General features: G+C 45.3%; 5 protein-coding genes and 1 long non-coding RNA gene across 9 annotated transcripts in view; 3 read left to right on the top strand and 3 right to left on the bottom strand.

Annotated features, from left to right (window-relative positions):
* The first annotated feature begins 5843 nt into the window (after positions 1-5843).
* On the top strand, positions 5844-8589 carry LOC119215807 (serine/threonine-protein kinase pim-1-like). The gene is made up of 10 exons (XM_037468247.2): positions 5844-5940; positions 6582-6710; positions 6797-6907; positions 7028-7156; positions 7288-7382; positions 7462-7509; positions 7600-7809; positions 7905-8085; positions 8197-8364; positions 8460-8589. The coding sequence occupies exons 1-10, from the start codon at positions 5844-5846 to the stop codon at positions 8555-8557; spliced, it is 1266 nt and encodes a 421-aa protein (XP_037324144.2). The 3' UTR covers positions 8558-8589.
* Positions 8590-11820: 3231 nt separating this feature from the next.
* On the top strand, positions 11821-13664 carry LOC119195159 (uncharacterized). The gene is made up of 6 exons (XR_009942545.1): positions 11821-11961; positions 12044-12177; positions 12273-12409; positions 12503-12596; positions 12708-13320; positions 13566-13664. It is a non-coding gene; the product is annotated as an uncharacterized LOC119195159 (long non-coding RNA).
* Positions 13665-20495: 6831 nt separating this feature from the next.
* Positions 20496-32074, top strand: LOC119215970 (uncharacterized). The gene is made up of 3 exons (XM_037468557.2): positions 20496-20645; positions 24894-26497; positions 30214-32074. Exons 2-3 carry the CDS (start codon positions 26137-26139, stop codon positions 31065-31067), a joined length of 1215 nt encoding a protein of 404 aa, XP_037324454.2. The 5' UTR covers positions 20496-20645; positions 24894-26136; the 3' UTR covers positions 31068-32074.
* Positions 32075-37280: 5206 nt separating this feature from the next.
* dbn1 (drebrin 1) lies at positions 37281-80357 on the bottom strand. 3 transcript variants are annotated; one of them, XM_037468556.2, is made up of 14 exons: positions 80167-80357; positions 49586-49641; positions 48042-48154; positions 46296-46385; positions 45107-45250; positions 44771-44848; positions 44520-44671; positions 44281-44338; positions 43945-44001; positions 43701-43815; positions 39907-40050; positions 39321-39820; positions 39125-39224; positions 37281-38945 (listed from the first exon to the last, which is right to left on the bottom strand). In XM_037468556.2, exons 1-14 carry the CDS (start codon positions 80247-80249, stop codon positions 38890-38892), a joined length of 1746 nt encoding a protein of 581 aa, XP_037324453.2. In that variant the 5' UTR covers positions 80250-80357; the 3' UTR covers positions 37281-38889. The 3 variants fall into 3 exon arrangements, with proteins under 3 accessions (XP_037324453.2, XP_037324452.2, XP_062413981.1); XM_037468555.2 differs by having other exon boundaries at positions 39907-40086; positions 80167-80356; XM_062557997.1 differs by having other exon boundaries at positions 39907-40086; positions 46311-46385; positions 80167-80356.
* A 4022-nt stretch (positions 80358-84379) lies between these two features.
* Positions 84380-106588, bottom strand: zgc:77151 (uncharacterized protein LOC337153 homolog). The gene is made up of 12 exons (XM_037467912.2): positions 106348-106588; positions 98145-98297; positions 97084-97191; positions 93993-94146; positions 93534-93761; positions 93307-93410; positions 93067-93214; positions 91780-91832; positions 91039-91136; positions 90716-90902; positions 89790-90023; positions 84380-89586 (listed from the first exon to the last, which is right to left on the bottom strand). The coding sequence occupies exons 1-12, from the start codon at positions 106366-106368 to the stop codon at positions 88390-88392; spliced, it is 2685 nt and encodes an 894-aa protein (XP_037323809.2). The 5' UTR covers positions 106369-106588; the 3' UTR covers positions 84380-88389.
* Positions 106589-111269: 4681 nt separating this feature from the next.
* The window catches only part of LOC119215861 (hexokinase-2-like), a 9231-nt gene continuing 8837 nt past the window's right edge, over positions 111270-111663 (bottom strand). For both annotated transcript variants that reach the window (XM_037468354.2, XM_037468355.2), the window contains exon 12: positions 111270-111663. This exon is cut by the window's right edge and continues 61 nt beyond it. In XM_037468354.2, coding sequence (XP_037324251.2) covers positions 111517-111663 — 147 coding nt within the window. In that variant the 3' untranslated portion in view covers positions 111270-111516.

Genomic DNA, 111663 nt, shown 5'->3' with positions numbered 1-111663 from the left:
GTTGACGGACGGACGAATGCCTGCTGATTTTCAGACTGTGGGACACCGTTTCGTGTGCAGGAGAAAAAGAAAAAAAAGGTCCCCGGTTTCGGCCGTTAACGTGATGAAGGTCACGCTGAAGCGACGGCTTCACGGAGTAACTGAACAAAGTGGCCTCTGATTTGAAGCCATTAAAAGCTGTCGCCTGGTTCCTTGTGGTCGATTGATGCAACGACAACGGAGTCCTACACACATGTCGACGGGTCTCGACTCTAAAATGCACCAGGTGGTCCGGTTTCAGCTCCATGTAGCGGCGAGGTTTGGGTCACACGCATTCTAGAGGGTCCGGTTCAACCGCTTTCTTTCTCACGTGTGAACTCGAGGTAAACACATATCCCAGCATGCATTTTTAAACCAACCAAAAAGACCAAATGAAACCCTCAACTGTGAATGAGAAATGGAATTTGTTGTAATGGAAATTAGCTTATGCTTTAATAAAGTCTGGCTGGAACTAGTTCGTTTTTATTTTATTCTATTTTATTGTCATGTATGACAAAGAAAAAAGAAAAGGCAGGAAATGACATTTTATGGATGGAACCAGCAAGTTATTTTTGACTTTTAAAGCAAAGTGTCGCAGCTCTTTGAAACCAGAACTTTTCAGCTGGGTTTTTAAAGATAATCATTCATTCTGCAGTCAAAAGGGGTCCTTTGGTGCAGAAATGGATTCATTGTTCAAGTCTGCCAGCCAGTCAAGATTTTGCTGCCTTTTTTTCTTCTCCCACAGAACTCTGATTAGGTTCTTTTTTTTTCTTTTTTTAATCGAAGCACTTAATGAATGAAACTAAATCAGTCCTGCATAGAAGATCAAAACTCCTTTCAAACATGCTCTTGTGCATCAGCCTCCGTCCGCTTCCTGTCTCTCTGAGAGGACCAGCACGAGGGGACAGAGTCCTACTCTCTGAAATGTCCCAGAGGGCCTCCGCTGCGTCTCCGTCCTCTGTGATCAGGATCGGCCCCGAAAGGATGATCCCACTTCATCGCGACTCCCTTTTTCTCTGTGGGGTCGGCGTTGAATCCACCGAGTTCATTCTGGTCTCAAACCAGCAACCTCCGGGCCCTCAAGATCTTTCCTCTCCATCGGCTGGCAGAGTTTTTGGGTTCCTCAAAAAATACAGAGTGGGGAACTTTCCAAAGTAAAAGAAGGCCGATGAAATTATTTTGGTCCCGGTCTTAATAAAAAAGCGACTCACCTGGTGACTCACGCTGCGGTTCTTGAGCCTGCGGCGTGACGTTCCGCGCTGCTCTCAGGACGAGGCGTCGCGTGCTTTTGGGAAATAATGAGTGTGAATCATTTGAGATTTGGGACGAGGAGGCGATCAGCCGATCGGACGCAGAGGACCTGCTCTGCGAACCGGCTGGGAATAATAGAAAATGTAGAAAAAGGGGGAGCAGAGGAGTGACTTTCATTTCATCTGTGCGTTTGTGTCAGTATCCTGTTGCTCACACGACTCCTTCTTCTCGTGTTTGAATCTCTAATGATTCTTTGGCCTTTTCATTCTGAAATTAGAAATGTCTTCATTCTCTGATCCACTCATTGAACAAAGCACGTTTCTCAGAGAGCGGCTCATCCTCCCCCCCCCCCCCCCCCCCACTTTAAACTATTTATATACTATTTGTTCATCGCATTAGAAACATCGTTATTCATTTCCGTGCCAGGGCTGAAAAAGCTGTGTGAATTTAGAGGCAACATTGATAAAAGGCTTTTAACACTTCTGTAGCACATGAGTCATTTTGTGGAATGTAATTAAAAACCAAATCCATTTTTTTCATAGCACTTTTGGCTCATCGCGAAACCAAAAAGCCAAATGACCCCACTGAAACACAACCTCATTCACAATCGCAGTGTTTATTAAACGGTTGTTTTTTTTACCTCACTGGGCAGAGAAAATCAAAATTTTTATATGAAATGTCAGATTTCCTGAAACTGCAACCGTCGCTTCCAAATCTCATCGGCGAAACTAATGAAGTGTGGCCCAATATTTTCAATGGAAAGTAGCCAAAGCCTCCGCACATTCACAACGTCTCCACATTACATCATGTCACTTATATGTGCTCAATTTGAAGCACATCGGTCGTCAACGGCAACATACACGACGGCATGCTGGAAGACGTCCTCGTGCCCCCATTTCATTCTTTATGTTGATGCACATCATTCATTATTCAAACAACGCTGCTTCTCTATTGAACAATGCAATTTATTGTATTCCCATAAATCATAAACCTCGCACAATCTGATTGCGCAATCCTGCGCTGTGTCATGTCTCTGCCAGTGAGGGGAATTTTGGATGAGATGACAGTTTTGAATCTCAGCACAGAGACCGCCACTGTGTGTACAGTGTGTGTGTGTGTGTGTACAGTGTGTGTGTGTATGTGTGTGCGCGCGTGGTGCTGTGTCACTTCTGGATCGGACGTCACGCAGTCACACTTTCCCTTCTCACACCGACTCGCCCACACACGTGCACATTTGTCACCATTCTCAGTCGATGTCCCACCACGTCTCGCGCCAGAATAAAGGCCCCTTTTCACACAGACACACAACAACGTGCGGTGGACTCCGCTCACAAGAGGAAAACACGGACTCAGTCAGAGATGATGCATTTAGTGAGCGACCTCTTCTTGACATTTCCCCCGCCGAGCAGAACTCGACAAGCTGATGGCAACGGGGAAGAACTGATATGAAACAAAAAGGAGTCCGGAGTGAATCAACAGGTACAGAGCCGCTCAGACGGGATGTCACGCTGCCGGTGGAAAGGGACCAAAGTGCCAGAGCGCTGCCACTGAGGGGGGGGGGAAGCAGTTTGATCCCTGCCGTCCCCACGCGGCATGACCCCCGTGACCTCCCCCCCCCCCCCCACCCACTTGCACCCGCTCACACTCTTCCGCTCCCAAACAGGTGGAAACCACGTCAGCTGTAAGGCACTTTGAGGACTTTCCGCCGACGGCTCGGCAACGGCTCCATTTTTAGACCCTCGGTGGGTCTCAGAATAAAACTGTTACTACGTCGCCCGTCGTCTCGGTGGGAGGGGGAGCGGCTTCCCGGGGTTCGTCGGTGGGGGGGGATTGAAATAGAGGCCAAACATTTGCGTTGTTCGGATGCCAAAAGTCAGACTTTTGCATAATCCATCACGAGTGTAGTTCGGTCTGAAAGGGGATTTTACCAGATATCGCCGAGGGAACGAGGCCTTCATTTGGTTGCTTCTTGTCATAAAAGGAAACATTTAGTCTATTAATTATGATAACATGTTCCCTACAACAGGTGTTATTTGAATGTCAAATAAATCTCTTGAAAATGCTGCCAGTTGCTCAAGCCGCAGACGCTGAACATGGATTTGTGATGAGTTAAGTTTGTTTCATTAGTGTGTTTTAATACATTTCCTCCCCTGGTGACGGCACTAATGACCCATCGCCCCCGGCAACCGCAGCAAAGCCTCATGGGAAGTGAGAAAAGCCTGTTGCTCGCGATTCCCCCAGGAGGAGACGGCTGGGGGCTTTAATGTCAATAAAAAGGGATTTTACAGTAACTAAACCAGAATATTAAAAGGCCTTTCTTTTCACACTTGGAGGGGGGGGGGGATAGAAAACATGACATTTGAAATACTTGATTACTTGCATATATTACACATCAAAAGCTAATCATACCAGCGGGAATGCAGCTCTTCTTCGAATATTATACCTCTTAAGAATTCATTAACTTTTGATACGCTCACTTCTTCTTTTTCCAAAAGCCGCGACGGCGGAGAAGAATCGACCTTTTGTTTGAAAGTTGAAGGAGGAATTGAAACGCTCCTTTTACCGTCCCACACAGGGCGGCCCGGCTGTCAGGATAAAAATAAATGATAATACTTCCATAGAACTATGGAGAAACCCCTCCTGCTTCTGACTTGATTCATTGCCTTCCTGTAAACATTGTGAACGCGAGTCGTCCTTATTGGGAGTGAGACGTCTGGTCACATTACCATAAAACGCACTCACATTCACAGGGTGTCGCATGGAAACCACCGCAGTGAGTCAAAGTGTCTCATTAAGCCGTCCTCTGTGTCCTCTCTTATTCCTTTGCCGCTGTTGTCATAGCGATGCCATGGTCCCCGGCTGGTAGCCGTACTGTTTTGTTGCCGCCATGTTGAAAGGGTGGGGAGGGGGGTCAGGGGGGCAGGTGGGACCGTCTCCGTCTGCTCATCACTGCTGGAGGACGAACTTCTGTCCATCGTCTCTCCCGCTTTCGTGCTTTCACTTCCCCACTTTTCATTTTACTCGTGCTAGCTCGTGCTAGCTTGTGCTAGCATGAGTAAAGACTACTTGGCTTTAGCAGAGTGTACCATGAGATGTGAATGATGAAATGAATAAATAAACAGCACCTTATATAATAAAATTAAGACTTATCATTCATCCTAGCTCCTAAACCTTTCCATGACCTTTCCATGAAGGAATTCGTCACCTGTATCAACTTTACACTTCACTTTACATGTCTGTGGTAAATGTGGAGGTACAGCAGGTTAGCCTAGCATTAGGACTAGCATGCCATTTCTACTCTTGTTATTTTAAACAATAATTAGTAAGCTTTAGAACTGGTGATAGAAGGACGTTTATTGTTTGTTTTTTATTACCACTAAAGTATATTTATAAAATATATATTTAAATGAAATAATGAAGTGTCTGAAATTGAAAGAAAAATAAACTAAACTGTAGCTGTTGTATACAGTAATAATCTGTAACGTTTCATTTGTCTCAGAAATGAATCTTTTCTGTTTTCCCCCCCAAAACTATTAGTATTAAATATACATATGTAACACATAAACATACTTTAATAAATAGCTGCGATCACTATTGGTTCATTTTTAATGGGCAATTTGCCTCGGATTTGGACAAGTAATAAGAGTACTGTGGATATCTGCACTTTTCAAGTTATATAAAGGTATATCTGTGCAAAAATTACATATTTGGCAGAAAATTGTTTATTGGGGCTGTAATTAACCTGAATAGCACTGAATGTGCAGCCTGTGCAAAACAAAATTAGTGTGGATTTGTTTGGGCCGTCTCTCGATACTAAAAATCTCACGTTTCATCAGTACTGGTGGCTGCAAGGAGCCTGCTTTCTACGACAAACAACACGTTAACACTCTAAACAGTGATTGGCAGATTCCACAACGCATCACTGAGAGAACGTTGCACCTCGTCCCATGTTTCGTGTTCCGTGTTCCATGTTCCGTTCTTCACAGCATAAGAACACTCTGCAAACTCAACTGCACGAACACACACACGTTTTTCATTGCCAGAAGTTTGTCGAAAAGGCAACAATGACGCGTCCTCAGCCCCCAAAAAGAACTCGAGGTAAGTGAGGAATCCAGACAGAAGTCTGTGTTAACTGGTTTTGATGGTTTATTGGACTTGTCAGGTGGAGAAGGCTCTAATTTACAGTGGGTACTTTGAGATCTGAACATCTGACTCCTACTGTTGGGGACTTTTTCTTACTGTTTCTTTTGACTGTGCCGTGAAAGGATAAAATTACATTACATGTCATTCAGCTGAGGCATTTATCCAAAGCGACTTACATTGCATTTTTTAACCCAAGACCGTTTCAATCCACTCTAGTTTACCTCAAAATGAATGCTCCTTTTTAATGTTTTTTTCCTCATCTAGATGACGATACAATCTCATCAGACGAAGATTCGTCATCCGACGACAGCAGAATCCCAAGAAAGAGGGTTCGAAGCAATCAGGGCCTTGACGACAACGTCAGAGCGGCACTGCTAGCCCCGTGCAAAGGTCCCCAAAGCCCCGCGCAAAGCATCATTGTGACTCGAGCAATGGCGAAATGCAACGAGGGAGACAAAAGGAGGAAAGATCTGAGGGGGCGAGAGGCCCTCAATGACCCTCGTTCAGCGTCCAGCCCAGCAGTCACTGGTAAGCTCATTGTGTCAAACTGTACGTTACATGTCATTCAGCTGACGCTTTTCATCCAAAGCCACTTACGTTTTGCCCGGAGAGCAATTAGGGGTTGGGTGACTTGCTAAGGGACAATGAAAATAAGGAAATGATGGAGCAGCCGGGGGTTCGAACCACCGACCTTACGGTTCCCAGAACACTTTCCCCTCAGGATTTTAAATATCTGTCTCCCATATTACTTCAACGGTGGTTTTGTAATTTGTTTTACGTATACATTAAAACCTGAGACCATAATATCCGCCTTATTACAAAACGTATGCCGACATTGTAAAAAAGCTCAAATAGAAAAGAACCAACCTACAATGTTGCACGATATTGAGGAGACTCGTATGTGAAGTTAAATTGTAAACTCACGGGCACACATCAAATTTAGAACTATTATTTTGCAGAGTTATCTGGTCATTTCTCCCATTTTGAGCATATTTGGGAGGATCTGCTAAAATAATATAAAATTCCTAAAATATTCCTTTAAATAAGATTCAGCCGGGCAGAAAAGACACCGTTTTGTCTGTTGGTTTGAGGGGCTTTTTGTCCACGTTGTTGTTGTTGTGTCTGTCAACAAACTGACAATCCTCTGTGTTTTTTTTGCTCATCTGTAGGGAGCCGCAACACCTCTGTGGAGGTCGTTGACAAGAGGGGCGACAAGAGGAAGGTCGCCACTGCTGAGGCAGGACCAAGCAGAAAGAGACAAAGACTGGTCAGTGAGGACCGGGAACAAGACAAACAAGGTCAGTAGTTTGTCTTCTCTTGCACTTGGTTCCTTTAGTTCACAACAAATCAATGTTTCATTGGGGATTTTTTTTCTCATCTCTAGATGACGATACAAGCTCATTGTCCGACGAGAGCATCCCAACACTCGTCAGAATATCGTGGGCCGAAAAACGAAGCCTCACGCTCAATGTAGCGTCCATCTCAGCAGTCACCGGTAAGCTGATCGCGTGAAACTGCTCCTGGAGATGCTTCCCGTCATCAGTTCACTAAACACGGGGTTCAGACACTTCACAACAAACTGACAATCCTCTGTGTTTTTTTTGCTCATCTGTAGGGAGCTTCAACATCTCTGTGGAGGTCGTTGGCAAGAGAGGCGACAAGAGGAAGGTCGCCACTGATGAGGCAGGACCAAGCAACAAAAGACAAAGACTGAACAGCGAGGACCGGATAAAAACCAACCAAGGTCAGTAGTTTTAGGTTTTAATACAGAGTCAAATTGAAATTGGTGTTACCATCGTAGGAAGGGTAGAGTTTAGGTGACATGTAGTCGCTGTCACTCACAAATGTATTAAAACAACATGTTTGTGTCTGCAGAAGAGTTGGAGGCCAAATATGAGCAACTGGGCCTCCTCGGTGCAGGAGGATGTGGAAATGTGTACGCCGGCCTCCGCAGGGCCGACAACCTTCCCGTAAGCGCTACACACACACACACACACGTTCCCAAACGCACACACACCCTCTAACAAAAGTCTTGTTTCTGTCTCGCAGGTTGCCATCAAACACATCCTGAATGATAACGTCCACTGCACACATACGGTGAGTGAGCAACGCCTGACACTGTCAAAGTGTTCTGTTTGTGAATGTATCACAGAGGAACCTCTCTGATCCTCAACTCTCGCGTTACAGGACGACGAAGGCAACACAATTTCCATAGAGATCGCCATCATGTTGCAGCTGGCGGCCGAATCCGAGGGGGCATCGCCATACCTTACCCTGCTGGACTGGTACCAGTTGGAGGGGAAGCTGGTGATGGTGATCGAGAGGCCCATCCCCGCTATGGATTTATTTGACCATATCATGGCCAAAGGAGGCTCCGTGAAGGAAAAAGAAGCCAAGGTGAGCCGCTGTGATCAGCTCAGAGTCACAGCGATGAAAGCGCGTCGACGGCGTCCTCTTCTGATCCCTCGCTTCTCTCTTTTTGTTTCCGTCAGATCATACTGAGGCAGCTGGTCGATGCGGCGCTCGATCTGGAGAACAAGAACATTTTCCACCGGGACATAAAGGTGGAGAACATCCTGATCGAGACAAGTTCGAATGTCCCACGAGTTCGCGTCATCGACTTTGGTCTGAGCTGTTACGACGATAAGAAAGAGACCTATCATGAGTTCTTCGGTAAGGTGTCCGGCTCTTGCTCCTGTTCTTCACCAACCCATCTGTGACTTTTGCACTGAAACAAAGCTTCTCAGCCCCACTGACTTTTTTCATTATGTGTGTGTGTTCTAGGAACTCTGTTCACCCCAGAGGTTCACTTTAACGCTGGGTACAGAGCAGGATCCACCACAGTGTTTCAGATTGGAGCCGTGCTGTACAACACCCTCCACAAATTCGAAATATTCAACACGTTGAAGTTCTTTTCAAAGTGTCAGGGTCTCCCCAAAAGAATCTCCAAGAGTAAGTACACTATACACAAACATGTCGAGAGACACAACTCTTTATATTTCAAATTCTGATGATGATCTTCAACTTTCTTCTCTTTCACGCTTCAGACTGCAAAGACTTCCTCCAGATGTGCCTGAGAATCGACCCCAACGAACGTCCCACCCTGGAGCAGCTAAAGAATCACCCGTGGCTCAAAATCTGCTAAGTCCTCAGCACACACACACAAATAGACAAAATGACATAGGGAAAAAGACACAACAACAACACATATATATATAAAACAAATTATATATATAAAAATATATATAAATATATATATTTTAGGGGGTATATATATATATATAAAGACAAACTAAAACACATATAAAAAGATAAATAAATATATATATATATAATATATATATATACAAATACACTTATACCAACTAAAATATATCTAAATATACATCTATATAATAATATTTATAATAAATATTATTAAAAGTAATCTATACATATATAAATATACATATCAAATATAATGTATATATTATATCTATCTACATAGATATAATACATATATATATATATATTAGATATATCTAAATATACATCTATATAATATATATAATAAATATAATAATATATATATATATACATATACATACACATATAAATCTATATACATGTAGAATATATATTTAGAATATAATATATATATATATTATATTTATCTACATATATATAATATATATTAGATAGATATATTATTTATATCTATATTCATATATTTATTACATATATATATATATTTATATATTTTTTACATATTTATATATATACATTTGAATTATATTTATATATACTTTATAGATTTACATGCAGATCAATCTAATATTTTATATATTAATTATACATATATAATATATATATATATAAATACACTTATAATCACTAAAATATAGATATACACAAATACACACTAATACACCCATAAAAATAAAAATATATATATAAATACACTTATACCAAAATACATATAAAAATAAAAATATATATCTATATATATAAATACACTTATACCCACTAAAATATAGATATACACAAATACACACTAATACACCCATAAAAATAAAAATATATATATAAATACACTTATACCAAAATACATATAAAAATAAAAATATATATCTATATATATAAATACACTTATACCCACTAAAATATAGATATACACAAAGACACACTAATACACCCATAAAAATAAAAATATATCTATATAAATACACTTATACCAACTAAAATATAAATATACACAAAGACACACTAATACACCCATAAAAATAAAAATATATATATAAATACTTATGCCAAAATACATATAAAAATAAATATATATATATATATATATAAATACACTTATACCCACTAAAATATAGATATACACAAAGACACACTAATACACCCATAAAAATAAAAATATATATATAAATACTTATGCCAAAATACATATAAAAATAAATATATATATATATATAAATACACTTATACCCACTAAAATATAGATATACACAAAGACACACTAATACACCCATAAAAATAAAAATATATATATAAATACACTTATACCAAAATACATATAAAAATAAAAATATATATCTATATATATAAATACACTTATACCCACTAAAATATAGATATACACAAATACACACTAATACACCCATAAAATTAAAAATATATATATATACACTTTTACCAACTAAAATATTAATTTACACAAAGACACACTAATACACCCATAAAAATAAATATATATATAAATACACTTATACCAAAATACATATACAAATAAAAATATATATCTATATATATAAATACACTTATACCCACTAAAATATAGATATACACAAAGACACACTAATACACCCATAAAAATAAAAATATATCTATATAAATACACTTATACCAACTAAAATATAAATATACACAAAGACACACTAATACACATATTAAAAGATAAATATATATATATATAAATACACTGGTACCCCCTAAAATAGATATATACACAGCAAAAGTGTTGAAATCTCAGGGTTAAAAATTTCCGAGTTGATTTTCACTCCCAGAGTGTAATTTTAACACATTCTGATTTAAATGATGTTCAGTGTTTATTTGGCAGAGTTGATCATGTCAGTGTTAATGTAATTAAGCTCCGCCCATGCCTTTCACTTCTTTAGGTTAGAGACAGAGAAGACAAGTCTGCGCCGTTTTCTACCTCCCATGCACTACTACACGGTAAGTTCAATTAAGTTAAACTTACTGAAACAATTAAAAATTGATGCTGAGAATTTCAGTATGAACAATTAAATATCTACAGAGAATATATGCCTTACACAGCTGTGTTTGTTGCCAGGACTGAACAGTAAATTTGTCCTCGTGGTTAGCTAGCTAGTTAGCAGTGGATGGTAAGCTAGCTAACAGTTTGTTACTAAAACTATCTCCAACTTTATCAATAATGATTTAACAATTCACAGGCATGCTCAAAGCTAGGAAATACAAAGCATTATTATATAACTATATACTATATACTGTATATACTTTATATTAACTATATAAAATCTTGTTTGAGGCTGGAGCTAATGTTTTTTTTCACTTTGAAGATCAAAGGGGCCGCAAAAAACGTGTCCCAACGGGTGTTTCACGTGTCTAGTTCACGTGTCTAGATATCCGTCAGATTCTATGACCTGCAGTGTTGGAAAAAGTACTCATTTACTTAAGTAAAAGTATGTATTACCATTACTATAATTACCAAGTTAAAGCTAAAGTACAAAATTAGCAGAAAATCGGGGTGTGACTGATATATACAGTATATGACATACATTTAAGTGCATCATTGAATACTTATGAGTCTGTGCATAAGCAGACGATTTTCTGGAAAGTAATACTTTTGGGTCACCAAAAATGGTGTAACACTGTCGTCTTTTTACCGTTCTTGCTTAAATGTTTATTTACTTTGTTAAACTTCATTGCATGTCTCAGTCAAAATGCTGGTCCAGGTGAAGTACAGCCAACAGCAGAAGAATGTAAATGAGGATGAGGATGAAGGACTGTTTGACTTTCTGCAATTCCATTAAAAAGGTTAGCATGGCTTACAAAAAGGTTTTAAACCACATCCATGTTCTTTTTAAAGCTCTTTACATGTCTTTATCAGACTCTGTAAATGGGTGTACATTGCTAAACATTTTCAGTTCTGCAATGTGTGCTTCATAAAGTGTAAAGTATAATATACACCAAAACAGTCAATAAAAAACCCCACAATCATCAATTTTTAAATTTGAACTTGGAATGGGTTTTGTGAGGGACAAATACTCTATGTCTATTTAATGATTATACAGTGTTGGAAGTATGTATTTAACATGAACAGTTATTGGCTGTGAGGCAAGAAACGGTGCGGACTTCAAAAGCACATTCAGTTTGACCTTATCTATTCTAGTCATGGAGAGATTGGCCTGCCACCTGATGCAAATGTTATATACAAGGATGCAACAGGGACAGAAGTTGATGGAGAAATATTCAGCGAACTCGTTGGACAAGGCAATGTGGTCCTGACAGTTTTCTCGGATCAGGGTGAGATATCAAGGCAGGTGTTATAAAGCACTTTACACATTAGTATATAATTTAATAATTTAAATGTTCTCTATTGCTTTAGAATTCTCTGATCTCTCCTTGTCTTCTGAGACGTCTGACTCAAGCTTCAGCTCAAGTGCATCAACTATAATCCTAGATGTTCCTAACAAGAGACAAAGAATTGAGGATACACGTGACGCTGTGTCTGCTAAACAGGTTGGTTAATGCTTTCACATTTTTTCATTCTGAGTCACTAGAAAAGCTGTTTATCACCATGTTTTGTATTCTCATGTTTTTGTTTTTTTTATTAGTTGATAGAGGCTGTGCTAAGAGGCAAGTCCGGAGGTGAAGAAGTACTACAGGAGTACCAAACAACAGAAACCCTAACAGATGCTGCAAGAAGACAAATGGTTAATATCCTGGTGGCTCACATGATTGACAATCATGGGTATGTTTGTTTCACATTGTTTTTATTTGTGCCAAATAAATGCATGACCATTGCATAAATGTACTAATTTACTAATTTAATATCTCCTCTCAGGCACTGCCCCACTAAAACAATCAGAGAAGATTATGCATGTGGGATAGTGATGCTGTTCCCTTCCCTCAAGGATCCATACTCCAAGAAGGGCTATGTAATAGGCATTATTATTGTTTAAACTTCAATGTCATGTTGTGACCCAAAACTGTGAGATTTCTTATGAGTTGTCTTATGGTTTAACAACACATTTCTTTTTTCTTTTCAGGAACACTTCTATGATGCTGCAAGCAGCACAGGATACATTTCTTGGCGTCTGAAAACATTCCAGAGGAAGATTCGTCAAGGATCTGCACAGCCACCAAATAGCCAAATTGACTTTTCTCCAGGAGGCCCAAATTGCCAAAGGACTGTTAATGTTGAAGGGCAGCTTGATGGTGATGCTTGCCAAGAGGCCATGTCTTTGCTTAACCATGCAGCTGACAATTCCCTGATTTTCCAGAAGATGAGAGACACCTTTCAGCATCGTCAGAAGCTTGTTAATGACCCAGGCAGAAGTGTTGATATACTCTCCAGCTTCCCAAGATTCCTGGATGCAAAAGGGTTGGTAAGTTTGGGATGAGATGTTTGGAGTGGCTTGATATTTGAAAGTATTTCCAGTAGTAGTAGAAGTTGTTTAATATCTTCTTTCCTAAAGGTGGACCAAGACTTCACTCTCCTATTTGACGAAGACACATCCTCCAGGCTTCTTCAGAAATGGGATTTGGTCTTCAAGACAAATGTCATTAAAGAGGCTAAGCGACTCACCTCAACACCAGAGTTGAGTCGCTTGGTGCAGTCAGCAGAAAGTCCCCCAGGAAGTGATCTTGATGAGGCAACAAGTGAGTGTTTTGTTTATTTGAATACATTTGCCATCATTCCAGTTAAACTATAACTGCAATAATATTTATTTTTTTCATTCTGTGTCTCTGAACGTTGATCTGATTTTTAGGATAAGTGTGGTAATAGTGATAATAGATGGATGACTGTTTAAAACTTTGTCATAATGCCTCCCTGTTCTCATTCAAACTTAAAAGTATTACGTTTGAAGCGTTTTTAGTTAATTCTTGTGACTGTTTGTCCTCAGCCTACGACCAAGAAATGGCCTCCCTGTTGTTGCTGTTACATCTCCTTCCACCACCTTCAGGGGGACTGAAGTCTCCAAAAATTAGTGCATGTGATGAAGTTGAAAGACTTGTTGTCTTTCACAAGGTAATTATATTATTAAGGGGATTATAATAATTTGTCATGTCAACTTCTTAGCCACATATGTAAATGAGGGTTGTGGATTGTAATTATGTCTTCATTCCCATCTTGCACTAGCCAATAAGATGTTAAAACAATCACTTCTATAATGTGTTTTTTTCCTTTGGCTGCACATTATTCTTGTGTCTAATGTTCAGTTTTCTGATCTCAACCATAGTCATGCTGCAGTTTGGAGGAGCATCTCCGCAACCAGCAGGGTCGGCAGCCTTGCAATCTTGCTCTTCTGACTCCCAACAGAGAGGAGGTACTCTGTACTCCTCTCTTTTGGGCGTCAGAGGAGCTAGATTGACAGCTTCTACATCACCATGGAAAAATGTCTCATCCCATGCAAGGCAAACCGCTCCCTCGGGGCATGTAATGAACTTTTCAAAGCACATTTTGTGTTTAAGTAAAGCTTAAGCGATAGTTCTGGAAGGAAGACTCCCCCTTTCACGGTGGGTCAATAGATGTGGCTGGCGTCTTAGCTGTTTGCAAACAGCGAAGGGGGCGGGGGAGGGTGGTTTCCACCAGTAACAAACAACCAACCAGAAGTGGCTATGGGTCGGGTGACCAATCATAGCATTGCTGTCAAACTATTTAAGGAGTGATCTTGTCCTGTCAGCTGTCATTTCAGGTCGGACCAGACGCAACCCTCCTCCACCCCAGGCACCTCCGGTCTAACAACAGGCAGCATCGGCCACTACAACTTCCTGGTGTCAACACCACCACCCGTGTCTGGACTCTAGGGGGAGAATTCTGGAGGAGCCGTACTGTATCGCCTCCCCCGATTATCCTGTTCGAGGATAGCGTCCAAATCGCTAAAGACTATAATTCTGTTTCATACGTAATAAAGGGGTCTATTTGCAGAACGAGTCTCTCCTGATTGAATTTGTCTTACGATGTGGCACTTGTGAATTTTTATACATTCCTGAAGACAACAGTGTATAACATTGATGTGGGGAAAAAGAAGAAGACATGCCAGTCTTTTTTCAAATAAGTGATGTACTTTTGGTTGAAGATTACTTTTTTTTTTTGACAAACAAGCTATTTACAGAGAATTTTGATGAACATCATCATGCATTCAGAGTATTACGAAGTGCGGAAAGATGTTTACTAAAAATGTCTGAGCTTAAATTTCGTAAACCGTTTCATATTCAAAGCTCATACAATGTTTCGGATGAAAGTTTGTACATTATACCCTTCATTCACAATGTTTTAATTCAACTGACTGCAAGGGAGAAAAGGAATAAATGTTTTAGAAAATGTTTTTGATTATTGTGATTAATTCTTATTAATATAAGTATATATTTAATACATTTAAAATGAATTTTAACATTTTTTCAGTGTAGACAATTGACACATTAGGGAGAGTAATTAACACTACCAAAATAGTTAAAAAAATTAACTAAGCAGTGTTAGTTGTCTAATCCCTCAGGGTTACTTTAACACTGTTTTGTAAGTTAATAAAGGAACTCTGGTAGAGTGTTAAATGTTTAACTATTTTGAAAGTGTCAATTTAACTCTGGAGAGTGTGGAGCTATATAAACTCTCAAAAAGTGTTGAAATCAACTGTGTGGGAGTTAATTCAACACTGGACTTTTTGCAGTGTATAAATATATATATATATAATACAAATACATGTAATATATAAATCCATTTAATATTACATGTATATAATATATATATGTCCATATAAATATATACATACATTTATATGTATGTATATAAATACTCTGATACCCATTGGTCTCTTACTTTGACAGAAATGTACATCGGAGGCAGTCCCTTGATGAGCTACAGGACCCCAATTCTCCAAAATATGATTACTGAATAAATACATTTGTATATGATATAAACCAAATGAATTCTTCTTTTCTCTTCTTTTTGATGTTATGCTACAGTGTTCTTGAGTTAATGAGTTTGAATATGGATGTTCCATCCCACAATAAAAGCCTCTCAAAATACCATACATGCAACAACTTCTTTCGAAATCTTTTAAAAGGTTTTTTTTTTTAATTGCGCCCTACGCACATGGTTTAATATTTCTTCCGGCAAAATGCAATTTTTAGAAGCCAAGGTCTCAAGAGCACACTGCGTGGATTGATCAGGTTTAATCCCTGAGAAGAGTTCAGTCTTTTACAACTGTAAGAAATTATGAAAATGTGCCAAAAAGGCACATCTTTAAAAAATTAAATGCAGCGCCCCCTAATCTTCAAAAATTATGAAAAGATTAGGGTAAATTCAGGGTTTCAATGTTTACACATCCGGCAACTTAGGTGAGGGCAGGCCAAGCCAGAGATGCTCACGAGTCCCAAAGCTCGAGTCCGAGTCGAGTCTGAAGTCTTTCGAGGACGAGTCTGAAGTCGAGTCTGAAGTCACCGTGTGTTCGACTCGAGTCGCACTCGAGTCCGAGTCTCCAACTCGAGTCCCCATCTCTTATCAACGTCCCTTTTACCGTAAAAAAAACATACCAACAACTTTTTACTCCTCCTTTACTCTTTACTTAATGTTTTTTTTTGTGGTTTTTCCCATAAAATGAAAATACGAAGCGTAGCCGCTAAACCGGAAGTACGTAGATTTTAACAGTAAGAATCGACGCAACCGTCTGTAATGACAGCGGTTACCAGGGTAACGAGGAGAAAAGTTCATGAACGGATATAAATAAGTAATCCTGGTCTGACGGGATGTGTTAGCAGCAGTAGGTGACTACACACGCTGCTCTTGGCTCTGATATTTTTTGTCAACGTATTGTTTTGCTTCAGTGAGCAGAACAGAGACAGTTAAAGGAGATCGCAGAGTAAACGGTCCGCCGCTGGAACGCATACGTCCCGACGTCAGCGAACCGTCGGTCGGACCGCCAGCAGCACCAGCGGCACCACCGCCTTCCCGTCAGCGCCACCCAGCAGCGGCATTCGACATCTTTCTCGTGTGTGGCCGCGCGTGCGCAGCCAGCAATATATGTCAATGTACGTGTTACGTAGGCAGGTAACGGAGGGAGCGATATAGCGAGCTCATCAGATTTTTCCTAAAATTAAACATTGTTCACGAGTCCCAAAGCTCGAGTCCGAGTCGAGTCTGAAGTCTTTCGAGGACGAGTCTGAAGTCGAGTCGGAAGTCACCGTGTGTGCGACTCGAGTCGCACTCGAGTCCGAGTCTCCAACTCGAGTCCCCATCTCTGGGCCAAGCCATTTGGAAGTTATACATCTTGCCAGATTAAGCCACACCCCTTGCAAAGTTCATCTTCTTAAAACCATAAAACAGGTTATAAATGATCATACGGATGTTTATATATGTTATGGGTGAGAAGTTCATGCTATATGAGAAATATGGAGCACATTAGATAAAGTATGGTCGAATTAAAACAACTTCAACATTCGTTGCGAATGGTGGTTTTTTTGAAAATGCTCCCTACACACATAGTCTTCCGGCAAAATGCCATTTTTAGAGCCAAAGGTCTCAGGATCACACTGCGCGACTTTGAGAAGAATCGGGTTTAATCCCTGGGAGGTCATGTCAGGCTGCGCTGATCAGCTAATATGGATCAGCTGTGAGCCACAGGCAGAGCCTGCGAGTAACCGTGACAACGAGGCATCTGCCGTCACTAACGAGCTCACAGGGGCAGAGACAGACAGTGAATCCACACCTCAAACAAATGTCCCCTGGAGCAAAACTAGCCGGGTGATCTAAAAAAAAAAAAAAACGTGAGACACAAGACTCTACCGAACGCATGAGTCTGTGTGTTTTAAAACTGCTCAACTAGCAGTTTACAAAACATGTACCTTCCGGGGTTTTTTGGGAAATATGTCGGCAGATTTGTATTGGAGCCAACGGGACTTGGGACAGACTTTGTCTCACTCTCGGGCCTCCTCACGCAAAAAGTAAATAACTGGGATTCCATACTCACATGAGTCCGACCAGCACAAGCACGGCATCGTTTTAATCCAGAAATGACGCCAATCTGCTGCAACTTGGTGGAGCCAATCCAGAAGTTGAGATTTTCTTCCTACAGGAAAATGGCCAGTGATCAGTCAGCTGTGTGACACCATGGGACAAAAGGCTAAGACCTTTAGCGTGTGTGTGTGTGTGTGTGTGTGTGTGTGTGTGTGTGTGTGTGTGTGTGTGTGTGTGTGTGAACGAACAGATGGATCTTTATGACAGAGGAACCGATGAAGACAACAGACTGAGTGTTCATCTCAACCACATCTGGATAGAATCCGATCAAACGCTGTGTGAAGTGACAGCAGTATGTATCATCATCATCGTCATCATCATCAGTGGCTTATCGCAACTCTGATTGGCCGATTTCAGAAGCATACAATAGCTGTGCAGGAGCTTGTTTTAGATGTCAGTGACTTCTCTATTACAGGAAGTGGAAACTTTTGGCTTTGATTTGGCTTCCTTCCCTTCAGTCCAGCATCACATTAACATTAACATGCCTACTGCAACACGCCTACTCCAAAATAGAAGGGGCATCCTTGCAGAAAAATAAATTAGTCTGGTTCAGTCAGCAAACCAAACTCCTTGACCAACTTAACTACACACACTTGGTGAGAACAACCCGTGCAAGTAAATTACTGCGAAAGAGTGAAAAAGAGTTTTCGTGCCATTTAAGAAAAAGGAAAAAGAAACACCTTCAGTTGCCAAGAACATTTCCACCCGTCCGTCTGGGAGAAAGTTGAATCCAAATCACGCCGCCAAACGGTTTGACATTTGACGACACATTTTTCTCTGCGGAATCTCACAGAAATGGAACATCACACCGGTGTCTGGTTCAGGCCGGCGTCTCCCCCCCCCCGTGATTTGAATTCCACCTCGGGGAGGAAGCGACGCGGTTTGGCAGTCAAATCGGCCTCAGGTCTGTGAGCTCAGACCAATCTTTTCCGGCGGGCGCCTCTCAAAATGTCGCCTTCCGTAAGCCACATTTACCGTGACGCAGCTTTTTTCTTTTACGGATCATCATCATCATCAGGGGTCTTTTCCCTCAACTTGATTCCTCCTCCAGAGCAGCACAATGTTTCAAAATCCATTACACTGTCAAGAATAAACTTCAAATCTTTTGAACCAACACCCCCCTGCTCAGGTTCATCAATTCGAGAGCTTCCTCCACCAAAGTGACTTCCTCTCTATTTGTAGATCAGAAGTGATTTTGACGCACACGACGTCTCATCCTCTAATCCCCACCTCTACTCGGGCTAAAGGTGCATTCTAATAACCGTGATTGTAGCCGGGAGAGACACAGACACGAGAATTTATCCCCCCCCCCCCCCCGGTCCTCCAGAGTGCTCCTTTGATCTTTGATCATCAATTCGCTCTCCTGAAGTGCTCCTGATGCTTTTAATCTCTTTATACCAACAAAAAAACCACACTCGGTCCCCGGTCACCAAACGGCCGGTCGTGAAAAAAGAACCGTCTACGTGTGGGGGTCAGATGAAAGGTCACAGTGTCACTCCAATCAATTTAATCTCTGCACGGACGGTCTTTTCAGGACACCTCAGCTCCGTGACTCCTCATTCGTGTGAGGTCTAAGAGACGGTTCTTTTTTACAGGTGGCCTGAGTGTCAGAGTTAGAGGTGTCTCGTTCAAGGAGGGAACGCGTTTTGGGATGTCGCCGACCACATGAAACACAGAAATGTTTTTTTTTTTAGTAGGAAACAACTTGAATGAATCCATTCCGCGGGGGAAGAGACGGAGGAGAAGAGCTCTTTTGAGCGTTGCATAGTCTTTTAAGGGAAAAGGAGAACAGAATAGGAAATAGAGGCTTGCTTTACCTTTCCGGTGCATGGCCACTCGGACGCGGGAACTGGCCCTGAATTGCGGTTTTGGGTAAAAAGAAAAGTTCTAACAGCAGGTGCTTTGTACAGATATCTCAGGGGGGGGGGGGGGGGGTTGTTGAAAGGCAGACTGTTTTGTGGATGAACACTTTGCCAACTACGAACAGATGACGAGAACAGTCCTCGGACAAATAGCCAAACGGCAGCGGGGAGTCAGACAGTCAGCCCCAAATAGCAGCAGATACGCTCCATGCACTGGGGGGGGGGCACGTGCATCCTGTTTTCCCTCGGAGCGGCCTCTCAAGCACACGCCGTGCAATGATGACACGTGACACCAGCAAATCATAGTCATTTCTAAATGACTTACGGTGCCACCACAGCCACACTTCATGGCAGCTTTGCGCCCACTTGCCCCGAATGAGCCGCCCCCCCCTCTGATTAATTAGGAACGACCCCTCCCAGCGGCCTAGTGGTAGAGACTCTTTAATAAACATCTGTGTGTAAAGTTGCACCACACAGGCAGGCATGGAGCAGCCATAGCAGCAGAGTAGTCAGCATAGTTTGCATACACATGCAAAAATCATCCCTCATATTTATCACCTTCAGCTTTCCATCTTTAGACCCTGTACCCCCCCCCCCCCCCCCTTCCTGTCCCCCTGCTCTTGCCCCTGCCAAGTCGTGCGTCCTTGGAAACCCCCTGCCGGCACTTTGATTGGTTCTCCCATCATCCAGACAGGCAGACAGGCTGAGTGTCACCCAACACAGGGAGAGAGGGAGAGGGGGAGAGAGGGAGGAGCCTTTGCTGTCAAGGTGAACGGATGAAGCTCTCTTTCTCTCTCTCTCTCTCTCTCTCTCTCTTTATTACGCTAGACATCCCGAACACGACGCGCTTCTACCGGCAGGGAGGGAGGGAGAGAGGGAGGGAGCGACCATCTGACCGGAGCCGGCGGAAGGGCATTCACACACCGGCAGGGAACGGATGAGGCAAGTCGGGGGGGGGGGGGGTTTACTTCTCTTTTTTCTTTTCTTTTTTTTTCCAACCATCGTTTCGTGTTTTGTTCCCTTTGGTACAACATTTTGCGCCCTTAAGCCAAGTGGCACGGAGCGCGCTGCGCGCGTCGTCTCGTCGGAGAGTCCTGCAGAATTAAAAGGTGAGTTTATTGTTGAAGGCAAAATGTGGTTCAAACAGGGACCTGTGGTGTGTGTGTGTGTGTGTGTGTGTGTGTGTGTGTGTGTGTGTGTGTGTACGCGCGCGCGTGTGCGTTGTTGTTGTTTCAGGTATTTTATTACCTGCGCTGTCACTTTATCGCACGGTATCCATTTGGAGAGGATGTTAGTCTCAGGGTGACAAACGTTTCCCTCGTGGAGGAAATGAAAGAATCTACATTTAAAGCCATAAACAAAAACAACAACAACAAAAAAACACAGCAGTGCGTCTGTTGCGTAATGATGAGCAGCGTGTGTTTTGGGTGACACGGACACGACGGAGGTTCACTCAGATCTGCTGAAGAATCTCTGGTTTGTGATCAACGCACGCGGATAGAGGACATGTGTCTCTCTCTCTCTCTCTCTCCCCCCCCCACCCCCCACAGGGTCCCTAATTAAAGTCCTATGTGTAAACAACGTGCAGCTGAATTCGGCTCCAGAACAGCAGATTCGTCTCATGTTGTTTTACAGTTTATGGAGATTACATCAAAAACATAAAGCCGACACTAAATATAAGTACAATTTTCCTAAATTTGACTTGCATTTATTTTAGTTTATTAAGGACACCCAACAACATCATGGTCTTAGGCTCATTACGTCATTCATTCTTTTCATTTTCTTGGTCTCTCTGTGATATTTTGTGTGAGGAGGCCAGTGGACACGACGCAGGTGTCCATCAAGGACATCGCAAAACACCCTTCATTCAGGACCGGCACATGGATTTGTGCAGACATTCATGGTCCCCGCAGGATGAATCTCACTCATTTGGTGGTTCCCCCCACTCTTCATCAAGTCTGAACGGTAATTTGATATTTTGCAGATCTAATCGCAGATTAGAAGAAGGTAAAACATGACAAACAACAAAAAAAAGCTTACACGAGACCAGCAGGGGAACCAGAAGAAGCTTGTTGGTGTCACATTGTTGTCAGTCAGGGGCTGAAGTCACTGAATCTGATTAAAAGCCAATGCACAGGCAGGAGAACTTCTCACTGGTGAAAGTAGTTGTTGTCGCCCCCCTTCCTCCCCGCCCCCCCACTCCCTCCCCATCCCGCTGTGAGTGGAATGTGACGACGGACGTTCTGAACCTGCAGAGGACACCAGAGGGCACGGAGGTCCCGCTGAGGCCCGCAGAGTGACCTTGGAGGCAAAAAAGCTGCACCCTGGCGGGTCGGAGGGCCTTAAAACTGGAGCCTCGGGTCCATTTCTAACCAGAAGACCAGACGATTCCTGCTTTTCAGGTCCATGGTTTTGAATAATAATCTCGAAAAAACCCGCGCAGCACAAAATGTACCGGATCCAACGACTGTGCCAGGATGAAATTGTCTGTTGCTGGATGATTTTTTAGAGGGGAGCAAACCATTAGGTCGTCTATCGGGTGTAGACTTATTTTCTTTTTTTTAAACGTGGCCCTAAATGGTTCATGATGAAACCTCCTCCACTGTTATCGCCTTTTAGTATTTTGCCTATTCACATTTTAATCTGACTCATCCAGTCCTTTAAATCACAGTTGGAAGCACTTTTATTTCCGAACCGCACTCCAAATGAAGAGAGAGAGACCAAAGAGGCATATAAATATAGTGCGAGTGTGTGTACTGTACACGAGTGGGCCGCAGTACGTGGGGGGGGAAACAAACAAAAGCTCTGTTCCGCGTCAGCGCTCGCAGATCGAAATATCAGCGGCTGCGCGACCCCGTGGGGGGGGGTTGGGGTTGGGGTTGGCGGGGGGGGGGGGTACGTCCAGGTGGAAGACGCAGGAAAAAGAGCTTGTGAAAGGCTTTCTGCACTCGTGTGGCACTCTGCTCATTTTAGATGTGTCAAGCCCACCCAGACTGGTTGATTAGGTCCACGGGAAGAAAAAGAGTCATTGGGAATCAACAGTTTGAGGATTGAGATGCAACCGGTGCACCTCTCCAGAGGACGAACCCAATGTGAAATGTTTCAACGTTTACAAGAGGTGAGTGTAGAGAGTCGAGAGTTGTCGTTTTATTCTTATGTCTTTTGTATTAAGACCATTTCCAATTCATCCGAGGGGTCTGGAGGGTCGTATGAATAAGCACCAATTCATAACCATCGACAGGATGGCCCCGCGATGCATGGAGCGTTGCGTAACATGACAAAAACATAAGAGTTTGAGCCCGCTCACCCTCACCCCCCACCCACCCAACACCCCCGGCCCCCAGCCGAAGCACAAGGAAACAAAGACATGAAGAGGACAGTGCTGCAGTCGGCCTTTGAAAGAACGCCCCCCCCCCCCCCCCCCCCACACCCCAACGAGAAGCTCTCTAGAAGAGCTCTCCAGGAAGAGGACGTGTGACGTGATCTCAACATCTACATCGTCTGCTGAACAATCCGAATCTCAATGTTCTTTTAGTTTGGGTTTTCCTTCTCATTAGCGTTTAGCTTGTGTGTCACATGCTGCTGCAGTGGTGCTTTAGGGAAATTACAAAAGTAGACACGACTTCCTCACCTGCACAAACACGCTGTTATGCTCGCTTGGGTTCCTTTTTTTGTGCCTTTCTCTTTTATGCTTCTACAGCCTGAAATGTGACTGTAGCGGACTCCAAAGAACAAGTCCGTGCCACGTGCCAAAAGTAATTCCTCAAGAGACCGCTCCGTTTTTTTTGTTATTTGACGCCAATTTCCAACAAAACTGTGCGATGGCCCAGTTTATTCGCTCCAAAAACGCACCTAATTAGTATTTGGTTTTAATTACATTTATGAATGTTGCTTAAACTTCACTTGTCAATCAAACACTTGCATTTAACACTCAGTTTAAGCAAAAGGAAGTCTTGCAAGCTGAGACGAATTAGCCAATCACAAATTAGCATTTAGCTCAAAGAACCAGGAGACTGACTTAACGCGAGGTCTGCTGAAGTTCTGTTGGATGTAAACGTTCTCGGTAAAGTTTGGGCTCAAAACTATCCGTGCCGCTGGCAGGAATGATTCCGGGTGTCAGATCTCAGCAGGCGGAGGTCTGTTTTTTTCGGGGGTCGCTGAGATCTCTGGAGGAGCACGACACCTCCGTGTCCAGAGGACTGTCTGTACCCTCATTTGTGACAACGACGTGTGATTTCAGAAAGGGTTCAGTTTTGTTCCAGCTAAAATTTTTAGCAGACATCAGCTGCTTCTTCTCGAGCTTTAACACAAAATGATTTTCTAGTTTAAAAAAAAAAGAAAAGAAATATAAGCGTTAAAAACGAATTAATTTCAATGAAGTTAAAGTGGCGTTTTTGTTGCTTTTCTTTTCTCTCCTTCTACTGTTTTCGCGTTGTTTCTTTGGCTGAATCTAATATTTAATGTTCTCCCTGTACAATTGGGCTGAACATTGGATGTTATATTAAAATCTAGCCTTCCACTGTGGGTAGTTGTCCCATTTGTTATCATGAATTGTGGATTTGGACAACCCCAAATCCACAGCAGACTGTCCTCCACGGAAAAAATAAAATTTTACATGTTTCAGATGTTCATTGCTGGATCTGTGTTATATTCTGACACAACTCCTCATATTTAAATGAATTGACAGTCTGTGTGTCTTTGGTAGGGAGACGGCTGACGGTGGTCTTGTGTCCTCCCTCGTGTGTCTTTTGTCCTCCTCGTGTCTCTTTGGTAGGAAGACGGCTGACGGTGGTCTTGTGTCCTCTCTCGTGTCTCTTTGGTAGGAAGACGGCTGACGGTGGTCTCGTGTCCTCCCCGTGTGTCTTTGGTAGGGAGACGGCTGACGGTGGTCTCGTGTCCTCTCTCGTGTCTCTTTGGTAGGAAGACGGCTGACGGTGGTCTCGTGTCCTCTCTCGTGTCTCTTTGGTAGGAAGACGGCTGACGGTGGTCTCGTGTCCTCCCCGTGTGTCATTGGTAGGGAGACGGCTGACGGTGGTCTCATGTCCTCTCTCGTGTCTCTTTGGTAGGAAGACGGCTGACGGTGGTCTCGTGTCCTCCCCGTGTGTCTTTGGTAGGGAGACGGCTGACGGTGGTCTCGTGTCCTCTCTCGTGTCTCTTTGGTAGGAAGACGGCTGACGGTGGTCTCGTGTCCTCTCTCGTGTCTCTTTGGTAGGAAGACGGCTGACGGTGGTCTCGTGTCCTCCCCGTGTGTCTTTGGTAGGGAGACGGCTGACGGTGGTCTCATGTCCTCTCTCGTGTCTCTTTGGTAGGAAGACGGCTGACGGTGGTCTCGTGTCCTCCCTGTGTGTCTTTTGCAGGGCGGCGTGAGGCCGAGGAGGCCCGATGGGACCTGAGACGCCCGTGGACGGACGCGGACGCCCCGAAGGGACCAGATCCCTGACTGAACGCGGGAGACGGGGACCCACGCGTCTCCACCGGGGGCTTCGGCTCTTCTGATTGGACGTCGGCTTTTGCTTTCTTCCAGATTCAACCCCTGCTGGTTGTGTGTTTTTTTTTTCTTCTCCCGTGGATCTTGGACTCGAAGTTCTGCTGCAAAAAATGAGGCCATGATGCTTTATTGATGAACTTTTACTTTTCATCAGAAAAGATGCCGAGTGGGCGGATTGTTAACGCAGCCTGCTGAAGCTTCTTGGATGATTACATTTTGCTGCGGTTGAAACACGTGTGGAGCTGCATCTGTAATCTCGAGGAGTAACAAGATAAAGATTATCTCCTCAGACACATTTCCATGTAAATGAGAGCCGCAGCAGCAAACATCTGGAAGGAATGCGGAAGATTGGAATTGTTTACTTGAGTTAAAATGGATGGAACTATAATATTTAGATCAAAAACAACATTTGAGTCTTTTTATTCAGTGGTGTTTGCGGGAAGTTTGTCCTAAAATGGATTAATCTGTACGAAAAAATAAAACAAGCCACCATCAACATTTTAAAGGCAAATAACCTCATCATCACCTGGTGGCGTTCAGGTCCCTCTTCTCTGAAAACATTTTGATGACATTTTATTGGACAAAAACGCAAATTCTTTTTGAGGGCTCTGCTTTTTTCTACCGGAGCCCATCGTGAACTCAACCACGTCTCATTGACGGAATGTTTCGGATCTTGAACTGTTCTTAAATCCCTTTTATTACCCTGGTTAACTTCGTTTTTTTTAGCAAATTCTAAGGATCTTCGGAAAATTACTTTCTCGATCGTTTCAACAGGAAAGAAGAAGCCATTTTGTGGAGTCGATGCGGCGGCCATCTTGGAAAAAAGTCGTCGTTCAGCACCGTTTATGTGATGGTTTTTGAAGGATGTTGCTACTTTTAACTCACTTCAATGCATCAGCTTTCAAGGGACGCTGCTGAACTGTCGTTGCCAGTGAAGCGAGGGGTTTTCAACCCTTGGATTACATTTTAAACTGCAATATCTCTTTTTAATTTTTTTTTTTTAAACACAGAATGTGACAAAAGTGCCAGTGAACTGTCTTTTTTTGGCGCCCGTCCCACCGCGCCGAAGTCGCCTCGCCCGGGAGCTCTCGTCACCGCCCCCCTTCGTCGCCATGGTGATGTCGCAGGGCACCTACACCTTCCTGGCCTGCTTCGCCGGCTTCTGGCTGGTGTGGGCGCTGGTCGTCATGCTGTGCTGCTTCTGCAGCTTCCTGCAGCGCCGGCTGAAGCGGGGCCACGACGGGCGGCCGAGGGAGCAGTGCCTGCGCACCGTGGAGATGGAGCCGCTCGGGGGGCACCCGCCTGCTCCCCCACCTCCTCTTCCTCCTCCTCCTCCTGCTCCCGCTGCCCCACCGCCGCCTTTACAGCTGCCCCGCGAGCCGCCGCAGTTCATCCCGCCTCGAAGCCTGTCGCCGCCGCTGCCTCTGCAGGTCCCCCATCCGATGCCACAGGCGAACTGGGTCAGCATGCCAGGTAAGGCTGGAGGTCCTTTAAGCACCTTTGAACTATATTATAACAACATAGAGTGGAGGATGTGAATATTGTTCAAGATATTTAAGCCTCAGTGTTTACTTTTAACACTGGCAGTTTAAATATTAACTACTTCTTCCATTAATCTCAACACTCAAACCTCCCCCCCCTTATTTACGGAACAAACGCATGCTTGAACGCAACGCAAAAAACAAAAAGAAACACTGAGTGAATCCGCAGGATCCGAGGATTGATTCTTTTTTAGACACTTTGCTTCTCAGCTCGCGCCTCCCCGCCTGTCCCGGGCAGCGCTCCCCCCGCAGGGCGCCATGGTGACAGCTGCCCGCCGACGGCGTGGGCGCGGCTTGCGGAGGCCCAGCGGTGACGGAGGGAGCGGCGACCCGCGACCGGGCTCAAGCGCGGGCCGGAGAAATTAAAACGACGGGAAAAAAAAGACCAAAAGAGAGAGAGAGAGAGAGAGAGGACCCCGAATGTCGACTCTCTGTCAAACTGCCCCACGCTTCAAACGGTCACACTCCAGGCTTTTCAAAATAAACCTCCGTGGGTCACCTTCAATTTCCAGTTTTTCCTTAAACAAGAATCTGGAGAGTAGAGAGTAAAGATCGGAGGAAGAGAGGAAGGAAAGCAGAGTGGAAGAACCTCGGGCCGCCGTCAAAGATGTTTAATGAGCGGAGACAGACAGCAGGGAGTCAAACAAAAGGCGCGTTGGAGCCGCGGTCACAGAGCAGACTGATGGAGAGGTTCAGTATCCAGGCAGCGGGCCGAGCCAAGCGAGAAGCAGGTGCCGCCCAGCTGAGCGGAACGGAGACGAGGAGAATCCCCACCAGCTCCGGATCATTCCACGTCCGCCACGTCTACGAGTCTCCAGATAGCTGCACACGATCAGAGAGACGGGTGTGAGGGGCACTAGGGGGAAGGAAACGTGATCGGGGGCCAAAGCTTGCAAATAAACATGCATCTTGTTTGTTTAAACGGTCAGCGGCCAGTTTATCTGCAGCAATTTTTATATTTAGCCGCAAAAACTCAGTTTAAAACTCATCCGGGCTGCAGAAGGCAATCTTAGTCTGACATTGCTCGCCAGAGAGAGGGCTGAGAGGCTCACAGCAAAGACAACACTGCTTTGTAGCGTCCAATCGGCTGCAGGGAGACGGTGAAAAACACACTTCATGTATCACTCACTGACCCCCCCCCCCCCCCCCCCGACAGGATGTTCACACTGCGAGAGGCTCTCATTAGACGCTTCGTTCTGACCAGCAGCAGGTTGCGAGGGGGAGGGGGGGGGGGGGGCGTTTGTGTTAATAATATGCAAGAAGCACTACGTGGCCCTGATTGATTGAACGAAATTTACCACAAAAACTGTCAATAGACGTGTGTCAATATCTCTATCAAAATGGACGCCTTTTATTCGGCCGTTGTGTCAGGTGTGGTTTTTTGCTGAAGCCGCTATCTGAATACTTGAATGAAAGGAGGTCGAGCGGATCCAGCGGCACGGGCCCGTGAGTCATATTCCGTCGGCCTGGTTCACGCTGTCACATGGGGGGGGGGGGGGGGCAGCTACTTCATCCCCACGCACGCCGATACGAGCGAAAGCCTCTGATCCTCAGGGCACCGGCGGTTATTTAGAGCCGCTGTGGCAGCTGGGATTTTAACAGCAGGGAGAGATGGACGGGGGGAGGGAGGTTGGGGGGGGGGGGGGGGAGTTAACCCGCCGAGGTCTGATCCCGCGGGAGTGACCGTCAGGTACAATCACACACGAGAACACACGCCATTTGCATCTATAAATACGTCCGGCGCCATGGCAACAGTACTATACAAAGACGATGGACAAAGGTTCACGCTATGGATCGGTTGTGATCATTGGGGATCATTTGCATCGGTTTGACAGAAAATGTTAAGCTACAACAGGTTGTTGTACTTCTTAAGCTGACCAAGTCCTGAATTTACCTCCTGAATGAGGTTTATCTTTCATTAAACCCTTATTTACACACAACGGTGCTTCCGGGTCCTTCTGAAATAAACCAACCAAACAAAGACAAATCACATGATTTGGTCAGACACCAGCATACAAAACATCAATGAATATGTTTTTAGTCAATAAAGTTTAGGAGATATTTTCTCCCATTTCCCTCAACAGTAAGAAAAAGAACATCTCCAAACACACTTTCCTCATTTCACACATTCTCACAGCATCAGGAAACAGATTCAGACGTTAATCTAAAAAAAAAAACTTACGTATTGTCGCCGCGTTAATGCCTGCAAATCTTTTCTCTCTGTCCATACGAAGCTTCTGCAAGGAACTTATAAGGCGGGTTTTTTGCAGAAGCACAGAGCCGGTGCAACTTTTTCACAAATATTGATCTGGGATCTGGGCAGATTCCCTCGGCCTGGACACCGAAACTGCACCGTTGTGCCAAAAAAGGAAAGCTGTGAGACTGTGATACCCAGAGCCCAAAATATTTCCCTTTGTACTGAGGATATGTTAGAACATAGAGTCTCATTGTACAGTATGCCCACAGGCTCTCGGAAAGGTCAGAGGGATTTTTAGAAATGCTGCAGGTGTGAACTTTTGTTTCACCGCATAGACGCCATTTCCTCAAAAGATCTTGTTTCTTTTATTCATGCTTGTACATCTCTACAGTAAATCTAAAATGCCATAAGAACATCATTTGTTTCAGATGACGGACGATAAGAAGCACGGTAGCGCCTTGTTTTTCTGTCGTTTCAACCCGGCGATGGAGAATAACATCTGATACAGTAGAATATGGAGAAGAAAAAAAAAGCTTTGCTCCATTACGTACGGCAGCTGTGTCCACTTAAATGCCGCGACGATAATTCATGTCTCAAATGCACCGAGACCACTTTAAAACCTCTTTCTGCCGAACGAACCGGATGCGTATTTTTCCGTCCATTTCAGGTGTGAATGGTCTATCAGTGGAGAACAAGGGAGGAATCTGTAGCTTCTGACTGCAAATGACTGCAGTAAATATCCCCTTCTATCATTTGGCTGTGCAGTGCTGTGAAAACATTGTTCCTGATAATGTCAAACAACAACAAACACCTGCCTCTCTACTCTGCCATTCATCCACTGCTCCAGGAGGAGATTCAGAGCGATCGTCCTTATTTTGCATGACGAAAACCGCTGCTCACGGCGAAAGGTGAACGCGAACTGTCCTGTTTGTTGGTTGGATCTGAACAAAAAGCCCAAAAGAGAGTCTGCAGACGCACGTCAAGCTGCATTGAGCTTCTGATCGACCACAACATCCCACGCACCGTAAAGAATAAAATCCCATCATCCCACTGAACAGACTAAACAAGCTCTTGTGCCATTAACACACCCCTCTGTTGACGACCCAACAAATGTACGGGAACTATGCAAGCAGGAGAACGGCGACCTGTTCCCGATGCGAGTGTGTGTGTGTCGCGTTGCGCAACTTGCTGCATCGCCGTTTCTCTCCCGTCGGGAACGATGCGAAACAAGCGCGCCTTAAACGGGGAGGAAAATCCGAAGAGAGAGAGAGAGAGAGGAGAAGAGAAGGGTTTCTATCCCCACAGCTAAACACACATCGTCTATTGCAATGTTTAACCGTGTTTGCAGTTTGACACGTCTTGTCCTGTTATGATGGCGGTCTGCGTTAAGTTGCCGCACTGCACCCTGGGACGATGTTTTTCGTGGTTAACCCCCAGTCTTTGTCTTCCAGACACAGACCTCTTTGGGAAGCCACCCTGCTACGAGGAGGCCGTCCTGATGGAGGACCCTCCTCCGCCCTACAGCGAGGTCCTGGCCGACCCCCGGGGGGGCACCTACCTGAAGCCGGCCCCGCTGCGACCCGCGGGCCCCCTGCCTCCGCCCCCGAGGGAGCGCCCGGGTCCTGCTCCGGTGTTCACGTCGGACACCAGCAAGCCCCCCGTGGCGGCGGCGTTCCCCGAGCGAGGTTACTCCTCCCTGATCCGCCTGCCTTCGTCCCAGCGCTGGGACTCCCTGGGACACCTCCTGTCCAACATGGACCTGAACCACAACAACCTTACCCCGCCGGGGGCGGCCCGCTCCGTCCAGACCGCCACCGCCGCCGCCGCCGTGGCTACAATGCCCCGCCGAGAGCCCAGGACTCACCACAACGGGCATGGGCCGAGGGGTGGCATGCAGGGACTCCAGGGAGGCGTACAAGGACTCCAGGGAGGCGTACAAGGACTCCAGGGAGGCGTACAAGGACTCCAAGGAGGCGTACAGGGACTCCATGGAGGCGTACAAGGACTCCATGGAGGCATACAGGGACTCCAGGGAGGCGTACAAGGACTCCAGGGAGGCATACAAGGACTCCAGGGAGGCATACAGGGACTCCAGGGAGGCGTACAAGGACTCCAGGGAGGCATACAAGGACTCCAGGGAGGCATTCACGGATTTCGAGGAGGGACGCAAGGGCTTCAAGGGGGGATCCAGGGGTTCCAGGCAGGGTTCCAGGGGCTTCAGGGGGTGCACGGCCTAAGGGGACTGGAGCCAAGCTGCGGCCTGCCCACAGCCTTCCCCCTGCTGGGCCGCAGCACCGCTGTCTAGACCTGCGGGTGGGTCCACCTCGGAGGTGGAGGAGATCTACGAAGGCCGACTTCCTTCCCGTGTTCGCAGGTCTAACACGGCTAGCAGTAGAGATCCAATTCCCCCGAAACGAGCTCAGAGGAGGTTTAGAGAGACGTCGACGTGCGGGTGCTTAGGGGCGGCGCTTGCCCCCGCTGGGGTCTCTGCTTTCAACTACGGCGTGCGGTCGGAGGCGAGGAAACAAGGCGCCGCTGTTGTCGGGGTTGCAGTGGCATCCCCCGTGGCTTCTAGTCGCGGTTTCACCGGGGGGGGAGAGGAGAAAGGTACCAGGAAAGTGGTGAAAAGGGACACATCTGTTTCTCCACCTTCCATCCCAGACCCTTCATTTTCATCTCCACCCCCCCCCCCCCTCCCAAAACACATAATGTCACCCTCCCATTTGGTCCGTCCCTCTCGTCTATCGGTGCCTGAGCAACCTATTGTGCCAGCCTGCTGTTGCCATGGCTCCCGGGAACTGTCTGTTGCCCACGGCGACCTCTCCTCTTTTCGTGTGCTCCGATGCTTCGGAGGCTCTGCTCACAGCTCGTCCGCCAGGAGCGTTGATGGAGGAAGAGGAAGAGGAAGCAACGAGGAAAGGTAGAGTAGAAGAGGCTCCTTCGGAGAACCAGGTGGACTTGGAATGCTTTTTGTAACATGCTGCGTTGTGGTTTTTGCGATTTCTTTACAAACAAAAGAGTTGCCGTTTGTCTGCATTCGGGAAGCTGTTTGTTTTTTGGCGTTCGCAGGATGGAATAAGCTCGGCCATTTGGGCATTACACTTTTTTTTTTTTTTAAATGTACAAATTTACCATTGTTCTTTTCAGCTTTGTGACAAATGCCTTTTCTGTTGTGAAACAAAAACATCTTCAACAGCTCTAGACGTCTTCATTCAAGGAACAAAGAACAGACAACAATGTCCAAAATACCATTAAATAATGGATTCTTCTGTATGGAGCATTTTTTATTTGAAATTAAAGCCATTAACAACACTAGATGTCTCCTGGATTCATTTGCTTGAACATCTCCTTTATATTCTAGTATATAGTGTTTAGTTGGTTTTTAACCATTATTCATACTTACACAACAAACAGAACTCTCACCATTTAAAATCCAGCCACGTCGCAACGAGACGTCACATTCAATAAAAAAGACATATTTCGCGTTTATGTATGAGTATCATGAAGTCTGTGTGATTCCACCTACACCTACCAGATTTTTTTTTTTGTCTAAAATGAAAGTAATAGTATATGTATGTATAAATGTCGACATATCAGTGGATATGTGAGGAACTGAGATGCGACATCCTGTTTTGCAGAAACGTAGGCCAACATTTTGTTCTGGTTCACTGGCTGCAAAAAAACCCGCCGCCTCTTCATCTGAAGCCTTCCTCTTCATATTGTAATTTGCTCTATTTATAATCAGAGAGGACAGAATGAGATGTTCTGCAGCCTTCTGCAGACCTCGCAAGTTCACACATACGGTATTCAGATCAGATTTGACCCTTTGTTGCGTCTGTGCTTCTCTTAGCTGTAGGTTCTGAATGTCTCTGAAGCTGTGAATTGTCCTCGTGCGTTACTCCCACCCTCCTCCTCCTCCTCCTCCTCCTCCTCCTCACTTTCCCCTCTGACTGCAGTCACCTGGACGCCTGCTTCACGTCGTCAATCGTCAGGACGGAGGCGAATCGCCACCGTCGCGTGTCGAGATCCAGAGAGTTTGTTCGAATGTCAACATCCTCTCAGCCGCCACAACACAACGTCAACGGCGGTTTTCAATGATCCGAATCATCATCTCCATCTCAGGCTTCTATAGCTCTGTGGAAAGAAGGTGCTCTTCTGCAGCATTTGTGGGTCTTTTTAGCATTTTAAGTTTACCTTTTGTCTATTTTGTGTTTGTGTGCTTAACCATATATTAAAATAGAAATTATTTGTTTAGTTTTCTGAAAGGTTTGAGAAAAGTAGCCTGGTCTTATGAAAATGGCATCGCCACATTACAAAACTGAGCATTGTATTATGTATAAGAATATCGTTCTTTAAACGGCAACCAGGAGAACCAGAGCAAGGCAACCAGCGTGAGGGTTTACGCATAATACAACGATCAAAGTTGCCTCTTTGTGAAGGATACAGACTCCCATCTCATTTTAAAGACAAAAGAGCCTGATGAGGATGATGATGATGATGATGATGGTTATATAAAGAGGGAAGGAGTGAGGGGGGGGGGGGCATCCAGTGCTGGTGCCACATTAACACATATGCTCCCCAGTGATAAACGACACACAGAGGCCTTCGTTGGTTCCGTCTCTGAGTGCAGTTTGAGATGTTTTTTGACTTCCCCGGATCTGGAAATCATGACTTGGGCTCGTTTTCTAACACGACCCCATTTGTAATGATGTCAAAAGTCTGTGTTTGATGGCCGTGAATTCTTTCAAAAATCGTAACGATATAAAATGATCAGATTAATATCAAGAGCAGCCGTTCCGTCATTAATAGCATTACGGTTAATAACGTGGTGATCAACACACGGTGCATACAGTACATAGGCTGTTCGTTATGTAAAGCACTGCAGCAACGTACCGCTGCTTCTACGTCTCCTGAAAATGGGACGAAGGGTTCAGTGTTCCATTCAACGTGTCTCCTCGTGCCCGTGGGAGGGAGAGATCGCCGCGTGCGAGGTGTGAAGTCTTGTCCACGTGGCTGACAGAGGGACGTGCATTTATTCATGAAGGTCACGACATTGATGACAAAAAGACTGGTGAAGTCTCCGCGGCAACTAATCCGGGAGTTGGAAGGAAAAAATAAAAGACCCCACATCCGAGATTTACTCCCAACGCAACCGCCAAACGCCGAGCCCCGGGACGGGGTATTTGAGAGGACGTGTTGCCTGGCAACCGGCTCAGCCAGGTTTACAGGTAGTAAAGCGAGAACATCAGCCCCCCACCCCCTCACCTCCCCACACACACTTTCTCTCTGCTGTCCTCTGATTCCTGAGTGTCTCTCTGACACGGTTACTTCACAGCTTCAGGGAGTGAGCTGAAGTGTGTGTGTGTGTGTGTGTATGTGTGTGTGTGAGGGAGGGGGGGCTTTTCTCATTCCAGCTCCATCACACGTCTAACAGCCTCGACTGATGCAAGCCTGCAGGGGAACGTACTTCGTCGTCTGCTGGATTCAAATCTGGTGTATTTTATAATTGGTCCTGACTACGTTCATTAACATATAAAAAAACCCCTAATATTTCTTCCTCTAACCAGGTAATTTCCTCCTGTTGTTGAATTAACATCCTTTGCTTAATTGGTTGAATGTCATTTGGCAGCAAAGTGCAGGAGGCTGCTTCTCTCCATTAAGAAGCTCTAAATAAACACAAAAAAAAGAAACTTCAGGGTCCCCAATTTCAGACGAAGAGACAGAGAAGAGAACACAAAGACGGGGCTTTTTTGAAGCAGAGACGTATAGTACGTCCTGGAGCACGTCGACAGAGACCCCGTCCCTGTTTAAGAAGAGAGCGTGTAAGTAAAAGAAAGGGAAAAAGGGGAACAAGTTGTCCATCGTTTGATGGGAGATGTAGTTCTTGTGTAAGTGGGCGATTGGGGAGAAGTAGTTCTTATTTCAAAAGGAGCAAAGAGAGGAGTTTTTCCTGTAGCGTTGCTCCTGAGAAGCACACTATTAGAACGAAGGTTAAGAACGTTTTTAAGTCACCGTGAAAAGACGCCGCCTTCTCTCCGTTCGCTGGATCTTTCCTCCGGTCCAACGTTTTGTCTCCGTGGAGGTCCTGCATCTCGGAGGCATCGAGTGTAATCACAGCTCCTTCCCACTGATTAGTGAGCCATCGAGGCTGCACCGCTCTGATTGGACGCCCCCCTCCCCGCCCCCCGTGTTCCCTCTAGACCGCCACACCACAGGTAAACATCCCCCCCCCCCCCCCTTTTCCGTGGCACACGTCTGTTCAAATGTCTGATTTAAATGCACAAAAAGGGGAAAAAAAGGCTGAAAAAGGCTGAAATGGATTTAGCGCGTTGAATTGAAAAAAGGCAAAGTAGTTTGGCGTGGAGATGCTAAACTGATTGTTACCCTCATTGCTTCTGTCTTTGTCCAAAAAGCAGAGACGCGAGGAGAAATATTGAAATCAATCAGCAGCTGAGAAGCACAGGTGTGAATGATCACATGAGGCCTGAAGGCTGAAAGTGAGACTGCGTTGAAGGCCTCCTGGTTCCTCCAGTCGGACCAGTTCAGGGCTGGAAACAAACGCCAGTCGGCCGGTTCCACAGGGTCCACCGGGATGATTTGAATTTCCTATATTTTGATCAAAGTCTTTTCAGGACTTCGAGAGCACTGCAAACGTATGTATTTTTTGTTTGTCAACACAACGCCACAAACGAGACAACAGGGTAATTTGGCGTGCAAAAAACACGGAAAATACGTCATATTATCAACGTCTTAGACCATGAGAAGGAGCTTCGTGAACTGGACAAACATTCACGTTGTCATGGTGATGGCCACATGTTGCTCGCCATCTGCACCTCCATCAATTTGTTACCTTTTGGACGCGGGTGGAGGACGTGAGCGGCTCGCGTGGGACCTCTGAAGGTTTGTTGAAGGGCTGCAGCCGTGAATTTGTCTGCAGAGATGGAGTGAGACGTCAGCAGAAGACAAGAGGGAACAGACGAGCATCAGCTGGTCCGGCAGTGGAAAAGAACAACAGTGCTGCCACCTAGCGGTGGATTTGTGAACTAGAGCAACAATTTAGATCATTTATCATTTTTTTAGGTTGGACTTGTACCTCTGATCCAAACTGCTTCTTCGAGACCGCAGTGAACGTGTGTGACTTCAAATGAGCTCATTCGATACCGTTTGATTCAATGTATTTCGTGTGGCCCAAAATAAAAGATTTGCCTCAGATCGCTTCACAATCTTTTTACTCTCTTTGAATGAGTACGTGTTTTGGATTTGTTCCCGACAGCGCAGACGGATTTCCTCTTGCAGTCGTGTCCTTACTCCGAATGAGACGACGAAGCGCATCATTCATGGACCGGTGTGGACGAGGTTTGGTCAGAAAACATCGAATTCAGGGAAACATTGTAGTGAGAAATATTACTACCTGATCAAACCCCTGTGTGCCAGAGGCCTCAATGTTTCAGCCATCTTTAAAAATTGACGGTTAACAGTTTGTTTACATCAAAACATTATTTATTTCCATGTAGCTATGTTACAAATAACACAAATCTACCAAAAAACATTGAAATAGTAATAAAACACAATTAGTATTGATCTATAGTCGTATAACTGAGGCGCTCCATGCTATACAGGCAGGTAATTGGATAACGCTGGGGTCCAAAGCAATATCCACAGATTTGTCTGAGCAAGCTGAATAGAATGAAATAAGGCCTGTTGGTGCGATTGCTTTAAAAAGCCCCCCCCCCCCCCCCCCACCCCCCCACCATGTGGCCACATGTGGTCGACACGACTCCTCCCAAAGCCCAGCATCGCCTACGTCGTTGCAGCAGCACGCCGTGTGACAAAAAGCTCACATACTTTGGCAAAAAAACAACAACACGTGACACATTGAGGTGAGAAAAAAGGTAACAGTTACACACCCCCCCCCCCCAAAAAAAAAAGTGTCCCAATGTCTGAGCGAGGTGATGTTTGTGTCGTATTCCTGTCAAACTCTTAGGTACGACGCACAGAAGGTGCTGCAGAGGGACTGAAAACAGCCGAACAAAGATGTCTGATCACAGACCCGTCTTCTCTAATTAGTAAACAAATGGCGGATTACAGCCCACGCTGTTTCAATGCCCCCCCCCCCCTTTTTTTTTATTCTAGCACTATTTGTCTCTCCATTATTGGACTCCATCTACAAGTCTCAGTGGAATCAGGGGGACAAAATGATTCCTTAAAAATGTGTGTTTGGATAAACAAAACTATTATATTATAGTGATAGCTGTATTTCTCAATGTGTTCTACAATGTTGTTTTTTCCTGTTCCTTTTTTACTAATTCAAATGGGTTTTTTTTTTTAAATCTGCAAACAAAATAAATTTCCATTCGCCAACACACACACACACACACACACACAAGCGCACACACACACGTGTTATTATTGCCTAGGAGTTTTTATTTTCTACAGGAATTTACAGCAAAAAAAAATTTAAACTAACAATATTGTTGCCAATATTTAAAAAGTTCCCCCCAAAAAAACAAAAAAAAGGTATTGAAATGCACGCATACCTCCTCCCGTCCCACCCATCCAACCTCTCGCTCCAGTTTCCAGGGCAACTACATATTGCATCAATAAAAATAAAAATCCATATGGTACTTAAAGGGCACAGAACAAAAGCAGCGAGCGGCAGACGTGGGTCAGAGAGGAAGAATCATCAGCTGATTTATAATCTTCAAACTTTGAAGCACAATACCAAGCCAGAGAGGTCGGCCGAGCAATTTATTATTATTATCATTTTGTTTTTTCACAGGCTTCTCTTCTGGCACTTCAGCTTCTTTTCATCTCCTTCATACATCCACCCAATAAAACGTCACAAGATGCCGAGTGTAGATGCTCTTGTGTACATGAATCTTTGTTTTTTTTTGTGTAAATCCCCTTTGGCCTAAGTTTGCATCCAGCTGTTTTCATCCCACCCTCCCTCTGTCATCCCAGTGCAACGATAAGGCCTTATTTTTTTTGAAAAATAAGGAAAATGTCGGGCTCATTAAGGTCCAAAATCGCCCACATTACGAAAGGGCCCGGTGAGAATGTCTTATTTTAAGCCTCGGAAGGAAGTTCAGAAGAATCGTACGAGATTAACGCGCTAAACGTGGCTTCATGTTTGTTATATTAAAGCCAAACTCTCCTACAAAAGTACAGGAAAATATCTACAGTTTATTCACCTTAGATTAGATGAAGAGCTTTCTTTCTTTTGCTGTGTGAATATATAAGTGGGATAAAAATGATTCTACAGAACCGGAGCGGAGGGTTTGATCGAAAAACTGCAGTCGATCCACAAGGAGGCAGAAACAGAAATATAAGTGCACTGAAAAAAGCAACCAGATTTACAAGCCATTTAATCTTGAATTCAGTCTTTAAAATCATACAAAAGGAGCGCAAAAAAAAAAAAAAAAAAAGAGAAAAAGGAGGAAGCGGAGCCACAGTTTAGCTGAATAGATTCCTTCAGGGTCCCATCAGCTGTTCACACCACAATAAATAAAATGTTTCACCCTTCTCCAATAAAGTGAGGGCTAAATACAAGATTAACTGACTTGCACGGGTGACTATTTCTGGATATTCGTGTGAGGAAGGCAGCATGGAGGAAGGAGGTGACGAACAGGTGAGAGAGGAATGAGGTGGAGATATAGGTGGCGGCTGTAATGACCCACTGCGGTGGTTTTAACCGGGTGTTATTAAAGCACTACAGAACTGGCCTTCAACGTCTCTAATATGCAGCAGTGCGCTACGTTAATGTGTAATTAATCATTTACACACAAAAAAAAACTATTACATGTGCATAGCAAAAGAAAAAAGAAATAAATAAAATAACAAATACAGGAAAAAGCCCCTAAACTGTGAACCTTCAAACCATCTTTACCGATAACTTAAACCCTTTCTTTTTTTCTCTTTTGGCTACTGTTTTGTTTTCCTCTAAAACATAAACACAGAAGTACTTTTGATGCAAGATTTGTTATTATTATTATTATTACATTTTTTTTAGGTTTTTGTGTTTTTGTTTTTTAGAAAAAAAAAAGGAAGAAAAAAAAAAAAAAATCAGTTTCTTCATGAAGCGCACTTCCTACTTCCTCCTGGTCCTGTGGCGGCGTCTGATTGGCCGGTTAGTCATCGTCGTCATCGACCACGGGGTCCGTGTCCCAGCATGTAATGTCAATCTCTGAAAACGCAAATACGTCTTTTGTTGATTTCAATCGAAATTCAGAGACATAAAGACGTGGCTACTGATGGAAAAATTACCCAGGATTCATTGGGGCAACTGATGAATACGCTCAAAATAAAAATAAAAACTGGTGTCTATTATTGCATTATTATATTTAAGCATTCAAAGTATCTCACCTGGTGGCTTGTTATAAAAGACAGGCGCAGGTTTGGCTGAGGTCTCCTCTGATTGGCCGAATTCTTCCTCCTGGGATTGGCTGAAGTAGCCCTCGCTCGCCTTTAAGACCCGTCAGGGAGGAGAAAGAAAAACCGTTAGCGGAAGGAGGAGACGGGAAGCGCCTTCCCAGATTGATGGTGGACCAACATTCCCGACCTGAGTCCCTTCTTTCAGCAGCGTCTCCCCGTTGGTCATCAGCCGCTGTCCGTCCTCCAGCTCCTTCTTGTCCCCGGATGCGTGCTGCAGTGCATGCTGGTAGCTCAGGGTCATCTGGTCGGAGTCCATCACGTCCACGAGGCTGGCGGGGTCGTCTTCGGCGGCGGCGACGGTGGCGGCGGCGGCGGAGGAGGCGGAGGCGGAGCAGAAGGTCCCGTCCACCATGTCGTCGAAGCTGAGGAGGGGCTGAGGCTTGGCGGCGGCGGGTGGAACGCCGACGTCCCCCATCAGGTCCACCAGGTCGGAGGACTGGGAGGTCTGGGAGGTCCGGCCGTGGTCGGGGGGAGGGTCGGCGCCGGTGTCCCACAGGTCCACCAGGCTGTCCTGCCCGGACTCCCACACGGAGAAGCCGGAGGAGTCGCGGGCCTGCGGCGCCACGCTCTGCACGGGCTTGGTGGGGGCCGACTCCGGCGGCTTCGGCTGTTCCTTCGGCGCCGAATCTGGTGGAGATGGTTTTCGCATTTCTGTAACTAGAACGAACACGAACACGAACGCAGCGGCGGCGGATTCAAACGTCGACTCTCACCCCACTCGTCTCTTAGGTCCTCCTCCTTCTCCTCCTTCTCCTCCTCCTGCTGCTGCTGCTCCTCCAGGCACAGGTCCTCCTTGATGGACGGGGTGACTAATTTAGGAACGGGCGACGCGGCGGCCATGATGCGCTCTGTGCTTGCTTCATCGCCGTCGTCAACGTCGTCGCCATCATCCCCTAAAAGGGACAGAATGGCACAACGTCGAAAAAGGGATCCGCCAAAAGAGCAACACAATCACACTGATGATCACCTTTTTGCGCCACTTTGTCAAAATATGAGCTTGGATTTATGAACATGGATCTGTTTTTAGTAAAGTCCACTGAAAGGCAGACTGAGCAGGATTTATTAAATGTATACAGACTCGTACAAAGTAATCGCTCAAGTGTTTGCCTTCTGACTGTAGTTTCCTTTCGTTGCTGTGCGATTATATTTTTGGCTGCAGCCTTGAGAAAAAAAAGGGTGCAAAGGGTGCCGATAAATGTGGGGGGGGGGGGGGGCGAAAACTCTACATCCCTCTCATTCTGCCTTCAGGGTGTGAGGAGGTTTATTTGTGGATTTTGTCATGAATCGGGCGAGATCAGGTCAGGTCACCTGACCTCCCCAACGACACGCACATCAAGCCACAATCACAGCAATCACTTTTTTTTTTCTTTTTCTATCACAGCACCAGCAGACGGACACTGAGCTGATGGGACTCTTTGGGGACTCCAGTCGGCGACGTCACCGAGCTTGACCCCGACCCCCCCGTTTCGGATTCTGAGCCTTTTGTCTTACAGCAGCTGTTTGGTTCTGAGATTTCACGGAGGACGCGAGCACAACGAGCCACGGACGAGAAAGAGAGAGAGAGAGAGAGAGAGAGAGAGAACGACGGTGTCACTTTGAGGTGTGTGACCCACATCCAGCTCAGCGGCTCCCCAGGTTTCCTGGTGGTTGAAGGCCTCTGAAGGCTCTGACTAATTGCTGGAAATGGTAGTTTAAAAAAAAAAAAAAAAAGCTCTTTTGTCGATGGTTGATGTTAAAAGAAGCTTTCACGGGGGGGACAGAAATGAACCGGTTTTTTGGCCACCCAAGGAGGCAAAGAACCGGGGACGGGGGGGGGGGGGGGGGGATATGGGGGGCACCCATAACCCCTGTCATTACAGCACCTAAGACATGCAATAACACACACAGCAGAAAGCAAAGCTGCATGTTTTTGCCCAGTAACTACATTTATTGCTGCAAAAGTGTTGTTTTACCTTCCAAAAAAACACATTTTCTCCAGAGAAACTTATCCTTTTTTATGTCCATGTTGGAAAATCTTGGGAATTCTAAACAGATGAAATTTGAAGTCAAAATAAAAAAATCTTAAAACTTTCACATACTTGTATGTTTTGTAAACTTAAGTCCTGGATGTCCGTGCTTTCTGAAGGCAAAGCATACGAGAAGGTTGCGCCTGGTGCGCGTAGCTAATGGGCTAAAACACGCATCACCTTTCATGTTCCTTCAACACAACGACGGCTACGTCAACTTCACGGAGGTCAAGGGGCAAAGATCCAGTCACAGGCGACTGGCGGGCGGATCGACGGCGTCGCGTTCAAAGGCAAACACTCACAGTTTGGTCGAGATCGAAAGCCGCAGGAGGAGCGTGTATTTGAGTGTGTGCGCACAGAGGGAAGGGGGGGAGGGGGAGGGGGGGGCAGATCCCAGGTCAGAAGAGGCATGAGATTGAAGATCAAAAGAGAAGGAAGGTGATAAAAAAAAAAAAAGACAAAAAAAAAACAGTGAGATTCTGTAGTTGTTTCTCTCTCCTTGTTAGAAGTAAAATGACCTTTGTGCTGATTTAGATTAAAACAATCAGAAAAAAAGTTAGAAAAAAACAAATTGAAAACAACATTAAATTAAATTCGACATCAGCAGCTGACTGGACGACATCTGAAGGATGAAGACGACACTCAACATCTATAACACAAACCGACAAACAGCTTTATGGATTCCAGCCATAAAGTTTGAGGAGGACACTTTACGATCTACTGGTACTTAGATTATTACATCTAATCAAGAGGGGCCTTGCTTTTGAACCAGGAGGTTAAAACACAGTACAGACTGTTAGCATCTATGCTAAAAAAGAAAAAGTACTTCTGATTGATTATTTTAGAAAAAGCGGAAAAGTTTAGTGGCCTTTTATGACTCTAATTTTAAAGGGAAAAGTAATTCTCTAAACCACTAGTTGTTAGCTGGTGGTTTGAACTGCATCATTTGGAGATAAAGGGAGGAACGGAGGGCCGGGTTGGGAGGGGGGAGCTGGTTTTAGGGGATCTGGCGCGCAGTTGTGGATGTGGGTGTCTGTGGGGGGGGTGGGGGGGGGGGATGTGACTACTAAGCGGAGTGGACTAGGGAGACGAGGAGCTCAAACTGAAACCTGGAAAAGTGCACGTGGAACCCCAAAAAAAACGTGAGCTGAGGAATTTATTCTCTCAAGGTTTCAGTCACGTGCACTTTTTCCAGTGTCTCTGCAGGGGATCGGTGTGTCTCGGTGAGGGGCTTCTCCATCATCATCATCCTCATCTTCTTCTTCTTCTTCTGCTGTTTATCGGTTCTGTGCTGTTACCTACCGGCGGCAGCGGCGGCGGGCTGCGTCCGTGCGTGTGGCGGGGTGCGGAGGGGCGACGGGCCCCGGGGCGGGTGGGTCGGACTGGGGCCGCTGGGACTGTGCTGCTGCTTCAAGAAGGGGCTGTCCAAGCGGCCTGGAGGTCCAGACGACACGGACGGACGCACACAACGACACACACGCACGCACGCACGCACACACACGGGGCGGAAGGTTCAGACACGGAAAACACGGGAACAGGAAGCGCCACGCGACGGGGGGGGGGGGGGGGGGACGGACGAGACGAGACAGTGGGACGGTGCACGGGGGGGCAAAAAGGCAAGGGAGGGAGGGACAGTGAAAGGAAGACAGCAGAGGTCAGAGTCAAGACACAAGAAGTTCAGCCCCCCCCCCCCAACAGAGCAAAAAATAAATGAAGCAGTCCCGTGAAAACCCATGAAGAAGAAAGAGAAAAGGAAATGAACAGTGTGGCAATAAATAAATGGAGAAGTGAGGGGGGAAAAAAAAGAAAGAGAAAAGTAGTTAGTGCGACTTTAGACAAACGTTAAGAAGAAACTAAATGCTGACGGAGCGGTTCATCCTCAGGAGTCAGACCTCCATCAGGGTTCCTTTGAATCAGCACATTTCCCTTTCAGAATAAGGAGCGAATCGAAATAACATTGTTGTTGTTGTTGTGGTAATTGAAGCCGACACAAGCAGAGTATAATTATTGCAGCGACTCCCCTCCTCTCTGAAAACAACGCCGGATGGATTTTATTTTGGAAAAAAAAAAAAAAACTGTTAAAGTAAAAGGGAGCGGATGTTTGGGGTGAAGTGGGCGGGACTCGTCCCCCCCCCCCCCACCCGCACCCCCCTCCCCGGGTGGATATCCGTTTTGAGCGCGTGGCTCGCGACAAGAACACAAAACCCCGCCGCACAAACAACACACGGCAGCGCAAATTAAAACCACAGTCATAGAAAAACCCAGACTCTGCAGCAGCAGCCCTCCATCGCAGAGATGCTTGTCTCTGTGTTGCAGCTCCAGATGTGAACTTAAAAAAAGCAATTGGAAGTTTGGGCTTAAAGAACAAAAAAAACAAAAAACAAAAAAAAAACAGGCAGCTGAGGAGATGCGGACGGTGATAAATGACGCGTTGTGGACCAGGTGCCACGATCCCTCACACAGACCGGGGGGGCTCTCTAAGGTGGGACAAAGAGTTTTACCGGTCCTGTGGACGGAGACGGGCGAGGTGTCCACGCAGATGGTCATGGCTCTCTCCTTCAGCTTGAAGAACTCTCGAGGGTTTCCGGAGCGCTGGGCGATGATGGCCTTCGCCTCCTGGAAGCGAGAATGGAGCCGCGCAGTCTCCATCAGTGACTCAATCCGGGAGGTGACACATCAAGCCCCCGGTACCTCAATCACATTTAAAATGATTCAAAACTACCAAAATAAAAGCTCGTGACTCACGTCCACTTCGGTCTCCTTCTTGTCCAGGTTCAGGTCGTCGATGCTCGCCTCGGCCGCCTGCCGGGACGAGAGGAAAGGACCGATTTTCACAATGAAATCTATTTAATTAGTTGAGGAAACCTAATTTAATGTTTTTTAAAAAAGGCCTGTGACACTTTTGGTAAAATCACACGCTCAATCACTCGCTTCCTAACACAACCTCCACTGTCAGACATTGATTTTTTTGTTCTCGTCTTTTAACACTTGTAAGTGCGTTGAGGCGAATCTCCGTGAGTCGGAGGTTTCAAGTAGAAGTGGAAGCACAAAAAAAAATCAACAAAAAAAATAAAAACGTACCATGGTGGTCTGGCTGCGCAACCTCTCTTTGGCTTCTTCCTCCTCCAGCAGCTTCTTCCTGCTCACACACACACACACACACACACTCAGGTTAGACAACACTGTACACACACTTGAGGCCTGGAAAACCCGGGTTTAGGTGCGTTTTAAACACGATGCCCCTGAAAACGCCTGGATTCTTTGGGCTTTGACTTTAGTTTGGATTGACAGCTGCTCCTCACCAGGTGAGCGCTCCTCACCTGTGCTCCTCGATCTGCCGCTCCCGGTCGCGGTACCTCTGCTCTCGGCTCTCCTGCTCCTTCCTCTCCAGCTCCATCCGCTCCTCCTCGAAGCGCTGCCGCTCCTCCGCCGCCTTCTTCTTCTCCTCCTCCTTCCTCACCTCCTCTTCGCGCTGGGGAAGCGTTCGGAAGCAGCTCGTTGCATTATTCTTCGCTTCTTTTTAACTAATCCCGCAGATTAAATCTTTTCTTTTTTTTCCCTTTCCACCTACCTTAGCCTGCTCCCAAAACTCCTCTCTATTGATTTTCTTCATCTCCACCTCTGCGTTGGTCTTCTCGTACACTGTGCCCTGCGTCAGGGGAGACAGACACATTATTCAACTCAGATTCCTAATGCTGTTCACCATTAAATAGACTCAAAGCTACGTGGTAACCTGCATCTTTAAATGTAGATATCGATGAGGCATGAAGTACACAAACAGGTTGGTTTACACAGAGAGGTATGAAGTAACTCCAGCCCTGTTCGTCTGACCAGATCAAAGAGATCTCATAAAACCGACCAATCGGTCAAGCCCGAGACCCTCGGGAGGCTCCGCCTCTCCTCGTACCACGTCGGCGTGCTCCTCCTCTCGGGTCCTCAGGCGGCTCAGGACCGGACTCGCCACCGCCACCGTCCCGTTGGTCAGCCGCTGCCCGATGGCTGACGGGTCGATGTCGTCCAGGCTGCTGGCGTTGACGGTGACCTCCACCCCCTGGGGAGGGACGGAGGGAGGGAGGGAGAGAGGGAGAGATTTGGACTACTCTGATTACTTACTTATCACACACACACATTTTTCTTAATGTTCTTTTTTTTTGTTGATTTTCTTAATAAATATTCAGTATATGTAAAATTCTTGCATATTAAAAAGTGCTTTGGCAATACTGTATCAGATTATGTTCTTACCAATAACGTATAGTTTATTGTACAGTAACATTAATTATATAGATGTGTTAACTGGTCTTTAAAGACTTAAGTGTGTGTGTGGGTGAGTGTATCCCAAAAAGGGTCATCGAATGCCTCGTCGCTGAAGTTAATGCTGTGTGGGAGCGAGAGCTGCCACTTTGAATACCGACACTGAAACAGACACACAAACGCACACACTGGCTGGTATTAAAAACACACACACACACACACACACACACACACACACACACTCACACAAGTGGGTGGGAGGATTGTCATTCAGCTCAGAACTCTTAGCACAGAGAGCTTACCTTAAAAAGAGACGGTATTAGTCATGCAATGTAGCACACACACACACACACACACACACACACACACACACACACACACACACACACACACACACACACACACACACACACACACACACACACACACACACACACACACACACACACACACACACACACACACACCACCTACAGGTTTCATGTTCTTTCCCCACAGGTGATTGAAAAGAAATAAATATTCAAACATTCTGTGGAAGTGGAGCAGCTTGTGGAACATCGTACGCAGGTTGATGTTAAAGCTCAGGAAGGACGACTCATGGTGGCGTTCAGGTGACCTCTGCTTTACAAGGGTCACGGGTCAACCTGTCGGACTTTGGATTTTGGGCCGTTTCATTTTTGTTTCTAGCATTCTGGTGACTATTAAAAAAATATAGATTGCTTAATTGAAAGCACAGGACTTTTTAACTTTAAACAGGGTATCGTTCTCTCAGATCCACACGGCAAAAAAGCAACAAAAAAACCAAAACGTTGAAAGAGATTTTGTTTAGGAAAATGTTCAAGTACCATGGTTGGTCTGACCTGTAAGAAGTCTGCGATCGATGCCACGTGGCTGGCACACGCACACTTCCTGGCATCCGGCACGTCTTCCCCGACCTGAGGGGGAGACAGAGGGGGTGAGGGGGGGGGAGATGGTGACCTTAAAGCATCAGGGGTCGCGTTGGGCTTATTGAATCAGCGTCTGCTGCCCCCCCCCCCCACCCACCCGACGGGCCGGATGTCGCCGGTCGGTAATCACGGCTCATTCAAAGTAACACAATGCGAACGCATTGCAGGCAGCAATTACAGAGACAATGAGGCCGGTGGTAGTTTAACTCTCGATATCAGTATTTATCCACTTCACCCGACGCTGTGTTCATCGCGCGTGTCTGAGTGAAACAGGAAGTGAGGGAGAGAACGCCGTGCGATACAGTTTTTTGCGACGTGTTGTGTGTTTTTTTTATAGCCCGGTTTTCTTTGTTCTGGGGCTCTTTCGGGCCTCTTTTAGTGTCGCTGCGAAACATTATGATGGACTCCTCCGTCTCTTCATTTCACTTTCTGTCTCCGTTCTTTTCGAGCACCGCATCCGCTTTGTCACTTTTCTCATTCATTCAACCTATTTGTGTGATCATGATGCATCATCAGCATGATGAATTGTCCATGTAGGTAGCCACCCTCCATGAGGCATTTATCCCACAGTTATAGAACAAAAGTATGTATTTTACACTACAATCATCCATATTTAGATGGCGATCTTAACAATAGACACCGGGGGAACCATTTGTTTGGTGTGCTAAGAGGTTAAAGTGACAAAAGCATTTCTAGTTTTGGTCCCAGTTGATGTATTTATGTATTTATGCATGTATGTATGTTGCTGTTCATTTCTTTGCACCAATCAGTTCAGGTCATCAAAGAACATTTTCCACTTCCTCCAATTTCCTACAAAAGTCAAGTTTCACACTGAGCAGATTGAAAGTTGCTTAAAAAACAGAAGTTGAATATTTCATCTGTAAACATCTGCAAATTATGTAAATGACGTTGCGACTGAAACAGACGTTTATTAATATAACCTCTGCTGAAGTGAGAATTCGGTAACTTCAAATCTATCTACAAACGTTCCTGTTTCTGTGTGTATGACGCACATCGCGTGAAACCTCAAAGCGTTAAAATGAACTGCGTCTGAATCCAGGAGTCTCATCAACCGTCTCAACAGCGCGACACGCGATTCAAATCAATCAACGTTTTGATGAGACTCCAGAAGGAGCAACAGAGGAAAAAGTGTAAAAACTGAAGATAAAAAAAAAAAAAAAGATGTTGTAATCTTCACGACCTGCAAGTGGAGCCGGTGATTAAATCGGAGAAGCTGTTGTTCTCTCTGCCGGTTTGTTAAATACAGCTCTGTCATGAGTCAAAGTACATAATATTCTGTTTTTGTGTCCATGTAGTTGCTTCATTGCGGGGTGAGCAACGTGACATCAACGCTAAAATGAAAAAAAAAACAAAAAAACATCCACCACACGAGAAGCCTCCTCAAAGTACCCTCGACAGCAGAACAAGATTTATTATCGTCCAATCACGGAGCGGAACAGACCGGACCTGGATTAACCAAACAGTTACATTAAAAATGTGCTCTGACCCTTAACGACTCCCGTATATTCTGCTTTTACGTGTTGGTGTGTGTGTGTGTGTGTGCTGCCTGGAGTGTTAGGCTTAGGCCTCATGAACCACCGCCCCCTCCCCCCCCCCCCCCCCCCTTCTGTCCCGGCGACTTACCCAGTTGATGAGGATGTACCGTGGCAGCGTGGCGGTGGGCTCCTTCAGGCTGCAGAAGCCGTACATCACCCGGGCGGCGTCGAAGGACAGCGTGATCTCCGCCAGACCGCCTCCTGCGCCACAGAGCAAGAGGCCCGCGTTGGGGAGGGTTTTATTTTATTTATTTATTTTGGAGCACACGACCTTTAACTGCAATGGTCGGATTCGGCTTGAGGAAAGGATCACATTGCTGCTGGGTTTCATGCCTCGGATAGAGGATCCGGCTTCCTCCCCCCAACCCCCCCGCCGTAATATCCCATTTGTAAACACCTCACATACAAACAGGCGAGCGTGACTGTGCTCCGCCGGGTTTCAGGGATCTGAGGAGGCAGATGCCTGCTGAAATATTCACGTCTCTCTGAGGAGAAGCTGCGCGGCGGAAACCACGACGAGGATAAGCCAGTCGGCGCCTCTCGCGTGATCGGGCATTTCTATATTGCGGAATAATTCGCGGATGATTACGTTGGACTCAAGAGTGGGTCCAAAGAGACGTGGTTCTCATCAAAAGAGCATCAGAGAGACGTCTCTCAACCCCACATTTCGCGAAGATGAGTCTCAGGCTCCAGAAACCAAAACTGACAAAACTTTCTTACTCTCAGAGAAAACTGAATTACAAATTAAAATATGTTTCCACTTTACGATCAGCTCCCTTACAGAGTTTTGCTGCATTTTGGATGAACTCAGTTACTATAGCAACAGCAGCTAAGGCTATGGAGTGTGTTGTAGTGAGACAAAATGAATTGAAATTATTTTTATACCTGGCAAAAAAGCGGGTTGCGGTTCCGTTATCCAGGATATTCCAATGTTTTTGGCCTAACAATAATATGATCAGGCACATCATTTGGTCTTCCAGATGGCGATGTGATGAGTTTTATGGTGTTCTGATTAGAATTAGTACTTCATTGGACAAACAGGATATTGAAAGATATTGTTTTTTACCCATTTGGATTAGGTTTAATTTTTCAAATTATCCAGTACATCCCTACATTACATTACGTTTATCAGTTTATTGTCCTTTGAAATATATAACTGACAATTTTACAATCTAACTGCTCTAATAAATATCCTTATTAGATTTCCTTCCACTGAATGTGCTCCAGGGTATAAATTAACTCGGCAGATCATCATGTGAGTCCGAGGTTCTGCATTAGGTTTACCGATTAAGACGCACGACAAACCCGTTTAAACTTGGGTGAAAAAGAAGAGAAATCTACAGTCCTTTGAGAGCAGGAGGGGTATGACATACATAAGAGGAGGCGCATCACAGACTCAATAACCTGAAATGATCATTAGCTGTGGAAAATAAAACTAATCCAGCTCAGGAACAATCAGGAGACAAAGAACACGATGGGAGCATCGGAACCTGCAGAGCTCATCAAAGTTGGCCGGCAAATGCAAATCATGCTCATGCAGCCGCGTTCATCGTGAGTTAAAAAGAATTGAGAACTGCGAGGAGACACTTTTTTGGGAGAGACAAAATCCATGGACTGGATTGACACACTCACCTCCCGATGATGCCAGTTTCAAATCATTGCTGTCGTCCTCATATGTGTACAAGGCCCTGTGACAAAGAGAGAGAAAGAAGACAACGTTTAGCCTTTTCGTGACCTTTATCACGGTGTCACAGGGCCCGTGTTTGTCTGGCGACTTCAGACGTGGCAGCAATAGGTCTGAGATTCTGAAACAAAGAGCCAGAAAAATCGCTAACTTTAGGCATGTTTCAAGCACCAAGACTAAGCGGCGTGTTAGCATGCTAACGTGAGCTAATGCACTCTTACTACCTGCGCTTAAGTACAGGTGAGGCTGATAAGAAGGTGTTGCCGGTATTTGATCGTACACACTGAGCCGTGCAGCAGCCTGGTAAACATTATCCTTGCCAGACATCAGCGTTTTAACGTCTCACCACGTCATCGCGAGCATGTCTGTAGGCCGATATTTAGCGTTTAGCTCTCAGCTAAAGGTCGGTTCTCACTGAACCAATAGCATGACGGAAGACCCTGCTTGTTATTCACTCCCTTTCGGGCTGATCCTGGTTCAGTGAACTGTCTCTAGTACACAACGCGACAAGTTGCATACAAACTAATTAACGTCAGACGTCAGACAGCCAGCTGCTTCCTGATGAAGAAAAAAAAAGGTACCCGAGGTTGACAGAACAACTCCCGTCCTCGCCAGACTTTTACAAGCTTCTTCAGGGTCGAGCTGCCGTATCAGGTCAAATGTGTGTGTGTGTGTGTGTGTGTGTGTGTGTGCAAAGCAGATTACTTGGTTTGATGAATGAGTGTGGGCATTCTGGTCTGCCTGGATTAGGAAAGTTCACGCATCCTAACTAACACCATTCAGGACATAAAGCGCCCCCCCCCCCCCCCCTAGTTAGACTACTTAGACCTGACCTACAACTAATTCCTACCCTGATTACCAAGTGGAAATCCTCAGACAGCTCAGTGATGAATGTCCATGGTGTCGGGTCTGAGGACTTCACCGTAAACAGACATGTTTGACCTTCGTCGACCTCTTGACCGACGCTTCATTTTTTACACACAGACACACACACACACACACACGTAAACCTCTGACCTCTGCAGTTGAGGTTAAATGAAGGTGGCAGGGATTACAGACTCCAGATTAAAACAGTTCGACCTCCTCTCACGGTACACAAAAGCCTGGTGATACTGTCTAAGGATTGTTGTCTTTACCGTTAGTGGGCGTAAATGACCTCTCAATAAATTAAAAAATCCATTTGCATTTCGGCGGCATTATTTTAGTTCTATAATGTGTTTTTGTTGTCGTCTCATCCGCTGAAATGGGGGGGTAAAATACCTCCACATTGCACTCAAGTACAGACAGGAAGTAAATCTATGTTTTTTCTTACATTTGGACGGACCCAATCCTGTGTGTAAGTTGACCCATCAGGTTTCTGAGTGATGGACCATCTGGTGGGTCGGGTGGACTTAAAGAGGATTTGAACGCTTCCAGCTATTAAATATTGAATCCGGATGAATGAAAGGTACTCATGGCGTTCACTGTGATGCAGGATGACCTCGCCGTCAAAATCAGGGGACGGTATGGAATCTGAAAACCAACACGGTAAATGGGATTGAGGTTATAGAGAAATGACCCCTTTTCATCTATTGAGGCTGAGCGGGAGATTGTAAACTGGAGAGCAGGGTCTCCTTAGATTGGACACTGCTGCAGCAACACCATGATCCTAAAATAGTATGAACTATTGAATCGTAAGCGTAAACTTTGAGGGATCCAACTGGTTGCTTCCTCTGTGTGTGTGTGTGTGTGTGTGTTAGCGGTCCAGATGAGCTCATGCTCCTTCAGCCCGAGGCTTTAGTCTGGCCACCGTCTGACTTTCTGGTGACCTCGCCTCCCTCCATCCAGTCCGTGTCTGCCGAGTCACTCTCTGCTGCCAAATCCCCCACCTCTCCTCCCTCTCCCTCCCCTTCCATCTCTCCCCCTCCCCCTCTCTCTCTCTCTCTCGCTCTCTCTCTCTCTCTCTCCATGCCACACTGCACATTTCATCCCCAAAATGAGCTTTTCCTTTTTCCAGGGTCTGATCGTTTCCAGCCACATGCAGCCAAAATATATGAATAAATTAGAAGCTAAAGAACCAATCAGGTGGTCAGAAACGCCAACGAGTGTGAATAAGAAACCGTGTAAATAAAATCCACGAGTTCTGACTTTACTGCCAGCGACGCATCTTTTCATGCAAACTGTGAAACAAGGACTCCCAACATATTTGAAATTCGAAAGAAAATGAGTCAAATTGTATTGTGTTAACGCCTCTCATGGATGCAAGATGCATGCTGGGATATGTGTCAATCGCCTTGATCAGACAGAAATGGTTTTTTTTTTTTTGTGTAATATTTTACGAGAGCTGGAGCCGCGTCAACCCGGTAGAGAAGCAAATTCCTGGACACGCGGCACAGAAGAAAAGCTTTCAGTGCGAATTATTGAAGAAAGCGTCAGTTGGGGGAAACGAAGAGATGACAGATAATAAAAAGACGACGGGGTGTTAAAAAGTTGGATAAGAGCCAGCGTTTAAGAATAAGATGGAGAAAGATGTGAGTCTCACTCACTCGATGCTCTATAAATAATTCCCTTTAAAGCAGACAGCTGTTTATTATTCATATAAAGCCCCGTGACCTAGAAACGGCCCTCCAGTGTGTGTGTGTGTGTGTGTGTGTGTGAGCATGCAGCTGGGCATGTAAGAGGAGGAAGAGTGGAGGGAAGAAGCAGAGGAAACAGATCAAGGAAGTCGTTGCACAGGACAAATGGGCACAAAGGCAAAATGATGGGAGAAGGAAAAGGAAAGAAGGACACGAGGAGGAAGGAAAGGGAGCAAGAGAAGCGGCAAAAGAGAAAGAGCAGATTAGAAGAACAACAAAGTGATTAATCGACCAATCACACGCGCAGATGAGGTCGTCGTCAATTGGCTTTTCGCAAAATCAGCCAAAATCCAAAATGCGTCCCCCCACATGACTTTACCAGGCCGTTGAGCACAATTCTTCTTCGGCATTTATTCATTTTATCAAATCGTTCAAATCTCTAATAAATTTTGGGGGCGGGCCCTAAAGGGGACGCGCATGCAGTACACGTATACATGTCCGCAATGCAGGTCAAAGGCTTCGGCGAGTACGATCTGACTCATACGCCCCGAAACATGGCATAGACAGTGTGTGTGTGTGTGTGTGTGTGTGTGTGTGTGTGTGTGTGTGTGTGGGCCCACGCTGCCTTTGATGTGCAGAAGAATCACTGTAGTGTCTTTAAACTGGAGGCGGGCACAACAGCTTTCCTCTCTAATCTGCTCTCTGCTGCAGGAGGCTGCGTGGTTGCGCGCCAGCAGTGACTTTCACGCCACGGATTTTTACTTTTCCCCTCGTTCAGGTTTCTGTTCTTTCGCAGACGTGTCAAACGCAAAAGGAGCGAGGTGGCGTTTAAACGTTTCTTTGCTTCGTTTGTTCGAGCGTGGTAACGCACGCCTTCACCTACATGGTGTTGTGATTAAAGCTCAGCGGCAGTAAAAAAAAGAAAAAAAGAAAAAAACGTCTGAGCGATATTACCGCTGCAACGTGCAGAAAAAAGGGGATTCTTTTTGTGTCTATTAAATGTCTTCACTGTCTGGACTGAATCGTGGCAACACAATTCTAGACAACTCATCCCGGCTGAGAATAAAACGAATTAACCAGCTCCATTGTGCTCTTATTCTTTGCTTTTTTCCTGCTTAGTCTTCTTTCTACGTGGTCTATCACACGCTCACAAAATTATAAATGATATTTAACACCGTTCCACACATAAAACACTCGCATCGGAGTGGATCTTTTCGTTAAAAACAGCAAGACGCTGCAGAGCCTCGGTCGGACTTCACATATTCTCCGGACCAAGAGGCGACCAACAGGGATCACTTTGGCATATTCGCGAAGATGAATAAAACAGAAAAATCTCGCTAACAGGAACAGGACGAGCTGAATAAACACCTCTGCAACCGTCTCAACAAACGCAGGAAGGGACTTGTAAAGGTTTACAAATCTGGAGACAGTGAAGAAAAAACCAATTCAGTCTGAACTGAGAGTGAATGCGAGATGTTGCGGGGACAGAAAAAGCCCTCAAACCAGGCGGCGACTGGACAAAAAAAAGCTTCATTTTTCCGCTATTTGGTCCTTATCCTAAATCTCGGATGGGCAGTGCTCGGCGCTGGCTGTTGAAAAAAAAAAAAAAAAAAAAATGAATCAGAGGTTGCCAAGATAACCCCGCTAACACTCCAGGGAGCGTCGCCGTGGCAACCGGGCAGCATCCCCCCCCCTCCCCATCGTTATCTCGTCAACAGCAGTTTGTGACCTGAGGGGAGCGAGCGTGGAAAGACGTGATGGAGGGATGGAGGAGGAGACCAGAGGACAGCTGAAGGGCAAAACACACACACACACACACACACAACAGGTAAGCCCACACGTAAGAGCTACAAAAAATGATCGGCTATCAGACTAATTGATTGTGTGCGATGTGTAAAAATGACACAGCATTTCTTTCCGTGGATATTTAGCGACAAACACAGCGTTTATTTGGTTTAGTGAAACCCAAAATGAGGGTTCGGGGGCCAACAAGCCGACGGAGCTTCGAAACGGTGACTGGTGTTTTTGGGTGGTATCAAAGTTTGGTTTAAAGTAGGCCGAGACGCCGGCATCTCATTTCATGCAGTTGCTTTCCGATTCATCATTTGAGATTTCATCATCAGCGACAGGGAGCGTTAGGAAATGAAAAACAATGACTGTTTGGAGCAGCGAAGCCTTCTGAGGGGAACATTTTGAAACGAGCTCAGCGAGGCCCGTGGATTTCTTACCATCTTAATGACGTTAAGTGCCAATAAGCACGGGTTGCCATGGCAGCCCGATTGAAATTAGTAATCAAAAAAAGCTCCAGGGTCTACGAACAGAACAAGACAATGAGGCTGCCAGAATAATACTCCCCCGTATGAGTCTTTTCCCCCCCGTATGAGTCTTCCCCCCCCCCAGACCCCCAGGGCTACTTTCAGGCCTCTTGGACGCGCGTCACCGAGCTGCCGTCAGCTCCTTTCCTCCTGACTCAGTGAAGCTGAGGGCGGAGGCTCATTTAGAAGGAGAAAGCGCAGACGGAGCCGACTCAGCAGTTTCTTGTGGGGACAGCGAATGAAAAAGGGGGAGGCTTTCTGCCGCCTGTTCGAGATCAGTCAGCTTTTTTGCGACGCAATTAGAACAGATGCGGCGGCGGCGGAGAGACGCTGGCCGCCAATGTTTGTCGAACAAGCTGCGAACGAGCAATGGACACAACAGACGCACACTGCAGACACAACACCAGCGTGTTCCCTCTTTGTTCCCTCAAGACAAAGCCAATATTTCTCCTCTGAGTTATGGATCCCTCCTGGGCTTTTAATGGCCAGAGGGGGGGGGGGAAAGAAATGCGTGCAGTTGAAGAGATACCCAGAGAGACTGCAAGTACAAATAACTGCGCAGGCAGGAGCAGAGAGCATTATGGGACGTGATCGAGAGAGAACCACGGGGGTTATTCACGTGGTGAGAGAACGTAGACGGGTTTATAGAGCGAGAAACCCACATGGTGACTTAATGCAAAGGAAACGAGGCTCACGGGCACGAGGACGGGAATTCTGGGTAATGTTTTGCAGGGGGGGGGGGGGGGTGAAGCAGGGCATTTTTGAACAGCCGTGAATCCTGTTCCTGTTCGGTCTGGGAATGCAGAATTCTGCATGCCGATCCGATGAGTAAGAGGTGTGTGTGTGCATAGACGTGCGTGTGCGTGCGTGTGTGCATAGACGTGCGTGTGCGTGCGTGTGTGTGTGTGAGTGAGACGGGAAGGCCCGATGAGCTGTGGCCACGCTACGAGACCGCAACGATCTCCACAGAGGAGGAGGAAACGGAACATGCAGCTTCATTATCTATGAACACTGGGGTAAAAAACGTGAGCCAACAGATCAAAACCGTGAAAGCTCAGCAGATTATTCTCCCCGCGCTAATGTTGCCATCTTTATTCGCCACGAGCTTTAGTCGTTTCTTTATGAACGTAAAACTACCGAATACAAAATTGCATGTGCATGTTTAATTTAACGTCCATCGGGCATCAGGTCAGCGTGGCGTTATCGCTGCACGTGTAAAGCGCCTTCCTCTGGGCTGCGTTCACACACACACACACACACACACACACACACACACACACACACACACACACACACGCTGATCACGATCTCAACAGCAAACAGAACAGCCTCCAGGAGATTAAACCTTCCGACGAGCGGATCACCGGCTCACTCTGCTGAGCCACGGTCGCCCCACGACAGTAAAGCCATAAAAAGTCCAATTAGGTTTAACGGGCGTTTGGACCGAAGCGCGTTTCACTCTGCAGATGTTTGAGAGCCAGAGTCACAATGCCTCGCTAGAAACACCCCTAAATGAAGACATGAACAGCAGTGGAACAAGCGAAAGAGCGAAAAGTCACAAAAAAAAAGACAGACACAGAGGAGCTTCGCATCAGCGAGTCAAGAGGAATAAGTCCAGAGTGATGGCTCCCCTCGAGGATCACGATTGCGCTGGTGTGTGTGCGCGCCGCATTATAATATTTCTGCATTCTGTGGCTAATCAGTGATGAGCAGATTCAGACAAATACACTTTACGCTGAAGAATGTTCCAGATACCGCAGGGAGCTTCTCAAAAAGGAACATCGGTCATTAGATCGTAAAAAGTTCGCATCTCCCTGTCTCCTGAAGCTCCTGGTCCATGATGGACTCGCCACATGGAGAAAAGCGCGGTTGTTCAAAATCACCGGGGGGGGGAACTTTTCCATCAGCACGCAAGAATTTGGCGTCTGAAACCGAACCAAACCGGGCTCACCGCTCTCCGCGTTCCTGATGTGGCCTCTTTGTAGCGTCGAGATCGAGGGGAAAAAGCTGACTTGTGTTTTTAAAAAGGATCACTGCCTGGATCGGCCATTGCTTTGTGTTGTTTGACAGAGAGGAGGAGAGAACTTGGACCATAGCAGGCTTGAAGTGATTCAACTTGGCCATTTACAGAATTAGGACCAACATGATTTTACTAGAAACGACTTCTAGAAACTAGAATAACCGCATCAAAAGCTTGATGCTGTGAAGCAACATGAGATTTTGGATGATTATGTTTCCTACAAGGGACGTTTAAATAGAAAAGACACAAAATACTCAAGTGGAAAAAGGTCAAAAGGTCTCCACTCTAAACTGCAACAAATTTAAAAAAAGAAGCGAGTTGGAACTTTCACAGAAACCCTGTTGAATGTAGAGCTTTAATAGCAGCGTCACCTTCAAAAGAAGCTCATAGAAAACCATCTAAAAGGCCGCATCGACCTGTCGCTCAGGTGGACTTTCCCCACAATGTGTCGTTCAGAGAGAAGCAGGTTTCGAGCCGGCTGCAGAAGGTCACGGCGTTGACGACACCGTCGGCGGGGGCCCAAAGTCTGTCAGAGGGACGCAGAATGAGGGCCGCAACACACACACACACACACACACACACACACACATTGCACTGGTCCTAATCAGCTCTCTGGGGACCAGAAGCAGGTTTTAGGGTCGTGTGTGTGTGTGTGTGTGTCAGGACTCATATACTCAACGAGAGAGAAAAGCAGCGACACGCAGACACAAAAATTTAAAAAAAAGACACATTATGTCTGGCTGTGTGACAGTGGATACGTTTCGCTGCTTGTTTCCTTCAGCACTTCCTTCCTCCTCAGTCTTCTCATCATTTCCTTCGCGCTGGGAAAGTGGCCCGAAGGAGACGTGAGGACACGGTTTCCATTATTCCAGAATTCGTTGACATGCCCTCGCCGGATGGCCGCGAGCTTCTGTTTCACATTTAACTCAACATTTTAGTCCACTAGCTAATGATCTTGTTTTAATCCTTGTGCTGCCATCATGCCTTTGTGATTAATGAATGACGCAACAACCCAAAGATCTCTGTGTATAAAAAGGTCGCAGCGGACTGTAAAAAGCACTCCATGTTCTTTCAGAAGGATTTCCACTGGTTTTCTCATATCTGCAATGCATCCCACTACATCCATGGAATGCCTTTTTTTTTTTTAAATTAGCCTGTTCTGTGGCTCTGGCGGGTCGCTCCTGTCCAGAACTCTCACAGCAGCGCTCTGTGTGCAGCACTGCCTTACAATGGACATCCTGTGACCGGGGGAGGGGGGGGGGGGGCTCTGACCGCCGCAGCGTCCAGCAGCGGCGTTGGGCCGTTGCCATGTGAGCAGTGACGGAGTGTAAACAGGAGGGAGGGATGGTGGGGGGGGGGGGGGGGAGAATTTTTGGACGGACCTGATGGTGCGCAGAGATTGAGCCGCCGATTAAAAAAAAAAAAAAAAAAAACGAGAGCTTACGAAGACGTCCTCTTTCTCCTCGATCGACATGCAGCGCGTGCATGCTCGCATTTTTCTTTTTCCTTGGAAGATGGAAGACGAGAGGACGAGAGGGCTCCTGGTGTCACGCTGTGAACGAGGTGGCGTCACGCGCCATTCCTGACATTCTCGAGTTATCCCTCCGGTCAGTAGACCGGCCTCCGTCACACGGCTTCTTCATCTGTGTAGAGGAGGCCGGGCTTCAAAGCAAAGCCTTTCAAAAAGGGCTCCACACACACACACACACACACACACACACACACACACACACACACGGCGAGTCGGAGTGGGCCGTCGGCCAGCGAAGCCTTTCATCCTCTTTCTCTCTCTCTCTCTCTCCAATACACAGCCCTTGTCTCTCGGCCTCGCTTTCATTCGTTCTATTTAAAAACACACACACACACACTCCATTTTCCTGCCACCGTGTTCCTGCTCACTCCTACTCACACACTACTGGAGCGAGAGGCTGGACATACAAAAAAAAAATAAAGAAAAAAAAAGGCATCGAGGACATCTGATTCCCCCGGAGTTTGCGCCCTTGAAGGGATTTGTTGCTCTAATGGATGAACGGGTGAAAAACATGATTATGTCACGCTCCACTGAGCACTGTGTTATTTATAGCAGGGCTGAACCAGAAGCATCATTTCACACTGCAGATTTGCATATGAAAGGTTGCTTGTTCTCTCTCCCCCCCCCCACCCCCCACTCTTCCTTTTCTGATCCGACTGATATTTCATCCAGATTTTTTTTTTTTTAATTGCAATTTCAGGGAATTTATTGACATTTCTCTGCAACTACTGAATGGATTTCCATCATATTTGATATAGATATTAATGTTCTGCTTGAGAAAAACTGTTAGAGCCGTTACGCCGAAGTGAGCGTAAAGCAATGAAGCGTTGCATTGAATTTGTATGAAATAGACTTTTGGTACTCCAGAGGTAAGCGACACACACACACACACACACACACACACGTGTGAGTGTGTGGGAGGAAAGAGAAGAAGAGGTGGAATGAATAACAGCGTTTTTTTTTTTTCCTCACTTTGTCGGTGCTCCCATTCTGTCTAGATGGGGCTTCATCTTCATCATCACCGTGATAACAAACGCGTAAAAGACACCTGGGTCCATTTGAACAAATTTAGCGTTGTGAGCGGAGGTCACCTCGGTGCCTCTCACATGAAAAGAGAGGCCCGATCTCACAGTGGTTGTTGTGATTTACGCAGAACCCTTTGGACTCGGCGCACATGGTGCGTAGGTTAAGTAAACCAGGGGAGGGGGCGGGGGGGGGGCCTCCAGCAAACAACACGAGCGCTTTCTTAGTGGCGGATTCCTCCACATTTGGGGCTGAAGTGAGTTTTTTTGGGGCTCTGGGGGACACAGATGTGGAAATTGGGTCAAGCTAACAAAGCGAATGTTGCTAAACAACAAACACCAACGTAAAAGTAGTTAACTTGTTGGAAGGTTCGTTGCTGCCAGTAATTGAATATGGACGATAGCATAATCCTGTCATTCATTACCTACGTTTGCTGCACGTTACTTTGCTGCTACCAAGTTTTATTCCAGCTACCGACAGAGTGCCTGCGCGTGATGAACCCAGATCCCCCGGCTTAAAAAAACAAAAACAATTACTCCTCGTGGAAATGTCAGCAAGTCGAACAAAGTCGTGTACAATTATAACGAGCCAATTATGGCTATAAAAAAAGGAAGAAAAAAAAAAAAAGATCACTTCCTCCAACCCCTCAGCCTCGTTTTGCTCAAGACGGCAGGACGAGACAAAAAGTCCGTCATCTCGCTGCCTTGTTGTCCCCAAGTGACGCAGGCGGTTAAGAGCTGTAATTAACGGCCAGAGAACGACAGTCTGCCCACCGGAGACACACACACACACACACACACACACACACACACACACACACACACACAGCCACCTGCTTCACCCCCTTTCCAATTACTGAACTCAGTCGGGGGTTTGAGCCACTCTGCGATTGCGCATGTGTTTGCCTGATTTCATTCGTACATATTGAGTTTATACAGAGTTTAAAAGACCTGTAGCACTAACAAATGGTAGCACTTAAATTGTACTTATAATGGCACTTTTCTATAACATGTTTTGAAACTGCTTATTTGATGAAAATTGTACTTTGTTACTTGTTCTTCTGAGTTTGTATCTCTACGTGGAAATGCACTTATTGTAAGTCGCTTTGGATAAAAGCGTCAGCTAAATGACATGTGATGTGATGTAATGTAACTTGTGGACTGCTGCACATTTCGTAAAAAGAGGTGGTTTTCTAATTCCGACTGTTTTATTTGCTGAAACCTGCCGATGGTGTCACGAAGACTCTGGGATTTAAATACTTAATAATGGGATACATTCAAATATCTTAAATGTCAACAGAGCAGCCATAGATCATCTTATGGACCTTTTGATGTGTTTTTTTTTCTGATCATGAGCATCTGCATTTGTCTCCTGGTGTAAATCCACAGCTGAGTGCAGGTTATCGATTAGCTCCGTCAATGCAGGTCTCCCTTTTAACTCGGTTAACGTTGTTTATGGCTGGGATTTAACGCCTGGCACAGCTGTGTCCCCTTCCTCCTTCAATGAATTAGAGTCAGTCATTTGATTTAGAAGCCCGCTGCACGAACGCCGAGTAAAAAAAAAAAAAGCATTTAAGAAAAATGTACCTGAAAGCTTTTTTCTCTTCTCCTAACACCAGGATGTGTTTCTGTTATCTTTCCTTTTGCATTTATGCTATTTTAATTATTTTAAAGCTAATTTGTGACTTCTTCTGATGACTTTTTATTTCTTCTGTTTTCTTTTGCTTTTATTTTGTTAAACAGAGGTATAACTTAAACCTAAAACATAGCTCCATTGCTCTTTTATTGCGTTGTTTATAGTTACTTTCACATTTCATTCTACAGTATTTTTAGGTGTGCTGCTTATTTCTGAATGCTTGATTTGATTAATATTGGAACATGTTGTTCAGTTATTCTTGCTGACTTGAAAATGAATGTAATTACAATGATTATATTATTTTAGATGGACTACACTTTAAAAATCCCTTTCTAAATTAACTATTGCACATAATATATCTAGTAAAATTGAAAATTCAAATAGCCCAGGTTCTCAATAGTGAAGATTTGCTGCTTTTCTCTGATATATATATCATTATAAACTGAATATCTATATAATTTTTGCATGAAAACAAAATGTTTTTAACATTCCTCCGAAGAGGCTGAACTGTTGAACAATGAATAAAGATAAGAATGCCACCAGATGAACTGATGATGAAAACAATAACTCGCGGCGTGGTTTGAAATACATTTGCTCCGACATTGCATCTCCCTTCATTTCGCTCCCTGTGAACTATGCGCTGGGTTTGTTCACTTCCTCCTCCACATCGTGCAGTCGCCTCCAGCTGTACTTTCCAGTGACATTCAGCCTCTCTATGTCTCCGCCTGATCCCTTCAACAACAAAAAAACAACAAAAAAAGCGTCTCCAAACGGTCCGCGGCTCCCTCACGGGGGACGAAGGGACGCTCCACGGCCGCTGCCGCAGAACCTGTGAAGGCCGGAGGTCTGATCCTCGGGCCGATGGCGTTCGAACCGAGCTGCAACAGCCGGCAGCCGGAGAGAGGGACCCTCAGAAATACTGCAGTACAAACACACCAGCAGGACCACCGCGACCGCAGGGGGGGGAAAAGAAGCACGCAGCTGCCTTCTGAAATTCAGCGTGAAGGAAACTAATAGGGGAAACTTTCAAATTAAAAAGAAGGTCAAAGGGCTCAAACATCGCTGCTCGTGCCGTCACTTCGCAGACATCCCAGCATGCAAAGGTGTTGACCGACCTCGAGCCACCACAACACAAGTGGAGCCCGCGACGTGGGCAGAGGGAGCGAGACAGAAGAACGTGGAGTGACGACTTAATTACTGCTCACAACCTGTGGTTAGAACCTGAAAATAAGATCAGAGCCGCAGAAGAAAGGAGTTTAACCATTTGGGCCCCAGGTAATCCATCTCTGTGCTTTGTTTGCTTCAAATAGGGATGCACTGCACACCTGGAGGAGAGGGGGCGGGGGGCGTCGACCTCACATCTGCGCTAACTGTACACAACAATAAGAGTGTCTTACCTGGTTGGATCCGAAAGCATCATCAGGAGGAGAGCAAACATGGAAGAGAAGAAAGAGAAGCCGAATCAGCACTAAACCAAACAAATGTATCCTTATATAGAAATACGCACATTACACACTTTTCATCACAGTTTCATCGAAGAACAACAGCGCAATCCTTCATCGTGCGACGGACCGGACCAATCTCACCTAAGAGGCCCGAAGAAGAATCACGCGTGGGCTAACGCTAACGCTAGCAGCACTTCTCATTGTGTTTGCAGTCTAAACTCTCAGACCCGTTTGTACATTTTGTTCATTCTTCCTGCAAATACCGAAAAAAAGCATCTTCAAAACACTGACACAACGTCTGTGTTTGTGTTCCTAAGCCAGCACGTCCATCGTTTCCCCCTGGAAATTCCTAATTGATTGAACTTTAAATCGGGGGGGGTTGAGGCACCTGAACTGTAGTAGTCCTGGTAAAACCGCAGCGACAGAAGAGACGGAGGGGAACCGTCATTCCATCCTTTGTCGAGCAGCGTTATTGTGCAACATCAGATAGATACGAAGCACCAGCAGCGGAGCGGCCCCGAAAGGAAATGAGGAAATGAGCTGTTCTGACTCCCAGAGTAAATGTGGGTGGATCGTTTAGCAAGCGAGAGGGCTGCTGAGTGGGAGGAACCCCCTCAAAAGATTACACTATCGGCCTTAAAATCAGCCCCGTTCTGCTTATTTCATCCACAGCGGGAGATTCAGTGGAAGCCTGAAGCTGCGCAGTCTCAGTTGCTGGCGTATTCCGCGCGGATCCAAAGACATTCCTCCCGAAACGCGCCGCGCCTGCGACCATGACAGCGGATTCAAGACTTTTTCAACATCCCCGGCCCCCATTCACACCCTCTGAGCTCCCGTATGCGGCGCGGACGAGCCAATACGGACAGACTCGTTGCCAGCTGTCTTCATTTGAAAACCAAAATCGTTTTCAGACCCATCGCCACGGCGACATTTCACGGCATCATGTCCGTTTCGGTGAAAAAAAAAAAAAAAACACAGAAAAAAACCCACAAAGGGGCTTTTACAACAGAGCAAATCAGCCAAAACATCTTACACGGCGGCCTTGGCTTCTCGGTGATGCTGCTAGCAGCAATAATTCATCTCTGCGGAGGGTTATTCCCCCCGAGCAGGCCAGAGTACAGTGGATTAGAGCAGAGAGACTCGGTGACCCAAAAAAAAAAAAAGGGAGAATGTGTGTCGAGATGTTTTTAGCAGGAAAAAAAAAAAAAAAAAGAGCGAGTCAGGCCCACCTCGGGCCTGCAGACACTAGTAGGAGGATGGAGGGATGAAAGGGTTTTAAACGTTTCTCCTCCTCACTGTCAAGTCAACTCGGCCCTGCAGCATCAGCATCTCACGGAAAAGCAAGCGCCCCCGTGTTGCCGTAGATTAGGAGGCTGTGATCAGACGGCGTCGCAGGGGCGCTCCGTGCCAAGGACGCCACACGGGGTCCCAACATGCTATTTTCCCTCCAGACAGATGGGCCGGGACAGAAGGACAGAGGGACGGAGCCTGTTTGTTTTCCCGTCGTCGCGTCTGTAATTGTTGACAGTGGAGAAGAGGAAGGGCGGGCGGCTGGCGGGAGTCCAACGTGACGGCGGCCAGCTTCGGCGCCGCAGAGATGAGGACACGCTGCTGCTGCTGCTTAAGAGCACCGACATGTCGCCGCTCCCCGTGTTTACACTTCTGTAATCCGCCCTACTTGTTCGTCTGAGCGCTACACATGGCGTTGTTGTGTGTGGTGACACAAAGTAAAGTCGTCATTAGTACATTGAAAAGAGTAGAAGTCAACACTCTCCAAAGTGGCTTCTGCTAAAGAGGATGAAGAATTAAACATTCAAGCTGTGTGGCTTCACCCGGTCCGCCATCGTATTTGTTTTTATATTTGTTTTTCTTCCTCTTAGCAGGTCAGAACCTGACACTGGGAGTAAGTGCGCGCTCTTATTTTGAAAGGACCCTTGCTTTCAGCACATTTTTAAAAGGAGGTGACGCACGGTGGGGAACACGAGTGGCAGCGTGGACGGAAACGTGCATTCACAGGAGGTGTGCGTAAGTAACAAATAAAAGATGGCAGTAAAAAGCGTTGTTGTGGTGGAAGGAGAGTTTTGCTGCTGAACGGACCCAACAGGAAGCAACGGAACGAGTCTTTGTGTACGCGAGGTCTCGTACTCGCGCTCCAAGACCCGCAGTTACTGACGCGCGGACACACCGATTTACATCGCTCGATAAAGTGCATCCAGAGCTGCAGTGTTTAGACGCGTTATGCTGAGGTCACATGGTGTGAGGCACATGGGAAACCGTGTTTGGCTTAGGCGGACCAGTCATTTCATTCCTCGGTGAGACTCACGGTTTTGGAGCGAGCTAAAATCGGCATTTCGTTACAGCTAAAAGAGGCTTTACGATGGCGACCATCGCATCTGTAAAAACAAGCCCTTGAAGCTGCACTAATTCAAGAATGCAACATGAATTTGTCTGAAAAGTGCCGTTTCCTCCAGAGAGGATCGACAGAGCTTCCCGACCACATTCAACTTCCAGCTGTTTTCTGTTAGCTTGCACATCGTGTGACACTCTGCAGGAACCAGGACGTGACGGGTTGGTGAGTTTTACTTCATTATGATCAAGAAAGCGAGTGTGAAGATATGACGTTATTCAGTATGCAGCCACTTGTAATTTGTCCTCTTTGTAAATGCTTTAACGTTTACAAATGAACGAAACATCTAATTTCGGCATTCAACATTTTCGGACCTCTGGACCACGCGATGTGTCTGCAGGGAGGGAGTTTCATTCAACCAAGTGCCTCCTAAAAAAAGAGCTTTGATAGAACAAGAGTTCATCACAATCTTAATTAAAATGAGGCATCATCAGCATAACATTTGACACTTTGACGTCCATTAATAAACTGACCACCACAATGATCTTCTCAAGTTCTAAAATAACAATTGTAGCTCCACCAACATTACAAACCATCTGTTGTCGCCATTTCTACAAAGCAATAAACACAGCAAAATGTACATGAGCAGCGTTGTTTGGAGTGGATCCACTTCTACGATCTTTAATGAGAACACAGCAGAGGCTTCAGCTCGATACGACCTCGAGGGAATAGTTAAGAGTGCACCTTCCAAAAATAGCTTCTCTGCTTCTCACTCTCGCAGCGACGCGCTTCCAGTAAGCGCGTTGGAATGATCTCATTTTATTGACCACTCTTTATTGCGACGACAATTTTTCTTGAGGAGGTGCGGAAATGCCTCTCCTTATTTGGGCTTAGTAGGTCAGAAACACACCTCAAAGCGAATTCATTTAAGGTCCTGTAAGAAAAAACATGGAATGAGTGGTTTCTACAAAATTGGTGTAATGTGTTCTCTTCTCGTGCTTCCAGTTAAAAGCCTCCCGGATCCATTTTAGACCAATTAAAGTGGATATAGTGGGGTTTTTTTGTGCTGTATATAGTCATACAATAATTAAGACGAGAAGAGATGAATACATGAATGCCTTTCACCACATCAGCAGAATACAGCAATTATAGAACGAGAACAAATAAACCTTTGTACTTTGTACTTGTTCGGTTTAAACGTTCCATTTGAAATAATAATTACATCCCAATCGGTGGGCGTTTGGTTTGCATGAAGTTAATTCATTGTTGTAAAATAATCTGTGATTTGCCAGTGCGCGATGCATGTCGAGATTAAAAAGCTTTTTGATTGAGTCAGTGCGACTTGTCTCTAGAAAGCTAGAATTCCACGTGACGAGAGTTGAGCAGAGGACGGAAAAAAAATCAATCCGTGCAAAAAACTGACTCAAAGCTGAAAAAAAAAAAAAAAAAAAAATCAAAAAGAGACGGAAATAAACTCTCCATTCCGCCATGTCGCTGCGCTCCAGACTCTCTGTCCCGGATCTGGAGGCTCCTTTAAGGTGTGCTCATCATCATCATCATCATGAGCTTGGTGCCCGGACAGATGCTTCTGGGCATTTCTTCTTGTCAAAAAAAAAATGTACCCTACGCTTAAAAAAAAGGATGCCAGCCGACATTGTTTAAATTGTCGTCTGATTAACTTGTGGGTCAAAATGGAATCAATATAAATATTAGGATGTTTCAATGCTGTCGGTGCTGCACAGACGATTGTTTGAAAAAAAAAAAAAAAAAGACTCATCCATAAGTAATTGATTGAAAACAATTGAAGGGAAGAACCTTTCATGGAATACAGGAAAAAATTCAATCAAAATCAAGAAGAAATTGATCAGAAATATCTTCGGTGCTGCAGAGACCAGAAAAGTGGGAGCAAACCAGTTTGTTGCCACAGCAACAGAAAAGCTTTTGTTGGGCCGTGAGAGTGGAAGACTTGACCTCGCCATCGCGTCCTCCAGTCCTCTCCGGTCCAAATGGACCAAGCTCTCACCCGGGGTTGAAGGTGGATTCTCCCCGAGGGGGCAAAAAAGGGAGCCATTAAAAGCATCAAATAAAAGGACGGAGGTTAAAAAAATAACGTCTTCACGTCAGATGCTTCAGCGGAGAGCTCCCCGTCCGCTAATCCCTCCAATGTGTGACTCCACCACTCTGATCACTGGACCAATGGAAGTGCAGCAGAGAGGGGCCCCCACGCAGGTCCTCAATACAACTCAACCGCATTCAAAGTCTACGCCAAAAACAAAAAATAGATTCCACCACACGGGAGGCGTTGTTGGATGATGTGGCAGAGAGGGGGGGGGGGGGGGGGGGGTTCTCACCTTTTCCCAACAGGAGGTGAAATAAGGGGAGAAGTAGGAGGGATTCAGTTGGGGAAAAGGGGGAGGCATTTTGTGAGGAGATGATTGTGAAGCGGTTATGTAAAAAGGTGAGAAAAACTACACTAGAAAGCTCCCTTTTTAAATGTCACTGAAAACCTGGTGACGCTGAAGGGTTTGTTTCAGTATTTCAGTGAGATCTGGCAAACGAGTGGGAGCAAATCCCTGCAGCGAGGCTCCGAAATCTCTCGGAAAGCCGGTTGAATGTATAAACAACGAACCCTGAATGTCAGGTTTTAAACAATAGGTTTACAGATTAAAGGCCGCGTGTGTTCAAGAGACATTAAAATCATTCCAATGATGGTGGAATGGAGTGAAATCAATATTCAAGATTTAAAATGCACAAAGACAGGGTCGTGTCGCTTGAGAGGAAATCGCCTCCCTGCAGAGAAAGCACTTTTCTGGCTGTAAGTTTGCATTTAAAAAAATGTTGACTTTTGAACCACAGAGAATTGCAATTAGGGTCGAGTTCTGAAAGCGGCGTCGCTTCTTCTGAAGCAAAAAAACGCTGCACCGCAGCTTCTCACTGATCCAACATACCTCAATTCGTCCAATCAGCTCTACAAATATTTCATTGCTCTGGAGCAACTTCCTATAAACCAGCAGAGTTTGTTCTTATGCTGCACTCGCAGGATAAAGACGCTCCAGATATCCATTCATACAGCGTGTGTGTGTGTGTGTGTGTGTGTGTGTGTGTGTGTGTGTGTGTGTGTGAGAGAAATAAGGCACAAACTGTCCCGGGGTGGAGAGAAAGCTTCATATTTTACATAATAGTATTTTCAGCTTCATGCCTTTCCATTAGAATAAAGTGAAAGAAACAGCACTTAATCCCTGTTGCTAGATTGTGTGCCAACAAACAGAGATGAAGCAACAACAACAACAACAACAACAAAAAAACACACTTCATTAAAAAACTATTAAAACCGAACAGGGAGGCGTTGGTGGCTTTAAAACAGAAACAGGTCTTTTATTTATGTCCCATTGATTTCTCTACAGGAAGAGAGTCAGACCCCTGAGTCATTTGTTGATGCTACTTAAACTATCAATTATGTAATACTCTGCTGCATGCTGGTACTTAATTGCGACGGGCTGAGGTGGACGTTGATTCAAATCCCTCATTTGGCCGCAGCCAAAAATCGGAGCAAATCAGAATTTGGAAGCTTTTTACCAGTTAGCTTATCTTACATCCTTTCAGCTTTTGAGTCGTTTTTGCCTGAAATGAAGGGTTTTGAGGCGGTGTAATGCTGTCAGGCATAAGGGAGGCGGCGGGGGGGGGGGGGGGGCAGCAGGGTTAGCTGTATCCCGCCAGCACCCAGATGGCCTGAGAGGGAAGTGTGAGGCCTGACGGGAGAGAGAAGCAGGACGAAAGGAGCTGAGCAGGAGACACTGCTCCGTCTCTCCGAAATAAAGCAAAGGGAACTTGAATCAAGCAGAACCCAATAAAAGATTGATGGAGTATGAATTATTAAAAGCGGATGGGGGGGGGGGGGGTGGCGCTGCACAGAGAGCTGCAGATCTCTCTCCTGTGGCTTGGACATGTGGGCCGCTATCCCACTCAAACAGCCGCCGGGCGCCGCAGAGAGAGAGCGAGAGAGAGAGAGATGCAGGCAGACGAGGCCTTGAGGAGGAAACGTGAGCCCAGCTGCTGAATCCAGCGCTTAATGCCCGTTCATTGGGGCTGCTGCGGCACAATCACCAAAACCACCGCGGTGCCGTCAGCCCACGTCCGCCCGGAGTGCACCTTCTGCACGGCGGACTCGCGTAATGAAGAATGGCGCCGGCCATCGGCGAAATGAAGGTTTTAAAGTACAATGCAGACATCAGAGCGGTCGCCGTTGATAGGAGTGACGCACCGCTTGTATCCGGGCAGAGAACGAGGGAACTACCCATAATGCCCTGGTGGGCCCGTGTGAATTGCCGCTAGCCATCCTCTAAAACACACACACACACACACACACACGCCTCAATAAGGCAGAGTGCTTCAATCAGCAAACTGCAGGACGAGCGCCAACCACTCGCCGCCGCCCCCCCCCCCCCCCCCGCTGAGGGACGGCTTTCTGGTGACGCAGCAGAGGTGGAAGCACAGAGCCAAACGACCAGCGCCATGGTTCGAAATGCAAGAACAAGCTTCTTCTCCCGCCCACTGATGATGACGTACATTATTTTTTTCACATCATAAATTTGTGTGATTCGTTCCGCTCAAAAACACAACTTTACGCCCTCCGACTTCTCCTGGATCCGTCGAGCACTTCGGACTCAACGTCGTGTGCTTTTTATTTGCGGAGTGGCCACCTGTTGAGGTTTTGTTGGATCCTGGGGGGGGGGGGTCTTTGTTTGTTGACCCAGTCGATGGTCAGATCCCTGCGGTACCGTGTCAGCTGGTATTGAGCCATGATACCGCTGCCATTCCAAAGTAATGATTTCTTTTTTTTTTTTTTTTTTTAAAGGTACGTACTGTGGTTGATTTACATCCTTGCTATCTGATAGACAAACTGTTCTTTGCTTCCCCACACAAGAAACAAAACAGGCTCACAGAACACAAAGAACAGTATGTGCACAGGAGGGCAGAGCGAGGGGGGGGGGGTCACCGTTTAAAGTACAGACAGTGAGGCCACGTCTGGATGTGCTGCTCGATAACAGTGAGACAAACACCAGAATCTTCTACTGGTTCTACTGACACCAAAGCCATTCATTCAAATGACCCCCCCCCTCCCATGGTGCCACATTGCTCTTTCAGATCACTTTGGACCACAAAGCTTTTGTCAATTAGGCTTCCACTGCAAACCTTGACCGGTGTTTTAGGACGAAGGACGTTGGCCACGTTGAAATAAAATCCTATTTATTGAGTCATTGAATTCCAGCATTCACACAAAAAAACGGACACGTTTCAGTATGTATTCCTGAAATAGTTTGCGAGCTGTGAGGAGTAAATACCAGGGAATAGCAGTCCGGTAAATAAAGCTCCTCTCAGTCGTCCCGGGCTCCTGGGCTTTCACCCCCCAGCTGAGACTGAGCATGTGCAGCCAAATCCTCCCGTCACAAATCCCTGTTTGATACCAGGACATGATAGACTGATGGGGAGGGGTGAGGAAGGGAGAGGCAGAATCCCCCTCCAGCCCCCCCCCCCCAACACACACACACACAGATGACACCTGGATCATCCTCTCAACATCAAACAGGACAGCAGACAATGCGACACAGCTGCATCACATCAGCATCATCATTTATTTATTTATTTATTAGACTTTCCGTGACGGATGGGCAGTTCGTCATAACCTTTTTTTTCCCCTCCCCGTCCAGCGGGATCGGCCAATCTGAGAAGACGATTTAAAACGCAAAATCAAACTGTTGTTGTCTGGTGGAAGTGCAACAACTGAGACCACTGGGGGGAGGGGGGGGGGGGGGGGGGGGGCCTTCAAAAGGCTCAAAACAAAGCCCACCATCAAAGGACATCACGAAGCCGCGCTCACGCGCCTACATCCAGGTGCATCCTTCACTTCCTGCATCCTCCCGTGGGGTTTCTCCTCCACCTGAGGCTTCAGGAGAACCTTCTACCTAATCTACAGGGAGAGAAGTGCCCTCTGAGCACAAAATAACAGGTCACATGGAAAAGAAAAAAAGAAAATTCTAGGCTTTTATGAGATGGGACATGAATTATTAATCAACATCATCGTTGTTCACCAACGTGGGGGAACTTTTTAAACAGAACGACAATGCAGCATCTTCTACTCGTTTCCATCTCATCGGTCACCACAAACGACCCGGGCCGAACACATCACTTCTCACGGAGCACATTGGCTGTTGCTCACTGATGGGTCGAGCGCGGCGTGTTCAAAGCTGTAGTCAAAGACTGGAAACAGTTAATCAGTGACACACATGTAAAGTTCCACAGAATTTAACATTCTCTTTTTTTACTCCTAACCGGGACCCGCTGTGAGGCCTCTAGGTTCAATTGAAAGGATGAGAAAGAAAACTGCAAATCGGACGTGTTCTTCTCCTTGCTTATTAAAACAAAAAATACAGGATACTTTTACCTCTACGGGTCTAAAACGAAGGTCAAGAAGTTCGTTTGGGCCAGAAACACAAGGGACCGTTTAGCAGAAAGGAGCAAATCTCCTCACACTGATGCCGAGGTAACGGCTCACGCTCCCGATGCCGGCTGCAGGAATTAATCACTGACAGACATTTTAATAGTATCACCACATGTGGAGAGAGGGGGGGGGGGGGGGGATGCTTGACTCACAAAAGGAAGGAGGGCCGATATCGACCCACGAGAGCTTTCAACCCAACGCCTCCGTCTTCTCACTGTGACCCCACAGAAATACAGAAGTACATCATATAGAAGCACACACACACACACACACACACACACACACACCAACAAACCAGCGGATGATGCAGCAGAAATGAATAATAATTCACCACCATATTTAGCTGAGAGGATGAAACGCGCTCTTTATTTTTAGCACACGAGTGGATGAAAAGAGCGTGGGATTTATTTCCGGCCTCAAACGCATCGCTGTGATTGGCTGGTCGTGTCATAATTCGGGGTGGGGGAGGGGGGAGGAGATGTGGTTGAGGTTGAGGGCGGACGGTGCGATGCCGGTTGGTGCTGCTGTACTTTGCGATGCTGAGAAACTCCAGAATGGATTTGTTCAGCGGGAGAGAGTCCCGCTAAAGAGGTTTAATGCCGCGATGGGATCGGGCTTCAAATGTAAAGGAACCTTTGCCGTTGTCACGGTTACCACACTAAACGCGTGGTTTAATGTTTCCCATTGGCCGCTGGTGAGGAAGGCCCTGTGAGACGGGCCGTCTGTCCCCGCGTCTCACTGACCGCCAGTTGTTGGGTTTTTTTTTAAACCCGGAAAACAAGTGGTTTCTGTCCCTGAACGCGTCGCAGCGTGAAGCGCAGCACTGTGCGGGGGGGCTTTTGTTTTGCATCACGGACTGTTGTAAACGCACCATAGGAGCTCGTGCACGGCTGCAACAAAATAGATCTGTTTCCCATCAGCGTTCCCGCTCTGTGCGCTGGCTCTGTGTGTGTGTGTGTGTGTGTGTGTGTGTCAGACAGTACACTGGACTGACTCATGCTTTGGAACGACAACCTACAGCCGCCTCTTCCCACGAAATCAATGCCTCTCTGCCGCCTCTCTACTACAGCCAGCACTAAATATTCATTTCTACATATTATGAAATGAAAGCGTGTTCTGCAACGCGTCCGTTTCTTCCCGTGAACCTTCTCAAACGTCAGACTCTCGGCCTGTGCTTTAATTTAAATGACACAAATAATTACCTCGTTAAACTTGATAAAAAGCCTTTTATTTAAGGAAAGAAAAAAAAAATAATCAATGCGCCTGTGAGGCGAACTCAGTTCCATAAATTACTTGATATCTCCTGTAAATCCCTGAGCCTCAGCAAAGCGCGTGATATAGGAGACGGACAGAGGCCTTCAGAGGGGGGGGGGGGGGGAGAGGGGGTGTTTGGCAGCTTGAAAACAGGTTTATTTCAGAGGATTATTGCCCATTTTTCCACCTGGAGTTCATTTTATAGACAAACTCCCGCCGCTAAAACACGATATTCTGGGAAGGAGACAGAAAAGCAGCAGACTGGACTTTGGGGACCGTCGGATAACAACAAAACGCCGTTTTTACCCCCACCGCCGATGACCCGGAGACGCGCAGCGTGATGGAAGAGCTTCCTCTCAGCCTCAAAACGGACTTTCTGCATCACATTTCATTTTCTCACCGCTACTTGAGAACGTTAATCAACACCGACACGGATCCTTTGAATGTGGCAGAACCCTTTTTTGTCACCTTTTTTTTTTTTTTTTTTGATTCAACGCAACATTCCCCCACAATGCACCTCAACCACTGGCAGCATCCCCATTGTTGTTTTTTCAGGGGAAAGGAGGGAAACCGAAACAGCTCGGCGCTTCAACTTTCTAAATAAAGCCTGCGGAGGGCTTCGGCGCTGCGGAGTGGAGCGGCGCCCCCCCCCCCCACAAACCCCCTCCCCCACCAGCGCCGCTGCGTTCAGTCGCTTCCGTCCAACAGGAAGCAGCAACACATCAGCAAGAGTGTTAGAAGTGAGGGGGGGGGGGGGCTATTTCCAATGGGTCTGTTGTTTCACACCAACGGCGGCTCTTCTCCCCCCCCCCCCCCCCCCCCCCCAAGACGCCAGGCACCTCGTGCAACCAATTAATATCTTTCACTCTTTTTGGCAGGTTTTTTTTTTCTCCCATAGAAAGGGATAAAAAGCAGCAGCCGTTTGCAGGGCGTTCAGTAGTTCGGAAGCTTCCTCTTCAGGACAATTCACTCGGGAGAAACTCTCAGGAGGAAAAACTGGGAAAGTGTAGAAATAAATCTGTGTTTTGTACCAAGATGTTGTTCCCTTTTGTCTTAATTTTGTATTGAATAGTTTTTTTCTGCGTCATCGCAATTAGAGAAAACGTGTCAAAATGTCTGCAAAAAGACGGCGGAAAAAGATTTTAAAAAGCGGCATGAAAATAAGATTCTAAGGTTGTCATCGTGAGCCGGCCCGTTAAGTCAGGCCACACACACACACACACACATTTTCGTATTGTAGATTCTTGACTTTTGTGGCACTCATTCATTACGTTCACTTTCCCTCGTTATTCATGTTCTGTGTGACGGTTGCGCATCGATTCATTGTGAGTGGAAAGCTTCTAATGTTAAAGCTGATTCTAATGAACCATCCCGTATCGCTTGGCCTTCGGTGAACAGTGTATTTTCTTTCCTGCGGTCTTCTGCTGAGGAATTCGGGCGCCACTGGATTCGGTTTTTTCGGAGGCTTTTAACGGCCAAATATCTCTGCCAGTCCGGCGCTGAAGATCTTATAAACCTGATCAGTGATTGGGTGGAATAGGTGCAGCTACTTCTTCCTCCTAAATCAATTGGTGGGTTTTTTGGGGGTACAGCTGTGGGGCCTCTGTGACGCGTGACCTCCCCTGACCTTCACTGTCGATCTCTCTAAGTGGCCTCGGCGAATGGCCTTAAACCGGCGAGCTATGGTGGAGGAACAGGTCAGAGATGTCAGTGTGTGTGTGTGTGTGTGTGTGTCTGCAATGTTACACCATCAAATGCCTTAAAACTTGTTCTCCTTAAAATTATAAATCTGTTAAATTCATCTTTAAACTGACAAATTCGTTCCATATATATTTCTACTTTAATCTAATTTTTTTTAACCCCCCCCCCCCCCCCCCAAACAGAGAATTGGTTTTGGTCCCAAGTGACTTCAATCTATAATTATCTAAATATTAAGTTCTAGTTGCTTCCATCTCATTTAGTTCTAATTGGGCCAATTTTCTTCCCCCCCCCAGAATCCCTCTAAATGAAACCTAACAGAAAACAAATATTCTAGAAATGTGAGTTTACGTTGACTTTAATGATCGTTTCTCTGGTTTTTCTTCCCGTCTTAAAGGATTAAAGAGTGAGATCTTCAAGTGTCTTTCCTTATTAAACTGGATTATTTTATTTTTACTTTTTTGTAATGCAGATGACCCTAATAGGATCGAACACAGACACACACACACACACACACACACACTAAGTCTGGTTTGGCCTCTTGTCAACAGTACTGCAGTATCTCCCCCCCCCCCCCCCCCCCTTATTGACCTCTTTAGCTACTAGTTTCAGTTTCTATCCCTTTCCAAATCCTCATCAGCTCCCTCTAAATCTCCCCTCGCCCCTCCCCCACCTCCTCTGTCCTCCTACTGCCGTCTGCCATTTTGCTTCCAGCTCCAGCTCCCCCCTGCCCCCCCTCCCCCGCTGATGTTTCATTTTCACTTGACACTGAAACGTGGTCGGCGGGGTGCCGTTAAAGCGGCGGCGGCGGCGACGCCTCGATCTTAATCCGCCTCAACGAAGACGTTAAAGAAACTCATTACGAGGAGAATCAGGGAATAAAGCAACAGGAACAAAGTCAATTCTTGACCTTTTGAAACGGCAGATTTTTTATTTTTATTTCTTTACTGCAGGGTGAAAGGATTAAAGACTGAGGGCCTGGAATGTGTACATCGGTTCACACGAACCCTGACCGATCAAACAGAGAGAGGTAAAAAAGACTCAGACGCCCTCGTGTGTGACCCCCCCCCCCGGCCATACGGTGAAGTGTGACGCGATTGGGTTTTCATGGGCCCCCGCCTCACTGCTTTAGCGTGTGTGTGTGTGTGTGTGTGTGAACACGAAGCAGCCGAAGGACGTCCTCCAAGCGGCGGCACAACGCGAAGCCCGAGGACTCCCGCCAGACGGCTGTATTTAGTCTTTTCCAGCTTGTTGCGGGGGGGGGCTTTTAATCACCGGGCTTTTCTTCTCCTCCTCTCCCTCCTGCTGTCAAACGATGAGGGCAGAGGTCAAATGCCTTTCGCGCAGAAAGGAGGAAAAAAAAAAAAAAAGAAGCATAATCTTGTGGAAAAACGACAAACCCTCGCTTGTTGAACTCAAAACCTTGGACAGCAGCAGCGGAATGACAGGCTGACACCCGGTTTCTCTTCTCCCCACTGACTAAATGTGCACTTTAACTTGGCCGCGGCCTTGTGACAGACGTCTGTGTTCGAAAGAAAAGTATCTGAATAACTAAATCAGAGGAAGCACGAGATGCAAGTAGCATAGAAGCCTTACAGCCATGGACCAGGGAAGATTAGCAAGAAGAAATATGTATTTTGGTAAATGTTTCAATGTGTGTTTGTAAGGCCTCACACAGGCTCCATCAATGCAACGACATCAGAACAGATCCAGACAGCTTGTAGAAGCGATACTGACCTTCAGTTTCACCAAAACAATTTAATGAATATTATCTTTATCTCCACGGAAACCCCCCCCCTACATCAGAATGCATTCCTGTGAATGTGAGTGGAGACCCTCCCTCGTCACTCCCAGATGTTAAAGAGATACGAGAGACTCCGTTAAAGAAACACGAACAGGCCGGAGACGGAAGGAATGCAAACGGATTATGTGTCAGCGAGGGGAGCGAGGGGGGGGGGGGCGGGGGGGTTACCACCGAGTCCACCTGGGGCGAGTCATCCTGACACTGAATTCATCATCCCAGCAAAGCATGTGTCTCTGCGCTGAAAACGGCAGCAGGAGGAGGAGAGCAGAGGGGACCTGCCACATCGCCGAGTGCCAGGAGCGCGTCTGACGAGTCGCGTACGCAGCCGAGAAAAATGACTAAATAAAAAACCACTACATGTAATGGATTTGAAGGCTCGCTGGTGCAGACGCTCCCGGGGGGCGACTGGTGAACATCTGCATCTGTCGTGCTAACGGCTAACGTGCTAGCGGACGGGGCAGCGGGCCGGCGTGGGAACCTGCCATCTGTCAGTTAGCAGACGGCATTAAGAGACGTGCTGGAACCATCGACTCCCTCATTATGGATGGAGAGATCGATCAATTCAACAACAAATGACAAATGAAGAGAAAAGACCTCCTTGATGCCTTCTGATTCTGCACGAAAATATCTTTTTTTGCAAAAATAAGGGGGGGGGGGGGGGTTCATTGTCCCTTTGATGAAGTCAAATAACTGCATCATCAATTGATTTAACGTGAGGATCCAAAAGCCTTTTGTAAACTGTACAGAAATCCGGTACAATTATTGATAAGTACACAAATAGGAATGATGTTTATGAAAAATTCATCCTAAAAATATCTGTGTGTAAAACGGGACAAAATACATTCCGAAAAACATTTGATCAAAATAAAAATTAGAGCCAGAGAGCGGCCTCATTCAGACTGAATGCGTTTCTGCTCGTGGGAGCAATGAATGTAAAGCGGACGGGAGATTAATCGTCCGTCTCCGTTTGACTAAGCGGCCTCGATGAAGGTAGGAGCCTGCTTTGCATGTGGTACTACTGACCCGGTTCTGTAATGCTCTGGAGTGTGGGAGGAGACCCAAACAGTTTAATACTTCATGTCACTTTAATACCTGCTAAGAAGAAGATAACAAGTCGAGTCGAGGGGCCGATGCCCTCAACGCGCAGAAGAGGTCAAAAGGTCAAACTCCGGTCGGGCGCTTCCTGTTTGGCCACCGAAACACTCGAAGAGAATCAGTCTCATGTGAAGCCGATAGGAAAATGTTAATAATACAGATTGTCTCTCTGTGGCACCAACAAGTCTAACGACGAGATGAAATAATCAATGACCGAGGCTGAAGATGAAATAATCAATGACCGAGGCTGAAGATGAAATAATCAATGACCGAGGCTGAAGATGAAATAATCAATGACCGAGGCTGAAGATGAAATAATCAATGACAGAAGCTGAGGGTCACACACACACAGCACAAACCAGCTCAGCTGATTGACAGATACAGAAGATGACGCGTGAATGCTGTTGGGTTTCATCAATGAGTGATACATTCATTGATGAAGTCCAGTTCTCAGGAATCTTTGATAAAAGATAAAGAAGATCAAGTACCCAAAGTAGCCAAAGAGGTTTATTTCATCCAGCGTTTTTTTTTTTCATTTGCCCTCCCAGGTCTTTGGTGATAAACGACCGACTTTGAACCCAGCCGCCAGGCTCAATGATTAGCCAAGTAAAAAAAAAAAGAAAAAAGAAAAGGTTCATAAAAAGAACCAACATCATTCCGGGAGCTTGAATTAATGAAACGTGACTCGGACACCTCTGAGCCTCCTGCCGCGGCTCCTCTTACCGCCAGTTTGTTCTTTTGTCAGCCTGCCAGAGGTGACTCGTCAGGTAATGCGCCCCCATCCTCCCCCATCCTCCTCAAACAGCTGGAGGGGGGGGGGGGGGGGGGGTCAGCGGGGTCTCATGGCGGCTGCCTCGGGGCCAATCAGCATTCCCGAGCGTCCTCGGCTTGTTTGATATTGGATAACCCCGAGACGCCCACAGGCCCTTTTCTCCTACAACGTCACCACAGTCTGCGGCCGGAGACGACCTTCAGGCACCGGATCAAATGAAGACAACGGGCCGTAAAAAAAAGTCGATGCCATCTTGTTACAGCTTTTTTTTTTTATCTCCAATCTGGGATTCTGACTTTGAATGAAGCGGCATTTAAGCAACAATACGTCTTAATACATTGAATATGCAGTAGCATAGTAGCGATGTAGCTCTGAAGAAAAAACAAAAAAAGGATCTCGTGGAAAGATGGTGTAGCATCATTAGGACGGAAGTGGGGGGGGGGGGGGGGGGGGTGCTGGAGGGGGGGTGTCCCGTGTTGTTTGGGGTCAGTGGCGTTCTGGAAGTCTCCGCCTTTGTTCGAATCTCATCAAGTGTGAAAAACGGGGGCAGGCCCGAGGGCCCGAGGCCCCCTGCTCCGCCCGATCACCCGACAGAACAAGCTAATATTTGGGGGGGGGGGGGGTTGGCAGCTGTCACTCACACGAGCAGGACGTGGTGACACGCACAAATGGCCGTCAGAGTGTGTGTGTGTGTGTGGGCGGGGGGGGGGGAATCATTTCCGGTCTAAAAAAAAAAAAAATCAAATAACAAGTAGTTAAAAATGAGAGCTCAGTGGCAGACTGACAGAATCTAAAGATGAGAAATTGGACTTTTATCAGTGGATGTGTGAGAAACATCTCACAGGTTTCCCTGTAGTCAATAAAACGAATTAAAAAGCCTCGCCAGTTGAGGGTGGGAACGTTTTCCCATTTATCAGATATATTTGATTGATTTTTAACTCATTTGATACTCCTCAATATGGGAGGCGTCACAGCAGTATATTATATTATACTGGTGTCAAAAGGATTTAGTTCATGTATAGGGATTATAGTGACCCTAGATGTGTTGTAGCAGCTTTTAAAATGTATCCGTTTCTCCAACATACACCCAAAAGCCCAAAAGCATTGGGTAGGATCTTAATTGTTTTTTCACAGGGTGGAAACAGAGGCTTGTTGTCATCATCCAGCATCTAGACCCGGGACATCAAAACTGTGTCCAAACCAGGAACCAAAACCTCCCCCAAAACCACACGGGCTGCAAACTGAAAGCAGAACCCTGGCGCGCGTTTTCAAGTGAAGCCGCCCTCCTTCGGACGGGCGGCCGGCGACAGATGGCCCAGGTTCACGATCCCCGACAACTCAACGCAGGGTCTGCAAACCGAGCCCAAACGCGGCCATTTGTGGCAACTCTAAAAAGGTGACGGTACGTCCCTCGTTGCTGCTTCCCGCACACAGTCGAAAGGTGGGAAAGGGTTTCGGCGAATCGAGGCCCCCCGAAGGTCAACGGGTCACAGTTTAACTCCCGAAGCGACGCGCCTGCTCCAAACATGGCCTCCTCGGATTGGCTTTAAATATAAAAAAAAAGAAATGTGACACCAAATCACGTGAACGGTCCCAAATAATTCCTTCAGCTTACTCTGTTGCTCCCTCGTTTTGCATCACCTGAACCTTGTGGTTTCACAAAAAAAAGAAATGGATTAATCAAGACAAACAGTTGGATTTTCCTGACTGGATTCCCACTTGAGCATTTAGTACTTTTTGTCCTTTTGTCTCCTCCTGAGAACTTGACACCGTGTGGTTCGAAGCGCTGGGGATTTCACTTCCACATTCTATGTTCCAGCAGGCCTTCAGCTCACCACCTCTTTCACTTTACCACGTGAGGGAAAGGCCACAATGAGAGATGATGGAGCCCCCCCCCCTCTACCCAACCCCCACCCCCTACTCCCGGCCTCGCCCCTCGGTTGGGGATGCAGGGGCTCATCAGTGTCTCTGGACCAGGCCCGTTTACCAACGCTAAGCCCTCACGCGCGCGCACGCGCGCGCGCACACGCACACTGCTGCATCACGTTGTATTGAAGCCTGAAATTGCTTCCAGCTGGCAGCGACTAAACCGACCGAGTAACTGCGGGGAAACAAAGCGGTCCGCTCGCAGTTATTTGGGCACACGGTGTTGCCCCGACTCTGCAGTGCAGACACGGATATTCGTACAACCCCCCCAACCCCCCCGAACACACACACACAAATCTTTCACTTTCATAGCTGTAAACGCGTCTTCCTGCTGCTGAATGCGCGTAATTACGCAAAGTTGCTGACCATTGCTGCTGTGGATGGAACCGCCGTGACAATCTGCCCCGGCCTGTGGAGTTTACCCCCCCTGCGGGGGTACGATGATGAGGAGGAGGAGGAGGAGGATGCTGCTGCTGCACAGCGTGCCCTGCGCATCCTCCGCGTGCACCAAACCCGGATAACTAAAGCCCGAGGGACGCCAGGAGTGCAGCAGCTCGCACGGGTTTTGGAGGTGGTAGGGTGGGGGGAGGCGAGGGGGCGCGGGACTCACCAGTTGGTGTCCGAGGTCTCGTCGATGACGTCCTGGTAGGCGGTCAGCAGGTCCAGTCTGTTGTTGCCGAGATTCACAGCCATGTTTCTGCCCCTGCGAGCATCCAGACCGCTGCTGATGGATAGAGACACGGAGTGAGCAGAAGGAGCAGGAGGAGGTGGAGGAGGTGGAGGCTCTGACTGGTGGAGACAAAGAGACGACCGCGGTGTCCGAGGGGGTCCTAGCGCCGGTGCGATGGTCCGATGGGTCCTAGTGCCGACGGTGTACCTGGCAAAGGTTTCAAATTGACACCAAGTTAAAACTAAACGCCCCTCACAGATAAATAAAGTGGATATGCGGGTAATGCTCTAACTATTAAAACACAGGGGGGGGGGGGGTCATGGAAATACATATGTAATTTTATTGGTACATTTGACAGGATTCTGGATTACAAACTGTAATGTTTAAGAGCTTCAGAATGCTCTAGTGGGGGATTCCTATATCACAGTCATGAGGGTTTTGGGGTTGTCCCACCTGAAGGAGAAACAGGTGAGCAAGCGGATGACCGTGTCGAGGGGGGGGGGACTGAGACTTGGGGGGGTGGGGTGGGGGCGATCTGAGGGCACCTGGTGGTCGGGTGGAGAGCTCCTCGGAGAAGCACGGGCCTGGTTGGGAGGGAACAGAGGAAATCCTCCAACAGGAACACGATGCCTGAATGAATGAGGGGAAACAGAGCAGCGATGTAGTCTCAGGAACCACAGAAGGCCTTCAGGGGGTCCACAGTACGTGATGGAAGGAGAACTCGTATCCTTCACTCAAGCACAAGTTAAAGGCCTGAAATCAATGTATCTTCCACCAATAAGGTGATCAGAGGTCAAGCTAAAACACTTAATTAAATTACTGACACATTACAGACTCGGATTATTACATCTACATTTCTCAGTCTCAGTTGAACCTTTGCAATTATTTTTTCTGCCCCTTTTACTTCATTTAATACCAATATTGTAATTCTTTCATCACTAAATATCATATGTTTATTTACATCAATATATCAATACTTAAAATTCAATGATATATGATTCTACAATCAGGGGTGTCTACTTTTGCACAAGCAAGTAAATGTGTGCTTAATTTGGTAGAGAGTCTTAGTTGAAATATTTAAACAACATTTCAGTGACGCAACGTTTCAAGAATTCCTCCTTTGTGTCGTTTCAAAAAAGTCGATGGACTGAAAATGACCTTCTTTTCTTCCTGTTTCCTGGAAAAGTTGACATTTGGGAGTTCCCCTCCCCCCCCCCCCCCCCTCGTCTGGTGGCGGCGGTGGTCGGGTTGCCATGGTAACCTGCCTTGCCTCGGAGGGTTGAACGCCACGCGGGCGGCCTCGGTGTTTTTCTCCCAGGCTCGGCTGGCACTGAGCCCACATACCTTCCCCTCTGCCCTCCAACACTGAGGCCAGGGGATAATAGAGACGGGGGGTCGGGGGGGTCAGCGGGGGGGGGGGGGGGGCGCTTTAATTAGCACCAACAGCAACTTAGCACAAGGTGAACCTGCTGAAACGCCACCATTGTCCTCCATGCTGAATTCACTGTGTGTATCACGTGAGGCCGTGATTTACAAATTATAAATAAATACGGTAATTTTCACAAATGTATCAGTTAAGTTACGTTTTTATTAAGTTAGTTACAACATTGATGCAAAATGAGCTGAAAACATTCATTCTATTTACATATTACTTTTGATATTTTAAGTACATTCTCGTTTTACTTGTATCTTCAACCACTACCCAGTTTCCATGTGAGTATTTTTCTGCTCAAATCATTGAAAATGTGGAGAAATAATATTACTGATCAGCAGGAGGGAACATCAAATCCGCCCAAACCTTCTCGCATCAGGCCTCGTTTCCACTGAACGGATCCGCCCGGCCCGACTCATCAGTGGTACCACGTTATTTTTCTCTTCACACCCCCCTGCGTCACATGGGTACGCTTCATTGAGGATCTGCAGAGGGGGCTGAAACTACCCCCCCCCTCACCGTGGACCCTCTGACTGGGCCAAACAGCCTCCGACTCCTACACCGACTCTGTGACAGCTTCAGGGAGGAATAAATAACCCTCAGAATCTTTTTATTCCACCGAAGAGCCGCCGTACATCCTCCAGAATGAGGTCAGAGCCGGAATATGAAACGTAAATGACCTTTCACGCTCTTCTAGCATAACGCGCAGAAACTGTATCGGACCCTTTGGGGACGCCAATAGGGATCCAGATTTTACTTTTTTTTTTTTTAAACGATGCTTCTGTAAAGTGGCCAAAAGGGGCTCAACGCGACCTTCCAGCTCGCCAACACGCGACGCCTTCATCCCCCACAATGCAATTGCACCGACGCCCGGCTCCGAGCAGGTTTGCGTCTTCCCAACTCAAAACCCTCCCGATTCTTTTTGGAACGATTAATACTTGACCTCCGATGACCTCAGATGAAAAAAAAAAAACGGAATTGTCGCGTAACTTTAAACATTCGCGCTTCAGGCTTTTCATTGTCTTTGATTTGACCTCCTCGCGATCAGGTGACGCCGCGGGCGTCGACTGCGGAGAATGAGTGGACTAGACGTCAGGCCCCGATCCCCCCCCCCGGGGGGAGAGGGACGTTTGTTCCTCGTCCCCAAACCGAAAGCCAGCATTTGTTTATTTTTACAAACACTCTGAGGCGTTTTCTCAGGCCAGAGGCCTCCAACAGGAGTGCGTTTCGCTCGCTCTTTGAGGGGGGGGGGGGGTGGGTATTGATTGATTCTATTGATCACCTTCTATACTGGGGTGTTTCTAAATAAGGAGGCAGACAGGTGGACAGATGGGCAACAAAAGAAAAAGGCTCACTTCCCATCTGCCCTCTTCCTTTGTCTTATGGCAGTCACGGTGTCTCTTTGTTTGTCTCCCTCTCTCTCGAAGGTAGAATGGAGGCCGGCTTGAGGCTTCACACGGCCCTCAACTGTTGTTTTTGACAGAAAATATCAATTCAAGGGTTAAATATATTCTCCCAAAACGAGTCTCTGTACGTTAGTCGACTCGAGTCGTTTTTGTGCGTCTCGAAAACGTATGTTTTTTTGTTTGAAAGCTGTTGCAAAGCTGCAGAATATCAGAGGTGTGTGACCAGATGGGGCGATGCTTGAAAAAAGGGAATATCGACTAGTCTCAAAGGGTTAAAAGTCCGTCAGGCTGCGCAGGGAAAAACACGACTCACATACCAAACGAGTGAGACGGAGGCCTGTGGTGATTCTCTAATACACAAAACAGAAACCCGAGACAGAGACACAGATGGACCCTGATTACCTAAAACATTAATGTCATTCATCACACTCAGAAAAACGACACTTCTGTATCTTTTTTTTTTTTTTTTTTTTTTTTTTTAACAGTGTGTTAACTATCTGTCGCTGTAGTGTGCGACAACACATTGTGTGCGTCTGCTGTGTGTCACACCTGGGCACGGTGGACGCCGCCTTCCTTTAAGCGGTGAGCCGAGAGGGGCTGCAGACACACAACCTGTTGTCGTATTTCTACGACAACGTGTTGTCGGCTATTTCTACTCCTCTTAGCATTTCATTTTACCCTCTTAACCCAACTTGGTCCTCATTGTTTGTAGAAAGGTGCTGTACAAACAAAAGCTTACACACACACACACACACACACACACACACACACACACACACACACACACACACACACACACACACACACACACACACACACACACACACACACACACGGTTCCTGCTGCAGCTCAGGAATGTGTTCATTTCCTCTTTGGTGTAAATGTTTACACACATTTTATTTTAAACACACTGAGAATAAAAGTCCTGGAGGGAAGGAATGTGTGTGTGTGTGTGTGTGTGTGTGTGTGTCAACACGAGCACATTTCGTGTTTACCTTTGAGCAAATCACGACTTCTGTCATCTTAGTATTTGGGTTTGTTGCCCCCCTCCCACACAAAGTGCAGAGTGCATCCTCAGCTCTTCATTTTGAACAGAGCTCTGCTTCCATCTTGTGTCCATTCTCAGAACTCTTTTTTTTATTATTATTCCAACAATAAACTATGACTCCTTTTTAAACTACATTTTGATATTACCACATCACTCTCCTCATGTGTTCTAATCAAAGTCGTTGCCTGTAACCAAATAGTTTAAACAAATGAAGTGACAATTTGTTGACAGCCACGCAGGAGCAGAATGACACCGACAGACCCTCGTTCAGGTGTTAACGGATTACTTTTATTATAAATATACAGTGTTGAAATGGAATGGTACCTGATACTGCCAGCCGTTCACCGCTTACAGAGACTAGGATATCGGAAGCGGAGTTTTCTCGCTGCTCTTCTGCGATTCCTCAAGTCGCACAAACGCAAGAACACAAGAGTGTGGATGGAGGCCTCGGCAGACCGGCGCTGCACCGCAGAGGGTCCGCCCCCCCCCCCCGACGGGGAGGAGGAAACATGTCGGCCACGTTTAAAAAGAAGAAAAAAAGATCATCTTTTGTTTGGAGGGAAAGAAATAACAAAAAAAATAAATGACAGTAAAGGCTGTCGTGTGATTCAAAATGAGATCACTTGAAGATGTGGTGGAAACATTCGATGTGGAAAGGTGCCACCTGCAGCGTGTCTAACATCCACATGTAATGGATCACTTCCCTAAAAGAATGACGCCATCATGTAGATTCCTCCGTCACTCTTTACACAAAAGGCGTCTAATTCGCTGGTTTGGAGTGTTTGAACCGGCTGGCTTTCATCATCTTTACAGTAATAATCATTTTTACAGAAACACTTCTTAAAATGTTTGTTAAAGAAAATAATCGGTTACATTCTATGAGAAATAGAATAAAGTCCATTCACGGATGTTAAAATGTCACATGTGGCCCCTTTAATTTGATCATTTATCTTCGTGACGGTCGCTCACCGGATGCGTCACATGACCGGATGAGTCACATGACTGGCCGGGTCCAGTTCATTGGCTGACAAATCCCACCACCAACTATCAGGCACTTTGTTGTTTGTTTGTTTTTTATAGTTTTTTTTTTTTTTTTTAAGTAGCGCCGCTCGAGACCGATGCCGACGCAGTATGCAAAAACACTGGATATAACAAACTGTTTGAACATGCATAACAAAATGTAAACAATTCAAATCGTTAACTTTACCGAAGGAAAAAGGAGAAAAGAAACCTTTACAAACTTAAAAGCCAAAGAGGAAAAACTATGGGACTAGAAGAATGACACACAGGTGTTGGAGGCCTGTCTTAAACATAAAAAATGACAAACATGAGAGGGGGGGGGGGCGGGTTCAGGAGAGTCTGTCTGCAAACTGGGAGTTTGTCTGAAGGAAATAAGTTCAAAGGTCACACTGAACGGTGCCCGGGGGCCACTTTGTCACAAACACATCATACCTGTTGCACTCGGTAATTTGCACACAGAAAGGATTTAAATGGAGTATTTGGTTGAAAAAAAAAAAAAGTGTTCATACAACTACTGTGGGAGAAAGCTTTGTGGTTTCATAGCTGGGGCGTCTCCCCCAATGATCTCGGTCCAAAAAACAAAAACCACCAAGAACTTCTCCTGACCTCTTTTTTTTTTATATATATATATATATGCGGGAAACTTTCCGTTGGCCTATTAAGTGTTTTATCATCTTTATTTCTGCAAAATCGTCCCCCATGTGACGACTACTACCGAATACGCAAAGGACACTTCATTAAACAGGGGGGGCTGCATTAAACAGTGTGCTTATTGTAAGCTACAAACGTTAGCATGCCCGGCTAACTGGCCTACTACTGCACACACACACAAGAGCCCTGTGGCACAAACCCCGCTGGTGGCACATTACTGCCACCCAGTGGCAGAGTGTGGCAGCGCGGGGCGGAATCGAACAGGTGACCAAACGGTTTCCCTTAAAAGACACACGGAGGCCCCGTCATCTTAATATTAGGAGCAGGAGGTAGACCCAAAATATATAAGACTCGATGTGAGCTGGATCGATCCGGATTCCTCTTGTTACTTATTAAAATGACGACCAACAACATGCTGAGACATTATTGACAGCTCTCCCCTTTGCTACAGGAGGTGTGGGGATCCCTGGTGGAGTTTCATGTGCTTTGGTGCCTCTGCAGCGACAATCTACCAAGTACACATGTCTTTATAAATCTGAATAAAACTGCAAATATTTCCATTACAAGGAATTCATTGAGTTCTTTAAAATATTTTTTTTTTCTTAAAACTCAAAACACAAATAAACCGGTGAGAAATATTTGAACTGGTTGCAGAAGCAGGAAAAAGGCATTTTGAGACAAGTCAAGACTCGCTGAGATGAAAAGAATCTGCAGCTTTAACCGTTAAAAAAAAAAAGAACGACAACAACAACACGGCTACACAGCTGACAAGAAACAGCACCAGTTAATTTTGGTGTCGTAGTTGATTCCACTAGTGAAATAATACAAAAAAAAAAAAAAAAAAAAAAAAACCTTGGCAGAGAAATCAAGTAAAAACATGGCAAACATAGATATGGAGAAGCGAATGAAGCGCGTGGGTACAGCAGGTGTGCAAATCCAAAACCAACAGAGGCGAGTGGGAGGAGGCTGTTAAAGGGATACCTTGATGGCGTCTGCGTTCTGCGTTGGCACTTTAGATGAAGACGAGGAGGAAGCCGGCTGGGTTCGCCTAGTTCTTTGGTGAATGCTTGCGGTTTGACTTTCTAAACACGTATGTGGATGTATTCATGTGGATGCAGCAGGTCGTTTGCATTCTAGCGTAGCGTAGCTTAGCCTAGCTTAGCATAAAGAGCGGATAAAGCCCGGCTCGGCACAACAAAACACACCAAAATCAGATTTAAATGTTTCCACCGTATTTTGATCTTTTTAATCTGGTTTAAAGCTATTCGTGGTTATTTCTCTCTGACTATTTCTTTTTAGGCACTTTCGTCCCTGAAGAGATCAAAGTACGGTGGTAAGTGTTGACTGAGTCTCTCAGGATTTGAGAAAAAATAATTGTAAATTTTTGAAAAAGAAAAAAAAAAAACGTGAGGTAGTCTGAATGTTTGATCTCCCTGTGCGGATTTCTGATGGGGTGAACAGGGCGGTAGTGATGGAGAAGCGGTAGCGATGGAGAAGGGGTAGCGATGGAGAAGGGGTAGCGATGGAGAAGGGGTAGCGATGGAGAAGCGGTAGCGATGGAGAAGGGGTAGCGGTAGCGACGGAGAAGCGGTAGCGACGGAGAAGCGGTAGCGACGGAGAAGCGGTAGCTACAGAGAAGCGGTAGCGACGGAGAAGCGGTAGCGACGGAGAAGCGGTAGCGACGGAGAAGCGGTAGCGACGGAGAAGCGGTAGCGATGGAGGCGGCCTGAACAGCAGGGCTGGGCATCGAACCGTTGTCTTCGGGAAAGACTTCTATTGTTTTTCTACCAGTTTAATTAAGACGAGTACAGCTGCTAGTATTAAGACGACAGTTAAACATTTCGATGACTTTGGCTTCTTTTGTTAAAAGTTGTTGTCTCATCTCTTACAAGAAGTAGAATCTCAGGTGAGCTTTGGAGACCTACTGAGGATGAAGGGAAACCCAACAGGTGCCACATCAAGGTATCTCTTCAACCCAATGGATTAGAAGCCGGCGGTGAAACATGTCGCCGGCCATTTAAGGCACATACGTGTAAGTTTATATAATTTCATCTAACGAGCAGGACTACAGAAAAGCTTCACTTAACGAGCTATGATGTGAAGACTGAGAAGCGATTTAGAAAATAACCATTTCTCTACAGACGTACAATTTAAAAACTAGTCAAACTACAGTACACTCTATATGCTAATTTATGAAGTCTTGATGCATAGCATCACGCATAGATAGAATAGATGTTCATTTTAAGTAATATGGATCCCATTCAATATTCCAGCAAAACATCGACTGGTGGAGTTAATAGTGTTATGGAGGGTTATGGCAGTGTTTGTTTAAGAGTCACAGTCTCACTCCTCCTGTTTCTTTTTTACCTTAAAGAGACAGAAAGGAAACAGAAGAAAAAAAAAAAGACACCAATGTGTGATTGTCATGAGCCTCGCTGTTGTCGCTCCTCCGCAAAGTTCAATCAACGACGTGAAAAAAAACGGAGAGCAAGGAGACAAAAGATGGGGGACAAAGAGACGTTTTGGGTTCAAACGGTTCTCAAATCCCCCAATTTACCCTACGGTTGTCTGATCACAAAATGCTCACATCCGCGAGGGAAGAACGCTAAAAACAGTGCGTGTCAGCGCTGCAGGGCCCGGCTCTCTTCAGCTCAGCTGGACCGGGACCAGAGAGGTGGGCGGCGTCCTTCTCCTCCTGCAGTTTGTTGCTTCTCTCCGTTTCACGCCGCTCTATTTCCACCTCCTCCTTTGCTTCTTTCTTTAACGCCACGCCGCCCTCTGCGGTCTCCGTCTCGGTCCTCTGGGTTTCGGACTGAGGCGCCGCCGGTAGAAACCTCCCAAACCTCGTCCCGTTCAGATCGTCCTCGAATTTCACCTGGAAGGGTGGCAGCCCGAGCAGGAAGGCCCTGATCCGGCTCGGGGAGCTCAGGTCCGCGGGTTCCTCCTGGCTCTCCGTCTCGTTGTCCCGCTCTCCTCCCCCGTCACTCCCTCCGGAGCTGGACCGCCCCCCCGGGCCGAAGCCCTCGGCTTGCTCCGTGCAGCCGGTTCTGGGCCTCTTGGATGGCGGTTGATCTGCGCCGCCGCCGATCGCTGCCGAGCCGGTCTCCGTCCCCTCTGGGCCGGCCCTCTTTGCCGTTAAGCGTTTGCTGAGGTTGAGGGGCAACGCCTGCTCGGGGGGAGGGGTGATAGGGGAACAGGGGGGCTTGGTGCTCAGGTCCTGGGACAGGGCCTCGGACAGTCGCCGCGTGAAGGTCTGGAACTGAGACGAGCCCAGGCGAGTCCTCATCAGCTGGCACACCTGAACGCTGCAGTCCAGGTTCAAGGGCAGGACCCGGAGAGGGGGCAGAGGGGGCCGGTTCCTAGCGTCCCGAATGCCCCCTCTCTGGGCCGCCTCGTCCCCGTTGCACCCCGAGCAGTGGTTGTGCTGCAGGTGGAGCAGCGGCTGAAGCTGGTCCCCGCCGGGATGAGGCGTGTCCGGGCTTCCGCTTTTGGGCTGGAGTGTGTAGCCGGTCGGGTCCTGAGGCGTCGAGGCCGGGCTCTCCGGGCCCCTCTGCAGGCTGCCGCGGTTCCTTAAGACGTCCAGAGGACAGACCCCTTTGATGGGGCTGAAGCCCCCCAGGGACCCACCCACAAAGTGACGGGGCAGAGTGGAGAGGAGCACACCCGGTGCGGCGGCCGCGGGCTCCCCTCGGTCCGGCTTCAGCTCCTTCGGTTTGGGCAGGAAGGGGAGGAAGGGGGCGGACATGGGGGAGAGGTCGGGGGTGAGGGGCATGTTGGCAGGGAGGACGGCCTGGTGGACGGGCTGCGGGGACGGAGGAGACAGGAAGAACAAGGAGGTCACGGAGAGCGTTTGCTAATATTCATTCATCTGTAAGAGGCTTAAACATCCATCCAATAATGACGATAAACTGATGAATCTACATTAAAACAGCTTTGACGCCGTCGATTATTTGGCTTTGAGATACTTAGATTAATGAGATAATAGATTTGGGTTTGAGGAGTTACCCTGTGCGCGCTGCTGGCCGTCGGTGCTCCTTCCCTCCGGGCTGGAAGCAGAGGACTCTGCTGCGTGGACTCTCCTGCTGATGATGCTGCTGCTGATGATGATCCTGCTGCTTTGGCTTTGGCCTGCTGCTGAGCCACCAGCTTGGCCTGAGCGATCAGCGTGGCCTTGTTGCGCGTTCCCGGCGGCCGGCCTCGGCCTCTCTTCACCGCCGCGCCGCCAGCTGGGTTCACCATCTGCAAGGGGGGGGGGAAAGAGACCGAGATCAGTGCTCATGTACAGTGGCTTGAATGTCGTATCTGAACATGTCACTGGTCGCTGTGCGATGAAATTAAAAGAACTATATCTTCCTTTCTTTTTCTTGGCCATATTCACAACAGACCTTTTCCTTTCCGCTGAGTTCATGCAGCAAAATAAAATACCCACTAGGTATTGCAGAGGCAAGTCACATTAATCACAGTTGACGTAACAAATGATCGTACTGGGAAGGACAGCAGATATTTTGCCTGGAAATCCGGCGATGGCCATGACAACGTTGTTATTTTATTCAATCTGTTGTTGTGCAATTCATACTCAGACTGCCAAACTCAATGAGGTCTGCAGAGCACTTGGGACGGCGGAGAAATTCCAAGTCACTCATGAACATCATCTCCGCTGGCTGTTTTGAGTCATGGGTGAGCAAGTACCAACAAAATATACTCCTAATAAGGTTATTACGTCATTACTCCAAATTCTACTTAAGACGACAAAATCTTGAGAGAATTTTGTTCCTTTTTGTTTGACTTGAGATGAAGGGCCCAAGTTGGCAAACACAACATTCCTGAATGAAAGATGCACGGTGCATATTGGCAGCAAAATAAAACAGGAAAGTGGAGTTTGAATGAGTAGCTGACAGGATTAAAAGCTGTATAATCGGTCTGTCACTTACAGCAGCAGGGGGGGGCACCTTCTTGTCCTTGGATTTGAGTCCTGGTTTCCTGCCTCTCTGAAGTGGTTTCCTTCCTCGAATCCCTCGGGGCTTCAGAGGCGTCGGGGATTCAGGGATTTTGAATTCGGCTTCTCCTGCTTCTCCTGCTCCTCCTGCTCCGAGGTGCTCTTCGTAAGGAAGCATCAGCCTGAGACACACACACACAGTTGTAGGAGGCTCAGTGCTCGTACTTTAAAACACTTGGACCTTCCGTTTCAGCCCGAAAAAGGATTTGTTGATGTTCTCAGGATTCTTGCACGAGGGCTAAGTGTTTCTGTCGGGACCTTTCGTAGTGTCTCCGGGTGCAGGTAGCAGCACTGGTGCTGCCGGGGCATCCTCCCAGCTCGTTATAGACTATCTTCCAGAGACGGTCCAACGTCACCTACGACACACACGACAGAAGGCTTTAACTACCATCCACAGACCTGAAACATTCAACATGTGTAATCATGGCAACGGACGAGGAGCAGAATTAGTCTGCGTGGGTTGAACCAAAGTTATTTTTAATTGTTAATGTTGGTTGAAAATCCAGTTTGACTTGATTTTTTTGTGTTGAAACAGTTGCACCCATGACACGGTGTGTCATTAGGATTGTGGAGTACCAGGCTGAGCTCGGTACAATGAGCGATTGAACAGGCCTGTCTGCCTGTTTACATTGATGGGAAAGCTGGGTTTGTCGTGTGTTTATTCACTGGAGACTGCTGGGAAACGAAAAATATCAAGTTGAATGTTGGTTAATTAAAAAGTAGTAAGCAAGTAGTTTTGAATCAATCGTTTGACTATAAGCTGATGCAGACTTTTAACCCAAACATTTTTGTAGTTTTGAGGTACAGTTTGTTCAGAGTTTGATGTATAAGAAATCGTGAGGCTTAACCAGAAGTGAATTAGCTTAGCATAAAGTCTGGAAACGGGGAGGAACAGCTATCGCGTCCAAAGGCAGCACAACACACAAACAAACCACTGTTAAGTTCACTCATTATCACTATATATATATATATAATGTGAAATTGCTCGAGGGGACTCACCCTTTTGTAGCCACCAAGCCGCTTGACCACAGAGTACATGAGGAAGAGGTCAACTAAGGAGAGAGAAGGCGGACATGTTTGAACTGGAAATTGATATGCAAAAATGAAACGGATAAAACGGCGGATAAAAGTTGGAATAAAAATAAAACCGTTCCATTTGCCTAAACAAATGTGTTCGGATGAACCCTGCAAGGTAATCTAAAAAGGAGCATGATTTTATTCTTCCCCCTTGTAAAGATACAGATGAAAAATAACTCTCCTGTCTTTATATAATTAAGGTTTGACTGCGGCATAAATATGATGAAACATTCAAGATCGAATTAAATGTTAATAATCTGCGTGGGTAAAATAAAAGGAGAGCAGAAGGAGAACTTCACATACGGTTTTCAGCTGCCATATATTTACATTATGAAACACTCTTTTGGCAGCTCTAGGAGTAAAAGTTTTAGATGCAGTTTATTTCAACATAATCTACATTTAAGATCTCTGAATTAAAATTTAATTGAACATGAAAAGTATAATATAGATAAATATAAACATAAGATTTATAATTAGACCTTAAATTTATTGTTATCATTCTGCATAATGTATTTTTGTAATGTTATCAGCTTACTTAAACAATTTGACTAAAGAGAAGATAGAAGATACAAATGTGAATCAAATATTTCTTCTTTAAGGAGAGGAGAGAATATTTAGGTTAAAATACCTATAAATATTCCTATAACTTAAAAATCATTCAAAAAATAAATAACTAAACTAAGAAAGGTTCAATGGAAGTAGTTTTAAAAACTGAGGTGTATCATTTTAAAGAAGCTCTTCTGAGGGCAAACAGGCATCAGACCCCGAGCAGCAAAGTGCGATCGTGGAGCCGGCCGAGCAGGAATGACGAGCATTCTGACGCAGTCCCCCTTTTAATCAGCTGTCGTTTCTAAGGTTTGTTCCTGGATATCACCAGATTGTCAAGAGAGATCTCATATACCTCTTGAGAAAAATTTCTAATCTCAACAGTTCAAATTGTGGTTGTGTTTTCCCTACCATTGAATAGGCATTTCTTAAATTTCAAGAGCACCTTTCCAAAAGAGAAAGAAAGAGATACAGAAGGAAAGTAAGAACAGAAACGGAACAAAAGAAAAAGAACATAAATATAGTAAAGAAAGAAAGGACAGAGGAAGGGAAACAGATCAGAGACGGGTACGAACTAAAAAGGAAGAAAAACTAAAAGAAAGGTCAGGGGAAAAAAAGCATACAGATAAGGGAGAAAGACTAAAGAAGGAATGAGAGACTCACTCTTCTTGAAGCCGAGGTTGGGGACTTTGTTGATGGGCGAGCCGAGGCGCTCCATGAAGGCGAAGAGCTGGTCCAGGAACAGCTGCTCTTCGGGGTCGGGGAGCCAGCTGCCCTCACAGCCAACCTCCACACTGCCCATCACGTTTTCCTGGGGGGGGGGGGGCAGTTTGCTCGTTAGCACTAACCAAACATTATCGGTTGCAATTTCTAACCTCGGCGTCTAAAAACTTGGTAACAAACCTTCATCCTGTCAATCCAGGACTCCGATTGACTGGAGTTGGAGTCTTTGCCGTCCCGGCCTCTCCTCTTGCGAGGTCGCCCTCGAAGACTGAGAGACGGACATCCTGCAGGAAAAAAAAAAAAAAAAAAACATAGTTGAAAAAAGAGAAGAAGAAAAAAAGCAGCTGCACCTTTCATCATTTTATGATGCAAGATGATTAAAAGGTATTTCACTTAAAAGCACTCACTGAACTGCCAGGAGAAGCTGGAGCTCTCCAGCGTTGGGTGGTTGAAGGTGTCCCTGCAGTACATCAGCCGGGTGTGGGGCAGCGCCTTCACGCCCCCCAGGGCCAGCAGGTGGGGGTCCTGCAGCACCGGGCCCCTGGCTCCGTGCTGGATGCGTCTCTGCAGGGAGCGGAAGCGGCAGTACTGCGGGTAGCTGAGCACCCGGATGCCCTGGCGCTTCGCCGGGTCGCCTGAGAGGAGGGGACACGAGGCGCGTGAAACAAGCGCACTTCTGTTGATGCATTCGGCATCCAGCACCACTGAGACGCTCAGAGTTGCACTTTCTTAGTGTTTTTTCTGGTCAACTTTGATTAATAACAATAAATAGACTTTACTGTACATCACACCTGAACTTTAAATTTTAACTAAAGCTGCTAGCACACGTCAGGGTGCGCTTGATTCGTGGGCTCTCGGGTTCTTACTCTCGGGTTTGTCTCCGAGGCGCTCGCTGCTGCCGTCGGTGCCGCAGGGCGCCGGCTTCATGCCGCTGCTCCAAGCCGCCGACTCTGCACCCGCCCACCGCACCAGGTCCTCCACCCGCACCACCATCTTCCTGGACACCGCAAGAACCTCATCCTAAAAAACACACCATAAGAGGATTATTCCACCGTTTGACTTCCCTTCAGGGTGAGCGGTTGTGGTTTTGTTTTCTTGAGATGTTGGAAAAGCTCTCAACTAACACATTAAAAAAAGATGAAGATTGAAGAGTATTAATGAAAGAGTATCATGCATTAAAGATGAAAACAGTGACTAAGTGAAATTATACATGTATTAATAATTAAAGGCTACACCACTCTAATCCCTTGTTGGCCTTGTGGGAAGTAGTCTTCTTCTGGTGTATAGTGTGATTTTAGATGACATTAAAAGATTTGATACTTATGTGTGATTACGTTAAGCATTCCCCTAAGGACCGTAATTGTGATTTTAGATGTTATACAATTAAGATTGATACATTTTTCTCATTTGTCACTTGAGAAATAAAAGATTTGGATATCAGTCATTGCGTATTGTCGAGAACACGTTTTGAAACGAGTTCTTATCATCCCGATCAACGAGCACGAGGAAAGAGAAACAGGCCAGAACACAAACAATGAGGCCCGGGAACAATGGACCGGCTTTAAACTTGAGCAAGAAAAGTAAATCTGGTTTTGGCTCTTTTGGAAAAGACAATTACGACTCATAAGTCTTTATTGCTTCGCTGGCAAAGTCTTGACATTTACGTGAGAGCCTAAAAAAAACCTGTAGAGTGAGTGAGGCGAAAGAAGGATTTAGCATAAAAAGTAAACAGCTCTCTGGCTGGACACAGAAAATGAGCTTAAACTAAACCGTCCACTTTCCAGCATTAAAAAAAATAAATGATTTAACTGACATATCACAGCTGACAAAACAAATGTTGAAATATTAGAGCACTTTTTGACAACTTAAAGTATGATTTATGACTACAGGATAAAAGCCACTCTTCTACATAAGATAAATATACATTTCATTTTTACATTTTCTTTCTCTCAAGTGTATTTGTATAAGTCAGTTTAAGTCCGTTTTTTTATGTGTTGTATTGCTATACGAGTACCTATTGCACCACTGCATGTGATGCAGCACTTAAAAATAAAAGAGGAAGTTTATGAGACAGAAATGCCTGTTGGACTATTTACTCATCTGTGAATAATTGGCCGCTGTTTATCTCGTCTCTTTCCCCTCGGCATTCTGCGTCTTTGTTTGCGTCAAGTGAAATGTGAGCGCAAGTAGGACCCAAACAAGGAATGAGTGAGGAATGTTTACCAAGGAACTAGCAGTTAAACAATCAAACTAAATGTGTCCTTATTTACTTAACACAGAGGTCGCTATAATAAAGTTACTGGTTGAGGATCATTGATGAATCACTTTAGTGTTGCAGCTGGTAAAAGGTTTAGGTTTTGTTTTAATTACTATATATATATAGCCCTAGGTAAATGATGTATAATAACATATCATAATGTGTCGGTTATATATATTTTTTTTCCCCACTAAGAAGTAATGGTGTAGCAGAATATGGAAAAAGAGGCACTTCCTCTGTTTACCACGTGAATCTGGTTGGAGGAGTTAAAATGTCATTTTACATAACTCATTCCATCTTCTCCTTTGTTTAGATAATATTGGCACAATACAAACACATTGCCGCTCATTTACATCTGGTCTCCACAGCGGAGCTGCAGCAGCCGGCCGCGCCTCCCGGACCCCCCCCCCCCCCCCCCAAAAAAAACCCCCCCAACCTCCTCCGTGCCGGATGTGAGCTCATTAACATGTTAAAAGTCTTTGCATGAAGTGGCTCCGCGGGAGCCATGAATAAACATTTTTCCGCGTTAACTCCGAGGCTACGTCAGCGGGGCCGTGTTTTGGTTTTGAAAGGCATTTCTTTTGTTGGGTTCACGCCCCCCTCGCCACACTACTCCGGGGTGAGAAGACTCCACCGACGCCGCGCTGCTGTGGAAACTAACGGGTGGTGTCACAGAGTGGAAGTTTATGGAGAGAAGACAAAAAGATACAAAAAGGAAGTCTGTTACCTTCATAAAAGGCCTTAACACCTTAATTAACTCTTAATATAAAATAAACTGTGCTATGATTCCTTTGAAAAGAATCATTTTTAAAATCAATCAAGAGGCCTCAACAGTAGAAATATCAAAGTTATACATTAGTAGTACATCTCTTGACTTTCCATTTTACCCAGTGTGTTTAAACGCAGTTTACTGGTTTGGGTTTCATTCATGAAAGGCAGATCATTAAATAATATCCGACCACACAGAGCTGTAAACGAATGTTTGTTCTTCATTGCTCATGAAAAAAGGGAAAGACCCATCTTTTAAGTTACAAGAAACCTTTCACTAAACTTGTTCAGGTCCCTCGCCAAAGGCGTTTACATAAAAAGAAAAGGAAGCAGGGCTCCTGTGACAAGATTATGAATAGATGCTCTCGCGGCATTCCCCAGGTTATATTTGGGAGACGTTCACTCCCGTTAAGACACCACAGGAATTGCAGAAGGACATCACGTCTTATTGGTCTTGCTTCATATTGTACAAGTGCTCATATATCAGGTACTTTAGTTAATACTAATCCTCTGGTTTTAGTGGTGAACAGTATAACGAGTCAAGTACTTTATAGTTATATATATTTACTTTCTCCATTTGATGAAGGGAAATTCACAACCAGCACAAGGTTTTTCTTATTTAGTAAACCCATGTTGATATCAACCGGATGGAGAAAATAAAAGTAAAAAGAGTCAGTCTCCCAGGAGCTTATTATTTCCCAAGTATATCCTGTGGACAATATGGCCTTACATAGAAGTTTATATTTGTGTTTAATTTATTTTCAACTCTACTAAAAATATACCAAAGAGTGTGTAACAAAAATATAAACAGGGCACTACAGAATTATTTATACTAATAAATGAAGAAAAAAAAAAAACATGCAACGAAAATACGCTCACACATAGGGACAAGCATTTGGAGCGAGCAAGGCGCCCATTGACCTTTGACCCACCTCTCCGTGCTCCCTGGTCCGCCCCGTCGGCGTGTCCTCAGGCAGGAAGTAGAGTCGGGCGCTGGCCAGCAGGTGGCGTCGTGCCTGGTCCTCCCACAGTAAGGTCACCTGCACACAAGGAGGAAGAAGAAGAAGAAGAACACAATGACGTTTAGACTTGGTGGAGTAATCTAACAGCACGTTCTGTCATTTTAAAATGAGTTTAACTAAAAAAAAAAAAAAAGAATGCATAGTCCTTAGTTCTAATGATCCTAAAGCCTTCAGGCTGATTTCACTCAAAAAATGCAAAGTAGTCAAACCAGCCGGTTGAACTTGTTTGACGTCATTTCTCAAAAAAGAAGACTTAACACGTTTGTTTTTAGTTATCTAAACTCTAGTAGTTAATCTATATAACTGTTAAAACTGGGAAAAACTTGTGTACTTTACCATTTGAGATACCCAGAGGTATCCTCAGCCAGTATTATAGTACATGCTTGTCTTTTATTTGAATATGTTGTAACCTTGAACAAGATGTCAGAGGCAAGGCTGGAGAAGTCAGGGAGGCCGATACGCACAGTTTGACCTTCACTGCTTTAAGAAATAAAAGATAAAACCAGACTGAGAGTCTGAAGCTCCAATAAATAAATATACTGTTGTGGCGTAAGTGGAGACCAGGATGCAGAGATGAGGAAACTCCTTCTGAAGGAAAATGAAGGGGATTTGGTCCCACTGGGCTAATGGGTCGAGGGTTAAAGACGTCATTATGTGAACCGAAGTGGAACAGATCATGTGCAAATTTTGGGGTCAAATGTGATTCTTGGTTGGATCATAAGGAGACCTTTCAGAAAGGGTTTACTGTAACTTTCTAATTCAGGGACTTGAAACAAACTTTTTGAAATGGTTTCCAAGGTCAGAGCAGCCAACGTCAATACTATACTCCCATTAATGTGTTCATTCGGTATTAATATTAGGCTGTTAAGTTTGGGTTCATCAGTGTCTAACGAATGATATCAAGTTGCATTGTGGAAACTGTAGTATTTTCAATCTGAGCACCACTCAAGGGGCCATCTTGTAAATCTCACCTCTGCGATGCATTCGGGGTCCTGCGGCCCACAGCGGATGAGGTAAAACTCCCCGAGCTTCCACACCTTGGCGGGCCCATCGGGTTGGGCTCTGCTGCTCACGGCCTTATAGAAGGCGTAGCTGCCTCGCTGGCAGGAGGGGGCACCCAACCACTGACGGAGAAGACAAGACGGCACTGATGAGGAGGCGCTAATGGCCGGTGTGGCGTTTTCACAGTTTTTAGTTGTGGCAAATGCATGTCGATCATGGGACTGAATGGCAGTGATCGTTGGGGAGAGGAGAGAGAGAGCGAGAAAAGAGTGCAAAGGATTGTGGGTCGGATTCAAAACTATCGACCATGATACAGCTTTTTCAAAAGTTCTACATTTCCATGCATTACACGGGAAGGACAACAGGGACCAACTCTATAAAATCAAAGTTTAACCACATGTGTGCTACACGGACTACACTGTGTTTTCCTTACTTGTTCCAAGTTGTGTTCAAGCCAAAGATTCTGCATAAAACCACTCCGGCACCAACACCTCTGCACAATAAAAGTTGCACAATCTTGCAGCGACGCAGTGGATTGACACGCTCACGCACACACACAGACACACTCACGCACACACAGCGGCTCAGAGGAGGATATTGTAAAACAGTCCATCAAAAAAACTGAGAGGAAATATTAAAACCTATTTGAGCTGAAGGTAGCAGAGACATATCTGCTACCCTTAAAGTGACTCAAATGCTGGTCAGATATGATTAAAGCTGAAGAATGTGAGGCAGCTTTTTAACCAAAATGTAGAAATGCCTGCTCACACAAAATGTCTCACCAATAATCCAAAAACATGCCTGAAAGATTAAACCTGTATGAACTTGTGCAATCTTAAATCATCGGTATGTCGCAATTCGTTTTCCAGATAACATCAGTTTAACTTTAACATAAAAAATGACTTCTAAAAGATAGATAACCTCCGGTTATCAGTAGGTAAACTACGACATGGTGTTAGCACTTTCTGTTAAACTTTCAGGGAATTAATTGAGCCTTCAGCCTTCACCCGGATGCACAGAATTGCGTCCACATCATTCCTAGAAAGCAGCCGATCATCAGCTGTAGTGAATCATTCAGTATCTGTAATGTAGTTTCTACTCACTGCTCAGGCATGCGGAATGTCACGAGACCCTTCATCTCAGTTTTCACCTCAACTTTAAGTTACGACTCGCCCTTGCATCAATTTCATTTACATGAATGGAAGAAGCTATACCATCACCTATGTGTAGAAAATATATACAAAGAATATCAACCAGACCTCAAAACTACACGCTTTCTGCTTTTGAAGCTGTTACTCTCATTTTAGAAATTGCAAAGAATAATCGGAGTGACACTGCACCTGTAAAAAGTCAGTTACACTTTGCTTAAATCATTCAAATATTACCACCTATCTTTGTCCTCGTTATCATGAATGGATCATATTCCTATTATGTTCGTCAGAAGGTGTGTAAAATGTGTGCGAATGAGAGCACATTATTCAGTGAATTAACCCTGCAGAAACAAAGCTTTCAGCAGAGTTGCAGATATAACAAACTAACCTCTTCCCGCGGTGGGTTTTCAAAGTAAAAGCCACCTTGGTAGAAGGCTTTTACTTTGAAACAGCTACAGGAAGTGTTTAATCAATCAGCACCAACTTTGTAAGACAGTCTGCTGCTCGGTGTGACGTGATGTTCAGATCTAAGCGGTTAGAAATACAATAAGCATTTGGTGTACATTGATGTTATTTAGGATTAATCTATGAGGTCCAAAATAAGGGCTGCATTTATCGATTATTGCCGGAATTATTTGATCCGGTGATCTTTTTTGTTGTTTGCATTGTGTCAATAAAACATCAGGAAATACTGAGAAATGGCCCCCACCAGTTCCAATAGTCCAAAATGACTTTTTTTCCTGATCAATTAATAAAGCATTCCAATCTTTTGTGTTTGGGCTTGATACATTACAACAATGACACATTATCACCAGTTTGATTTTCTTTTAGGATACTAATTGATTAAGATTGATTAATTGTCGGTTCAGATTGGCTACCTTTCCTCACCTTTGTTCTAAAGGTCTCCTTTAACTCAATTATAAAGCGCTTTCAGGATAATGAATTGATAAGATCTTTTAAATATATATATACACACAGATATAATCCTCATTAACTGATGTAAAAATGAAATGTAAGTACAATGTAAGCCCTAAAATGTACAAATATGTTAAAACTTTGCACTAAGAATTAAAATGGCAATATTCGAAAACAGGCTCATTTAGTATCGCTAGAATGTTAATAATCTAAAATACATTTTTCCAGCCGTGGTTCTTTGGGTGCAGTTTCCCCCTCCCCCCCCCCCCCCCCCTAAAACCACAGCCGTGCCATTTGGCCAACGTGAATGTCCCGGTGAGTTTGTCTTTGTTGGATGCACAGCTCGGAGCTTCCTGTGCGTTTTCCCTCTTTAGGAGCGGAGGAGCGCTCCATCCGCCTTACCTCCAGGGCAGATAATGCTCGTGGGCTCTTGAGCGGCGTGGGGCAATAAATCGAGCGCACCTCGGGTGGGTTCACAAGCCAATACTGCCTCTGTTGTTGCTGCTGCTGGCTGAAAAAAAAAAAACCTGTAGTTTTGATTTCACAGTTCTGTAAGAGGAAGTGTGAGGAGACCTGTGACACCCAAAGAGGGGAAAAACAGGCTTAAACATCAAAGTTAAGCACCTCATTAAAATAATGGAGGCAGTTTGTCTTGATTCCAAGCGTGTTTGGAGGGATGGCCGTACGATGGCGTGTCGTTGAACTGGCTGCGGTTGTTCCAGAGCTCTTTGGATGGATGGAGATGTGTGCGTCTCTCAGGGAGGACATGGAGCCGTTTTTATCCACATACCAGCAGGCCAACAGGCCGAAGCCACTGGAAACACTGCCCACTTGTTTCAACACTAATTGAGTAGATTTTTCACAAATGGTTCGATTTTCCACAAGTGCTTTTGTTTTCATATAAAATAGTACCATTACAAGATGAAATCAATAACAGAAATATAATATCCATGTGGTTTGCTTGTGTGTGTGTATATAAATATATATAGATATAAGCTATGTATTATAGCAGGTTAGGTTTCACTGAAATGTGTTATTCTCCAAATAAAAAATGGTCACAACTGAAGTTTCAATTCATGGAACTTTTCTTTAGGTCAAGGTTACAGTGTGATTTAGCGAAAACACGGCATTTGTTTTGGTATAAACATTTTGGTATAAAGGCCAAACCAGTGTTCATGATAGAATAGCTGCCATTTTCTTCTTGATTAGTCATGTGGTCATTTTATCGTTTTACTGTTTTAAAAACACATTGATGTGGAAAGTTTATCATAAAAGAACAAGCACAGCAAATGGTTTATGGAAACCAGAACATGTGGCATTTGTCTTTGAAAAAATAATTAAACCTATACATTTACATGCACATTAATTTTTTATTTTCCTTCAGATGAGGCGATGAAACGACTGTGAAGGAGTGGCCGGCGCTTGATGGAGTCAAAGTTTAGTAAACCCGAGTGAACATATTAACATATTACTACAAGATAAGACTGGCACAGATAAGACAGAGTCTGTCGGTTTCATTTGTTCAAACGGTTCCGGAATCGAATAAATGGTTGTTTTTTTTGTGGGACTATTTTCTGCTGCGGATTAAGACATTTGGTGGAGCTGGTAAAGTATTTAAGTCAGCAGAAAGTTGTGTGTGGAAATGACAATGAAGCCGTTACATTTAAGTGTTTCACCAAACGTATCCTCCAACAAAATATGAGGGATATCAGAAAATAAAACATTCCTGAGGCCTCCTTTCTTTGTGAAAGTTTCAAAATTTCTAGAACTTCCATTTCAGTTTGCCGTACTCGTTTACAGAGGCAACTGAAGCTTATTTTATGTATAAATTGATCACATAGTTGGGAAAATGTCTCATATCTTTCTGAACAACGAAGATATCCATCTTACTAAAAGTAAGATCTGCTTACAACAATCTAACCCATTTCAGAAGATGTTTTTCTTCATTATCCAAACAGTTGCAGGTTAGTTTTTTGTGTATTAAATATTTAAATGCTGCAGCTCTGGAGGTTAAATGGCTGATCAGTTCTACGTGTGTGGCACATTTTTCATATTAAGGAAATCAAATTAAAGCAGGCAGAGGTCACATTCCCCATATCTCCATGATATAAAAAGGCCTCGCTCTGTATAAGCTCCGGGTGTATCCGGTGTGCAGCTGCTTTTACTTCATAGACGGTTCATGAAATAAAAGCGCAAACTGCGTCTCCCCCCCCGGTGGCTTTTCAAAAGCAGCCTTTCAGGCGAGCTCTCCTGTCTGCTGCCTAAATGCAGAATCTTCTTAAATTCTCACTCCTGTGTTGATCATCCACAATCCCCACCCCGCCCAGCACACCCTCCCCCACCCAATACTCCTACCCCACCACAGGCAGAACCTCCTCCTCCCCCACCCGCTGGAGCTCTGCAGACCAGCTGCAGCAGGCCCAGGATCAATTTTTAGAAAGATACCGAATAAATGTCACAGCAGAAAATAATGTAAGCTCACAGAGACGATTATAACCCTGCGATATATTTTTAATGTTTGGGAAATGTCGCCACATGGCATAACGCGGTCAGGATGTTTGATGACGTCACTGCAGAGTATAACGGGCACTTTTAAAAAAAGGACCCGAGGGAAAAATGTACTAAAAAATAAACCAACAAACCACTTGATATTTGTATTTTAAATATGACAGACTACGACTGCAACAGACAAGGTCACCGCTGAAAGTCAAATTGACTCGACGTGCGGCTCTATGAACCCCAAAGAACCACAGGAGGATTAAATAAAGACAGATTACAAAGCAAGATTACAAGAAGGCAGCGTAAGAGGAAGTCGGAGGAAAATACTGCATGTGCCTACGGGAGCGTCATGGAGACACGGTATGAATTAAACAACAGTTGAATATTCACTGTAAACCGAGCAGTGCATCCCACGGGTACATTTGAAGTCCATGTAAAGATGAAACCAACGCGCACTTTAATGACATATGAGAAATTAAAGGAAATAGTCAAAGTAGCCCAGACACAATGGAAGGTTCTGTGAATGCAGCGTTGAGTCATGGGGGTATAAAAAGGTTTTTGTGTACAAATCACCAACATTAGGTCTGATCCAATCTCTTCCGAGTAGCCTAGATGCCGTCTCCAGATGCTATAAAAGCTATTCATGGAACATAATCAGAGCAAAACTCACTACCGACGCGTCCCAGGGAGGCACAGTTTTTTTTTCTCTGTATTTACTTGTTGAATGTTTTGTAATACATCCGTATGAATACAACCACGAAAATGCCAGATACAATTAGTGACAAACACTCATTTGAGTTCGGGACCTGTTGAATTGACCACCTGTGGGTCCTGCAGACATTACTGTGACTACATGGAGATACAAGTCTCCGCCGAGAGGACAGAGAGGAATGTTTTTGATGTCTCTGAGGATTTCGATGCTGGAGACGACACACAAACCGATGCAATCAAGTGAGACTAAACAGTATCATTTTAAGTTTAAAAATTGATTTAGGGAGGAATAACACAAATGAAAGTTAGACAATCAAAACCGAGCTCCGGAGAGTTTTATCCACTAAGGTGGAAGATATGCATTGAAGGGACGTTATCATGATATAGGCAGTTTATTACGATACAAGGGACAATATAATACTAGACAAAACAGAGTAATAGACATTATTACCCTCTAGATGAGTATTACAGGGTTACTTAACAGCCATTTGAGGGGAAAGAAGGAGACTGAATAACATCAAGAACCGTAAAACCTCCATTTAACTCCACAGGTAGAAGATTAGCCCATTTTTAAATTGAATGGATCATTTAATATCCAAAGATGGTGAACATATCGACTTTCTCATTTGATTAAGCCAGTGTTTTCATTCTTCACTTGGCTCATAATACGCTTTTAAAATCTCAAGTTGACATATTCAAATGTCCTTGTTTTGAATAATCAAAGCGTCCAAAACAGAAGAATATAGTATACCATCACAGAAGACAGAGGTAACTAGCAGGCGTCAATATTTGAGACCCTGGAACTAGATCATTTTGAGCCATTCAGCCGATTGACAAAAACCCATGCAGATGTTTCCTTTTCAACGACTCATTCATCGATATATTGAGGTGTAGTTATTAAGTTATTATGTGTACAAACATGAACAAGGGAGACAACGATTCAAATCCACAACGCAGCTCACATTTGACAAGCCGGTACCAGAGATTTCTGGCATTTTCCTCCCCCCAAAAATATATAAATAGATCACATTGTCGCCATTCTGTTAATCAACTAAACCATAAGTGCTTTGATCGCTAGTTATAGCACTGCTAAATATATATGATTATACATTCACACACACTATATAAAAAAGGTATGAAATCAGGAAGAGCGAGGCTAAACACAACCAAGTGAGATCAAAGAATAAACTTCCAAAGATTAGCTTTGCAGACAGTTTCAGCCCCAGAAAGAATATTAAACGTGTATTTAACTTAAATAACAGTGAGGCCATATGTATAAGTACTACCATCAAAGTAGCATAAACATACTATTATGTACGATAGGAGTGTTATATGAATATATCTTCTTCTTTTTTTTTTTTTGGTGGCCCTGGGGGAGGGCCAGCTGACACAGTGCTCCAGCCTAGTGGTGGAAAGAGGCAGGGAAATAAAAGCCACATAATATAAGCTGAGCTCTGAGAGGCAGCCCTCTGTCTAAAATGTGAATACACACACACACACACACACAGAAGAATTTAAGATGGAAACCCTTAATCTGCGCCCTGCATACGTCAGTTCTCGTGATATTTCTGTAATAATGCAGTGAGATTTTAACTGTTTTCACAACGGGAAGGAAGAGAAGGGAAGGGAGGGAGGGGGGGGGCTCTGACGAATATTATTAATAAAATGTCCCCTTCTTTAGTCAGTAAATATATAAATAGATAAAAAGCCAAAAACACAACAACACTGACCATCCTGTTTTTACAACAAGCTCACAAGTTCACCACAGCAAGAACACCATTTTTTTTAAACTCACAATACTGCAATTAATTGATATTCAAAAATAAAAAAAACTGAAATATTACTAAAATATACAACCACCGCTGGAATATCACGCCACACACGAAGGAGTCCTGTCAAAATAAACGACTTGGGGTTCGTTTTAATTCGACTAAAGCAGCACATTGCTGTGTCCTCTGGATGTTTCCTGGGTTTTCTTTTCTCTTTTTTTTTATTTTTTTTTTAGGGCAGCACTAATCTTCGCTATTTCAAGTCCACAAACGCCCCATTTCGCTCTTCGCTGACACAGAATATTAACATTCCTCCTTAAACTGCGGTAATTACACAGGAGACAAAATGTCGGGAGGGATTTGATAATAATATCAATATGCTTCCTATTACAACCAAACATTGCTGCTGCTCCACCTAGTCCTTGTCGAACCAAAAAAAAAAAAAATCTTTAATATCAACGTCGATGTGGACATTATTTTTTTTCTAGAAAATGTAAAATAAAAAATGTCGATGCAACGGCTCGCTGCTAGCTAGTTTTTGTAAAAAAAAAAAAAAAAAAAAAAAAAGGTGGACTAGCTTAAAAGTTTCCTGATATTTTCACGCAGGCAAACGGCCAGAAAATTAAGATTTTATTCAGCCTATGTGTCGTTAGTGTGAGTGGGGGTTGGTAACGTTTTAGGCAAGAGGAGAAGCGGAGACTGTCGACACGACACACAAAGAAATTAATCATTAACACGGAGAAAATATCAGAAATATTACACTGGAATTTAACGGCTGAGTCCCCGGTATAAAACGAGGCGACGGCTCGGTGTCACACACGGTGGTTTCCCCGCAAAAAATACAGATATCAACGGTTCATTTTCTACATCTGCGGGGAGGAAAAAAAAAGTTGAGCCTGGTTGAATAAAGTTGTAATTGCACTCGGGGCAAACTCTCGGTGCTCGGTTGATATGGGGAAAACAATCAATACGACACGGGGCAAACTAAATGAAATAAAACACGGAATCGGGAGGTAAATTCAAACCGACACACGGTTAAAATATTCCCCGCGGCGTCAGGTCACGAAACCCACCGGGCGTACGAGACAAAAAAATCGACATTTATTTGGAAATTATATCGGCTTTACCTGTATTGCATTGTGCTCCATTGCAGTCCTGCATTCCCTCTCTGAGGCCCCTCTCCGGTTACACCGCCGGGACGCGCCGTCACACAAACAAACGCACCAGAAGAGGGAGAAAAAAAGCCTGTTTCTTGTGTTATTTTTTTTGTTGAAATGGGACAGGATCTAGGTGTGGCCAAAGTTTGCCATGGAGTACATTACAACTTAATGTTAAAGTCACAGTGGAACGGCAGTTGAAGCATCTTTAGCAGCGTGACGTATTTCCGCGTGACGCGGCAGATGTGGGCGGGGTTTAGATGCGAAAGGAGGTTTAAATCAAATTCTTCAAAATATAATTTATTTGCAATAAAAGAGATCGCCATTTGACGTGTGGAATGCTTAGAGACAATGGAAACATGTTTGCCCTCTTGTAGGATTTTTTTTGGGTGGGAAATATTTCATATTTTTATCGACAGGCACATGAAATTAAAGTTGCATTCCTCATTGAGATGTAGTGGAGTAGAAGTCAGACGCATATGATAGAATCAAGTAAAATACACATTTTTACTTGATTTCAGTATGTTATCTAATAAAACGTAAGCCACACCACTGTTTATTTCATCTGTATAACTGGAAACTAGCAGGTAAAATGAACTGACTTAATAGAAGATGTCAAACAACAACAACATACAGATACAATAGGCAAATACTCACAGTTGAAAAGCTGAAACGATTTTTTTCCCCAACTCATTTTTCTTAAACCAAAATAAAACGTTTTCTGATTGAGTTAAGGACATTTTGAATTATCTATATACTTTTAAAGGCGTATTTTCCAACCGCTGTTAGCTCCGCCCATGACAGAGATTTACGATCACCGATTGGATGGTTCTTACCAAAAGGGCGCATGGTAGTTGTAGTTAACTTCTTCCCCTTAATTGCCATGTGGACAAGTTTCTACCTTTTTATCAAACAACCACACATTTTTTAGCAGCTGACAGTAAAGTGCACAATCTTACACAATATGCACTGTTTTAGCAAGAGCCCGAACCCATGCTCCATTGGATATGACAGATAAAGGTCATACATGTATAACAAATATTGCTATTATTATTGTTATTATCATCTGAGGGTTTTTCAGACAGACATCAGCCTATATAATTTGCAGTCTTGTAGCTGTTGAATTTACATACAGTTATTGTTAAAAGATTATTATTTTCCAGTAGTAGAAGTCCCAGTGGTAATATGAAGCATGAACATTCACAAACATTCATAATCAGACCTATAATTGGGACAACAAATAGCTTATGTGCATCAAAGGATCAGGCTGTGATGTATGCTATGGACAGTTTTTTAATATGTGAGAAGTTTATGATGAAGTGTATCTTTAGTGGAACCACTGAGTCATATGAATCAGTCATATCATTATTGCATTAATATATTGAACATTTATTTTCTGTTGAACTGCTCAGATGTTAAAAATGTATTAAGAAATACAGCTTGAGGTCGCAAGCAGCCATAAATGTATATTAACGGATCACAAGGTAAAAACAAATTCTTTGGTGTCCCTCTTTCAGCTTTGTTGTATTAGAAGATAAAACTGATTACAAACTAAATCTTACAATCCATTGTTCTTTTTCACAAAAAATAAACATGCACATTACATGTTATACATCTAAATATATAGTTAACAGCAAAGGGGAAGGAATCTTTGACACAGACCAGCAGTGCTCCCCTGCTACCATTAGTTCGTGCTAAGCTAACCGCATCCTGGACACAATGATTTTGGTCCGGAAAAAAAAAGCAGATCTTAAAACCGTATTATTTAAATATAATGCTAAAGATGGACCACCGCTCCCCCGCCGTGTGTGTTGTTCGCGTTGGTTTGTGCACGTTGGATCCGACTGGACGGCTCAGGGCCGCTGCGCTCTCGCTCACAGCGCCCATCCTCCGGTTCCCCCCCCTGGGGGGGAAACATTTTTTTTCTCGCTCAGACAAACAGTTCGGCGCCTTTCAGCAACCAGCTGCAGGCGCGGCTGTGGCCATGTTGAGAGCCTTCAAGAGGCAATGGAAAGGCTACGAAATCTCCCACGTTGAGCACCTTTACACTTGAACTAATGTTACCGATGGTGGAGGTGGAGCTCCTTCACACGTTCTGTCTGCATGGCATCTCAAAAGACTCACTTGTTGATTTTCTTTAAACGGTTGAGATATCAGGATTCTATCCCACCCCCCTACACCACAGGATGAAAATGACATAAATGAAAGAAATCACATCATCACGGACAAACGTGATCGCACTCTCAGGACTCATGTGGGCCTTTCCTGGTGTGAGCATGCTTATAAACTGCGATTGCCAGTTTGCTCCAGTAGGGGGAGGAAGCACGTGTCCGTTTACCGCCTCACCCCCCCCCCCCCCTCCCCCTCCCCCTCCCTCCTCCCTCTTTCTTCCATGAGGCTGCAGCATTATGTTCATGTCGTGGCAGGCCTCAGATAAATCAGGCTTTGTGCTGACGCAAATGAGGCTGTAACTATTGAATGTCGTGTTCACTCTGCTCGGCTTTGTTTTAGAGATTGAATTGGCTTGTGACTGGTTTTAATCTGAAGGTCAACACAAAAAAACAAAAAAAAAGGAGTGAGCTGTTATTAAAGTTGATTTCAGGCCTGTAAATAAACTGTGAGTTACAACATGTGTAGTTAACACAATGAGGCCCAGTTTCTGGCTGGATTATCAGTGGTGGAGGAAGTATTGAGTACATTTACATAAAGTAGCATAACATGTAAATACCACAGGATATGGTTGTAAGACTTAAGTACGGAACTTGTGTAAACATACTTAGTTATCTTCCATCCACTCCACTTTCTGGGGGAAGTTTACTACTATTAAGTATAAGATATGTTTTTGGATCAATTTAGTGCATGTTGCACATTCATTTAAATGCTGTTTGCTTGTTTGAGCTCCAGAAACGCATCATTTGTAATACTGCCGTCTTGTGAGAACCACGGATGTATAAAATGAAACCGGCTTTGTGACAATGCATTTATTTAACTTGAGAAGTAGGAGGATTTCCTCCACACAAAAAGAAACCCTCCCCCCTTCAGTCCATCTCAAAACATTCAATGTCAGCACATCTGGAGCTGCGGGAGTCTTTTTTTGTTTTTTCTTACTCAACTGGAAGATGAAAAAATATAACTGAAAATTAACTAAAAGGTGCAGAGGGGTGGCGCAAACATGAATATATTAACCTCTGAGATGTAGTGGAGTACAAGTAGAAAGCAATATATCGTTTTAATAAAATGGAACGCACATATCTATTTCCTGCCACTGGAGTGACATTTATAGGACACAAATAACACAGCTTGTGTTCATGAATAAACACTATGCCGCCGCTTTGACTGTGGTGCTGCAGTACGGAGATGAGTGAGCGTCTGCTTTCGTCCTCATAACAGCGCCCGTGTGGCAGGAACAGGCCGCTGCAGCCGCAGCAACACACCAGACTGCAACACTTTGTCCTCTGCACGTCAGCAGGAGCTGCAGCGACGCGGTGTTTGGAGGCCGGACTTTCACCCAGAATCGGGGGGGGGGTACCACCACGAGGCCACCGAAACGCCGCGAGACGCCTCAAATGTTACAGGTGGTCTGTCTGATGAATCCGTGTTGGTCTTCTTTGGTTCAAATATTAGATGCATTTTAATGGCATTGCTTCGATGCGCAGTTGTCTAATCATGACGGCTTCTGGGAGTTAGTAACGTAGATGCCGGCGCCACAACAAAGTTGACTTAGAAATCCGAAGGAGAGCATTCCCTGGAGTCTTACACGACTAATTGGACTTCATAATTACATTATACGTCCAAGCTCTGGCACCGGCCACTTCACTTCACAAATGTAGTTTACTGCAATTTATAAACTTTTATGTTACTGCATGGATTTTTGCAGGGTTGTTTCTGCAGGATGTTTGTGTACTGCTGGAGCAATGGATGTACTAAATGGAAGAAGTAATGAAAGAGTTAAGTAAATAAGGCAGTAATAAAGTAATTAAAATAATAAGGTATGTACAATCACACACCACACTTCTGTTCAGGGAAATCAAACTGCATCAATACACGTCTGTCCGTGCAAGAGCAAACAAAGTAATAAACAGCAGAGGAAAGGTTGACGGGAGGTTTTCAGTTTGTGGCATTTATTACCCGCCTTGTGACATCGATGGCTGACAAATATACTCCTGGACAGTTTGCAAAGACACAGCAAATCATGCAAAACTGCATCTCTTTTTGATTCCCCTCTTTGAACCTGGCTATGTGATGACCACACACACACACACACACACACACACACACACACACACACACACACACACACACACACACACACACACACACACACACACACACACACACACACACACACACACACACACACACACACAGTGATGGCAGTAGAAATCTTTGCATTGTGCGGACGGTTAAAAGCGGCTTCCTCTTCCCTTGAAATACACAATCATCCGTCAACTGCTGCTCTTATGTAGCAATATATCTGAGCTCTCATTGGCTCGTTGGGTAAACCATCTTTCTATTTTTTTCTTTTTTTTTTTTAAGTGCAAATTTGTCAGAGTGCAAATGCAAGAAAAAAAGCTACACATTGCCATTAGCCTATAAACACATGTTCTATATCCATTGTGTCTACTCTTTCCATTATCTTACCAGGATTTCTTTTGTCGTAAGAATCTGAATCTCTCTATATGATCTAGTTACGATTACACAGATCTAGTATTTGTTATGAAGAGAAACAAAGATGGAGTCACATAAAGGTGAACACATTTAAACTGAAAACAGGGATTGAAATTGAATGACAGGTAACTTGAATTATTTACTCAGCTTGCAACCTGGGAATGATTATTATACATTATGTGTCCATCATTTTTTGACAAATTTGCTTTTTTTGGGGGGGGGGGGGGGGGGGGGCTTGTGGAGACAAAAGTCATGTTTATAATCACCAAGGATTCATTGTGTGAATGCTTTCTAAATTCTGCATGACGTTTGCAGTATTTCTTACATCCGTGGTTACTAGTTTTCTTCCTTCCTTTGCTGAGCAACAAAAGTTTGACTCACTGTTGTGGCGAAACAAAACTTACTGATTTATAAGTTCAGCTTAAAAAAAAAAAATCAAACAATAATTGTGCACCATCTACTTCCGAGTCTCTATTGGTCTTCCTCCTCCTCCTCCTCCTCTTCATCATCGTCGACCTCACCGTCACTCTCCTCCAACAGGCGGGACTGGCGAGCCAGCCGCTGCGCCACAGCCGTCACCATGGCAGCGCCCTTCCCGCTGCCGTCCTCCGAGACGAG

Source organism: Pungitius pungitius, chromosome 16, assembly GCF_949316345.1.
Source record: "Pungitius pungitius chromosome 16, fPunPun2.1, whole genome shotgun sequence".
Classification (NCBI taxonomy): domain Eukaryota; kingdom Metazoa; phylum Chordata; class Actinopteri; order Perciformes; family Gasterosteidae; genus Pungitius; species Pungitius pungitius.
This window is presented reverse-complemented; position numbering and strand designations above follow the sequence as displayed.

What these genes read in the sequence shown, in the direction of transcription:
- LOC119215807 (XM_037468247.2), top strand. Translation starts at nt 5,844, where the DNA reads ATGGCGAAATGCAACGAGGGAGACAAAAGGAGGAAAGATCTGAGGGGG. An exon ending in GTCCAGCCCAGCAGTCACTG is followed by an intron (nt 5,941 to 6,581) that starts GTAAGCTCATTG and finishes GCTCATCTGTAG; the next exon opens with GGAGCCGCAACACCTCTGTG. An exon ending in CCGGGAACAAGACAAACAAG is followed by an intron (nt 6,711 to 6,796) that starts GTCAGTAGTTTG and finishes TCTCATCTCTAG; the next exon opens with ATGACGATACAAGCTCATTG.
- LOC119215970 (XM_037468557.2), top strand. Translation starts at nt 26,137, where the DNA reads ATGGTGATGTCGCAGGGCACCTACACCTTCCTGGCCTGCTTCGCCGGC. An exon ending in GAACTGGGTCAGCATGCCAG is followed by an intron (nt 26,498 to 30,213) that starts GTAAGGCTGGAG and finishes TTTGTCTTCCAG; the next exon opens with ACACAGACCTCTTTGGGAAG.
- dbn1 (XM_037468555.2), bottom strand. Translation starts at nt 80,249, where the DNA reads ATGGCTGTGAATCTCGGCAACAACAGACTGGACCTGCTGACCGCCTAC. An exon ending in CGTCTCCGTCCACAGGACCG is followed by an intron (nt 40,087 to 43,700) that starts GTAAAACTCTTT and finishes TGTCCCTTTTAG; the next exon opens with GGGATGATGGCGACGACGTT. An exon ending in TGCTGAAAGAAGGGACTCAG is followed by an intron (nt 39,225 to 39,320) that starts GTCGGGAATGTT and finishes CGGGTCTTAAAG; the next exon opens with GCGAGCGAGGGCTACTTCAG.
- zgc:77151 (XM_037467912.2), bottom strand. Translation starts at nt 106,368, where the DNA reads ATGGAGCACAATGCAATACAG. An exon ending in GGACCAGGGAGCACGGAGAG is followed by an intron (nt 94,147 to 97,083) that starts GTGGGTCAAAGG and finishes TGTGTTTTTTAG; the next exon opens with GATGAGGTTCTTGCGGTGTC. An exon ending in ACCCGGAGACACTACGAAAG is followed by an intron (nt 90,903 to 91,038) that starts GTCCCGACAGAA and finishes TGTGTGTCTCAG; the next exon opens with GCTGATGCTTCCTTACGAAG.